Genomic DNA, 115,697 nt, shown 5'->3' on the forward strand with positions numbered 1-115,697 from the left:
TTGTTTTCCTCATTTCCCTTTCAGCTGTTTCATTGCTTGCGTATAAAAATGCTTTCGATTTATGCTTGTTGATTTTATAGCCTGCCATTTTGCTGAATTCATTGATGAGGTCTAGAAGTTTCCTGGAGGAGGTTTTTGGATCCTCTATATATAGAATCATGTCATCCACAAATAGTTACAGCTTAAGTTCCTCTTTTCCTATTCGTATCCCTTTAATTTCTTTGTTCTGCCTAATTGCTCTGGCTAGAGTTTCGAGGACAATGTTAATAGAAGTGGTGAAAGAATACATCCCTGTCTTGTTTTGGTTTTTAAAAGGAATGATTTCAGTTTTTCTCCATTATGAATGATGTTGGCCATGGGCTTAGCATAAATAGCCTTTACAATGTTCAAGTATGTTCCTACTATCCCTATTTTTTCTAGTGTTTTGAGCATGAAGGGGTGTTGTATTTGTCAAATGCTTTTTCTGCATCAATTGAAATAACCATATGATTCTTATCCTTAAGTCTATTGACATGATGGATTACGTTTATTGATTTATGGATGTTAAACCATCCTTGCATTCCAGGGATGAACCCCACTTGATCGTGGTGCACAATTTTCTTAATATGTTTTTGAATATGGTTTGCCAATATTTTGTTAAGGATCTTTGCATCTATGTTCATCAAGGATATTGGTCTAAAATTTTCTTTCCTTGATGTGTCTTTGCCTGGTTTGGGTAAGAAGGTGATATTAGCTTTATAGAATGAGTTTGGTAGGGTACCCTCCTTTTCTATTTCCTGGAATACTTTTATTGCAATGTGTTCTTCTTTGAAGGTCTTGTAGAACTCGGCTGAGAATCCGTCTGGTCCTGGGCTTTTCTTGGATGGTAGATTTTTAATGGCTTCTTCTATTTCATTGCTTGATATTGATCTGTTTAAATTGTGTATGTCCTCCTGGTTCAGTTTGGGAGGAGCATAGTCTCTAGAAATTTGTCAATGTCTTCAGTAGTTTCTATTTTGTTGGAATACAGGTTTTCAAAGTAGCTTCTCATTATGTTCTGTATCTCAGTGGTGTCTGTCGTGATATTTCCTTTTTCATCATGAATTTTAGTAATTTGAGTTTTCTCTCTCCTTCTCTTTGTTAGTGTGGCTTAGTGTTTGTCTAATTTGTTTACTTTCTCAAAAAAACAACTTTTTGTTTTGTCAATTTTTTGAATAGTTTCTTTTGTTTCAATTTCATTGATTTCAGCTCTGATTTTAATTATTTCCTGTCTTCTACTACTTTTGCTGTTATTCTGTTCTTCTTTTTCTAGGTGTAATGTTAGGCCATTTAGTTGTTGACTTTTCATTCCTTTCTGTAATGCACTCCATGCAATGAATTTTCCTCTTAGTACCACTTTCATAGTGTCCCAGAAATTTTGATATGTTGTATCATCGTTCTCATTGACCTCTAAGAATTTTTTTATCACCTCCCTGATGTTTTTTGTTATCCATGTTTCATTCAATAGCATATTATTTAGTCTCCAGGTGTTGGAGTAATTTCTGTTTTTTATTTTGTCATTGATTTCTGTTCTCAGTCCATTATGATCTGATAGAACACAAGGCAGTATCTCTATTTTTTTGCATTTCCTAAGGGCTGCTTTGTGGCATAACATATGGTCTATTTTTGAGAAGGTTCCATGTGCTGCTGAGAAGAAAGTGAATCTGCTCGTTGATGGTGGATTATTCTATATATGTCTATTAAGTCTAGGTTATTGATTGTGTTATTGAGTTCTATGGTTTCTTTGGTTGCTTCTTGTTTGGAAGATCTATCTAGTGGTGACTAACTTTGGCTCGAAGTCCACTTTATCTGATATAAGGATGGAAACCCCTGCTTTTTTTACTGAGTCCATGTGCATGGTACGTTTTTTCCCACAATTGCACCTTTAGTCTGTGGATGTCTTTTTCTATGAGACGAGTCTCTTGCAGGCAGCATATTGTTGGGTCTTTCTTTTTAATCCATTCTGCCAGTCTATGACTTTTGATTGATGAGTTTAGGCTATTAACGTTCAGGGTTATTATTGAGATATGATTTGTATTCCCAGTCATTTGGTTATTTTTGGTTTTTAAGTTGGCTTGGTTTCTCCTTTGAGTGGTTTTTCTCTAAGGTAGTTCCTCCCTTTGTTGACCTCCATTGTTGTTTTTCATTTCCTCCTCATGGAATATTTTGTTGAGAACATTCTGTAGTGCAGGCTTTCTATTTGTAAATTCTTTTAACTTTTGTTTATCATGGAAGGATTTTATTTCATCTTCAAATCTGAAGGTTAGTTTTGCTGTGTATAGGATTCTTGGTGGCAACCATGTTCTTTCAGAGCTTGAAATACGTTGTTCCAGGCCCTTCTAGCTTTTAGAGTCTGGGTTGAGAAGTCAGCTGATATCCGTATTGGTCTCCCCCATGTGTAATCTGATGCTTTTCTCTCGCAGCGTTCAAAATTCTATCTTTATTTTGAATGTTAGGCATTCTCATTATAATGTGCCTTGGTGTGGACCTGTTGTGATTTTGTGCATTTGGTGTTCTGTAAGCCTCTTGTATTTGATTTTCTATTTCATTCTTCAGGTGTTGGAAATTTTCTGATATTATTTCATTGAATAGGTTGTTCATTCCTTTGGTTTGTATCTCTGTGCCTTCCTCAATCCCAATAATTCTTAAATTTGGTCTTTTCATGATGTCCAATAGTTGTTGGAGATTCTGTTCATGATTTCTTACCATCTTCTTTGTTTGGGCAACTTTATTTTCAAGATTAAATATTTTGTCTTCATTGTCTGAGGTTCTGCCTTCCAAGTGGTCTAGTCTTTTGGTGATGCTTTCCATTGGGTTTTTTAATTTGTTTTATTGTTTCCTTCATTTCAAGGATTTCCATTTAGTTTTTTTTTTTTTTTTTTTTTTTTTTTTGAGAATCTCTATCTCTTTGTTGAAATGATCTTTTGCTTCCTGCAGTTGCTCTTTCAGCTTATTGGTATTATCATTCATTGCCTGAATTTGCTCTCTTATCTCATCCTTTGCTTCATGAATCATCTTAATCATGTATAATCTGAAGTCCTTTTCTGACATTTCTTCTAACATACTGCCATTGGATTCTATTAATATAGAATCTAGATTTGTTTGGATCATTTTCTTCCCTTGTTTTTTCATGTTGTTCATGTATCTTCCCCTCTAGCAGTACAGATCCGGGGTATTACAGATTTCCCCCTATAGTCTTATAGTGGCCCTATAGGTTTCCAAAACCCTTTCATTAAGGGGAGATCAATATTAGCAGTGCCCAATTCAGACACTATGCAATCCTAGACCAAATAGCCCCTAAGAGGACAGTAACAAAATTGTCATAATAAACAGAATGAGTTCAAATATTATCTTCAGTAAAACAATCAAATTTGTAATAAGGTCTGCAGTTTCAAGTGGAGGACAAAGAGATGCAGAGGGATGTAAAATGTGGCTGTTAATGGGATAAGAAAAGAATATACAGAAGTTCTAGATAATAGAAAGTGTGAGAGTGTAATCAAAAGAAATTGGATGTTAGCATGCAAAAAAGGGAGAAAGAGTCTCTGAGGGAACAGCTAAACAGTTGGAAAAGAGAGCAAGAAAAGTAAAGAAATAAAAACTTAAATTTTTTCAATAAGGAGAAAAAAGAAAATCTACAGTATAACAGTCATATACTAATGAAACCTCCCAGAGTTCAGTAGCCTGATGCAGGAGAGGTACCTGACAATGAGCTTCAAGCCTCCAGCAGTCATCTCAGGGTGGGATTTGTCCCACCTAAAAATGGGAGCTACAGCTTCCAGGATTATCCAAGATAGCCGCTCTGGCTTCGAAATGTGTTGACAAATGGGGAGCTGCAGCTCAGGGTGTGGCGGTGGTGAGCAGGAGGTCCTGGAGGCAGGATGTGGTTGGTCAGGCAGGGGTCCTGGAGGTCGGGTGTGTTTGGTGTGGTTGCAGGATCCTGGAGGCCAGGTGCAATCAGTGGGTCTGGGGTCCGGATGATAGAGCACAGTCAGTTGGTCTGGGGTTCCTGGCAGCAGGGAGCAGTTAGTCGATGTGAGGGCCCCAGAGGCAGGGAGTGTACGATCGAGCTGAGGGATCCTGGTGACAGGGTTCAGTCAGTCTGGCCAGGGGTCCTACGGGGCCTGGCTGTTGTCTCAAATGGCGGCAGCCATGTGTAATCAAACCTGCAGGTACTGTAACAGTGAACTTCCAGGCAACAACAGGCAGCTGGTGCTCCACTGGTGGTCGGCGATCAGTTTGCTGACTCTTGTCAGCTTCGGGAGGTGAACCTCGTGAGTTGGGAGATGGATAGGTGTAAGGCAGGTGATGGACAGGCGAGAGGCAGGCAAATGGTGGATGATAGATGCCTGACAGTGAGCAATCTACACTCAAAAAACGTGTCCATATACTGGCAGACTGCAGGTGACCACAGTAGACAAATGGGGTAAACAGCAGGGGATTGATAAGCAGCAAAAACTGCCTTACCAAGAAACAGATATCCTCTGCTTGAAACCAGAGTTACGGAGCAGCAAGGAATGCAGCCTCCTTCTAGTCTGCCATCTTTGAATTCCCTCCCCAAAGTAGGCATTTTTGTAAGATTAATTTGGCAGCAATGTGTAAGATGGACACAGGGAGTTATTAAAAAGATATTTTGGTCAGATGAGGACAGCAGGTAGAAATTTTAAAGGTCCTACTCAAGAGGACAACAACAACAGAAACAGAACATGTCCCAGAATTGATTTAAATTTCTGGTGCTAGGTTTCAATTCTGTGTCCTGCAGGAAATGCACTTGAGTCACTTTTAGGTAAAATAAGTCTAATTCTGTGCGTCTCAGAGTCTTGAATTCCATCAGTTCAGATGGGGTGGAGAAGAAAGGTGGAGGTGGTCTATGTCGACTTAAGCCTTCTCTGCATATGGTGGAGACTGTTCCCAAGATTATTCATCACATTTGTCATTTATGTACGTGTGGGATATTGGTCACCAGGAGTCATGACTGTCCACATGAAATCCTCATTTGAGAAGTTTCTTCATGCTGACCATCCTGGCACTCCCTTCGCTTAGACAATGCTGGTCCCCAAGGAAGCCTTCAGATACTCCCTACACCTCTCCAGTCCACTAGGTGAATTGTTTCTAGCTGTCACTTGAATATGAGCTACACATTCAGTTCTATCTGCAGCTTCTTCTAAATGATGGCAGTTGATGTGTGTGTGTGTGTGTGTGTGTGTGTGGGTGTGTGTGTGTGAGAGAGAGAGAGAGAGAGAGAGAGAGAGAGAGAGAGAGAGAGAGAGAGAGAGAGAGAATGTGGACGTGAATGTGTGTGTGTCTCCAGGTTTTGCTGTCAGATGTCTTCCAGCCTCACCCATCAGAAGACCTTTCTTTTCATGAGTCCCTAAATTTAAATAAAGGATCTGTTATGTCTTCCCACTGGGCTTATCCTGAGGGGGCAGAAGGCAGGGCACGCGATGCTCACACTCACATTTAAATCCATTTCTTTTTCTCTGACAAGCACTGTCTTCATTTCCCTTATTTCCAGCGTGGAGATTATTTTATTCTAGTGTAGTTGGGGAGTCATGCTCATAGATCTAAATCTTTCAGTATCATCCCAAGATCTTGGGAATTCTAAATTAATAATTAATTTCTTCTCTTGTTTCCTGGTTCTACAAAGTTCCCTGGGAGTGTCTCCTGTATTACTTTCTGGAAAGAAGGAGACTTAGGAGATTTAAGTGAACATAGGAGTGGATATAGGTGATCATATGAATTAGTACCTTGTGGTGTCTTCAGGGCATAGGCTCAGGTAGAGGAGAGATAAGAAGGAAACGTCTATTGGATTTGATTAGAGTTATGTCTTGGTCCATTTTGTGCTGCTCTACAGAAAATCTGAGATTGGGTGACTTATAATGAAAATAAATATATTTTTCAAAGTTCTGAAGGCTGGGAAGTCCAAGTTGGAGGGACAAGTGTCTGGTGAGGACTTCTTGATTGGCATCCCATTGGCAAAAGGCGGAAGGGCATGAGAGAACACCTGAGTGAGAAAAGGGAGGCTGAACTCACCCCTTTTATAACTGAACACACCCACCATAATGGCAATAATCCACTCGTGAGGGTAGATTACCCTCTTGATCTAATTACCTCTTTTTTTTAGTTGTCAATGGATCTTTTATTTTATTTATTTGTATGTGGTGCTGAGTATCCCGAACCCAGGACCTCACACATGCCAGCCAAGTGCTCTACCACTGAGCCACAACTCCAGTTCCCTAATTATCTCTTGAAGAGCCCACCACCACACTGTTGCATTGGAATTAAGTTTCCAAAACAAGAAGGTTAAGTTTCCAAATCACAGCACAGAATTAGTGCGTGATATAGATAAAGCATTCAAAGACCATTTTGTAAGATTTTGAGCCTGAGTAATGGGAAATGAATGACATTGCAGGGATTAAAAGAGTAAGAATGAGAAAGAGAGACAAACTAGTTGCATGTTCCATGGCTTGGAGTACCTAAACCTGGATGAGAGCAGCACATCAAATACATGACAAGTCGTAGAATGTGCATCACTTTACTAGTGACATACGAGCAGGTTCTGGAGGCTCAATCACTTGACCCAACTCACTAATGATGGTGTGGAAATAAGTACACACATTCATTAATTTATCCTGGGGATTTTTACCCAACAGGTTGACTCTAGTGGTCATTGTGCATGCCTACTGGGCCATTCAGAGGAGGGCTGATGCTTGGACAGCAGTTAGATCAGAAGATTGATAAGGGGACATAGAATAAGAACAGACAGATTCATTTGAAATTATGGCCTGTCCAACTATGCAATAGGATAATTTGTTCTTGGTCCCCTGGCTATTTCTAAGTTATCCTGTGGCAGTCTTTAGAATCAGAGTGTCTCTTTACCTAGAGTAGTGAGGACACACTGACAAATTCTCTACTATTCATTTTCTATGTTCTTTTTTTAAAATATTTCTTAGTTGTCAATGGACCTTTATCTATTTATATGTCATGTTGAGAATTGAACCCAGTGCCACTGAGCTACAACCCCAACCCTCATTTTCTGTATTCTTTATGTCATCTAACACCTCTGTCATTTCCTTATGACTGTTTGCAATGTCTTAAATTACTGCTAATCTTCCTGGAGTTACATTTCAAATTGATGACTTCCCTTTTAGGGAACCATACTAGACTCCTTGGTGAGACTTAGAAAGCACCCTCAAATTGCTAGCAATATGCTAGTGAATCATCTCGTGTGGCTTATTTCCCAGAATGATTTATGCAGATGGCTAATCTTTCCCATTTTATGATAATTTCTGTTAGTCTAAACTCTAAGCATAGTGTATCCGAGGGTCTTAATTTTAGGTTATACTTTTTTGTTGTTATTCTTTATCTTTCCTTCCTAAATTTTTATATTTCTGGCATTTTCCAGAATTTAGGAAGGGAGGTGATGGGATAGTGCTTACTTCAGTTTGGGATATAATGGGAATCTGATATAGACTCCATATTGTGTGAAATAGAATAAAAATTATTAATTACAAAAGTTTCTTTTTTCCTTCCCCAATGATGAAGTAAGACCCACAATCTGTACATATTGAGATAGAAGAATAGTTTTATTTCTCTGTCCCAAGAAAATAGTACCTGGATCATAACAGTTACTTTTTTAAAATTTTAGATACACCTTTAATAATGAATTTTCCTTCATAACCAAATTTCTGCCTTATATTCTTAAAAAAATTTCTACCTTACAGACTACTACTTATCTTAAGTGTAAGAGAATTCAAGAAAGTTAATGCATAGGGTTCTTGGATAGTTATATGGACACAGTAGTTGATTTGCTCTAGTCCAAATACATGATCTTGGTAGAAAGAAATGTATTAGCTACCTTTTAGGGTAACAGTTACTTCTTAATAAATATTTGTTGGATGGATGAATGGATACAATTAGACGGAAGAACATAACTTAATGCAAAATCAAATTTATTTCTCAATGCTTCACTCTAGAATTAAACTAACCTAAGCCTTTCTGGGAAGATCCTGACACCCCAAATCATCTGTGGAGGGTGAAAGTCTTCCTCCATGGCTGCCTCCTCGAGGCAGCTGGTGTGGAGGGAGTCAGTGAGTTTACCTCCAGGGCAGGTCACCTTTCCCCTCCAGGGAAGGAATAAGAGAGTGGAGACAGGCCAGGAACTTTATTCTGAGGGGACGTCCCCTCAGGGAACCAAAGACCTGTCAGAAGTCTACTTTATAACATTCCCAGCTTTGGCTCTTTGAAGTCATTGAAACTAATAGTTAATCTTATGATCAAACAGAAGCTGTCCAACCCTGGGGAACATGGATATGGGAATCATTTTCTGCATTTAGAAATCCTTATGGTCAAACACAGAGATTTTTCTATCTGAGCCATTTTTAACTCTAGGCTCAGCATTAAGTGTATTTATTTTGTTGTGCAACTATCACAGCCATGTATTTCCAGAGCTCTTTTCATAGTGCAAATCTGAAACTCTATCCCCATTAAACAGTAAGTCCCATTGTTCCTTCCTCATAATCATTTGTCAGTTGCTATTATTCTGTCTCTCCGTTGCTATTATTCTGTCTCTGTCAATTTAGCTATGACAAAAGAAGATATTCTTAAAATCAGCATTGTCACACACACAAAAATGTATGGAAGGTCAAAGCTTAGATGTATGCCCCCACAAACTTCTTAACCTAAATAGTTTACTTCAGAATCAAAATCACTCCAGTACTTGCCAACCACAGGTTCTTCCCATCCACTCTACATTTCCTGTGGAGGCAGATTGTCCAGGAAGGCTGGGCAGTGTGGGACCATCTCTGGACCGCAAGGTAATTCCAGAAGGGTCTGAGTGGAGCAGGCTCAACTTTCTCTTAAATTCTCCAGGAAAATAGAACAATGCTGTCCATGGGAATGATGGAATGGCATGGTGGTAGGAGAGGCCAGGACTTCTGGTGGAAATCCCTTGGAGGGACACAAGGTCAATGAATGTCAGGATGGGTGGGAAGAAGGTCTAGAAAGTTCTTCTCACCTTCACACTAATCACTGTCTAACCCCAAAACAGGGAAGCCAGAGCCATGTCAATTTTGGAAGATGATAGTTAGTTGGAAGTCATGTCACAGTCTCATCAAGTTGTGTTTGTCTACTTCAGATTGTGAAGAAAAGAAATTGCCTTGGAAGCTTATTACTAACAACTTGCAAATACATATTTATTTTTAAGTTGGTTCTTTTTTTTTTTTTAATTGGAGAAAGGGTAGTAACAATTCTACTACCACAGATAAAGAGACTATTATCCTCAAGATATCACTTTGTCAACCCAAAGTGAATCATTGGGCTGTGTCAGCTGCTATTTAGATAAGCTATGTTAAAACACTTCCAGAAATCTGAGACAGAGTTGGGAGGGAGAAGGAGCAAGCCAAGAGCTTTCTCTTTGGCTATTAGAATTCATAGGCATTTCTTTTCTCACAAGACTGGTTCTAGTCTCAGAGTAATGAACACCTGAATGTTTCCTGGCCCTTCTTTCCTCTGAAAGTTGCTCCACATTTCAGATGAAGCTGAAAGCCACAAAAGACACTAGTAAAAGGTACTCTGTGTGGCGTTCTATAAAGCAGACCCCCATGAGATAGCATTTGCACTGCAAGAAGCATTGTCTGTTTTAGAAAAAAAAATCTCTGCTCCATTACCAACACACTAGGAGTGGCAGGCAACCTGGGCCTTTGTGTTTTGGTGAACTTTAACTGACTGAATTTTTTTTTTCAGATTCTTAAACTTTTTTTTTCCCTTAGATTTGCATAAGTTGGAATTCATGGATTGTCTAAGGTTAGAAATCTGACAAAACAGCAGCAGTTGAGGACTGGTTTTCCTGGGAAAATGCCAAGTGACCCCCGACTTCCCTGATAATATGCTCCCCAGGTTTTCCTCTCTTCTCCCAGATCACCCTTACAAGAATCTTAAAAAGAATAGGTATGTTGCTGAGGCAATGTGATATAAGAAAATATTTTTGCATAAAAGGAAAAACTGCTACAATGAATTCTACTCTTTTAGGTTAACCATGGTTTCACAAAAAGATTTTTCTGACAGGGAGTTATTAAAGATATCAACACATAATGACAATTTTTTTTTTTTTAACAAAGAAATATGTGCTCCGTACCTTGAACACAAGCCTGGGAAATAGGAGTTCTCACCCAGGACTAACTTCAGGAAGAATCAAATAGAATATGTGGCTTCTCTGCTCTCAGATTCGAATTCTGTCATCCTCCTTCCTGAGGATGCTATGCAGGATTGGGGAGGAGAGCAGACTCAGAGGGAGGACCCCTCTGGGTATCTGTTCCTCCTCTCAGAAAAAAACTCTCTTACTTCCTAACTCCTTCCTTTTTCTCCTACCCACAGGGTTAGTTTACTGCCCTTTGAGTCTTTCTTAAGATAACTCCAGAAAGCTTCCAGGGAGTGGACCTGAGGGATCCTGAGGGCAGATGTGTTCTGCCTCCATAGGCCTGAATTTCAGAAATTTCCAAAGGCAAATCTTTTTGTTAAGCATTTTATTCACTATAAAAGTACTGACACAGTTTATAAAATTGCCATTCTGAAAGAGGTTATTTCACCATGAATGGACTATTTAAGCTGATCTGCAATTCAGTTAAATAAATAAGTGATGAAGACATGCCAGCTCACAATGCATTACTCTTGACAGGAATCAAATTAGTGATTCAAAAATATTGGCTTTTAGGAAGGTAGTCTTAGCATTGCATGGTCTACTAAGCTGAGACCAAGAATTATTTAAAAAAATGAAGTAGCCAGAAGCTCATGCCTATAATTCCAGAGGCTCAGGTGGCCAGGGCAGAAGGATTGCATGTTCAAAGCCAGTTTGGCAACTTAGCATGGCCCTAAGCAACTTAGCAAAACCCTGCTCAAAATAAAACACAAAAAGGGCTGGGGATGTGGCTCAGTGGTTAAGCACCCCTGGGTTCAATCCCTGGTACAGGAAAAAAAAAAAAAAAGTGATACAAGGAGAAGATTGTTTCACTTGCATATACCTTTTTGTCCAAGCTTGAAGGCATTCCTTTAGTGTATCACTAAATTTCCAATTAATCTATTATACACAAAGTGCCTGTGTGCTTGGATCTCAGCTACATTCTGTTAACCTTTGTGCAACAGGTGAACTTTAGCTTGAGTTGAGGTGAGTAAGCACAGGACTTTCAGTGAACAGAATCATTTGATATGTTACCATACACAGTTTCTGTGAATATCAGTTTCCTTATTTCTAAAGGGGAGATAGTAATACTTAAAAAAATTAATGTTGAAATACCTTTATTTTTATTCACTTATTTATATGCAGTGCTGAGAATCGAACCCAGTGCCTCACAAATGCCAGGCAAGTGCTCTACCACTGAGCCATGACCCCAGTGAGAAAGTACTATTTACATCACAGTTGGTAAGTAATTCAAGAAGTAAAAGGCATAATATGTGGAAAAGCCATCAGCTCAATACAAAATCTAACAAATATAAATGCTGCTATGTTGGGAATTTGTTTTCCTACTCTAGTGTCAGCTCTGCCACATCATCACAGTGTGATCTTGGCATAGCTACTTAAACATTGTAAACCTCCATTTCCTCATCTGGAAAAGGGGGATATGAAAATTATATGTTGTTGTGGAAAGTGTTTAGTGCTATGTTAGGATCATGGTAGATTTTTAAAAATAATATGACTTTTGTGAGATTTAATTCATAGTCTAGATCCCCAGCACCGCCCCCCAAAAAGAAAAAAAACATAGTCTATATAATTAATTCATTCAAAATATATAATTCAATGGTTTTTAGAATATTCACAGATGTGTATAACCATCAATATGGTCAGTTTTAGAACATTGTGATCACCTCAGAAAGGCAATTTCTATTCTTCAGCTCTCTGCCCTCTATTCCACTCTATCCAACTCCCAGTCCTAGGCAACCCTGATCTACTTCTCTATCTCTGCAGATTTCCACCTTCTGAACTACAGAGGTCCTCTCTGCCATGTCCTGTGTGGAGGAGAAAAGGGTTAATTGCCAGAGGAGGATGTTGGTGGTTTTCCTATCTATTACCCATAAAACTTATCCACTCAATAAACACACAAGAGTCAATACTATTTTTATGAAAGACAGGGCATGACAGGTCGGCCCATAATAGCTCTGGCCTCTTAAAACATCATGGAGTCACCCAACTCTCCTGTTTGTATAATATACAGGTAAAGGGGGCCAGGACTGAGAGGAGCTTCTTCTGTGACAGACAGGATAGGGTGGGAAGCCTATTTAGGGAAGCCATTCTCTTAGGGGAAAATTCCAGAAGGAGAGAGGAAACTACTCCCATGCAGCACCACATTCTTGCTGACAGTTCCTAGAAGCCAGGCCTCTGCATCCCCTGGCTTAAACTAGTCTGATTCTGCTAAGGATGGCTTCCCACACTGAACATTTCATGTGAATGGAATCATATAACACATGGTCTTTTGTGTCTGTGTGTCCTTTCCTTTAGCATAGGGCCACAGCATGACCGTACGTCAGTTGGTTCTTTGACCAAAAATATCCCAGTGTGTGTGGATTTGCCACACTGTGTGTATTCACTCTAGGCTTTAGTCCAAATGTTGATGGACACTGGGTTGTTTCCAATTTGGGATTATGATGAATAATGCCGATATAGACATTTGTATAAAAGTTTGTATTTGGACACTTTTCTTGGTATGCACCTAGGAATGAAATTGCTAGGTTGTACAGAGTAATGTTTAATAGTTTAAAGAACTTCTGAACTGCTTTCAAAGTGGCTGTGCCATTTTACACTCTCACCAGCAGTGCACTAGCGTTTCACTTTCTCCACACCCTTGTCACCGTTAGTTATCTGACATTTTGTTACTAGTCATCCTAGAGGGTATGAAGTAGGTATCTCATAATCTTGATTTGCCTTTTCCTGCTGAACAGTGATGTTGAACATCTTTCTATGTGCTTTTTGGCCATGATTCTTCTTTTGAAGATATGTCTATTCAGATTCTTTACCCATTTTAAAATTGGGTTGTCTTTTTATGAATGAATTGTCAAAGTTCTTCAAATATTATGGATGCAGATATGTACTTTGCAAATGTTTCACTTTCTTGATAATGTCCTTTGAAGCACAAATGTCTAATTTTTGATGACATCCAATTGATCTGTTTTTCCTTTGTTGCTCATGCTTTTGGTGTCATATCTGAGAATCCAAAGTCATAAAAATTTGCCCCTACTTTTTCTTCCAGGTGTTTTACCATCTTAGCTCTTATCTTTTTTTTTTTTTTTTTTGGTACTGGAGAATGAACTCAGGGCACTCAATCACTGAGCCACGTCCTTGGCCCTATTTTGTATTTTATTTAGAGACAGGGTCTACTGAGTTGCTTAGCACCTCACTGATACTGAGGCTGGCTTTGAACTCACTATCCTCCTGCCTCAGCCTCATGAGAGTCTTGCGAGCTGCAGGGATTACAGTCATGCACCACCATGCCCGACTTGAATCAATATTTGTACATGGTAGAAAGTGAGGGTCCAAATTCATTCTTTTTCATGTGAATATTCAGTTTTCCCAGCACTGTTTGTTGAAAAGACTATTCTTTCTCCATTGGATGGTCTTGGCACTCTTGTAGAAAATCAGTTGATAATAGATGTGTGTGTGTTTATTTCTTGGTTCTTATAGCTATTCCAATGATCTATGTGTTAGAACATACTTGCTTGATGAATGTTGCTTTCTAATAAGATATGAAATCAGGAAGCATGAGTCCTCCTAGTTTGTTCTTTTTCTAGATAGTTTTTGCTATTCTGAGTACTTTGCATTTCTATGTGGATTTTAGAATCAGCTTGTCAATTTCTATAAAGATATCAGTCAGAATTCTGATTGGGGTTATATTGAATCTGTATGTCAATTGGGGAGTATGCCATCTTAAAAATCTTAAGCCTTGTGATTCAAAAACAAGAATTTTTTTTGAGTTATTTAGATCATTGTTCATTTCTTTAAATAGGTTTTTATAGTTTTCTTTTATTAACTTTTATATTTGCGCTTATTCATTTCACTTTTAAAACACTACTATAATTGAATATTAAGACAAAAACAATAGCAAGTAGTGAGCATATTATGATAGTCTTTCACTCATTCACTACTGCACATAAAATGCCTGCAGTGAATGATATTTACTGGCCCCATTCGAGGTTTAACACTGAACACCAGCTCTGGAATGAAGTTCATCATCCTCATATGCTTCTCCATTATAATGGCGCCATCTTTCCTGATTTGGTTCAAAGTCCACCATTTCTACCTGATCCATTTCATCTGTTTCTCATACTTCCTTCCTCTCAGGTAGGAGTTTTTCCAGCAAAGAGTTTGTCAGGAGAGAGAAAACCGTTTTCAGGAAAGTTTACCTTAAAGTCAATGATTAGGTGATGCTTTTCATATGGCCTAGGATAAATTGCCTTACCTTCGTTTAGCACACACTTTATATCTCCATGCTTGACAAGCTGACCTGGATGAGAGGTGATGACTATGGTTGGATTATCAAGAGTGGATATTGGCTTCTAGAAGTCACATAATACTTCCATCAGCTATTTGTCCATCCACATGGAAAGGTCCTCTCCTCGAGTAAGAGCAGCATGGTCCTTCTGATCTAACACAGTGATACTATCTCCCGGTTCCAGTCCTGGCTCTTGGTCTCCTTCACCATGGAATGTTATCTTCTGTCCATCTTTCATGCTTTGTCAATATGAACTTCTAGAATCTTCTTCTCTCCAAACTATTTGCCTTCCATTGTAGCTTTTACATCTGTCTTTAGGACTATACGTACACCATGGCCCTGGCACTCCATGCACACAGACTGAATTTGCTTAACCATTCCAGATCCTATGTGATGAATTCTTATTTGCATCCCAGTACCCAGGCAGTTGGGACAGCACCCTAATGCACCTTTCTTACCACCGCTGCCATCACATTTGTCACAAATGACATTCCTTTGCAAAGGCAGTTTTCTTTTTGCACCATTATATAAATCTTCTAACATTACTGAGAGCTGATGCACAGTTTTACCTCTCCTTTCTCTCCTTCCTCTTTCTCCAAAAAAGCATATCAATGATGTCCACCCACAGGGGAGCCAAAACCACCACCTGCTCCACCCTCCTTAATTGCCTGTTCTCCTTTGTCATATAACTCCCTTTTCTTGGCATCATAGAGAACTTCATGAGCTTGAGAAATCTGTTTAAACTTTTCTTGTTCATTTGGATTCTTATCAGGGTGATACTTCAAGGCCAGTTTTCTATAAGCCTTTTTCAATTCTTCCTGGGTGGCATTGAGTTTGACCCCCATAACATAATGGGGGTGGTTTCTTTCACCATTTTCTACAGTCAGTGAACGGGCTGGGCCTGAGTGGGGGAGTGAGAAGAAGCCCGTAACCGTGTGCAGCTCGGGCAGCTGCCACTTCTCCACCTCTCACTGAGCGTTTTGGAAAGTTCCCCATTTTATAGTTTTCATAGTACATATTTTGCCTGTCTTTAAAAAATTTCTTTCTAAATATTTTATTCTTTATAATGCTATAGTAAGTGGAACTGATTTCTTAATTTCACTTTCATATTGTTCATTTCAAGTGTATAAAATACAATAGACATTTGTACAATAAGTGATATGTATCCTACAACCACAAAAAAAAAAACTCATTTGTGGTTTGTAATAGATTTTTAAAAATATTTTTAGTTGTAGATGGACACAATCCCATTATTTATCTATGTGGTGCTAAAAATGAACCCAGTGCCTCACACGGGCTAGGCAAGCCCCCTCTACCACTGAGCCAGAACCCAAATCATGTAATAGGTTTCTGCAGTGGATTACTGAGTATTTTCTATATACAAGATGATAGCATCTGTTAATATAAGATGCTTTTACATCTGCCTTTCTAATATGGATGTCTTTTATTTCTTTTTCTTGCCTAATTGACCTGGCTAGAACCTCAAGTACAATGTTGAATAGAAGTTGAGAACAGATATCCTGGGCTTGTTCCTGACCTTGGGGAAAAGCATTCAATCTTTCAATATTAAGTATGATGTTCATGGTGGGCTTTATAATGTTGAGAATGTTTCCTTTTCTTTCCCGTTAAGTATTTTTATCATGAAAGGGTACTGGATTTTGTCAGATGCCTTTTCTGTACCTAATGAAATGATCACATGATTTTTGTTTTTAATTCCATTGATATGATATATTGTATTAACTGATTTTCAAATGTTGAACCAACCTTGCATCCTTAGGATAAATCCCACTTGGTGATGGTGTATAATTATTTTCGTGGCCTGTTTCAATTTACCATTGTTTTGTTGAGGATATTTGTGTCCATATTCATAAGAAACATTAGTAGAAAGTATTTAAACCATTTGCTCAGTGGTTGAGTTCCCTTGAGTTAAACCAAACCAAACAGTGCATGGTGTTTGGGAGTGTGCACAGTGAAAGATGGAAAGGAGTAAAAAGAGAGAGGATGGATGAAACAGAAAAGCCAAAACAGCCGGCAGAAAGAAACAGGGAAGTCAGAGCAGGAGAACCAGAGGAAGCAGGAAAAGAACAGAAGGGGTCAAAGGAGAAAACCTGAAGGCATCAGAGCAGCCCCCGGCTGTAAGACTGCAGTCCTCCAGGCGGCAGGGGGCGCGCGTGTGCTCGCTCGCGGCCCCGCCCCTCCCTTTCCTCCCCTTTTTTCGGGACGCTGTTGCCGCTGCCACGGAGTCGCTGATTCCATTCCTACTCTCCCCGCGGCGATGAGCTGGGCGTGGTCTCCAGGGATCTGGCTGGAGGCGCTGCTGGAGAGCGGAGCCCGCGGCCGCTGGGGCGGCTCGAATGGGCGGACGCGGAGTTGGGGCCAAGGCCCCGCGCTCGAGAGAGGCGGAGGAGGCTCCGGAGGCGGGGCGGGCGGAGTGCAAGCCGCGTGCCCGCGTTCATCCCGGCGGCGCCGCGCTGCCGAAGCGGGCCCAGGTGAAGGCGGCCTGGGCGCGGGTTCCCTGGCGCTGTCCCGCGGCCAGAGGCGTCGGAGGAAAGAGCCCCCCAGGCCGGCGGACTTCAAGCTGCAGGTCATCCTCAGCGGCCACCGCGGGGTGGGAAAGACCGGCCTGATGGAGCGTTTCAGGGACGACACCTTCTGCGAGGCCACCGTGGGTAAGGGAGCTGCGGCGGGTCGCCTGTGGGCCTTTCTCCAGCAGTAGGACCCCGGGTAGCCTTGCCTCTGGCGGGTGGGCCTCTCCTTGAAATCTGGGTTATTCGTGGAAGGCTCTGATTCCATTCCCTAAACCAGACAGATTTTCATTATTATCTGGAATTTAAAGACTGAGGAACTGTGTCCTTGAGGTAAACTGCAGCCCGTCAAATGTAACTTCTGACGTTCACAGAAAAGTTTGGCTTTCTTGGCCAAATTGCTGCAATCTTAGTATTTTATTTCCACAGGAGGAAGGTAGCTCTGGTGGTGAGACTGTTGGAATTGATTGCACCTGGTGGGACGGTGGTGGAGGTGGAACAGAGTAGGGGATTCAGGGTCCTGTGGAACATAGATCAGAATCCTGTGCCCGACTTCGCTGTACTACATGGTGAAATAAAGAGGACTGGAACCAGGTACCTCCTCCCACATCAAGCAGTGCAGAAAGCTCTGCCTGTGTAACTCCAGGTGTTAACCCTGACTGCGTCACTGCCTGGGGTGAGGTATCAGAATCACTTTGGGACCTGATTGCAGGTATATATGCCCCTCTGAGAATCTGAATACTCCAAAACGTGTTCTGTTCTGCCTTCAGTTAACAATTACTACCATTGTCCCTGTTTTTGCTAAGTGTCCAGGCAGCAGCAGCAAAAAAAAAAAAAAAAAAAACATATATATATATATATCTATATATATATATCTATATATCTCCAGCAAAAATAAAGCGACAGTGTTGCTGTAGACAGTAGCTTTAGGTAACATCTCAGCACCCACAAATCAAGAAAGCATCATACACATTCTAAAGGTTGTCTCCTGGAAAGACAAGCCTTAATCCTGTTATGGGGCCATGGTCAATGTGAAATTTCAGGACAATCAGATCCATGTTCCTCTTGTATTCTTTACCTTAAAATAATTATATTTCCTTCCCATAACAAAGTTAAGGGGGTTATAAACAGTCCATCAATTGCATATCTTAAAATAGTATTTTGAAACATTTGGAGTTGTAGTAACAAATAATGTCATATTTGTCATTTACCATCTTTTGCTTGTTAGAAACTTTTCAAAATCCTCCATTCCCCAGATTTCATGAAGATGCTTATAAATGCATTTTCCCTCATTCCTGGCCCATTGAGTCATTCCCATATACCTAGCATGATAGACAATTGTTCAAAGTGTATTTGAAGTTTTAAAAAAATTTGTCTTTGTTGTTGTTTTTCACTAAAAGGTGAAATCTCTTATTTGGTTCTTCTTTTCCAATTTTTTAAAAAATTTCTTTATTGGTTCATTTTAATCATTCATACTAGAATGGGATTCATTGTTATATATTTATACATGCACACAGTATAATTTGCATATTCTCAGTTCTTAAAATACCAGATATGTTTTGATTTAATTGGTTTTCTAACTGGTTTACAAACCACCTCTGTGGCATATGTGACCTTTTGTTTCCAGGGGGTGTGTCTTTGCATTTTATGGGAAATTACAGACATAGAAATGGATTTTTTTTTTTTTTTTTTTTTTTTTTTTTTTTTTTTTTGGGCAAAGATTTTGACAGTAAATACTCTTGACCAATATACTTTTAATGCTCATCTGGAGTGTTCCAGTGACTCCTCCAGTGGAGCAGAGATGAGATGCTTGGGAAATTCAAGATTGTCCCCTCTGGAGAATCTGTCAGGAGGGTTCTTGCTCACACACTGGATGGAAGGAAACAGATTTATTTTCCCCCAGAAATGTGTTGCTTTTGGAAACAAGGTGGTGTAATGTTTGACTCTTTGTCCATATTCAAACCTGCCTTAAAAATACATCTCTTTCATTTAATACTATGCAAGATTAATAATATTTACACATACTCTCTTTGATGTTGCCAGACGTTAATATAAGTTGAGATGCTGGCTTGTTGTTTTCTTTTTTTTTTTATTAAAAACTTTTTTATTTTTACAGACTACATTTTGATTCATTGTAAACAAATGGGGTACAACTTTTCATTTCTATAGTTGTACACAATGTAGATTTACACCACTCATGTAATCATATATATACACATACGGTAATACTGTCTGTTCCATTCTACTATCTTTCTGTCCCCCTCCCCCTTTTTCTCTACACCATCCAAAGTTCCTTCATTCTTCTCTTCCCCCCAGCACTCCCCCTCGTTATATATTGTCATGCACTTATCAGAGAAAACATTCAGCCTTTGGGTTTTTGGGCTTGGCCTATTTCACTTAGCATGATTATTTTCCAATTTCATCCATTTACCTGCAAATGCCATAAATTTATTCTTCTTTATGACTGAGTAATATTCCATTGTGTATATACACCCCAGTTTGGCTTGTCGTTTTCTAAATGAGTTTATCTTTGATTTAGCTGAAATTGCTGCAGCATACACTTCCTCCTGGGATCTGAATGCAAAATAACTGAAGCATATTGAAGTTGGCAGTGACTGATGAAGTCTTGGGTAGAAATCATCAACTCAGTGGCTTTTTCTTTCATTGTTAAAATTTTGTTTTTTAGTTGCCAGTGAACCTTTAACTTTATTTCCATTTATTTATGTGTGGTGCTGGGAATCAAACCCATTTGCCTCACACATGCTAGGCAAGTGCTGTACCACTGAGCCACCATCCCAGCCCCCGGGTTTTTCTGTATTAGTAAAAAGAGGAGGAACCAGAGCCTCTTTTGAGATCCAGGTATTTCTCACTGGGGGGGAGGGATTTAAACACAAATATTCCACCTATGTCCTTTCCAAAGACATCAATTTCACAGTATACAAATTTGTTACATTACTGGTAATTCCCAGCCAGCTTCCTTGTTTAGTAAGTCATTTTAGTTGCCTAAGCTTATTCTACATAACAATTTAAATCAGTCACATAAAATGTATGAAGCTGGGTGAAAATTAACATGAATTAGAATTATGGTAATGTTTCTTTGATAATTTTTTCTGCAAGCTGATCTCCTTGCCCCACCTGGGAAGGGCTCCCTGACACTAACTAGCCTTGCTCTTCCCTGAGTCTTAATATACAAGAGTGTGGCCTTACGTTGTGGTTAGTATTTTTACATTTCCATGTGTGACTTCTATATCTACACCTTTCCTTTAGGAAATACTAGAGTAATTTTTTTGTTTCTCTGGATGTTTTAATTTTGCATCTATTTTTTTTAGCCTTTAAAAAGATTTCAGAGATCGGTAGTATCACAATTGCCCTTAATGGATTATGCTTGCACAGTTTGTTGGCTGCATTAGAAATATGTTTTAAAAAAAAATCAGTGTGCTCTTTTCTCTGTCTTACGTTGGGCTCTCTCAGCCAGTGCCCACACAGCGAGCAGCAAGATTTGTGTTTTCCACCTCATTAAACTGACAGCAGAAATTAGCTTGTGGTATTAAAAACTAAAAAGTTAAATTTATTTAAAGTTAAATACAGGTCCTTGTGTCCTTTATGCATTGGGGCATGCGGAAGATGTTTGATTATTAATGTTTGCTATAATGGAGAATTTAAATTGCAGTGTTTGTCAAATCTCTGATCTTTGTTACAGAGTGGAATATTAATTACGCTTTTAACTATGAGAGGTAAATAAAATGAGCATCCACTGCAAGCCCAGGATTAAATTGCAGATTACTGACAATGTGACATACTGCTCTAAATGTGCCAAACAGATTTAGAGGAAGGGTTAACCTATTAGCTTCCTGTTATTCCAGGGCCTTTCTTGCAGCAAGCAACTGTTTGGAGCAGCAGGGACCCTGTGCCTTATGGAAGACTAAGAGAGTTAAATTGAATAAGCAAGATGGATGAGGAGACAAGGCCACAGACTCGCTCAATTAGTTTGTAACTGTATGTTACCTTCTGTAGGTGGTTTTGAGTAAGCAGCAGATTAACTCTTGCACTCTTGTAGGGGAAATGGGGAGCTGTGGGAAGGGGGAGTGTGGTGCTCAGTGGAATGAAAAATGCTCTGGTTCTCTTTTTCTCTGTCTTCCACATTGATGGTTCTGTGTGTGAAGCTTTGGTGATGGTTGAGGAGCCTGTTCAGGTTTAAAGGAAAAGAATGAGAAGCAGCACATGCCAGGGATTGTTCCTAGTGGTTCTTGTGTGACACAGTGCCTGCCGCTATGCAAACATTAAGTCCATTCTCAGTTGCTGAGGCTTTTTCAGAACCTGGACTTGGAAAGAGTAGTGATTTTTGGCTCTTATGACTCAAGATTAAAAATTCTTCCTAAATGATCATAGCCAGGGTTTCCTCACGATGAGCACTGATGGCATGGAAGGGCCCTCATGGAAGTCTTGCTTCACACAACATGATGTGAAGGCTCACAGCAAATAGAAGTTATTCTTGCTTCCATGAAAGATTGTTCTTATTCTCTGTATTTATACAAATTCTAATCTGCTAATGCTCACCTTGTGAAGCACTGGGAAAGTGTGACTTAGTATGACCAGTTGACCATTACCAGGAAGAACAGCAACATTCTGTATGAAATTAAAGAAACAAAATTAAAGGGAGTAGAAGGAAATAAAAGATTAGAGAGGGAATGAAAAATAAGTCCAAGAAACTGCAGAAACTGTGAATGATCATTTCAGAGACTTTACTGTCTGTTGGTTCTGAATTTAATGTCTTTAACTTGTTTGCCAACATACAGACATGACGTGATGCCAGCCATTCACATTCATCATAATTCTTTTATATATCTCAGAACAGTTATGATGTTCCTGCTTTTCAACAACCCCTCCCCCACCGCCGCCACAGAGCTCACAAAGAGAATCACTTATGTTTTGCTGTTTTCAAAAGACTAAGAAATATAGGTTTGATCCTGTCCCATTGACAGCTTGGAATGTTCCCCATGTGGACTGGTCCGTAAGCAGTTGTCAAGAGAGTATCAAGAAAAAATAACCTACTCAGGAGATGGGCCTTCTAAATGAGTATTCAAAAAGTTATAGTTACTCCTGAATGATGCATCTTTGAGGAAAAGAGAGAAGTCTTGATCTAACTGTTAGATGTCTGTTTGGCCATCTGTGTCTATAGTTGCTCGTTCACTTTTTAATTAGGGTGTTTCTTTTGATTATCCTTGAATTACCTATCCCAATATCATAAATTTGTTCAATGTCTGATATTTCTCTGGACTAGTAAACATTTCTGTGCTGATAGATGTTTAAACATTATAGCTCTTTTATAATCATGGGTGAGAACCTTCGGAGTGAGGGCAGTTCATTCCTTCATCAGCACACCCAATGGAGCCCTCAGGAGGTAAGATGCCAGTGAGCGAAGTGAGAATAAGCAGGTGAAATGAGTCCAGCGATTGCCCTTTCAAAACAAGGCTTTCAGCATACCTTGAACTTGAAATATTGTTCTGCTTTTTCTCTACTGAGCTAATTGCAGATATTACCAAGTGTATTTTGCAAAGTGCAATTTGAGGAGTTTGCCATGGAAGAGTAGGCTAGGAATGGACATGAAGAAAAGTTTATCCTAACTGTAGCCCAGAGTTTTTTCACTCACTTTTGTCTATTCCCTGGCACTTTACACATCCTGTAGCATAGCATGCTTTCTTTTGCTGTGGTTGATGCTGTGGTCATTTTCGACCGTAGGCCTCTCTGTCCTAGGGTTGTGAGCTTCTCAGGGGTGAGGGCTAGCATCCCTTGCCCTGAATCCCAACCACTTGGTGCAGTGCTGGGTTTGTTTGGGTTGCTTTTGGAAAAAGGACACAGTCTGAATGCACAAATACTGGAAAAGAGTAAAGGGCATGTTTTCTGGATCCAGATACCTAAGAAACAAAAGCAGTGTTTTTTCAAACGACATTAAGCTGTTAGAGAAGGCTTCCTTCACATCCTTCTTCCTATTGAGCCCCTATCAAATATCTGTGCTTTGCCTGAATCCCATTAATCCTAATAATTACAAAGTAGATTATATGTTCTCCACATTGTTCATGTGAGGAAACCAAGTCTTAAAAAGTTTCCATGTCTTTCATACAGAAAGCCAGAACTAGCCAAGTATGGGATAGGGTCTCCAGTGGTTCTACTCTCTGCTCAGTGAAATAAGTTTTCATTTGAGAGAAGACAAGGAGTTGCTAAGAGAGGTCGGAGGATGTTGAGGGAGAAAGAAATATTAGTGATATTATTCTCCTGCTCAGTTTGAATTTTCTTGTTCAAGAATAATATACAAACACCTCAGCTTCACTGCCAAGGCCTGCTGCAGAATGACTTCAGATCTTCCCTCTAGGCAGCTCACGCCATATTTGTTTTACTAAAAAAGTAGTTGACTAATTATGAATGTAATATAAAGGCATATGGTAGTAATTTTTTGTTTTGTTTTGTTTTTACGGTGCTGGGGATTGTGCTTGTGAGGTAAGCACTTTACCAACTGAGCTATATCCCCAGCCCATATGATAGTAATTTTAAGAGGTAGTTCTTTTATCTTGAAAATGAAATATTAAGGAGGCCTCTGGTCAATAACGTAGAATTGGATAGTTACACAAAAGTTTTTCAACTCTCTTAATATAAATCAGTCTCAGATATTTCAGGTTATTATTCAATGAACTCTCATTGTTGTTCCAGACATCATAAGCAGGAAGAAATGCTGCCGAGCATTCTCCTTGTCGTGCTAGGCAGACAGAGCCTTCCAGCACAACATCCTTTTGCCCAGCCACCAGAACGTTCCAAAGTTCCATGATAGAAAAAAAAAATCTGCATCTGACTAAACATGACTTGGGCTTATTTTTGCTGTATTGTCCCCACAGGAGTCTTACATTTTCAAACTGCTGAAACAACATTTCACACAATCCAGGGATTATAATTTATACTGAATCCCACTATGTGTCTGCTGTTGTGCCATTTAACTGTGGAGAGGGCAGGCATTTTAGCAAAGCCATAAATCTCTTGATATATATAGTATATGCAAGGAGAACTTTCAGATTCTTTCTACCTAGCGTATGTTCTCTCTTAACTTTATGTGAGTGAAGAGCGCCATTGCAAGACACTGAATAGGTCATTATGTTTGAATTCCTTGGATTGGGGACGGGGTGGCTTGTCTTTTCATCAGAAATAAAAAAAAAAGTGCAGTACCTGCTGGGTACATACTTCCCCTGAAAGTTGCACCACTATTTTCCAGACAGCTCCCAGATGAGTGATGGCTTTTTAATGATGAAACCTTATTTTTCTAAAATGCTAATGAGTTAGAGAAAGATAATTTGAAAGTCTGCTATATATTGCAGGAAATGTCTTTTGTGTCTATTTCATTGGCTCCTAAGAATCATGTAATTACCACCTGGGTGAGCTCCGTTTCTCTCTTTTTTTTAGATCATGTGATCACAAGAGAAGGGGAAAGATAGTCAGTGAGGAAAAGGAGAACCCTTATTCAGGATGAAACAATTAAAAAAGTAAGTCTATATTAGTATATTTAAAAATCAGCCTTATAGCTGCCTTTTGAGCTGTGCATTTCAAATATCTTGCCAGTAGCTTCATGTGGCATGAATCTCAACTCATTTCTCTATGAATTTTCACTGAAACTCAGAAAATTCAAAAGTTATTTCTGACTATGAACTAGTCAAGAGTGGGGTGCTATAAAAAAATTAATAAAAATAATGGAGACCTGCATTTATCTTTGGATTCATGCCTGATGTGTTTGTGACTCAGGGCAAGTCATCTAACCTCTAACATATGATTTCATGTTTGTAATGTGGAATAGTATGGCCCATCCTTGGCCTGTTTGTTGAAGAAATCATTTAGACCGTGGAATTCCATGTTCTGATCTTGGCTGATATATTCTTGTAGTATCATTTAACATGTCCTTGTGTTGTCTGCATTTCCAGTGAACTGGGGTTAGAATTAGATGCTTAATCAGATTCCAGGTTTTTCTTTTTCTTTCTTTTTTTTTTTTTTTTTTTTTGGTGGAAACTTTGATGGGTGTTTTTGGAACTTTTTATTAACTTGCATCAGGAAGCACATAGGGCCGAGATCGATTAGTGGATTGTCGTTTTGCCAACCTCGTCCATCTCTTATGAAGTTCTACATCAGCATTTCCCTTAATAGGTCTTTAAGCTACTTATGATAATTACCTAAATCCATTATTTTTTAGGAGTTTCAAACTGGTGACATCTTAATTCTGTCATCTATTATGCATTTATTAAGTACCATTTTCTACTCAGCTGTTTGATCACCCTCAAATGCAGTTCATATAGGATAAATGTTTGAAATTCTTTCCCCATATTTACTGGTCTCATAATGAATCAGTGCCATAGGACTTCACAAGATTTCCAATACTGTCATTATGAAATCAGGGATTCTAATGTGTTTGATATGTTTTAATATTTAACATTAAATATTAAATATAATATTTAAAATTTAACATATTATCCATTGTTTGGATGTTTAGGGTATTGTTGTTCAGCCAATGGGAGCCCAAACTGTCATCTGTGTTTTGAATAACTGAATTTTTGAGAGACTCTGAGACGACAGAATGTCCTTAATTCATCTTGTGCATTGTCTGCCCATAGCTGAAATTGACCATTTCTCTAAGAAACCCTGGTTTCTTAAAGGGGAAAATGATGTTTAGAAACTACAATCTGACCGTAAGGGGTGAGCATTGAGCCCAGTTGGCCATTTCTTTTAGACCTACATCAACCACTTCCACCATCTTTGACCTCGGTATCTGCTTAAGAATCTGTTGTGTCCTCATCCACTTATCAGCGAGATCATTCGTCCTTTAGTTTTTTGAGATTGTCTTATCTCACTTAGCATGATATCCTCCAATTTCATCCATTTGCCTGCAAATGCCATAATTTTATCATTCTTCATGGCGGAGTAATATTCCATTGTATATATATGCCACAGTTTCTTTATCCATTCATCAACTGAAGGGCATCTAGGTTGGTTCCACAATCTGGCTATAGTGAATTGAGCAGCTATGAACATTGATGTGGCTGTATCTCTGTAGTAGGCTGATTTTAAGTCCTTTGGGTATAGGCCAAGGAGTGGGATAGCTGGGTCAAATGGTGGTTCCATTCCAAGCTTAATTTGCAACCGCACCAGCAATGTATGAGTGTACCTTTTTCCCCACATCCTCGCCAACACCTATTGTTGCTTGTGTTCTTGATAATCGCCATTCTAATTTGGGTGAGATGAAATCTTAGGGTATAAGGGGGGTAGGAGAGGTTAGCGTTAGGGTTAGGGTTAGGTTTAGGGTTAGGGATAAGGAGGGTGGTAAGAATGGAGGAAGGAAGGACTGTATAGAGGGAAAAGAGGGGTGGGAGGGGTGGGGGGAAAGGGAAAAAAATAACAATGAATCAAACAACATTGCCCTATGTAAATTTATGATTTTTAATTAAAATAAATAAATTAATTAAAAAAAAGAATGCACATAGTATAACAGCTTGTATATTTTACTAGAATCCATATTACTTTTTTACATTATCATTTGTATATTTAAATTATATAATATGATCTCAAAGTTAAATTCTAATTAGAATTCAGTCCCTCTGAAATTAGCTGAAGAACTATTTGCCAACGTTATGCCATATTTTCTAGCAAATACATTCCTCTTAATACCATCCGAATTAAGGTGAACAACATGTAGAATTTCATGAATAATTAAGTTAATCCATATTTGCATCTATGGAAAGCTGTTATTCCCCAAACCATTCATTTTTGTACCTCATTTTCTTTATGCAGTGTTAAATGCACAATAAATTTGTGTGTGTGTGAAAAAAAAAAAAAGAATGTTGTGTATGACATGCCAACTTCTAACTTGTCCCCTTTGTCTGTTCACTAGGAAGAAAAAGGCTATTGTATGTAGTGATACCTAAGAAAGTATTTTCATGCCCTCTGGGAATGGGAAGCCCTAAAACAGACATAATTGATACATTTGACTATTTCAGATTTAAAAACTTTTGCATATGAAAAGACACATCAACAAGGTTTGAAACAAATAAATATTAGCAAGAAATATTTCTAATATTCTTTTCTGAAGTACTAATGACCTAAACATAAGAATATGTTGAGCTGGGGATATAGCTCAGTTGGTAGAGTGCTTGCCTTGCAAGCACAAGGCCTTGGGTTTAATCCCCAGCACCACAGAAAAACACAGACAAAAAAAAAAAAAAAGAATATGTTGATATCAATAAGACAAACAATCCTATAGGGAAATGAATATAAAATGTAAACAGGAAACTATAGCATAGCATCATGTTCTGTAATAATACACATGTATTCCATAAGTAACATTTGAGAAGTTCAGCCTCTCACATAATCAGATGTATGCAAGTCAACAAATTATAGGATGCCATTTTTTCACCATCACACGTTGTCAAGTGTTTTGTGAGTGACAGCAAGCGTTAGTGATATGTAGGAAAACACAAACTCTAAATTCTGCTCACTTACAACAAGTTTGGTGATAGTTTTGAAACTTCGTTTTAATTTTGGAGAAAGCAGTCCCTTCTTTTCTCCCATCATTTTTATCCCATCCCAAACCCCCACATACACACATAATTATGCTATTAGTGAATCCCATGTGAAGGCCAAATTTTGTACTTTTCATATTTTTATTAATAAGTAGGAACCTTTCACTATGAGTGTACTGAAGTACTAAAGTAAGTTTAATGTGCTTTAAGACTCTGTTATAAAGATGAAATTACAATTTCAGAATCATAGAAGTAAAGATTTTTAAAGTGTGGTTTTATTTTTTTCCTGGGGGAAATGGATTTTTGATAATCAACTAGCAGTTCCTTAGGATAAGTTAGCAAGAAAATGTTTGTGTTGAGAAGAGCTGTTCATAAATTAATATGCATTTTATAAATGCCAGTTGACCATAGAAATGCCCATAAGTGATAAAATATTAAATTCTGAATATTGCTGTTATGCCATTGCTGCTTTAACAAGGTACCACAACATAATGACTTAAAATAACACAATTATAGTTCTGGAGGTCAGAATCCTGACACAGGTCTCACTAGGCTAAAATCAAGATGTCAGCAGGGCTCTATTCCTTTCTGGAAGCTGCAGAAGAGAATCCATTTTCTTGCCTTTTCCCACTTCTAGAAATCACCCATATTTCTTAGCATGAGGCCCCTTCCATGTCTTCAGAACCAGCAAGTGTGGACTGAGAGGTTCATACCCCATTGCTCTGACCTACTGCTGTTCTTTCTCCTCAAATGTTATGCTGTGGTATCAGCCAGATAATTTAGGATGAACTCCCTATCTTAAACTTAGATCATTACAACCTGCGTCCCAACTGCACCCTTAATTCTGTGTTGCCATGTAGTGTAACATACAGTCACAGGTTCCAAGATTAGGAGGTGAATATTTTCAAAGAGCCCTGTTGTCCAGTGAATGAGATCTGACTCCAACACAAAAGGACATCCCTTCCTAAAGGGTTAATGTTTGTGCATCTGCCAGGTACTAGGGTCCCTTAAGAAGCACATTGTGTTTGTTCCTGCATGAATTAACCAGGAGTTGTGTTTTGAATTGGAATATAGTCTTTAAAAACAGTTTCAACCTGTATGTTCATGAGATTCTTGTATACTTAATCCTATATCTAAGAGTTTGTGTGGATTTTATAATAATGTTAATGCTTAAATCAGGATCCAGAATATGCAGTTTTAGTGAGTCCCTATTTGCCTACTGATACCAGTGGCTTGCCCTATTTTTATGAGGCAGGGGCATTCCTAGGTTTTCTAGTAAGCTTAACAAACTTCATCAAGAGGGGTATGGGAGTACCATTCCAATGTGACATGCACTTGTATTTATAGTCTGAGAGAGGATCAGCAGTATACCAATTTGGTCTTGCTGCAAAGTGACATTTTTGAAACCATTTCAAGCTAATTGTGCACACATGGAGTTTATCAACATAAGCTGTGAGTGGGGACCTGCTACCACTCACGTCATCTTATTCTCATTTCTGCTCTACTGTGGGTTATACCAACTTTATATTTCTTGTGCCATCACCGATTCCAGTCCCTCTGAATTCATATTGCCCTGATGTGAGAAATAAAACTAAACAAAGTATTTCTAAGGATGACAGATACTGCATCTGTTATTTCTCTGACTGACCTTATTTTAGTGTTTAAAAATCTTCAGCTGGTTTGGGAAATTACATTTTGGTGCTCACACGAACCGTGAGTGACTCCCCGATGGAAGATGTTTTTGTCAGGCGGGATCTATGTGCAGGTGGATCTGGGCGGGCAGACTGTGTGTGTGTTTACAGGTCCCACTGCAGCATGTGGTTGGAAGAGCCCAGATTCAAACTCAAAACTGTTTGAGTGGGAGCTCAGCCTCCTGGTACAGAGCCAGCTATAGACTATGGTGGAGGTGAGGTGGCGTAGGGCATTGAGGAATTTTTCCTGGGTATAAAAGATAACTGAGAGAAATAGGTAAGATGCCCAGAAAGGTGATGGAGGGTGATAATGATAATGAAATCTATCTTGAGATTGGCCCGATGTTTTTTCTCCAAGGCCCTTGTATAAATGTTAAATTTGAGATGCAAATGTGTGTGTGTGTGTGTGTAATTCCTCTTCATCATTTTCCTTGTCCATTTTCTGCTGCTATAACAAAATACTATAATAAACCAGGCAATTTGTAAAAACAATGCATTTATTTTGCACATAAGTCCAATATCAAGGTGGTAGCATGTGACAAGGGCCTTCTGGTTGTATCATAACATTCTGAGGATATCACATAGAGCAAACCAGCTAACTTAAATCTCTCCTAGTGTTCTCATAAAACCTCTGATGACATCATGGGGACCCCACCCGCACGACCTTACCTACTCCTATTACCGTGCAATGGCCCATTCCAAATACCATTAATGTGAATTTAGGGACTTAGTTTCCAACACATGAACTTTTGGAAAACACATTCAAACCATAGTAGCAATCACTTAGAAAAGTTCAAATGTCCATACCTGTGAAATTAGTCTGTGGTTTCAGCTGCCAAGGTTTCATTCATTCAGCAACTTGAAAAATGGTAGACCATGAGCCTAGGCCAGGTGTCTCATCACTAGGTCCTAAGCCAGGAGCCCTCGGAGGCATCGACTGCACATCAGTCATTGTTTCTCCATCTGACTGCTGCTGGGCCTCCCCCTCACAAAGAATAAACACATTTTTATAAAATCAAGATTATAATCAATAATGCAGTCACACTAATAAGAACAGATATTTGGTGAGTACCAACCAGGTGCTGGATACTGTTCTAGGATGGGATGAACACTAAGCAAAAGAAGCAAAAAAGTCTGACTCATGCCACTGGCATTTAATGTGAGCCTACAAACTTAGTAAGATAGCTATTGACTGAGAACAAAACACTGTCTCCCACTGAAGAAGAGGAATGCTTAGTAATAAGATCTCTTTGAAATTTAAGGGTGAGAAAATTTTCTTTTTAATTGATCAAAAAGTGTACTACTGTTAGAAAATTTGAGGGAGTCCTGCTCCTTCCAGAATAGAATAAGCTTTCAATTTTGTTTAGTTCCAAAAGTAAAATTGTTTGATATCTTAAGGTTATTAGACTTATTTCTATTCTCAAATGTCATTTTAATTTAGGATTTCATGAATTTTATTGTAATAAATAACAATATCGGTCCCCTGTTTATTGTAAGTCATGGTAATGATGACCATTTCAGAGTCGCATATTTGTGCCATGATTTGGTAGTGATTATAGGTTGCAACACATGTAATTTCAACTTGTTTTAGAAGAACTCCAGCCTTTTCCAAAGATTTCATTTTCAAATTGTAAGTGCATGAAAGATGAATTTTTATTGAGTTTATACAATACAACTCTATTTTAAATTTCTCCAGCATGGAATATATGAAGTCATATACACGTGAATGCACCAAGAGAGATACTGTCAGCCACTGGATGAAGAGATGTTTCTTTGCCCTGGTGCATGTTTCTTTACAGATACCCTGCCAACCAAGGAGGCATTCCATGGCTTCTTTACCTCTGGATCACCCAACATAAAACAGCAGTGGCAGAAGAACACTTCTGCCTTGGCCAACAACTATGCACTCCCAGCCAGCAAACTAAACCAGGCTTTATTTACAGTGTGCAGACGTGAGCAACTGGTGAGGTTCAGCTAGTGATGCCAGTGATGGTTTCATGAAGATGATTTTATCTGCACGTTGGAAGTCAGTGCCAAATGTGTCCTGTGTTCAGGCCATAGGGCCTAGGACAACTTAACGTGACTGCATTAGTTTCCTTCTGTCTAAAAGAGAGATAATAGTAATTTCCTCACTGGGCTGTTAATAAGAATTAAAAGAGTTAATGAACTTAAAACACCTAGCTTATCTGAAATCCTGTGAATTTCTGCCAGTTATTTTCATATTGTGTTTCTATCACCTGTTGTAGTGGTACATATTCAAGCTGAAACAATTAGATGTCTGACTGCTGTGTTTTTTCCTTTAAGTTTTAACTTTTAAAAACATTATTTGGTAATTCACAGAGATCTATCTTTAAGGTGACAGCCTTCATTTAGGTTTCTTCAGCTGAATCTTGGTAGCTGGGTATAATGTGCACATTTTTTGACCAACAGCTATTTCATTCCTACTGTGAGAGAAGTTCTTTTTGGTTCCAGCTCCTACCCAATAGCTTAATTAAGTCTAAACACACACTTAATTACAAAGGAACGACCAGAAAGTCATTGTCTTTTTTTTTTCTTTTGTCTGTACGTAATTTCCGTACTTGTAAGTTTTGCCATCTTTTTAATGTTTAAGTGAAGGGATGTTTTTAAAATTTCTGTAGGCAACACCTGAATTTCAGGACCATGCTATAGAGTCATTGCTCAGGCACAGCTCCTTGTAGAGCCTACAGGGACAGAGATAGTCATCCTCTGGGGTGAACCCTGTTCTATAATCCTGAGTGACAGTAACCAGGTGTGTGAGCAGCACCCATACTGAGGATGATCCTTGAGATCTTTCTCCTGGAATTCACTGGTTCTGGTGGCAGATGTGCCTTTTCACCCTGCTCCTCCTACAATGGCCACCCCCTTCTGCTGGAGAGAGGAAAACGGAAGGAGGAGTTGTTTCCTTCCTCCACGCTGTACTTTGTTCTCCTAATTGGCAGCCATTTGTCCTCCGGCTCTGCCATGAGACACATCTGACAAGTTCATCCTTCAGTGGGTTTTAAATTAATGTAGACTGTCGTTTTTGACTTTAGTTTTGTAGCAGCTGGCATAGAAGCCAGTAAATGTGTAAGGCACATTTGAAAAACTGCAGTATTGGTGAAATGTAGGAAATGTGAAATTTTTATAGAAATGCAAGGTTAATTTAGAACGGTAAATGCCTCACAAAGGATTTTGGTAGGTGATCTAACCAAGATGTACTTGTACTCTACATTTGGCTTTTGTGTGTGTGTGTGGTGCTGGGGATTGAACCCAGGGCCTTGTGCTCGACAGGCAAGCACTTTACCAACTGAGCTATGTCTCCAGCCCTATATTTGACCTTTTTAACTGAAGTTTCTGTGACTCTTCCCACCTGCCATTGTAAAGGGGAGAAGAGAGTTGCACCATTGTACGCCGCCCCGCCTTGGCTCCTGAATGATGATTTAAGTTCTCCATCTTCTGAGCTTTTGAAGTAATTTCATATACTTTCCCAATCATTCTCGTTCCATCTCTCCCAATGATGCTTTAAGTCTTTGTTCTCAAATTCAAACACATCCTTATTCTGGATGACATACAGGCAACATTAAAAAAAAAAAAAACTGGAGAGGTATGAAGTATACGCCCCAATCTGTACTGAGTATTGGGTTTTTAATATTCATCAATAAATACTGATGACAAGAAACTACTTAAGTACTTTACTACTTTTTACATTCTTCAGTAAGTTTGTTAAGAATTTTATTAGCCATGGCACCTTTTTGTCAACTTTGAAAATTCTTGTTGTGAACTGTATATTTTATTTGGTGCTCAGGTAAGTATAGTCATGTCTCACTGCACAACAGAGAGATGATTTGAGAAATGAGAAAAGCATTGTTAAGTGAAGTGTTAACATCATAGAGTATTAATACAAACTGATTGTTACCACATCCCTAGGTGATACAATTTTATGGGACTGCCTCATCTATGCTGCCCATTGACTGAAATGTCACTGTGTGGCACAGGACTGTCCATGAATTTTAATGAGTCTTTGAAATAACTCCTATCTCTCCATGGGCTTGAGCCTAAAGAATGAAAGCCAGTGTTCTAGGATTTCAAAATTAAGGCAAACACTGTTCACACTGGCATATTTTGGGTTGAGTATTAAACATATGTTGGGCTGGGCCTGGTGATGCATGCCTGTAATCCCAGTGGCTCACAAGGTGGAGGAATGAGAGCAAGATTGTGTAGGATCTGAGGCTAATACACAAAACTGGGTCACCTTCCTATGTGCCATCAATGAATTTGAAAATTAATACCATAGCATTTTACATCAGCACACTTCCCCCTCCCCAAATAAAAATCTAAGAAAAATGATCAAGATCTATATGAGGAAAACTACTAAGAGAATGCAAGAAATGAAAGAACTAAATAAACGAGATGTGAAATGTTCTTGAGTACAAAGTGCTATGGTTTAGAGGTGCTTTGTCCTCTAAGGGTTTATGTGTGTCCTGAGTGAAGATGTTGAGAGTGTTGGGACCTTTAAGAGGTGGGGCCTAGTAGGAGGTTGTTACTGGCTCTTCTCTGTGCTCTGTTTTCCTGTCATGTGATCTCTTCCTTTTGCACACACTCCTGTGATTGTGATGCTATCTAACAGGGTTAACATTAATGGTAATTTTTTGCCATGAGGTGGAATGTCCTGAAGCATGAGCTAAATAAACCTCTTCTCTTTATAACTTACCCAGCCTCAGGTATTTCAATACAGTAATGGAAACTGGACTATCACAAGAAGACTCAATATGGTTAAGATGATAGTTCTTTCCAATTTCTTCTATAGATTCAATGCAATCTCAATCAGAATTCCAAGTCATTTTGTAGATAGTAACAAAAATGGATTCCAAAGTTTACATGGAGAGGTAAAAGACCCAGAACAGCCAACACAGTTTTTGAAGGAACAGAATGATGTTGGAGGACTGACACTACCTGACTTGAAGACTTACTATAAAGCTACATTGTTGATTTAGTTGGGGTGACTTGTTTATGTTGAATGGGAATCTGACGTCCTGCCTCCTAGAGCATTATGTCTTCCTGTGAAGGCACTGCTTCACAGTGAAGAGGCGAGTTTTCCTCATGCTTTGTAAAGATCTACAGTCTTAGAGATGGCCGTTTTCTCCAGTGTGTGGAACCTGCCAGAAGTAATCGGTTGGTAAGCAGTCTCTAGCTCAGTGTGCCAGATACATTGTTCCAAGTAAGCATTGGTTTGAACTAGTTAAGAAAACATGACTTTGTGCAGTAGTCACTCAGATGTTTTTAAGAGGTTTGTGTATTTATGTAAGACACCATTTCTGCTAGCCATTTTATAGGGTGCAGAGCTTGCCTGGCCTGTCCCTTTCCAGGAGGAACGTGAGTCATGGGGAGAATCATGATGAAATGATGGAAAAGAGGTGAACACCTTTGTAGTTCAACAGAGGAAGAAACTGATCATTCTCCTTTTGTTCTCCTATTGCACAGCTTTGAAAACCAAACGTGCAGACCGAAAATACTACCCTTAATTGAGTGTGATGATGATGATGATTTTTAATCCTTATCCTTTAAATCCAGGAAGCACAACGCAAGCTGAACAAACACTATATATTCCATAGAAAACTTTTTGTGGGCTGGGGTTGTGGCTCGTGGTAGAGTGCTTGCCTAGTGTGTGTAAGGCAATGGGTTTGATTCTAAGCATCACATATAATAAATGAATAAAAAGCAAAGTCTATCAACATCTAAAAACAATGTTTAAAAAACAAAACTTTTTTCCTGTTTCTCCCCAAATCTGATGGACTCCATTATTTGGTTTGTAGTCATTAGGCCATACCTTTTTTTTTTTTTTTTTTTTGTCTACAAAACAAGACAAATTACCTCAGGCAGGTGTGTGAGGAAGGAGCTGAGAGGCAGGGCCTGTTCCCAGCCCTTAGTCCCAAAGCCTGGTTGCTGCAGGCCTGGAGGGGTTGAAGGTGCAGGGCCCTGTGGGTGAGGAGCTGTGCTGTTTTTCACTGGCTTTGTCTCCCTTCCTCAAGCTCAACACCCTATTGATTGGCTAAAGAATCACACACCCACATTCAAATACTCACTTCCTTTTTTAAATTTTTTTATTGTAAACAAATGGGATACATGTTCCTCTGTTTATACATGGAATAAAGGCATACTATTTGTGTAATCATAAATTTACATACGGTAATGTTTGATACATTCTGTTATTTTTGCCCTTCCCCCCATCCCTCCCACCCCTCTTTTCCCTCTATACAGTCCGTCCTTCCTCCATTCTTGTCCCCCTCCCACAAATTGGAGAATACCATGCTAAGTGAGATAAGCCAATCTCAAAAAACCAAAGGACGAATGATCTCACTTCTAATCTTTCATTCTGAAAGTAAAACATGCAACTTTCTCCTCAGCCATCATACCCTTTCCCATCCTGGGTGGTGTCGGTGGGAAGCATAGGTGCTCTGGCTAGGCTGCAGTTCCAGCCCCTGCAGAAGTTGTCAGTGTGTCCTTAGGCAGGTGACTTACTCAGGTCATTCATGAAAGGGGGTGGTGGGAGTGAGGCTTACATTGCTTTCCTCTCTCATTGTATAGGAATAAATGGAGATACAGTGTCCTAGGTACCTGGCCCAGAAAAGATTATTTATCATCCTCTTCTAATTTATACTGTAAATGTAGAAACTCTGAAACCCCCCTTTCCAAAACTTTATCCTTTAAAGACATATACTGCTGTATGCAGGTGAATGTGAAATATCGAAAGTTACTGGGCACAGTGGTGGCAAACTGTAATCCCAGCAGCTTGGGAGGCAGAGGCAGGAGGATTGAGAGTTCAAATCCAGACTCATCAAAAGCGAGGCACTAAGCAACTCAGACTCCATCTCGAATAAAATACAAAATAGGTCTGGGGATGTGGCTCAGTGGTTGAGAGCCCTTGAGTTCTTTCTGTGGTTGAAACCCCCACCCCCAAAAAAGTTAAACTCATGAACTCGGCAAAATATACAGCCAGCACTTGTGTTGTCATGGACCCATTCTGAGTTGTACTAAATAAGTATTTTTTGCATATGAAGAACATGTTCATGATCCACTGAGAATCTGTCTCCCACCCCTCATACACAACTTTCTCCTCTTTTAATATTTTCTTTTTTTTTTTTTTTTTTCTGATCAAGAGCTGGAAATGATGGATGGTGGCCTTTCAGATACAATCTTTCTCTAGCCAAGGAGAGAAGAAGGCCACCTGGTGCAGAGACTGAATCTACCCTTACCAGTCAGAGAAAGTACCTAACTGTATATTCTTGATTAGCAAAGCAAAGTTCTTTTGAAATGTTAAATATGTGTCCATACCCCTGTGCCTTCTCTCCGCTCCTTTCTTATCTATATGGTGAATGGGATGAGTGCACCCTAGAGTAGGTTCCAGTCTTCACTCTGAAGACTTATCAAGGCCCCAACCTTGGGCAACCTACCAAGTCAGAGGACTTCCCATCTTTTTATCTATATAATGGGGACAGTCATAACCTGTACCGCCTGAAGTGGTTCAGAGAACACACTGCAATGAGATAATGCACATTAATCTCTTAGAATAGCACCAAAACCAAGTTAGCTCTTTGTCTGTTTATTTATGAAGGCAACAAACACCTTTCTCTGAAATTCTCTCATAGATGTATACTTTCTGCAAAATGTTACTGTTCTTGAGATGTGATGGTCTGCAGGTAGAAGAGGTGCTCAGAGCTCCCAACTTCACCCTGCCTGATGCAGTCCAGCGGTGCTGTGTGTGCATTGTGTGTTCAGGTCAAGTGAAGGCTGTCTCTCTCCTTATACTCCTGCATCTCAGAGACAGACAAAGATGGCCTATATTTGTCTAGCATGGAATGAAAGAGGGATAGATCTTTATTAAACTTTGATGGACATGTGATATCTTGATGTGTCTAGCATTTGAAAAGATGCATGGTGGTTTTACTATTTTAATAGTACCTGCTTGTGAGATGATCGAAATATTTTACAATTATACTAAACTAGTTTGTTTTATTGAATAGTAGTTTGTGTTTCATTTAGTCCTCACACACAGTTTAGGTAGGAAAAACCAGAGAATAAATAAATACGTGGATTTCATTCATTGGGGTACTTGCTGAGGGTGGTACAGGAGTTGAAGGATAGGTCTGGTAGCAATAAGTTGGCATTGCCTTTTCCTTTAGAAGGAGCACTTTCAGTCTGCATTCTTCTACTAGGTGGTATAGTTTGGGCATATCACTGGCCTCAGGTTCAGGCCACTTGTTTTCTAATGTTAGATTCACTTCTGTCTTGACTCATTTTTAAATTAAGTTTTTCATTGTCAACTTACTGAAAATACTTGAAATCATCTCCTTAAGGAATATCATGTCCCAAACGGATGACACTATATAAGATACAACCTTGGAAGAAAGGCCACTATACCAACAGGATGATTACTGAAAATTGGCAGTAACTTCACAGCCACTCTTGGAGTGAAGACCTACTTGAATCTGAGAATCCTGTTGTTTGAAAGTGTTAAGTCTGTCGTCTGGTGCAGACTCCAGGTCTTTGGTGAGGGAAACAGGAAATGGGCCTAGAAGAAAAGAGGGAGGCTGTTCATTCAGCTGTACTCACAGACGTGGGCTATAGTGTTGTTTTTGCTGGAAAGGATTATGTGGAAAAAAGAAGTGTTTGCTATTTTCATTTTTGTAACTTCTTATGGCCCAGAGAAAAGAAACTAAGGTTTTGGAAGTGTTTGTCTTGAGGGTGACTGAGAAGTCCTATCACCGCTAAGTATACCAGTTCCTCATGCTCTTGCAAGATTTATGAAAGACAACTAAGAGGAAGGCACAGCTTTCTCTTTATGAGTAATTATGATCATGGGCCATTTGCAGAACGTTTCACATTTCATCGTTTTCACCCATCTGACTTTTACTGTAAGAGCCTTCCATTGTGAGCAGTGGTATAAACTTGAATCTTGATTTTACTGTTCCACTAGTATTTACTTTAACCATAGGCAGATTACTTTGCACAGTCTCTGCACTGTTGTCTTTCTCTGTTGATGTGTAATGCCCACCTAATTGGGCTGCTGGGAGTATTGACTGGGTTGGATGCAAGACAGAGTGCTTGATAGGTATCCATTATCCTATTGCTTAAGGAAATTAAGGTCAAAGATAAGTCACACTGACTCAAATACAACAGTCTAAGTCCATTGGTAACAGGGATGATAACAACTTAACCTGGGTCCTTTCTGGAAGCCTCACCAAAATATAAGAAAGACTTTCATAAAATTGGTGTCCTTAAAGAAGGGTAAGCTTCTGCTACTGGAATAATCTACTTAGTGGACCACTGCTCCATCTAAGTGATGGAATAGTAATCCACTGGAATAAGGGTACATAGGTAGAGGATGAGCCTATAAATTAAGACAGCCCCTTTAAAGAATTACGAGAAGTGAAATAATGTCTTTACACAACAACATTTCTGTGTTCACTCTTCTGTTCCACCTATGCCCGCCCTGTCTCCTGATCATGCTTTTTTAAAAAAATTGATCAGTCCTGAAGTTTCTTAATTTTTGCAGAAATACTCAGCATTTTTCCATGCATATATAGCATTTGATGGAGAGGGCAGTGGTGGGACAGGAGTTGGGGTCATCCAATTGAATGGGTTGCTGTTGAATGCCAGGCAGTGTCCTAGATTTCAGGGGACCAAAGATGCCTGATCCTCAGGGTGCACATATACTTTGGGGGAGGCCAATGAAGGATCCATGCAGCAAGACCTAGAAGAGTTCAGGTCCACAAGCTGGGGACATAGATGAAGAGTGTGGGCTTATGGAGTGGGTGTGGTTGGAGAAGGGTTCCAGTGGGAAATCTAGGGTTTAAAAGGTTTGTGAGCAGACAAGGAGGTGCCCTAAAAAGGAACAGGAAAGAAAGGAAGTTAATGGCCAAGCGCATGGTGTATTAATTTAGGTCAGTACGTGTAAGCTTTTTGGGACGAGGGACTGTTCCCATTGATTGGTAGGGTGGCAAAAACTACTTGCTTCCCTAGTAGTCAAAAGTCTTGTGGGACAGTGGTTTTCCGCAAGATTATAGATGGGAATGAAGGTGATACCCTTTTTGTCCCTTGCTTTTGTCTTTTATTTGGGGGGTGCTGTTAGGGACTGAACCCAGGGACTCCCACTCAGCCACACCCTTGACCCCCTAAACGTCCCAGGAGTTGCTCCCCAGTGAGGGGCTATCTCTGTGCTGACCTTTCCTAAAGCTGATGTCAAATATTTGAGGCTGTTTCTATGACATGCAAATATTACAAATAAGCAGCATCTAAATATTTGTGATGTACGAAGAGTTTTAGAACTGTTTGGCTGTGATACAAAGATAACGTTTCTATGCCATATTTAGATCAAGTTTCTAGTCATTACACATTATTAGGAGTGGGTTGATGTGTTACTGAGTATTGCATTTAAGAGAGGACTATTTTAATGTGCTGTTTTCTTCTGTGGAATTTTAGACTTAGCCACTGGGTATTTTTCTTTTGTTGGTGATGATGTTATTGTCTTTAATCTACTCAAACTACATAGTATTTGCGCTCACTAACAGATTTCATAATTCTGTTTACTCTGAGATGACCTTTGTTTATTTCCTGATTTTGAACATTAATTCCCTATCATTTATTTTTATTATTTATACTTTTTGGTTTCAAAAATAATCCTCAGGTAGGATTACTAAAAATTAATAAGTGGTTCATGTTGGTTGAGAGTGTCCCACACGTTCAGATTCGGAAACCCTTAACAGAGAAAACGGCATAATCAAAACCCCATGGGCCCCTTCTAGAGGTCTCCAGGGATTCTTTTGGTTGATTGGAAGCAGAGCTCAAAGAGGGTCACCTGCCAATTGTTTTCAGTAAGGTAGCAGCCAGTGTGACAAGATTTTAAAAAGTTATAGTTCTCTTGACTGAAATTTTAACTCATTTGAAGTATGTGGAAATAAAGGAGCAATAGAATAGTAGGTGCAATCATATGAATTTGATCTGTAAATTCCATTGCAAAGTAACAGTACAGCAAAGAAATCTTAACTTTAGGTTAATATCACACAGGCAATGTTTGTCATTCAGCTGTTCCTTTGTAAAAGCAGAACATAACAGTTGTCTGTTCGCTGTTACTTGGGTCTGAGAGACATCACTTTAAGGTTTGCTGTTCCCTTGTGGTGAGGGTTAAGGAACTCTGTTCAAGGGTATTAGCCATACACAGACCCACTTCTAGATTCAAAGCAATGTGTCATTTGAGTTTGGAAAGCAAATTGGCTCCAGAAATGAGAGTGAAATTGAATTAACCAGCTTTGATCCATTGACATTTGAAATTGGGTCTGGTATGAGGAATTAAGAATTGAGATGTATTCAAGGCTTATAGCTTTCTTTTCTTGTGATGTTTCATATTTGTGCAACTTATCTTTATTATACAGATTAGGGTCTCCCCTCCACCCACAGGGCTATAAACATGTCTTTGTTTGGCACTGGTGTCTATAGTGGATACTAATAAAACCAGTCACATGGCTTTCTTTTCACTCAGAACTCATCTGACTACTTCTGCCTCATGTCTCAGATGAAGGGTCAAGGGACAGGCAGGGTCCCCATGCTTGCTGCTACTGCCACACCACTGACACATGGGCCCCCTCCTGTCAGTGACTGGTCATCCCCTGAGGAAGCAGTCAGGATGTGGAAACTGGGGATTCTGTTTCTAGTGTTCACATTCAGTCAGCATCCCCTTCGTTTTTCTTAGTTGTGAAAATTTTGTTTAAAAAAATTTTCTTGAAATATTTGTTTTCTATAACCGAAAGGCATATAAGGTAACACACATAAATAAAAATTTGGTTTTAAATAATGTGTCTAAAGCTTTATGAGCCAAATTCAAACGGGAAGATGATGCCTGATGAATAAAAATTAAACTTGATTTATTTGTATAAGTAAATTTTAATAACAATTTCTCCTGCTTTCTATGGGTAATATATAAATAAGTCCTATTTATATTCACCAAAGATTTTGTGAGTGCTGAAAATTTTAATATGTTAATTTCTAAATTCAGGTGAAGTCTGTTTGAAATCAAGTTTCTTTCCAGTTTTCCCTCTAGGAAATTTCCCCAAGATAGCATCTTTTGCTTATGTAATTATTAAGTGTGACTTTAAAATGACTTTTATACTGAATTGTGGTAGTCACAAATTATAGTCAACAGATGCTAGATAGATGGTTCAGGAGAAATGCAACAGGTGTCACCTTTGCCAGTTGTGTGTGAAATGTGCAGATGACCCAGAGTTGCGGATCCTCGGGCACTTCAGCCCTGTCCTTGAACTTTGTGATGCTGCTGCTTTTATTTTTGTGGTAATGATACCAAAAAAAAATAGGATTTTTTCAATGACCAATTGCATCTTTCTTGTTTTTCTTAATATTTATTTGTTTTCTTTTTTCCAGGTGTTGATTTTAAAATCAAAACAGTAGAGCTAAGAGGAAAGAAAATTGGATTACAGATCTGGTAAGTGGCAGAGTATGCCCCAGTAGTGTGCCGTGTGTGTTTAACAGTCCATATGCTTGTCTACTAAAATGAACTGTGTGAGCTGGCCCATCTCCCCTACTTTCTGCTCCTTGGCTCATTGTCAGATCAGATGAACAGCTCTTCCTCCATGGGAGAATTTAGCAGCATCTCCTTATTTGAGGCTGCATTTGCACACGAGGTGTTGTGTTGCTCTCGTGAGAGCTATTTGGGAGCCTTTACACCTCTGTTTTTAAATCACGTGACATGATCTCAAAACTGCCATCACTAACATGGTGGCTGAAATGCATGTCTCCATGTCTTTATTTTGTGTGGTAGTATTCAAAGAGAGCCCACTGTGTTCACAACCAGATTGGCAGAAGGTGAAGGCATACCACCTGGGGACAGTTCAGGGTGGTGCTGTGGGTAGGCACACCCCTTCTAGCTGTTCTGCGGGTGCCCCCTTTGCCTGCCAGAAGTGGTCCATAAACCCCTTCCTGAAAAGAAGCTCCTTTCTCTGTTCATCAGAAAGAGACCAAACCAGCTGCGTTTTAACCGTTTTTGGCGTTTTAACTGTGTTTGGCGCTCACTGCTTTCCCTTCTCCATTACCAACCCAAGGATAGCCTTTAGAGGTACAGAGGTACATAAGGTTGTGAGAGAACTCTCTGGAGAAAAGGATAGGCTCTGGTCTGGTGGAGCTGAGAACTGGCGCAGCTGAGCTGTGCTGAGGATGCCGTTGTTTTCCACGATGCCGGTGCAGTGCCCTCAGCTTAACTCCTCTTGGCAGGTCACCCTCAGCTCTGACTGTCTGTCCACCATCTCTGTGTGTGTGTTTAATGAATTGCTGCTTCACCTGTGGCATTGCCGCTCATCTAACGCTTGAATGTTAGTGACATGTCTCCATCCTTCATCTGTGTCCCTGTCTAGGCCAGCACTGGAGCTAAGCCAGTATTGCTCGCCTTCAGAGGTGTCTGAGGTGATACCTTCATTTGGCCATCTGCAACTCCATAACCCATGCTGAGGGGTTTAGGGGTTTTGTTTTGTGTTGTGTTTTTGTTTTAGATTTGATTATGTAACATTAAAGTCTTAAAAATGGTGAATAAAAAAAGTATGAATTTCTTATACCAGCCCCTGAAAAGGCAGCAAAGTTTATTTTTCACATTGCTGCCCATCAAAATAAATGCAAATGTGCAGGTACTTCCCTGGAATTTGGCCCACCAAGACTGTACTGGTAGCACTGGATGTATCTGGAGTTTGACTGCAGTGCCTTTGACTGATACAGGCAGGCCCTCCTTCAGAATTCCAGTCCACAGAGAAGAGAGTGATGGTGGGGTTCCAGGAAAGTAAAAGCATTCTTCAAAACAACTCTTTTGCTTCCCTCTTGACTCTTCATTCTTCTAACTTTATCACCTGTCAACATGAAATTGGTAAAGAATAATGGGGGGCACTGGGTTGTGACTCCATGGTAGAGTGCTTGCCTAGCATATGTGAGACACTGGGCTTGATTCTTAGTACCACATATGAATAAATAAATAAAATAAAGTCCATCAATAACTAAAAATTTAAATAAGTAACAAGATAGAGGAACAATGAGCTGATGTATTAGATTTATTGAAAGGTTGATTTGCGAGTTTTCTACATGGAATATTCCAGTGATTCAGTTAGGAAGTAGACTTGTCTTTTCCTGAAGTGGTTTTCAACAATGAAATATATATCCACATTATACCAACCACTTTGTTAATCATATAATTACTAAAAAAATAAGATTTTTTATATTCTGAAATTTTTATATAAAAGATGGAAAAAAAATGTGCTAGGTTGTAGTTTGGTGGTAGAGAACTTACCTAACCTGCACAAGGAAGGTTCTGGCACTGAAAAAAAGAACACAGGAAAAAAAAAGATGAAAAACCTTTTTCTTCATTTTTGCCATGCAGTAGATAAAAAGGAGATATGGCATCATATTTCTCATTCTTATTACTTATTTAAAATGTGGGTTGATTGTCCTTCATTCAAAATGCTTGGGACCAGAAGTATTTTGGATTTCATAATATTTTCCTAAACATAATGAGATACTTTGGAGGCAGGATCCAAATTCTGAACATGGAATTCATTTATGTTTCATATACACCTTAACCATAGTTTAACCTGAAGGTCATTTTAAGTACTATTTTTAGTGTGCCTACATTTTGACTACGACTTGTCACTTGAGGTCAGGTGTGGGATTTAGATTTGGGGGCATAAAAGTTTTGGCTCAGGGACACTTGACCTGTGTGCATGGCTTGTTTTAGAGAAAAGAGCCATCCTTGTGCTGTTGTAAAGTGTTTTGTCGCAGTTGTGTGATTGTGTTTCACTGTCATTGGTTGAGGAAGTAGGATCAGATTGTGGAGTCAGAAAAAGTTCTTCAAGGGAACATGGGACTGTGCTGGGCTGATAGTAGCCAAGCTCTGCTTTCCTACCCTGTCCACCCACAGAACATGACCTGTCAGTTTTCAGAAGGGCTTGTTAGAACAAATGCATTTTTTTCCTAGTCATTTCTGTTTATAGCCAAGATAAGCAAATATTTACTCTAGAGAGAGTTCTAAAAGTTAAAAGTTCCAAAAGCTGCTGTTGTCTTTGTCACAGCTCTGTATCACATTTTATCATTTCCACATTTTTCAGTTCCTTGATTATCTGTGTTGGTCAAAAAAGGGCCTTTTTTCTCTTTTCTCTAGAGAAGTATTTCTACGTGAGTGTACATAAGAACTTGAATGTGAGTGTTGCCAAAATGTATTGACTAACATATAGTTTCACCAATGTATAGATGTATATCCAAATGCTGTCTTGGAAATTATTCACAGTGAACATGGAGTCATTGTGTTTAAATGGACCAATGGACCAATGGACCGAAGCCATGAAATATGTCTCCTACCTTGAAGCATAGGATTAAAGTGCTTCATCCTACCACCCCAGTCTTCACTGCTGGGGAATTTGTTTCAACTGGTGTTCTTAGGTTGGCATCAGTTAATTCTCTGCTTGTAAGAAGTGGAACATTTCATATGGTAGAATTGGTTTTTGCCCTGCAAATTAGTATCTGTGTCATTTAAATGAACATATTAGATACAGCAAGTAAGAATCTTGGCATTGTTTAAGCATTACTATATATCAGTCTTAGAAAACAGAATTGCAGGAGTTTTCTCTTTGGAAAATGCTGGTGTAATGAATGATGATTTAGCTGGTATCACTAAACTACAAATTTCTGTAAATCATCTTTTTAACATTACAGTGAAAATTCAAGTTCATGGAGATAAAGAACACAAATATTAAGATTGTCTATCTTCACAGAATGAAAAGTATAATTGTGCTTTACTTTGGCATTACATTTTTTGAAATTTAATCATTTAATTTTTTGAAATTTAAATTTAATTTTGTGGAATTTTTATGGTGCAACAAATATTTGCTGAATGGAAACATTTCATTTACCCTATCCTTTGCCCATACATGATAACATATAATGTAGTGTATAAGGGAAATACACTATATATTTTCTATTGCTTTTGAGAGCAATAGAAAATGAAGAGTTTCTGAACTGAGATATTTTGGGAATATGGAATAGTTTCTCAAAGGAACATGCTTTTCCACCTCCAATATTCAAAGTCAGGTACAAAAAGATGGAATTTAGGGTATAATCTTAAATGGGAAATGATGGATTATTGGTGGTTGCTTTGTAAATGCCATATTTAAAAAGGTAATTTTCTACGTTTTACTTCGTAAAAACAAACTATCATGTATTTCGATTGTGACTGATTCTCTGACTTTACAGAGGAGGTTATTCTGGATAGTTTGTTAGTCTTGCTTCATAATCCAGCACCATATATCTGATTTAGTTGTTCATGCAGGTGCAAAGATAACTTTGTATCTCCTATAGTTCCGCCAGAGGAATTTTTCCTGGCTAAAGAGGGTGGGAGGATAGGCGTGTTTCTCTTTCCTCATAGAGAAATATCAACAGTATACATATTTGCCCTGGATTGTGGAGTTGCTTGCTTTGACTGTTGTTTGGGAACTGATTTTTGCTACTATTTCCTAGGGACACAGCAGGTCAGGGGAGGTTCAACAGCATTACCTCAGCTTATTACGGAAGTGCCAAGGGATCATATTAGTGTATGAAATCACTAAGAAGTAGGTATTTGATGATTTGTCACAATTTTCTGTCCAATGTGATATGTTTGTGGGTATCAATCATTATGAAAGGAAGAAGAGGGAAACAGAAGGAGGGAGCCTGATTTTGCAAAATAAACATCATTTGATTCATTTTACAGCCCCCGTTATTTAGTTCCTGTGATAGGTGAGTCAGTGAAGATCTAAATTAACCAGAATCAGCTGATAAATAATAAAGCTAGATTTTCATTCTGGTACACTGCACTCTGATTTTAAAGCTCAAACATGCTCATTCTACTGTATCCATTTGCTACCATGTTATTAAATATAGGACACTCATGTTTCTGCAGAAAGGCTACTTGGATGCTCATTTTGTACACTTGAGGAGATGACCTTATTTGTGGTGCCTATGGGCTGTCCTGGGCCCTCAGCTGGCCATCTGCCCTCAACATCATAGATGTCTTTTGGATCCTCTTTTTGAACAAGAGATTTTTCCTTTGATTCATGATTGACTTTATACAGAAAACCTGTGCCCGTACAATTGATGTAAGCTGTATTTTCCTCTAGGAGATGTGTACCCCAAATGCACATTTAGAAGGCAGAGCAATTTGGGGTAAGATGTGTTAGTATAGAACTGACCTCAATTTGAGAGTTTTCTTCCCCTTATGCTATAATTTGATGTCTTAATTCCTTTATTGTCACAAGTACACCTAATACAAATTTGGGTTTTATCTACAAATTGTATTGAAACCCAGTTGTATTTTGTCTGTAGTTGTACTGATGATGTTGAAGTTGTTTTGTTTCTAGTATTCCACGTGTACCTCTTTGAAATGTGTGAAGAACCAGACTTTAAAACACGAAGCAAAAAACCAGGCACAGTGGTGCATGTCTAATCCCAGCAGCTTGGGAGGCTGAGGCAGGAGGATTGTGAGTTGAAAGCCAGCCTCAGCAATGGTGGGGTGCTAAGCAGTGCCTGAGACCCTGTCTCTAAATAAAATACAAAATAGGGCTGGGGATATGGCTTAGTGGCTGGGTGCCCCTGAGTTTAAGCCCCAGTACCAGAAAAACAAAACAAACAAACAACAACAACAACAAAAAAACACAAACCAACAAGAAACAAACAAACAAAAGAAAAATATGAAACAGACCTAGGTGGGGTTCCTGCCCTCTGCTCACTAAACACTTGACCTTGGTCACTGGATATTGAATTCTCCTTATGCCCAGATATTACCTAACCAGGCCCATTTTGCCAGCTGCCCAGTGTGCCTATGAGTAAGACAAGTTTTGCAAAGAGCAAGTAAGTAGTCTTAATCGTCTTCCTGAGGATATGGCTTGGGAATATTTGGGAGATAAAGGAGCAGAATGATTTAAGGCATGGAGGTGAGGTCATCAATGCAATACATGTGCATAAGGAAACTTCATGGCTCTTCATGGAATACATGTTCAGAAAATGGATGAGTTAGCACTATCAATTAAGGTTTGAGAGTTTATCTGCCATTTTGTCCCCTGTTCTGTCTCTTACAGTCTCATTCCCCCTGAGAGATTTTATGCTTATCCTAAGTAAGGGGAAAGAGGTGGTGGAGGACTCTGATGGCCTGTAACTTCAGGATGACATATGGATGTTGAAAAATCCCTCCCTGCCTAATTGCAAAGGGGGCAAGATTGGCTGTTGGTCTGGGAGAGTTGAAAAGTATCAGCTTGTCTCAGATGTAGTGAAGTTTGGAAGACATAAATCTCAACAATTATGTTCATTATGCAAGACCCCAAAATCACAAGTGATAATGGTGATTAACAGCCCTGAAAGCAGAAGAAGCCAGGTGAGACTAGATAACATTTGGCATTTGCCTTCTGTGGATCCCTTTTGGTTGTATTTTTGTAGCCTTTTGGCTTCCTTGTATGTCTCCCTAACTCATTAACTCCCAAGTTTTCAATTCTGGGAATCTTTTTTAATTAACAAGAGGCATTAAAATAGGTTGGAAATCATAATCTAGATGTCATATATCCTTGATTATCATTAGGAACAAAAAACAGGTGCTGGGGCTGCAGCTCAGGGTCGGAGCACTTCCTCACACTTGTGAGGCACTGGGTTCAATCCTCAGCTCCACATAAAACAAATAAAGAAAATAAAGACATGCATCTACAACTACATAAAACATTTTTAAAAATACAGAATGTTCTCTAAGGCACTAGGACAATATAGTGTCATTTACATTTATAAGCCATCTTATACATAGGACAAATTGCTATTCTTTCATACATTGCACAATATAAAAAATTACCCCCATGACTTGTTACCATTTATTTTTTTGGTGGGAAGGAGCAAAAAATTTCAAACGGTTATAATACATGTTTGAGAACATGTCAGTTTTACATGTCATGGCTTATTGTGACACCTTCATCTTTCTTGCTGTTTGACAACAGTAGGATTTCTCATGTCAAATCTGATATCATTTTGCACAGTAGCAGGTACAGGAGTATTACACTTTCTCCTCCTAGTGGTTTCTCATTGCATTGTTCTAGGTAGCCTAAGTAAATGTCTCTTTTGAAATCCTACCAGTTTACGAGACAGTTGTTTTTGTTCAGAAGTTTGTGAACAATCTCTGCAGTTACAATACCCTTGCCAGTTATATGAGTGAACAAAGATTTTTTGGAAACCAACCAATCATGTTTATCCACAGCATCATTGAGATTATTACAAGTACCCACTACTTGTAAGCATATTGAACCATATTGGTTCTACTCTTTTTATTCATGGTGAGACATTGCCAGGTTGTTCCACTGTATCATAGTTTGTTGCACCAAGGAAGCATTTACAATCTTAGCATTTTACAAAGACAGTTTCATTGTTTGCATCAAATATAATCATATGCCTTTGTTTTCACATTATTCTTGTCACTTTAGATAATACCTGTGTGGCCTGTCTTGCCGCTTCCAGACAGTGTCTTCCCCAAAACCAGTCTTTAGAAGATATGTCAACAAGTCATAAGTGGTGAACAGTAGATTCTCTACCACTTCAAGCATTTGGAGAACCACCTTACTCCTGTGCTTAAAGATCATTGTTAGATCTTTCTTGAGCACTTCTGCCACAATAGAATGCAAGGGACAACATGTTAGTGGGTGCTAGGCAGCAGTGTGACATATTTCTAAGCAATAGGCATAGTCCCAGTATCCTGCTTATGGGACAGTTATTTTCAAACATCAATAATTTGAAAAATAGCACATTCCTAGATATAAAATGACAAACTACTTCAAGAAAATATTTTCATGAATGCATTTCTTATATTACATGCTTGTTATGTACATACTGGTCTTCCGTTGAACATTTTAGTAAAAGTAACTTTTGTAGTAGATTATGTTATTTTCACAATAAATTTTTAAATATTTCAAATGATCTCATCATTCACCAGTGACCTTTGTCAAAAGAATAACACTCTAAAAACATAATATTTATTTCAAAGTTAACCGTAAGTGGTCAGTTGATTGCTCAGTTTAATGTATAAGACACCTAAAAACTAATACATAGGACAACTGACATAATGGGTTAATATTAAACACTACTTATCTTAAGGGGTTTACCCCAGTACAACTGGTAGAGTTTAAATGTGCACAAACTCCTCCCTGCTTAGCTAATAAATCAAATGCCCTTCTATTTTCACAATATTAGTGTTACCTCAAGGTAGGTGAAGCTGTTTGTTATGGTTTCGATATTAGCACCTCATCATGGATGACCTAGGATACATAAGTGAAAGGGAGGATCTGCTGACCAATGGCTGCTGTTGATGTCAAGCATCCCCAGCACAAAGCAGTACTGCTGTGATAGCTGCCTGACCAATGGCTGCTGCAGCACCTACAAATCCTGTGTGTCCTGCTGCCTGCAGCCCAACAAACAACTTCTCCTGGAGCGCTTCCTCAACGGGGCAGCTGTGGCATTCCAGAACCTCTTCATGGCAGTGAAAATCACTTCCAGTTGTGCTTGGCTAAGTGTAGGACCTCTTCCCAGAGTGTGCAGCACAAGAACACCTAATAGGACCCTGTAGCCAAGTACTGTTAGGGAGAGAGCCCACCTGAGCTCTTCTCTTCCTGACAGCCCACTGCAGCGTGGGCACTGAGACACTGCCAGAGGATGCACCAATCGGAGCCAGACTTAAGTGTTCAATTTAGTCCAGTGCAAGGAAATAAGGTGGTATCACTGAGTGTCATCACTTCCTTGCTGTCCACTGGCTTTGCCCACCACCTGGTCTGCACCTGGTGGGGCTCTTCTGTAAAGCAGACTGGAACCTCTGGCTAGGCCCAAGCAGGAAAGAACTGCCGGCTGAGTTGGGAGTGGTGTTGGCTTTCCTGGAGACTTAGCATCGGCACCCACACAGGGACCTGGAAATTGTGTTCATCAGCCACCAGGTGTTCACTTCCATACTGATCTGGGCTCTTCCCTGTAAAATTATTTCTTCAATTCCTTTTTATGTAGGAAAATGCCTTATCATTCTAGTTGAATATATTCAAGGAAATTTTAAAAACATTTTAACTTACAAATGACTCAACTGTTTTACCTCTCTCATAGTTTTCAGATTTTAAATTTTATGATAAGTAGTTTTTAAATATTTATCTTACTTACATTGAATGTATTTTTTTTTTTTTACAAAAATACATTATTTATTGTATTTCAATGTTCTGGCCTTACGCAGAGACCTAGTCACAATAAACTTAGTCTTCAAGTTAAATATAAATTAAATGAACACAAAAAAATTATAAACAAATCAGAAAAACTGCTATAAAATCCTTCCAATTTATGAATCCCCATGAAAAACTGTATGGTGGGACTACGAAATTGCCTTAGATGGCCAGACTCTGAAAACTGTCACCTGTAGCCACAGGTACATGCTAAGAGCAGCAACAAGGGAAAGTGACAGAGAATAAAGCCATGACGGGTCTCACCATCCCCAGAGAGTTGAGCAAGTCAAGTGGCAATTAGATACTTCACAAAGCCTCATCTTTGTACAAAGACCAGGGGCTCCATTGAAGCCAGTTGCTCCACAGGCAGCCCCAGGGAAATGTGCCCATTAGATGAGCAACAATAACCTCAGAACACAAACCTCAGTGAATCCACAGACAAGGAAAATATTCGCTTCACCCCCAAAGCCCTTTGAGGGCTCTAACTCAAAAGCAGAATACCAAAAATGACTGCCGATTGGCCTATGTGTTGACTATTCAAAAACAGCAAAACGTACACTCACACACGAATCCCAGGAAATCTTGTTGCATTTCAAAATGGAAAGGTGCACTGCTAACCCCCCAGAGACGACACGTTATTGCAGCTGAAATACCAGAGCCAGGCCTGGCACCACATTTCTCCTGCCAGTTCTGAGATCTTGATCCTTGAAAGGCATGAGATACGAGTCCTCCTAACAGTGTCCCTCGTGGGCACACAGTACAGATGGTCCCGTTGTCCACAGTTCCCCACTGCCTTCTTCAGGGGGGATGACTCAACAGCTATGGGATGGTGCTAAGAATCATGCCACGAGTCCCAAACAGAGGGTAGAGCCCCCAGCAGTTTCCATTCCCTGACAGGACACGGCTCCATCACAGCAGTTTAGAAACTCAACAGTAGTCCCTCCTGTCAGGAGCTGGAGGACAGTCCATGCACTGGCACCACCATTTTCTAGAAGGAGAACATGGAGACCAACTCCCATGAGGGTTAGTTACGAGACTCTGAGGCTGTGGGGCTGCGGACCGTGGACATGAGGTGTGACTTGTATGTTTTGCTCAAGCCTGTCATCCAGAATTTCAGCAGCTTGACGTTGTCCTCCTCAGAGGCACCAAGGACACTTAGGATCTTCTGTGTGTCCTCCTTGGGGCGACTGTCCACCTTGGTGAATTTAAAGAGGACCTTAACTTTGTTCATCCACTCCTCCTTAAGGCAGACGAGGCACTGGTCCACTACATCCACAGACAGGTTCTGGTTGGTCAGAGCTGCTTCGATCTTATTCAGGATGGTGGGACCAACTCGGTCAGCAGCCACAGGACTTCCACTAGTCACCACAAACTCATACTTGCTGAGGGACTGGTCGTCCTCGCACCCGAGTGGGTGCAGTGTGGAGCGCATGGCTGTGTGCACCTCCACGACGACTGCGAACTCTGAAGCCAGCACAGGGGAAGGGATCTGCACATTTGGCTGAGCCCCAGGAAGTTGCACCGGTAAGCTTCCTCGTACTGGCTGCTATATGGGATGATACGGACACAGCCCACAGGCAGCATGGTCCGAAGAACTTCGAATGCCGACTGGACCAGGTCCACATCTCGGCTTTTCCAGATCACCTGGTTCCCCATGAGAACGTGCCTTGCCAACATGCGAAAATAGGGAGCACCTAGGACCTGTCTCATGTGCCGAAGAGACCTGAACACTGACAGCTTTCGGGACTGCCAGCTCCCACAGTCTGAGAGTAAGGATGAATCTGTCGGGCATTTGGTCAGGTCCTGCCCTTCCGCACCTTCTGGAAGCACAGGGGCTTTCTCTTCATCTTCAGCCCCAGAGTTGTCCCAGCTTTCTGACTCCTCTTCTAAGTCAACAAGCTTCTCCATCTGGACCAAGGTGTCCTCTGTTGGTGCACCCTCCAGGAGTTTCTCAGTCAGCCGGCTGCCACATGCTTTCAGAAGCCAGGCAAAGGAAGTGTGAAGACATGCCCACAGGTTGTCATCGCTGGTCAAGGAAGTCAGTGAGCGGGCAGCATTACCATTCCTTTGGTGCAGGAAGGGCATAAATGCTGTGTTCATCCTCTGGGCTCGCTGTGGGCATCCAAACTGCTCCGCCTCAAACACCTTGAGAGCCTTGCCCTGGAGCTCATCAATGATCCCACGGATCTTCCCCAATAGGAAGGGCCAGGAGTTGATGAGGTAAATTCGGTCCATCATGATGGCAATGATGCTATACCAGCGCTGGAAGCCCCTGGCCAAGCTGTCCAAGCTGTGACTGAACACAAAACCATGCTGTTCGTCCCCAAAGAAGATGGGACCTTCACGGCCAGGGCACACCTCGCAGCTCAGGCTCCGCACACAGGCTTGACGGACAATGCTGAAGAGCTGTGGGTGGTTTGGATGTTGGTGACTAACATACTTAATCGAGGTCTCTTTATTGTGGCTGATATAGCCTGGGTGCCCAGCAGCAAGTGACCGGCAGCCCTCACACATGTCCAACTTTTTGGGCCCTGGACTGCTGGATTCTGCGCTGGCCCCCTCAGCTGGGCTGTGGGCACGGACCCGGCTGCTCATCTGGATGCCGCCCTCCTCCTCCTCGGCTTGCTCCCCTTGGCCTGGACTGTCCCCATTCCCAGCACCCTGGGGTAGAGGGGCATGTAGAACTTCCATGCAAAAGAGAGTGCGGGGGCCATGGAGTTCGCAGAAGTGACAGAGGGCAACGATGGCATTCATGGTGCCTTAGAGACAGGCAGAAGTCTTATACCTAGCAGAAATACAGAGAATGCAAAGTCTGCACACATGAGTCAGTCATGGCAATGGAAGTCATATTTGAACACCTAATATTTTCCAGAGACCCTGCAGCCCCTGCCGAATGTATTTTTAATGGTTGTAGATTACCCATGAAAATCAAGATATTAGTCATTTTCAGTTGCTTCCTTGTCAGAGAAAACAGGAAGAGTCACCATACCTGAAATGCAGAAAACAGTTGCCATTGCATTCCTCAAACATCCAACAAAGATAAATATAGCCTTGGCTGGCCAGCTATATCTTTAGTACAAGCAGAGATTCAGAAGAGAGAAAAATCACCAAAATTTGTAGGTGATCCCTGTATTGCAAGTAGAGGACTATTTTTAAATTGTTAACCAAAAATGTCTTAAAGTAGGTATGTCAATCACCTGCCATGCCACACGACTCTGATATGGTGATAGTCTTGGTTCCTGGACCCCTGTGGGCATTTGGACCCTGTCACTTCACAGAGGAATTATTTTGCAGTGAGAACAAGACGGGCCAGGTCTTCCAAGGGAAGACAATCAGGCTATTCCCATTGCCAGTGTGGCCATAGGAGACTTAACTGGCATATTTTTGTAACGTTTTTTGTATCCTGACTGAAGGCTATAAAGGCCTGCATATAAGGGCCTTCTGTTCATTTTCTTTGTCTTTTGCAATAGAGATCTAGTAGTAAATGGTGTTGAAACTAGGAGCTCATCCCTCTTGACCATCAAGCACATGCAGAGACGAAGCAGTATGGCAGAAAAACATATTTTTCTTTAGATCATCTAGTTTGAATATTTTCCAGTTATAAAATAGATAACCTAGAAGGGACTCTTTTGGATTGCTGTCAGCGTTTCCTGTATTGAAGACCGCTGTAAATTTGGTGTCCCACAATGAGTGGTGCTGGGGAGGGGTGTCCATCCCTGGAACAAGTATCCATATAAAGAGAGTGGTAACATTCATTCTATGGGCTCTGATTATGGACAAGAGCAGCCTGCCTTACCAGAAGCTGGGCCTCAGAGGGATCTATTCAGGGTGTCAGGTTTGAAAGAAATCAGTCAAGTTCCGCCTGTGGACATTAAAAAAAAAGGTTTTACAGGGGCTTATAGTTTAGAGGCATCTTCAAAAAATTTTGTTCTCGTTCTAGGCTGCCATCACAGAGTACCAAAATCTGGGCAACTTTAAACAATAGAACTTTATCATCTCACAGTTCTAGAGGCCAGATGTCTGAAATCAAGTCATGGTCAAGTTCCATGTGCAGGTTCTACGGTGGATCCCTCTGCCTCCTCCCAACTCCTGGTGTCAGTTCCAGTCCTCAACTTCCTTGGCTTGTGGTCACATCACACCAGTCCCCTGGCCATCTCTCCATGTGTTTTATGTCATCTTCCCGCTATGTGGTTTGAGCCCCAATTTTTTTCTCTGCAGGTTGAACCCAAATAATCTCTTATTGCATAAATGGATGCCCTAATGTCTTGATCTGTATATTTTTTAAAGACCTTGTTTTCACATAAGGTCACTTGGAGGTCATGGATTTAGGACTTCAGCACATGTTTTTTGTAGGACAGTTCAACCCTTAACAGAGGTATTATGCCCACTCAACAGAGGAGGAAACTGAGACCCAGAGAAGGAAAATGACTTGCCAGCCATGTAGATCATAAGTGAAAACATCAGGTCCAGTCATGGTCTGTGCTATTGCATCCTGGGAGTTGCTGGCTGAAGCTGTTTAGTGAAGGTCCCGAGGCAGCAGTGTTGTGTTCTGTTCCTGGGCTCTGCTGCTCTAGTGACCTTTGAATAGTGTGTTTGCATATCTGGTCATAAAACTTCAGGCTTTCTGGCGGTGATGGGGGACTTTCTACACTATCCAGTTGCCTCTGCGTTTACTGGACCTGTCTCAGTGGGACCACACGGTGGCACCCACACGGCCCTCAGGCATTATCCAACACAGAGCAAAGCTCACTACCAAATGATTTGAGTCAAGGCTTATTTGTCAGAAGCCAAGCTGTGCTGGGCGTCTGTGCATGTGGTAGCCAGGTGATCTTCCTCCAGCCTGATCTGTGTCTGGGGAATCGACTAGCATTGGCTGTGGGGAGCTTGGGGCCTGCTGTGGCTCCTGAGACAATGGTGTCTGGCCTCTGCCTTTCACAGTCATGCTTCCATCTCTTGGTTTACCTACAAAATCATTTACTGTGACCTAGAACAGAGCATCAGAGCAGCTGATGTATAGAGGATCTGAGGTGGTGCTGTGCCAATCATGGGCCAGACATAACAATGAACTGGCTACAGTTTGAGGTAAGAAGAGGCTCTAGGAGGCCACTGAGGGTGGAGCCTTTCTGAGTGCAAGTGGCCCTAGAGGAGACAGGCAGCTTCTCCATCCCTGGAATGGCATACTGGGATGAGCTATGCTGAGGTTCTCTTGGGCACTGCTGGGATTTCATTTCTTAGTGGCATTTAGAGTGGCACAGGACACTGTGACAAGTTCCCTTGGGTTTCTCAGAGGTACCTGCTAACACCCAGAGAGTAACGATGGGGAGGAATGTCTGACAGGCTGTCTCACTGGAGGGAGTGTCTTGACCAGAGCCCATTGGTGGTTGTGGGTGGCTCCTGGCTGGAAACCAGCCCCTGTGTGTTCCTTGTGTACACATTTGCTGTTGGTACTGACTGAATCATACCCGACTTTGTGTTGTTGGAATTTTGTTTTTCTTTTCAATGCCGTAAGGCAAAGCAAGTCTCTGTTATATGTCTAACTCATGGATTGCCCAGTTGCCTCCTGTGTCTTCAGTATACACAACTGTATGTGTGGTGTTCCCCCACTCCCACTCCCTGCTCTGCAGTGCAGCATTTGATGCATCTCTTTGTGAGGGTTATTAACCATGGGATCTTCTTTCCCAAGTTGCTTGATGTGGATCCCAGTGGCTCTTGAAAGCCACCAATGTGCTATAGAATGCCTTCCTGTAGGAATTTCCAAAAGGCCTCTGTGCGATGAATAGTAACAGTCACCAGTGACTAACCTCAGGGAGCTTCCACCTCCACCAGCACTACACTGCAGAGAGGGATGAGGTGGGACCAGGCAGCGGCAGCTTCCAGAGTGGCTACCAGGCCCCTGCAGGCATCTTCAACTCTGCAGTGAGACTGAAGTTCTAGGCTAGGCCAGGCCTAATGGGTGGGTAGCCAAGCCCCTCTGAGCTCCTCTGTCCTGATAGCCATGGAGCAGCCTGGAGTTATCCCATTTTACAGAAATGGAAACAAATCCAGAAACTCCCAAGAGCTTCAGTGACTTGCTCAAGGCTCCATGAGAAAAACCCTGGAGGAAGACCTAGGTCTTGAGGGCAGGTCTCCTCTTGTCACCCTCCATAGGGGGAATGAAGAGAAGTGGGGAAGAGGCTGGAATGCTTAGGATCTGGGACAACTGTTCTCTACTCTGAGAGGCCCTTTCTTATAGCCTCCCCAACCCCAATGAGGTGCTGGCTTCTCATGGTACCCCCAAACCCTTTTGTCCTTTGCCCACACTCTGGGACTCAGTTTCCCCAGGGAGAAGAGATGACTGTCTCCCCATTTGGAGGTTTAGGGCCAGGGACAAGTACACAGATGCTCAGAAGGTAATCACTATCATGATTATGAGGGACACCTGGGCCAGAGGCAGGGCCCTTCTGCCATCCTTGCCTGTCCCTCCCACAGTCTCCATACTGAGTCACCAAGTCCTCCTGACTCCTCTTCAGGAAGCCATCCATGACTTGTATGAGAAGTGAGCCTAGTCTGAGCCATTAACCAGGAATATCTGGCCTCAGGAACTCAGAATTGGATATTGACTCTTCAAGAATGCCTGAGTCATGTGGTAATCCTGTGTTAGCTCACCCTTCAAGTTCAAATAAAAGCATCGGTTGGATGTGGGAGTGACCCACTAGAGTCAATGGCTTGCTTACCCCCCATCCTGTTTTATGTGAAGACGCTCCTAGGGTCCCCTTTGATTTGTACCGCTATAAATAAAGCAAGCTTGGGGTCCTTTGTTAGAGCCATACCTTTCTGGACAGCTCAGCTGTCACATCCCCCCAGCTGGGGTTGTGGTTCAGTGGTAGTGTGCTCACTGAGCATGTGTGAGGCCCTGGGTTTGATCTTCAGCACAACATAAAAAAATAAAGATATTGTGTCCACCCACAACTAAAAATATATTTTCAAAAATGTCATGCCCCTGCTTCAAAAATATGCCTGCTTTTGTCTTTATTTCTGATATACAAATTTCTTAGCTTTTATTTCATAGCCAGCCCATCCCTCTGATGGGATCCCTTTACCTCACCCACATGGGAGCTATCCTGCAACCCCAGTAAGGCACTGGCTCCTTGTGACACACCCAACCCCTTTTGTACTGCCCCAACTCTGGGACTCAGCTTCTCCCGGGAGGAGAGATGACTACTTTCTCAGTTGGAGGGTTAGGGCAAGCGACAAGTGCACAGATGCTCAGAAGGTAATCACTATCATGATTATGAGGGACACCTGGGCCAGAGGCAGGCACCTTCTGCCATCCTTGGCTGTCCCTCCATAGTCTCCATGCTGTCCCATCAAGTTATCTTGGCTCCTCCTTCCTCCATCTCCCATAATCACTATGTTGAATCACTGCTGCCACCAACCCACCTTGGGGATTCTCAGAGTCCTTCTGCTGACTCTATGGGGACTGTCAGCGAGTCCTGGGCCTTCCTCTGAGGAAGAGCTCAGCCAGGGTACCAGGGAGAAACTTCATCATCCTCTCTAAGCCCCTCCTTCCTGCAAAATGCAAGATGACCCAGTAACCCAGGAAGCCATCTGGCTCTGCCACAGCTAGGTCTTCAGAGGTCCCTGCAGGCAGATGACAGGGCTGCCTCTGCAGCCCTGCCTTTGCTGCCAGGCCTGAGTCTGGCACATGCATGGCCTCTCTCCACCTGGCCTGGCCTTCCCTGGGCATCCTCAGGTTTCCTGTACAAAAGTGGCCTTTGCAATAGCATCTAGCTTTTTTCTGTTACTAAGAGTGGAATGGGGCCAATGAATAAACCCTTGGCACTGGGGTTGTTCTGGAGGGGACCTGCTCATAACCTTTGGTGACAGAGAAGATGGAGATTGAGAAGTTCCTCTGAGCACCTACCTGAGCCAATTCATGAGAAATTGTTCTCTTCATCACTGCTGGTTTGCCTGCCTGCAGGAACTTGTTGTTCTGAGATTGGGACTTGCATCTTTTTCTGTCTCCAGTGTTCCTAGAAGAAAACAAAAGAAACAATGAGATAACTTTGGGCCCATCCCATGAAACCAGATAATATGTTTTAGGTCTCTTCAAATCCTTTGTGGAAAGGGCTAGGAAAAGAAGGAAGAAATGAACAGAGGAACTAAATAAGTAGCTTAACTCTTTCTGAAAAAGGTTACCTAACACCAAGTGTCAGTGGGCCAACACTGGAACATCTTGTCCTGCTACCCTCATGGGAAGACTGTGAGATGTCCTCGTCATGAGGCGGAATGCAGGTGGAACTGTTAGGCCAAGCGAAGTGCACGTGGGAGCCTCATTCCTTCGAGAGGTGTTAAGAAGACATTAATGCTCAATATTTTTCATCTCCATGAGGACTGATATTCTGCATAGAAAACCCAATCTTGACTTGGGTTAGGGATTACATGTCAAACCACAGTGCAGTTCCTGATCTGAAAACACAGTGTCCTGCTCAGAGAGGAGCATCTAGGTGGTATTGTGAAAGTCAGACCTATTTTTCTAGGCTGCCTTTGGACCTCCACAGGCCCCAGACCACTCAGTAAACTCTTTACCTCCTGTGCTTGTCCAGTGAGTGAGCGCCTACTTTGCGCAAGGCTCAGTGCTAAGCTCAGAGGAACAACGTGTGCATGGCTCCGGCACCCCTGCCGCTGCGCTCTAGCAATGCCTTGGCTTCCTTGCTGGCTCAGAGGATGCTAAACCTGCCCTGTTGGAGACATGCTGCGACCTTCTTGTGGCAGCCTTGCTACCACTTCAGAGGTGATTCTCAAACTTGCCTGCTCCAGGCTGTATACACCTAATCTCTCCTGTCACCTCCTTTTACAGGGCCATTTCTTGCAGCCTTTCACCACTCATTGCTTTTTGAAACCCTGTTCTTGAGATCCCAAATACCTCTTTGACCCCATCTAGAAAACCTTTGGCCCCCATCCTTATTCTCTAAGATCCAGTCACATGACTCATTGTCTTGCTGGCCACACCATGGGCTCCATGTGGGCAGATTTGTCTTGAACCACCTGTGAGTGTCCACTTTGTGTGTGTGCCAGGGACAGTGTTGGATAGCCAGTGCACAGCAACTGTCAGTTGAGTGAGCATGTGAGGGGTCACAGCCAGCCTCTGGAGGGAGTGCTTCTTTCAGTGTCCCACAGAAGAGGCTCCTTACTCAAATGGCTGTGACCTCAGGATGGTGTTGCATCCATGTCTGTTTCTCAGTGCATATTGAGCTTTGCAAACACCAGCACAGGGCCTGGCAGGAAGCAGGCTTAGTGTGTATCTCTGGAATCTTCCACACTATCTGCTCCTCTGTACTTCAGCACCTTGCAGGGCATCTGGCACATAGCAGGCAGGCAGCAGACACTGAAGGGAGTTGATTGGACCCTTTCCATGCCTGTTGTCACTCCACACGTGTGTGTACAGACAAACACATTCACACACATGACCATCATTTGAACTTTTCACAGTGACAGACTTTAGAAATGGCACTCATGTTTTCTCTCCTGTATGGCCCTCTAAAGGACAGAAGCCAAATCTTTCTTGATGATTGTAATTTGGAGAACCTTAGCTTAAGTGACTCTGCCTTATAAAGTATATTAAAATGGGTATATTTTCCTGGAAAAGATGAAAGACAGTTCTCATTATAGAATTCCACCTATAATTGTTCTGATTTTTAATTAACTATAAGTATTAATTTGCATGACAAGAAGTGTATATTTTTTAAAGTACTTTTATGCTCAGATTATCAGATGAAGAATGTTTGATCAGTGTCATATCGAAGGGGTGAGTGATAATTTTGAACTGGCAGTTAAGTTTTATAGGTTGTTTACTTAATCAACAAGTATCTACTGGGTGCTTGCTATGAGCAAAGCACAATTTTTCAGGCTCTGGGAAAGAAACAAATACCTGGATCTACTAAGCAAACAGGTTTTGAGCATTTACTGAGGGCACACTCTGTGCTGGTAGAAAAAACCTGGTGACAGGGGAAGGCCCCAACCTCTAGGAGCTCTCAGTGCCCTCAGTGGGTGGAGGACACATTTTTGGTTATGAGCTGTGTGCCTGAGAATGCTCAAAGTGACCTGGACAGAGTGGAGAGGGCACAAAGAGGGAAAGGCAGAGCCTTTCCAGATGAACATCACTCTGTATTAGTTACCTATTGCTTTGTGTCCATTTACCCCCAAACTTAGCTGTTTAGAACAAGATTTCAGTCAGCAGGCACCAAAGCAGTAACAGCATCATAGAAAGGCATGTCAGAGGAAAGCTGCTGAGCTCATGGCTGCCAGGAAGCTAAAAGAGAGAGGAAGGAGCAGGTGACAAGAAATACCTTCCTGGTCTCACCCCCAGTGACGTACTTCCTTCAGCAGGTCCCACCACCTCCCAGCAGTTCGTTCAGCTGAGAATCGATTAATTCATTAATGAGATCTGAGCCCCCATGATTCAATCACTTTCCAATAGCCCCACCTCTGAACATTGCTGCACTGGAGACAAGACTTCAACATGAGAGACTTTGGGGACATTATGGATCCAAACCATAACAAGTAACAGACATGTTCTCTCACACAGGTTCCTGAGGGTCAGGATTAGGGGTGGTGTAGCTGGCCTATTCTGCCACAAGCTGCAGTCACCTGAGCCCTCCCTTGAGTGTTGTGGGCAGGCCTCTACACAGGCTTGGCTGAGTGTCCTCAAGACACTGTAACTGGTTCCACCCAGAGCTAGTGACCCAATTGCAGGGTGATGGGGTGAGTCAGTGTGCTTTATAACTTGATCTGGAAAGTGACATAGTCACTCTACCATGTGCTGTATTGTATTGGTCACACTGACCATCTTGGTAAAGTGAGGGTGGAGATTACACAAAGGGGAGACACATTCCAGGAGATGGGAATCATTGAATCACTGTGGCCATCTGGCTTTCACACCCTCTTCTGACTGAGGAGAGAAGAAATGTAGAAGGGGCCACCATGTGGGATACAGTCACTGGCCAGGTGACAGTGAGAGCTGGTCACATCCCGGGGCAGCACTCATTTACATGGCTGCAGGATCCTTGCCTAGGCTTCCTGGATTACTAATCATTCAGATGCTTCCAAAGTTCACCACCTGAGATTCATAATGTTACAATACATACAGCATAATATATAATTAACTCAACATATCTAATAATATCATAATTGATATAGTTACATCTAACATTATTGTTATAGTAATAATTTGAAATTTGAGAGCTTTAAAAACCAGTATGACCCAGCCACTTCTCGGTATTTATTGAAGATAATTAAAATTACTATAGCAGTATGTGCATACCCACACTTATACAGTCACAATTCATAATGCCCAAGGTATGGAACCAGCCTTGGTGTCCATCAACAGATAAATGGGTATAGGAAATATGTATATATATTCACAGTGGAGTTTATTCAGCCATCAAGAATGAAATTATAGCATTTGGAAAATGGATGGAACTTGAGAGCATTACGTTGAGTGAAACAAGCCAGACTCAGAAAACAAAAGTTCATATGTTTTCTCTCATATTTGGCAGCTAGAGAGGGAAAAAGTGGGGAAGGGAAGTGAGCTGAAATCTCATGAAAATAGAGGGGAGACCAGTGGGGTAGAGGAAGGTCACCAGGAGGAGGGCAGTGGTGGAAAGAGGTACTAGGGGAAACAGTTGAGCCAACTATGTTGTTATGTTGTGTGCGCAGACACAGGTAACAAACCCCACTATTATATATAATGTTCCAATAAAAGAAGAAAAAAAAGGTAATCTGTGGCTGCTTATTTATTATGCACAATTCTTTCTCCTCTCTCCATTTGCCCAAGATGCTGAAAGGAAAAAGGCCGAGGGGAAGAAGGTAGCCCTGGCCCCCACTGTGGTCAAGAAGCAGGAAGCCAAGAAGGTGGTGAACCCTTTGTTCAAGAAGAGGCATAGAACTTTGGCACTGACCGGAGTTGTAGCCCATACCTTACCCACTTTGTAAAATGACCCCAGTACATCTGCCTGCAACATCAAAGGGCTATTCTCTATAAGAGGCTGAAAGTGCCTCTGCAATTAACCAGTTCAGCCAGGACGTGGATTGCCAAACAACCACCCAGCTGCTTAAGCTTACCCACAAGACCAGAGATGAAACAGAAGAAGCAGAGGCTGTTGACCTGGGCTGAGAAGAAGGCTGCTAGCAAAGTGGATGTCCCCATGAAGAGACCACTGGTCTCAAACTAGAGCAATAATTAATAAAATAAAATAGTTATAACAATATACTGAATTAAATGTTATGCGAATGTGATCTTTCAAAACATCTTGTTTTAATCTCACCTTTTCATTTAAAGGACACACTGGCTTCTTTTTAGCACATCTAAGAGTGTTATCACTACACTCTTGCACTTTGGGGCCCTTTAGGTCAAAAAAGGTTATGTGTACAAATGCACTGGTGTTATGACATTAGACCTGGTCATCCATATAGCATCTAAGTGACTAACAGGCAGGTAGTGTGGACATCCTGGACGAAGGATGATTCATGTCCTGAGTAGGGACTGAGCAGCTGGAGAAAGAGTTCACCACATTATTCAGAACGGCATGCAGTTTACAACTTAGGAATTATTTATTCCTGGAATTTTCCATTTAATAGTTTTGGACCTTGGTTGGCTGCAGATAATTGTAAAAAGTGCAATCTAGCCTAAGGCAGGACCATAGTACATAAGATGACAAAAAATAAAACTGAAAGCAGTACATGAAATGTTAATAGCAGTAGAAATAGAAGTAATTTATCATCTTTTTATATTGTTTCAATTTTATGTAATGAACATGTATTGATTTTTAATGGAAGATAAAATAAATACTTGCCAAAAAAACTCTTATAGTACCAATAGATTTGAATCTTTAAAATCAGGTCAGCAATACACAACCTCTTTAAATGTATCCCAGAATTCTAAGTGCCTTCAACATTTTTAGTCACTTTGGTTTCCAAACACCTATATCAAATATTGAACTTTTTAAAAAAGTTAATAAAAAAATTCAGTCATCCTCCTATCTATCTACAAAGTGATTATAGATCTCAAGTTAAACTATTCATTCTCTGCTAGAGGTCTCAAGCTTATTCCAAGTGTTTCAAGAAGCCACCATACCATTTCTTTTAAATGATATGACAAAAATTTTTATTAGATTTCCTCCAAGGTACAGAGCAGTCATAATTAACAAACTCAGCTGTCATTCAAACCAGAATACATCAAATCCAAAGGCCATAGAGCATGTTCCCAGACAGTGCAGTGTTTGTCTCCCTAAAAGCAAGATAATGCAGGCAAAAGGCAGAACTATAAATATTACATTCTAGAAAACTGACATTTACCTACACTGCTTTTTAAAAAAATTTTTTTTGTCATCAATGGACCTTTACTTTATTTATTTATATGTAGTGCTGAGGATTGAACCCAGTGCCTCATGCATGCTAGGCAAGCACTCTACCACTGAGCTACAACCCCTGCCCAGACCTACACTGTTGGACAGAAACATTAAAACAGAGTGATCTAACATATCCTAGTGAAATTTCTTTTCCCAGATGCAGCCAAGCTTCAGGTCTTAAGCATCGTTGCCAATTCTGAAAGGTCTCATATCTAATGTTACTGTTTTCTTATCACATAGAAAAGGCTAGATGGCCTTTTATCTTGGCCTACCCATTTAATTGGTTGTGTAGGACCAGGAATAGATTGAACAGGTTCTTCCTGAAGCCACAGAGATTTCCCAAAGTTCTCATCAGCTCTTAACACCTGACCTCCTCTTTACCTGTTATTTATATATTTTTCACTTCCACCTATGCAGAAGAGCTCTAAAAACACTTATATCATGGCCCTGGGAACACAGGGCTTTCATGGATTACCAACAAGGATTTTGAATGCTGATACTCTGGGAGAGGCTGAGAGCAGTTCACTTTCTAGTAACTAATACTGTCCAGAACCACAAGGTGGAGCTTTACCTACAGCAAAGGTGATTAAATTTCAAGAATGGTGGGGAACTCTGGATTGGTGGGAAAGACTATGTGTGGTGCTATTGATAGAAATGATAGCCTCCATCCTGATTCCATGTTATTTTAACAAATGGATTCTTAATTTATTACTAGGTGACTTTAATATGGTAACAAATAGGATACCAACAATATAGAAAAGTAATCTGCAAACATGTATTTTTACACATCTGTTTTGGGCAAAATCATTTTTTCTTTATGAACCTTGTTTAAATGGAGGGAAATATCCCCAGTAAAATATTTCTCAGTGCACTTTTCAAAATGGTTTGGTTTGCCCAATTAATAGGCAAGAAAAACATGGTTCCTAATATCCTGATTCAGTTGAAAAGCACTTAATTCAAGATCTCAAGGGTGAAGGTAATCTAGGGGCTCTCAGGCAGTACTCTGTTTACACTGTTGGAAAACTATTTTCCTGAAAGAACTTAGTACAGTGCTGTGGTAACATAAGTAGCAATGTTCCCCTGGGCATGGGCTGGATTGCTCTTGGCAAAGATACCTTTTGCCCTGTCACAACACTGAGGTCTAGCAAGTTCAGTTGGTCCTTGAGAAACCCAGCAGAGTTAGCAGAGCATGAAGCTGGCCTCCAGGGAGCTTCCAGATGGGGAATGGTCAGGTGGTCACCTTTCCATGTAAGTGGGATAGTGGGAGTCCTGCAAGGCCTAGGCCTACCTTTCCTTTCTTTCTTGCCACTCTGTCCTGGCACCAGAAGGCATCTGGGTGCAGAAAGCAATTCTGATTTCTAGATTTGTGGAATAGACTGGACACGAACTGGGGCATGTTTGCAAACTTTCCTTAGGTGACTGTAGTGTGCAAAAAAGGGTAAAGGAACCATTGGGTTGGTGGGCTAACAGGAGAGAAGGTTCTAGAGTAAAAGACACACCTATCGCCCCTCTTCCCTTGATTTGGCGTCTTGAGTGATTATTTGACAAACTGTCCTATTGCACTTCAGACCCGCAATTAGGCCACAAGTGGATGGGATTTGTATTCGTGGCTGGGGTCATTAGAGACAGGGCAAGTTCATTTCATTATGAAGCACTGAGTGTGGTGCACGGGAGGGGCAGAAACAAAGCCAGCAGCTGGACTCTCCCTGGGCCACATGTCTGTGTTTTTGCTATTTTATTTAATCTCATCACCCTCCTGCAAGGGGATACCCCATTCATTCCTGATAAAGATATTGTCATAATGATTATTTTTGTTGTTCACTGTCACACAGGAAATAAAATGGTGAGAATTCTACCTACTTAGGTTGTAAAATCCCAAATCCATGTGTCTTCACTTTGGTCTTTAGGTTTACTTCCAAAATTGCACTAAAATCTTTTTATTTGCTTTATAAATGGACCAATATCCTTTGTTTGAAAACAGCACTTTCCTCTCCTGGCCTGTTTGTGTCACTCGGCACAGGCACTAATAGGAAATGAAGAAAGCTGGGGGCTCTGTTTATTTCAAGTGTAATAAAATATTATGGAAATATTAATAATATTGACTTGAACGGCACGTATATCATCTGTTTTGCATTTTTCACAGCTGAGAATTTCAGCACAATTGCCCTTCCTCCTTATGGTTTTTCTGATTCTTCCAGCTATAAGCAAGTTTTCCTTCTGAAGCCTGTATCTGTACATCTTACACTGTTTTACCATTTTTACCCTCAAGTTGTCTTTATGGACATGCTTGTGTCCTACCACATTATAATACTTTTGAGATTCAGTCTGATATTTGTCATCACAGGGCTTAGTTCCTTGAAGAATTAAGTATCTCAATATTCAATTAATAAATCAAATTTTCTCTCTACCACTTTTTAAAACTTCTTTTAATTGTAGTCGTAGATAGCATGCCTTTATTTTATTTGCTTATTTTTATATGCAGTGCTAAGGATCGAATGAGTGCCTCATGAGTGCTAGCCAAGTGCTCTACCACTGAGTCACAGCTCCAGACCTCTACCACTCCTGATCCCTGACCTGAACAAAGCCCTTTATTAAAAGGAATGAAAATTAAATATATCACAAATGAAGAAAAAAGGATGTGTATGTGTGTGAATACATAAGTGCACACACATGCATGCCAAGCTTGGTTTTATGCATCATCACAGTCTGGTACAAGTAATAACAGTGCTGGATTGGTTAGTTCATCTGCCATCTGTTTAAGACTGCACCAACAGGTGTTTGCTATGGGATGGTCTCGGAGCACCAATGGAAATGAATCAGCACCACAGAATTAGGTTCCCTCGAAATCTTTCTTCTGCTTCAGATGTGCTCTCCCGAGACGAGGTAGAAATATTTTTGTCCTTGTGTTTAAGACAACATTCTGTGCTTCAGAAGCTTCCTCACAGCTAGGATCCTGAAATACGTGGGAATGTCTGTGGCTGGCCCGACCCTCTGGACAGTGGTTCTTAAATATCTGTAAGGACCACTATCTGTAAGGAACACTATCACACAGGGAACTCGTGGTGCCAGCCTTCTCTGCTCTACATTCAGATCCACTGTGCCTGGAGGTATGACCAAGAAACAGTCACTGTTGTAAGCACCTCAGGTGATTTTAAAGCAGAGGGTTCCAGAACACTATGAGGAACACACTGCTGTGTCTTGGAACAGCTCTGTCCTGCACAAAGTTGAATTTCCTAATGCACTGAGTACACAGCTTTTAATGGGCTATGAATAGCAGCAGACCACAAAACAAAGCTGGGAGGACCACACCTCCAATGTGTTGCAGGGAGTGGGTCAGTCTATAGGGCAAATAGGGCAAAACTTGAAGTGTTACACAGGAAAAGTCACGTTAACTTGTACCACTTGTCATCTTTCATCCGTCACATAAATCTTTGTGACAGAAGGTAAGTGTCTGAAAATATCAATCCTTCTTTTATAAATTCATGCTTTTCCTTTAAGGTGATGAAATGATGTGCACGATATAGGGACGACATTCAGTCCTTCTTTCCGTAAAAGGAGTAACTGAGGGCCAGGTCGGAGGCCTTGGAGAATACAAAATAGATTTCAAACTGTATTTGTAGCCATTGTGTGCAATGTGATGTAAGAAAAAATAAGTTTTATTAATTTAAGGATGCCCGTCTGACAGGCTGGAGTGCATGTCATAGAAATGAACAAATCAAATAATTGAATGAGAATTCTCCCAAAAGGAATCCATGCATTAGTTTATCTTATTTATTTGTTATAAAGATCAAAGCTGGTAATGATGGAATCATAAATTAGCAGTGCTAAGGAATTTAAAGTAGTGTTTGAATTGATCAATCATGAGTGTCCGGGGACTTGCTACTGACTGGCTTAGTGTCCCTGCTGAAGTGAACACCAGGTCCCTGGACACAGCCCAAGGCCTGTTCTCCCAAACTAGGATAAGCTTAGTATTTCTTTCAGAAGTATCTTAATATTCTTCTTCCACCAGTTCTCTTGTAGTTAACTACTGTCCTATAAAATGGGTACAAATAAAAAGGCACAGAGCAGTCACCAGGGTTTTCACTAGGAACTTGACAAGAGGAGCTATCTCCCTTGCTTTGGTTTTCAACCCCTTTCTTTTCTATGATGAGCTGCAGAGGGTTGGCCCAGGACCAGATGGGGCTAAATAAGCAAGGCTTTCAACTGCTGCTATTGAATGAAAGATTGTCCACTTCTATTCAAAAGTACTTGTGAAAACTGACAACTTTCAGTTTCACATAGTTAAGAGCTAATCCACGGGACAGTAGAGATTCAGTTATCTAAACAGAATCTTCTCAGGGACACGAATCCTTATACACTGGAATGAATACCCACAAGTTTTGCTTTATGAGCAAAAATAAAGTACAGAAAAGAACCATGCTGCAGCCTTCTCATTGCTTCTGGCATGTGACCCCTGCTGAGTGCTCTTGGGTACTGGTCAAATTGACAAAAACAAGAGGCTTTCTTCAAAAGGACAACAAAAGGTACATTTAAAAAGTCAAAGTTTAAAAATCTTAAGCTAAACAGGAAGATGCTAAAAGTATTTAATGTTGGAATAACTACTTACAAAGAAGAGAAGGTGGCTCTCTAAAAGTCTCTTTCCTAATAGAAAAAAAATTAAAAATTAAACTGCTATGTTAATTGTTTTTTGAGAACTAGCCCTAACTTTTAGTAAAACAGACTTATTGTCAGGGTTCACAAAGTGATTTGTAAGAATTTCATTGCAAAGAGAATTTAAAAATCTTGTAGATCAATCCAAATGCCATTTTTCCTGGTGATATTGTTGGACAGGGAATACAGCAAAAGCAAGTCTGGTGGAAATAGTGACTTTTAGAGTCTTAACACTGGACTCAGAGAAACCTCAGCCTTGCTTACCTACTTCCAGATTTAGACAATTTTTTTAGGTAATTAAAAGTGCCACAGGCTAAACTCAGCCTTCCATTTCAAATGAGCATGGGACTTAGGCGCAAACACATTTGCAGCACACCTGCCATGTTTTCTCTAAGCTCTGATTCTTTCACTAAGATCCCAGCTATTCCCCCACTCACCAAGTCTGAGCTGTTCACAAAGGAACACTTCCTCATTTCTCACAGCCCCACATGCATGGCAGACCAGTGGCATCTGGTTCAATATTTCATTACATCCTCCTGAAAACTAACAGTTCAATCTATTAAAAAACTACAGTCCCTGAGCAGCATAAATTACCTAGCCAGCTGTGATTATAGCATGCCGTGCAGTGCATTCACTGTGGAGACATTTATAGCTGGAGTTTCTACACATTCTGGATGCAAGAAGTGTAACTTATAAGCCTCTTTCAGACAGTAAACATTGAAAAAAATTTTTTTTAAAGTTCCTTAGCAAGAAAAACATTATTTTGGTCTAGAATGAATGACTCCTGTGTTTTGCTTTAATTATCCATGAATTGAATCTAGAATATTTTGGGGGGAATATTTTTGTGTTTAGCCACTCTCTTTGCCTGAGGACCTTCCACTCTGCTCTTGGCTCTCAGCAAATGTTGGAAAAGCATATGAAAGACAGCCCCATTGAAGACCAGCTCAACAGAAAATTTAGAGCTCATTCATTTTTGCTGCCGGGCAGTTGCATGTTATATGGCAGAAGGAATTATGGATGAACAGTTTCATTTGGGACCAGTTTTGACAATTGGTGGTCAGTTACCCACCATCAAATATTGGCACTTTACAAGTTCTCAAAGCCAGACACCTTTGATGGCCACCAGGAAGGGAAGAAAGAGTAAGGTTCCATGGCCTTCTACTCGGTTACAATCATAATGCCAGACACAATAAAGCAGCTGGATAGCTCAGGTGAGAACATATTAAAGAACATATTAAATCAGACAAACTTAAGACTGAATATTTAAGAATCTCCCTGTAATTTACTCCTTTAATGAGTAATTTTCTTCTCCAGGATATAAATCTAGACTTATATTTGTAATTATAATCAAAATGGTAGGCAAATATTTGCATATTATTATTAGGGTCCTAAAGAGATTAGCTATCCTATAGGTAACTCAAAGGGTGCTTTTCTTTTTTCTTGAATGAGTACAATGTTAAATGTTTGTTGCACAGAAAATAGTAAAATGAAGCTTTAATAACAAATGCCCAGCCCAATGGGAATGAATAAACAATTACATACAAAAATATGAATGAACCTAAAAACATAAAACCGATGAAGTCAAACACATATTCCACATATTCCATGGATATGAAGTACAAAGCAGGCAAACCAATCAATGGTACAAGTTAGAATACTGGGTACTGACGGAATACAAGAAGAGTCTTTGGGATGCTGGTAATGTTTCACTTCTTTATCTGAATTCTGGTTACAAAGGTTGTTTTATTTGTAACACCATGCTGTACACTTACAATTTGTGCATTTCTTAGTGTGTGCGATATACTTCAATAAAAGTTTCAAAAAAAAAAATGCTCAGCTCAATTACAAATTCACTGCTTGGTAGTTTGAGGGAGCAGACTAACTGACTGTAATTGTGCCACTGGCCTGGCACTCCATCATGCAGGCCCTTTCTGGGTCTAGCACTTTCCCCAGGCACCTGGTGTCTGTCATGAATAAAGACTTGTTGCTTAGAGGAACTCACCTAGCTGCACTACAAAAATATGACATTCTCGAATTAATTGTGTGTCCTATGAATTGCCACTGACATGGCATGAAATTAGCAGAGCTGACATCACTCAGTTAAGCAGCCATCAGAAAAGTCACATGAAAGCAATCTATGCAGAAACTGTAAATTAGGATTCGCAGTGGTGGGGCCCCCTCCCCGGAGGAAGCATTTTAACTTTTCTTTTTTTTGTTTTGTCTTTAAAATGAAAGGTTAAGAAGAGATGACCTCTAAGATTCTTCCCAGCTCTTGAAATTCTGTGCACTATTCAGTTTGAACAAACTTGTGCATCAAATCCATTCAAAGATAAGGAATGGAAAGTGAATACTTGCATACTGTCATATTTCTAAGTAACTCACTTTTGTTTCAGGAATAAGTGCTTAGATAAAAAAAATGAACCCAACATAAAAAAAAATTACGTGTTAGAGAACTAGTATTCATTCAGCCTATATGAATAGATACATATATATACATACATATATATATATGTATGTATGCTTGGCAGGGGGAAAAAAGTCACATTAGAATCAATCCATGTTATACATGAAAACTAATAAAAGTATACCATATACCATGCTAGGCTCCTCCAGTCTTGGGTGAAATTCTTTCCAATTCTAGGAATTACCTGGAATCGCATGATAGTTGTAAATATAGAATTTAGGTTTTTTTCTTCCTTAATGTTGAATAAACATTGAATGTTTTCTAAACCACTCTTACCTGAAAAATTTGCATGGAGGTCAGCTTTAGGAAGTGCTCACAGAAGGCATTTAGGAATGGAGAAGTAGTTTTAATTAGTCCTATTACTAATTAAAGAAATATGTTTGTCATATTAATTTGCTATATGATTTTTTTGTCTGATTTAATATGTTCTTGAACATGCAACATTTTGGGCAGCCTTTGCTAATGTGTCTAATATACTGAAATAAAACTTTCTAAATTCTAAATTCACTTTTTGGGGGGATGGGAGAGAAAATGGATATAATATGGCAGGAGAAAATAGGACTCTTGTCCCTTCCTGCTAGGAGTGGTATTTCTCACTGTGATTTGTGGATGACATTTACCTTTTTCTGTCATCATTTTCCTTCCATATACTAATAATACTTCTTTGTCTTAGAGGGTTGACAGGATATTTATAGAGAAATTTAATTCCCAAGGCAATATATTTTATTTAATTTCTTCCCCTGAATCTGGGCAGAACTTTCACACATGACATGATAGTGAATCTGGATTATGGGTAAGCAAATGTTCCTCTTCATAAATGATCTATCATGGTGGTCAATCTGTGCTACGAGTGAGGGCTTGGACACAAAAATGTTAAGGCCCAGGGAGGAGAACTTTGTCACAGGGATAGTCAACACTGCATAGATCTTGATTCATAAAATTTAGTAAGAGACAGTGAGATGGCCCTTAAATGAGCTTTGTTCTACAAAACTCAACACTCTTCTACCATATAAATAATTTGTGATTGTCTATTGTTTTATCTGGCTCTTCTCTCTCTTCCAATAACAAAAATAATTGTTGATTCTGCTTATAAAGGGACTTTAGAAAATAGTTACTTTAAGAAAAATTAGGAGGGGCGGGGCTGGGGCTGGACGCGAGCTGGCCTGTGGAGTATTTGGCGGGAGGCAGGCTCCACAGAGCTGCCTGTGGCCGCGCGGGAGTCCCAGCTTCAGCTCTGTCTCTCCCTGAAGCTTCTCAGTCCTTCTTCCTCCATGGTCTCAGCATAGGGCACGGTAACCCTTCGCTCCAAGGACGCGATGGCTCTCAGGAAATGCCCAAAGTCCAGAAGATCCCCAGCGTGGTGATGCGCCTCCAGAGCAAGAGAAGTCGCCAGGAGCTGGAGCCCGAGGCCAAGAAGCTCAGAGTGAAGAGCTCAGGTTCTAGCAGGAGGTATGACTCAGGCTGCCTTTGGGCGGTGTTGGCTAGCCTGCAGGTCCCACCACCATGCAGCAGCATCCTCAGGGCCCTCTAGCAGCTTAAGTTGGGCAAAGCTGCCTGGCCATCACTACTGCAGGTGCAGGGTGCAGGGTCTTCAGCAGTCCTTTTTTTTTTTTTTTTTTTTTTTTTTTAATTGAAACAAATGGGATACATGTTGTTTCTCTGTACATGGAGTAAAGGTGTACCATTTGTGTAATCATAAATTTACATACTGTAATGTTGTTTGATTCATTCTGTTATTTTTTTCCCTTCACCCCCCACCCCTCTTTTTCCTTCTATACAGTCCTTCCTTCTTCCATTCTTGCCCCCCTCCCTAACCCTAACTCTAACCCTAACACTAACCACTCCCACCCCCCATCATCCACTTATCAGCAAGATCATTCATCCTTTGGTTTTTTGAAAGATTGGCTTATCTGACTTAGCATGATATTCTCCAATTTCATCCATTTGCCTGCAAATGCCATAATTTTATCATTCTTTATGGGTGAGTAATATTCCATTGTATATATATATATACCACAGTTTCTTTATCCATTCAGCAATTGAAGGGCATCTACATTGGTTCCACAATCTGGCTATTGTGAATTGAGCAGCTATGAACATTGATGTGGCTGTATCTCTGTAGTATGCTGATTTTAAGTCCTTTGGGTATAGGCCAAGGAGTGGGATAGCTGGGTCAAATGGTGCTTCCATTCCAAGTTTTCTGTGGAATCTCCACACTGCTTTCCTGAGTGGCTGCACTAATTTGCAGCCCCACCAGCAATGTATGAGTGTACCTTTCTCCCCACATCCTCGCCAACACCTGTTGTTGCTTGTATTCTTGATAATCGCCATTCTAATCGGGGTGAGATGGAATCTTAGGGTAGTTTTGATTTGCATTTCTCTTATTACTAGAGATGTTGAACATTTTTCCATGTGTTTGTTGATTGCTTGTAGATCTTCTTCTGTGAAGTGTCTGTTCATATCCTTAGCCCATTTGTTGATTGGGTTATTTGTATTCTTGGTGTAGAGTTTTTTGAGTTCTTTATAGATTCTGGAGATTAGTGCTCTATCTGAATTATGATTGGCAAAGATTTTTCTCCCACTCTGTAGGCTCTTTCTTCGCATTGCTGATAGTTTCCTTTGCTGAGAGAAAGCTTTTTAGTTTGAATCTATCCCAGGTATTGATTCTTGCTTTTATTTCTTGTGCTATGGGAGTCCTGTTGAGGAAGTCCTCAGCCGACATGTTGAAGATTTGGACCTACTTTTTCTTCGATAATATGCAGGGTCTCTGGTCTGATTCCGAGGTCATGAATAAATTTTGGGTTTAGTATTGTGCAGGGTGAGAGATATGGACTTAGTTTCATTCTGTTGCATATGGATTTCCAATTCTCCCAGCACCATTTGTTGAAGAGGCTATCTTTCCTCCATTGCATATTTTTTGCCCCTTTGTCTAGTATGAGAAAATTGTATTTATTTGGGTTTGTGTCCATGTCCTCTATTCTGGACCATTGATCTACCTTTCTATTTTGGTACCAAAACCATGCCGCTCTTGTTACTATTGCTTTGTAGTAGAGTTGAAGATCTGGTATTGCGATACCCCCTGCTTTGCTCCTTCTGCTAAGGATTGCTTTAGCTATTCTGGGTTTCTTATTCTTCCAGATGAATTTCATAATTGCTTGCTCTATTTCTGTAAAGTACATCATTGGGATTTTAATTGGAATTGCATTGAATCTGTATAGCACTTTTGGTAGTATGGCCATTTTGACAATATTAGTTCTTCCTATTCAAGAACATGGGAGATCTTTCCATCTTCTAAGGTTTTCTTTAATTTCTTTCTTTAGTGTTCTGTAGTTCTCATTGTAGAGGTCTTTCACTTCTTTTGTGAGATTGATTCCCAAATATTTTATTTTTTTCGAGGCTATTGTGAATGGGGTAGTTTTCCTAATTATTCTTTCCAAAGATTCATCACTTATGTATAAAAATGCATTAGATTTATGTGCATTGATCTTATATCCCGCTACTTTACTGAATTCACCTATGAGTTCTACAAGTTTTCTGATGGAATTTCCTGGTTCCTCTAAGTATATAATCATATCATCAGCAAACAGGGATAGTTTGAATTCTTCTTTTCCTATTTGTATCCCTTTAATTTCTTTGGTCTGTCTAATTGCTCTGCCTAGAGTTTCAAGGACGATATTGAATAGAAGTAGTGAAAGAGGGCATCCCTGCCTTGTTCCAGTTTTTAGGGGGAATGCTTTCAGTTTTTCACCATTTAGAATGGTATTAGCTATGGGCTTAGCATAGATGGCCTTTACAATGTTAAGGAATGTTCCCACTATCCCTATTTTTTCTAGTGTTTTGAGCATGAAGGGGTGTTGTATTCTATCAACTGCTTTTTCTGCATCTATTGAAATAATCATGTGATTCTTGACTTTAAGTCTATTGATATGGTGAATTACATTTATTGATTTCCGGATGTTGAACCAACCTTGCATCCCTGGGATGAAACCCCACTTGATCATGGTGCACTATCTTTTTAATATGTTTTTGTATGCGATTTGCTAAAGTTTTGTTGAGAACATTTGCATCACTGTTCATTAAGGATATTGGTCTGAAATTTTCTTTCCTCGATGTGTCTCTGTCTAGTTTAGGTATCAGGGTAATATTGGCTTCACAGAATGAGTTCGGGAGGGTTCGCTCCTCTTCTATTTTATGGAATACTTTGAGAAGTATTGGAATGAGCTCTTCTTTAAAGGTTTTGAAGAACTCGGCTGAGAACCCATCTGGTTCCGGACTTTTCTTTGTTGGTAGGCTTTTGATGACTTCTTCTATTTCATTACTTGAAATTGGTCTATTTAAATTGTGCATGCCCTCCTCATTCACTTTAGGCAATTCATATGTCTGTAGAAACCTGTTGATGTCTTCGAAATTTTCTGTTTTGTTGGACTATAGATTTTCCAAATAGCTTCTAATTATGTTTTGTATTTCACTCGTGTCTGTTGTGATATTTCCTTGTTCATTCCGAATTTTAGTGATTTGGGTTTTCTCTCGTCTTCTCTTTGTTAGTGTAGCTAAAGGTTTATCAATTTTGTTTATTTTTTCAAAGAACCAACTATTTATTTTGTCAATTTTTTGTATTGTTTCTTTTGTTTCAATTTCGTTGATTTAGCTCTAAGTTTAACTATTTCCTGTCTTCTACTACTTTTGGTGCTGGTTTGTTCTTCTTTTTCTAGGGCTTTGAACTGTAGTGTTAGGTCATTTATTTGTTGAGTTTTACTTCTTTTATTGAATGCGCTCCATGAAATAAATTTTCCTCTAAGTACTGCTTTCATAGTGTCCCAGTGATTTTGATATGATGTTTCTTTGTTCTCATTTACCTCTGAGAATTTTTTAATTTCCTTCCTAATATCTTCTGTTATCCATTCATCATACAATAGCATATTGTTTAATCTCCAGGTCAGCAGTCCTTTTTGCACTCTCTGGCTTCTTACTGGATATTCCAAAAGGCTGCCCCCTTTGACAGAAGGGCTACATCCTTGGCATGGCACCCAACTCATCCCAGCACCCTGGCTGCCACTTCCAAAGAGGGAGATACCATGCTCTGGAACTTCGACCTAAAGGAAAAACCCACCTTCATTAAAGGGATTGGAGCTGGAGGATGCATCACTGTACTGAAGATTAACCTTCTTGATACCAACCAGTTTTTTGCCTGCTCAATGGAGGGAACAACTCGTCTGCAAGACTTTAAAGGCAACACTCTCTGAGTTTTTACCAGCTTAGATACCTGCAACATCTTCTTTTGCAGCCTGGATGTGTCTGCCAACAGCTGAGTGGTGGTCACAGGAGACAACATAGGGCACGTGATCCTGCTGAAAACAGATGGAAAGGGACTTTGGAATATCAGAATGCACAAAAAGAAAGTGACCCATGTGGCTGTAAATCCCTGCTGTGATTGGTTACTGGCCACAGCTTCTGTAGATCAGACAGTGAAAATCTGGCAAAGTCAGCTTCCTCTACTCGTTGTCACACAGGCATCCTGTCAACTCAGCTTGTTTCAGCCCTGGTGGAGCTGGGCTCCTGACCACTGACCAGAAGAGTGAGATCCGAGTTTACTCTGTCTCCCAGTGGGACCGTCCCCTGGGCCTGATCCTACACCCTCACCGTCATTTCCAGCGCCTAACGCCCATCAAGGCGACCTGGCATCCTCGGTACCACCTCATTGTTGTGGGCCGATACCCAGATCCTAATTTCAAAAGTTGTGCCCCATGTGAATTAAGGACGATTGCTGTGTTTGATGGAAGCTCTGGGAAGATGATGTGTCAGCTCTATGACCCAGAATCTTCTGGTATCATTTTCCTCAACAAGTTCAACCCCATTTGGGACATGCTGGCCTCTGCCATGGGTTATCACATTCTCATCTGGAGCCAGGAGGAGGCTAATCCGAGGAATGGAAATGACAGCCATTGAAGAAAGTGTGGGCACAGCCAATGGCTAGGAGGCCACAAATGGACATGAGTGCTATGAAGAGGCAGCTCTTTGTTAATGGGCCAAAAGTATCCAAGTCTTAGGATTGAAGATTGGCACTGTGGGACAGGGACTGGGACGTTGGAATGTTACAGCTTTTGACAGCTCCAGAAACTTAGGGTGATCCAGCTACCCTACCCTGGGTAGGTACCCTGGAGTCAAGCTTACCCTGAAGCTAAAGTACTTTTCTCCTTTCTGTGAGGTGGTGGCTGAGTGATCAGGGCATGTTTTTTTGATTTGTACTCACTATTGACAAGGCCAATACAACCATACCCAACTGAAAAAAAACAGAAGAAAAATTAATATGGAGCAAGATTTTTTTCACTAATGAAGAAATCATATGCAAATTACCAAATTTAGTAAATTTGTTACTGAAAGGGAAAAAGTTAAAAGCAAAGAGTCCTATAGGTACTAAATGTAGTCTATACATTTATTTTTGCTAGTTCAACTTGATATATTTATGATGATACTTCAAAGTATATTTTATAAGAACTAAAAAAATGTTATAAAGACCTTATGGGGCCGGGGTTGTGGCACAGTGGTGGAGCCCTTGCCTAGTATGTGTGAATTACTGGGTTGGATCCTCAGCACTACAAAAATCAATAAAAATTTATTACAAAATAAAAGTATTTGTCAAAAAATTTTAAAAAAAGACCTTATGATAGTTTTCCTATTACTTAGTCTTGGTTAAAACGTGGCAAAGTTTAATTTGAAGATTAAACAGTTTACCATAAAAATGTGATCTGTGATCAAACATAAAAATAGATCCTGTCAGAGTTATTTTAAAATATTTAAAAACTATTAACTATCAGGATATATCTGTCCAACTAATACTACTACTGTACTATACTGTTGGAATACATGGTAAAAAACATATTAATGACCGTAAGTCTAGACTTGAGAAGCAGAGAACATTTTCTGCTTGGCAAAAGGTAATACTAATGGAAAATACAGAGACCTAGCAGCAGTCAAATGGAGAGGTGGAACTCACTGCAAAGTCTTATAACATGCCATTTCTGTACATCACTGGAAGATAATTGTATGGCTGTTATTAGATACCATACTGTGCTGTACCACTTTCAGCTCACCTGGCTTTTCACATAACAGAACCACAAACTGACCCTCTGTGCCTCTCAAGGAAGGGCTCCCAAGCCTACCTCAGGAACCTGTATCTGGCTTGCTGAAATTCAGCTCTCACCCTGCATGGCAGCTTTCCACTACACAGGAGACTTCTTGCCTCTGGACCACAGATGCTGCCATCCACGCAGGTGGGCAACTCCTCCTTAGTCTGTGGAGGCGCAGAGGTGATGGAAGCAGTGCTGGAGTCGACTCCACACTGAGACTGGCAGCCTTCCCCTTTTCCTCTCAGAAGCCATCAAGTGAGCACGTAGGGAATAAGGCAACACAGCAGCAACTTCCAGTTCTGGTCTGTTTTGAGTCAGCAAGGTGAGTCAGACTGGTAAGGGCAATGCTGGGAAGCATCAAACCAGGTCCCCTTGGACAATGCAGTGAACAAGAACAGGCTTTGTTTGAGGAGTCTCTGGTCCAATCCCACATAGTGCTAGAAAGCAGGAGGAGGGATGCTGTCATGATATCCAGATACCTAGGATTGGTTACATTGGCTAACAGAGGCTACTGGACCAATTTGGAATTCATGGTGTGAACATCATGGGACTTGAAAACTATTTATGCATCTAAAAATGAAAAGACTAGGATTGCCAACATCAACTGTATCTTTCTTTCTATTAATTTGTGCCATATTTCAAGCCTACTTATGTGCTTGATAGGCTTTGAAAGGATCCAGAGGTACCCATGTATCCTCTCTGTGTTCTGACCTTCAGTGAGGAGGGCCTTTGAACTGGGTCACCATCAAGACAGTGCACCAGGATCTGGGGTATGATTTTATTCTTTCTCTAAATGCCTGTGGTGAGAAATGTGGAACACTGGGTCACGGGGCAGGTCATGGACATTTCTGGTGGTTTCTTTCCAGTTCATTAGTTAGATATTGCATCTATCATTTTCTATGGCTATTCCACTTCAACCAAAAGACCATAATGGGTCAGAATGGAGGCTCTGGAGACAGGGGACACAGATTTAATTCTTGGTTCTGTCACTTACTGACCATGTGACTTTAAACTATTCCCTCTCCTTCTTGGATTTCTTGGAGTTAAAACAGAGTAACTGGACATATGTCACAGAGTTGTTACAAGGCCTGAGTTTGAAAACACTCACTAAAGAATTTAACAGTTCTGCCCTTTTTGGGGGAGATACTTAATACATTTTGTCTGCTACCATTGTCATCATGGTATCATCATCATCATCAAAGAAGTAATAATTAATATAAATGACAAGACTATTTAAAAGAGTCTGTGTTCATTCATAGGTGAGTTATTAGTAACTAAGATTATCCAAGGTAAATCTTGCCTTAATCCTTTTGGTGATCATCTGGTTAGTAAACTTGTTTCTGAAATGGACGGGCTCTGTACAAAGATTTGTTCTCGTGTCAGACATACAATCACACAGTGTCCCACAATAGAAGAGAGAGAAGAAATCTTATCACAGGGTTTTGTCTTCTTCACAGAAGACTGTAATCCAGGGAAAGACGTCATGAAGTAGAGAGGAGAAGCAAGAATTGGAATTGTGGGATAGGGATATACTCAGTAGTTAGAGTGCTGGCCTAACATACCCAGCATGTGCAAGGCCCTGGGGTCAGTCCCCAGCAACACACACAGGTCTTATTACGTGCCTCAGTAATGAGATGAAGCAAATAAGTCAGACAGTCAAACCTCTTTGGGAACCTGGGGTGAGGGACCTCTCAATAGACAAAAAACAAAATGAGTACCTGCCGGTTCACTCTTTAATACAATAGATCAAATGTTTATCAAGTGCCCAGTCTGGGTTAGGAATGGAAGAGAAAAAGATAATAAGCCAAAGGTCCTGTCCTCAGAGAGTTTCTTCAACTGAGAGCCACGAAGTCTACTCTGCAGGGAAAGAACACCAGAAACAGGCAACTAGAGGATAATTTGAGATCCATAACAAGTGTTTCATTCAAATGAGAAAACCAGTAACCCTAAGTTTTAGGCAGCACATACTGAATTTGTTTTCTTTCTTTTAATCAAACCCATAAAACTGAAACTTCACAATGCTAGAGCCTGGCTGTGGGAGCTCTGGGGATTTGACTTGAAGCACAGTGAGACTGTAGAATGCTGGACACATTCGTATTCTGTTTGTGTATTATCTGTGCCATTGTCACTGTTACTAGTAAAGAAGACAAATAATTGACAACTGTGGAAGTCATTGACTTAACGCTACCTGTATTTCACTCTCTAGGGTTGAAAAATAATGCAGGAGAACATACTGCTTTCTTCACTTGAGACTGCAATAATCAGGGCATCGTCACCATGATCTGAGCACACGTTCTGGCTGGTTCCAGGTCGATGGCCATCCTGCCTACCTCTGGAGTATGATGCTAACAATGCAGGAGGTGCTTTTCAAAGGCAGTTTTGTTTTCTCAGTGTCCACCACTGTCAGCAGCAATGCTACAAGACGCCAGGTTGCATGATTCACATGATTTGAACGCAGCTTAGTGCACTCCATATTACATAGATATTCTCTTGCTGTCAGCTGAACAACATGACTCTCCTATCTATGCAGGCCTATCAGTCCAATGAGAAAATGCTTGATGACAAGCCCTGTGTTCAATGGCCAGGGAGTGTTTCAGTGCCCTGAGGCTGACTACTGAATATGACAGACAGGGAAGTGCCCAGAGTTCAAATCTGTCCAGGTATCTTCTGCCCACAAATATCTCGACATTTTATTCTGTGATAAAATAAATGTAGTGCTGGGGACTGTAGTGTATGCCTGTATTCCCAGTTGATCAGGAGGCTGAGGCAGGAGGATCACAAGTTCAAAGCCAGCCTCAGCAACTTAGTGAGGCCGTAATCAACTTAGACCTTGTCTAAAAATTTCAGAAAGGGATGGGGATGTGGCTCACTGGTTAATCGCCCCTCGGATCAATCCCTAGGACAAAATTACATACACACAATGTAAAATTTACTATTTCAACCATTTTAAGTATAAAATTCAGTGGCACTAAGCATATTCAAATACTTGCAGAATCATCAGCACATTCTACCTCGAGAAAGTTTCATCCTTCTAAACTTCACCCACTCTAATTCTGTACCCACTAAACACTAACTCCACATTTCCGCCAGCCATCTCACAAACACATTTCTACCTTCTATGAATCTGAACACTCCAGGTGCCTTATATAAGCTGAATCACACAGTATTTGACTTTTTGTGACTGGGTTATTTCACTTATTGTAATGTTCTCAAGGTTCGACTGTGCCATAGCAAGTGTCAGAATATCCATCCTGTAAAGGTTGGAAGCTATTCCATTGGGTGCACACCATATTTTGTTCATATATTCATCTGTCAAAGGACACATGGGTCACTTTACATTTTGGCTGCTGTGATTAATGAGGTTATGAACATGGGTGTACAAAGAGCTCTTCAAGACCCTTTTTCAGGTATTTGGACATCCACCTAGGAAGAAATTTTTGGAATTAAAAACAGTAGGACTGCATTGGTAGACCCTAGAGTAGTATCGTTTTTATCATGTGCACACCTGAAAATAGGATTTCATGCTGCCAGAGTAAAAAGTTTAACAGACTGTGTTTGTTAAATCACAAAATTAACTAAGTAAAAAACTTCTTGGCTAACGTTCTTATCCAGTGGAGTCCTCAAGTCATGAGAGAAGACAACCTAAAAATCTATTTTAATTTGTTTTTCTATATTCTGCTTACTTTCTCTATTGATTTATGAATCTTTCATTAGGGCTAATTCATTTACCTTAGCTTACCGTGATTTGCTATTTGTTCAGAAACCCAGTTTGAACTTTGTTCAAAGTTCTTCACATATTGTCCTTAAAATTTGCAGTGCAACATCTGAAAGAGAAATGATTGCTGAGTGCCCTTGGTATAACTAAAAAATGTCAAAGCTAATGCAGTGGTAATTAAAGATGTTCTTATGAATTTAAAAAATTTTAAATCACAGACACATGACATTTAAAAAATTGTGAGCAGTGTCTTTTATGACTTCTGTTAGGAAAAGGACCTGGAAATTAATGAAGAGTGCGATACTATACACAATCAGATCTATAATTTTGACCTTTCAAATTGTGAACTTCTTAATGGTGCTCATTAACTATCCACATTCTGTCAAGAGTGAATTTCTTCCTCCACATAATATATTATACTTTTATTTAGATATGTTTAACTTTATTTAAATTTGGGTGCTGTTGTTCTTTATGTCAACTGTCAACTATAAAAAAATGTGCACAGGATTAAGTACTGTTTGTTTATGTTGCATTCCTTTGGTAAAATCTTGTCTGTACTGGCAGAATTTCCTTGAGGGTACATTACCATGGTACTGGTCTTAATTGGTGATTAATCCCTCTCAGCATTTCTTGAATGCATTGATTGACCAGATTCAATGAAGTAGTCATCCAATTCCCCATTCTTTATAATTACTTCCTCCTTTGGACCTCTCAAATGCTTGAGGCATTGTCCCCTAGAGTAGTCCCAGTATCCCATTCCAGTTTACCATCAGTGGAAAATTCAACAATCACATTGCTAGAGCATGTGTGGTGATCCACACTGCAACTGCTGGCCTAGCAGGAAGATCCAGTTCCAAAATTTAAATTTAAAGAATTTGTTTCTTCAAACTCATCTTGGCAATAACTGCTTTGAGGGGCTTCCTGGAAAAACTGACTTGAGATGGAGATTTATGGGCACATTTACTGTGATTTGCCTTTGGGACCAAAACCTGTGAGGATCTAAAGAAATGCTAAGGCACAGTGAAGAGTCCAATTGCAATGAAGGCCACAACTGATCTCATGGGAAGCAAGAGAGTGGGGATGACCTTGCCCTGCCTTAGCCAAGGGACATCGGTTTTTACAATTTGGATGCAGGAAGTCCTTGGAAAGGAGCCTCGACTTAGGATGACACAGCTCTCTCCAGCTGGTGACAATTCTCAAGCAGCAGCGGAGGGTGTGAATGCCTCAGTCCTGATGGACGTCCACAATAGCACCCACTACAGACACCAATGTGCTTTTTCCTTATCCTCCCCCCACCACCCACATACAGTTTGAGAAGAAAAATACCGTTGACATTGAGATTACTATGGGTGGGGGAAGACAGGGAAGGTAGGGTATTTCATTTTTATCTTTAGTAGTATATAGTCAAGCATTTTAAAATCTTGTGAAATCTCCTCTGGGAACCAACTCAGTAAATGGTTCAGTTCATTTGCTTTTCTTTCAGTTTCTGGGGATTATTTTTCAAAAGTTCATTTTGTTTGCTAATTATGTAAAATATTAAAGTGATTCCAAAATAAGATACTCTCAGAGAAGTTTAGCTTCTATCCTATTTTCTGCCCTATTTCATGGTTATTTAAACATGCATGATTTTTTCTTCCGTTAAAAAATATAAACTTACTTCTTATTCATTTTTCTTATCTAACTCTTAGGACACTGTGGTGATTAATTTTCTGTGTAACATTGACTGGATCATAAATACCCAGATATTTGGTCCAACTTCATTCTGGGTGCTCCTATAAATGCGGTTTTGGAGGACACTAACATTTAAGTGTTGGTCTGAGTAGAGCAGACCGCCTTGACTTCTGTGAGTGGACTCATCCCATCAGTTGAAGGCCTAAACCTAAAAGCCTGGCCCCTTTTCCCTTACAAAGAAAGTTTCTTGTGCCTCACTGCTTTGAACTGGAACCCTGTCTTTCTCTTGATTTAGGATGTGAATAGGAACACTGGTTCTCCCGGGTCTGGAGCCTGCCTGTAGATGCACTGTCAGCAATCCTGGGTCTTTGACTTACCTACTCACCACGCAGACCTGGGGTTTGACATCAACCTCTTGAATATCATGTGATCTAATTCCTTAATTTATACACACACACACACACACACACACACACACACACACAGTTCCTGAGATAAGACCAAATAAGAATTATGAGCCAATTATGAGAAATTTAAATATGTGAGTTTCAGGACTTAAAAGAATTAGTTTAGCTTTACAAAGTTTTTGTGTTCAAGATCAAATTGGTACTTGCTGAAATCTTTTCCATCAGCTAGGCAGGAAGATGTAAGAAGTAAGGTTAAAGCTATTTATGTAAAGATGATTTTACATTTTGTTAATGTATGTTTTTTAAAAATTGTCATCTCCCACTGTAGATATCGTACACAGTAAATATGCTGTAAAATATACTACCTTTGACTTGTGAAATAACTGATTTCAGAATAATTTACTGAGCTTCTAAATGTTAAAAACATGATAATATATTAAAAATCAGCATTAACAATTGCTTAACAGTGACAAACATATTTTTATTTACTTTGTTGAATCAGAGGGTCATAAAAATTATTGCTAAAGTTGTATCAGGCAAACAGGTACTTTAGAAGTCCAGTTACCTTGGAATTGATTTAAACTAAGAGATAAAGGTCATAATGTTTTCCTGCAATACACACTTGGTTCTTTAAATAATAATTGTGACAAATAACAGAGAGAATTAAGGAATGCTGCAGGATGGTTTATACAAAACACCAACATTGTAGGTTGTATTAAAGATTAAAGAAATATCTTACTTTTCAATACTGAAATAGCCAATACACAGAGGCATGACTTAAGTGGGCATAGGAATGCAGTTTTAAAAAGAAAAAAAATCACACCGGAACTACTCAATTTCTTTAAAACCACTGAGCGAGAAAAGCAACATTGACCTTCCATACTGATTTTACACAATTTCTCTACAGTATCTTGACTTCAATCCAAGAGCAAAAGTTCACACTCCCCTCCACTATTTTTGGTAAATGACTGCATGGTAAACTTTTCCCCCTGGAGAAGTGGGAGTGACCTTTTTAGTATTTTATTTAAAAGAGGGCAGTTTTGGCACTTTTGTACTGATGTCTCCAATGTTAATATTTCTTGATAATCTCAGGAAGATTCATATTCTTTACAGCTAATATGGTGCGGGCTGGTGTTCCCTCTAAGCCAGCCCGTATAGAGAAGTAAATAAAAGAAAAAGAAAATGTACAATTCAGGTGTAGTTCATCATAAAACACTGACAATGGAAGACAATGAAAAAGAATTTTCACATAACAATTTTAGAAACCAGAATGTGGATTGAATTGTTATAAGATGGTTACTCTGAATACTAATCTATAAAGAGAAAACAGTTGACACATTATAAAATACAGGGAATATATGCTATAATAACAATGTCAAGATTGAAATAGAAATAATGGGTACAAATGGGTATCAGGCAATATTCACATGACAAAAGCTAAACCTTTACATATATTTTGATTTAGGGGACATATAAGCAGAGAGCATAAATTACATTAGTTTCCTTATTAAACATCTCTTGCAAACAGTTTTTTTAAATGGCATTTATTATCAATATGTGCTTTGAAATAAAACTTAAAAGAAATAAATTTTATTTTAGTTTCTTTATTCAGGGCTGAACACATAATATTTCAAAACAATAAAATTGGTTCTTAAAATTGTGGGGTTTCTTCTAAACTGCTACAAAATTTCTAGAACACACACATACACACAAATCAGGGTTTTAAGTGAAGTCTGAATTCAAAGAGAAAAGTTTTGCTTAAAGATGAATCTGCAAAGAAAAAGATCATTCCAACATTCCTATGCATTAGAAAAAATTCTAATGATTAAAAATGTTTTCTACAGATTCAACAGCATGTTTAATTTGTAGTACAGAATTTTAGAGAGGGAAAAGCATATGTAAATGAATGAAATAAAATTTCCAGTCAGAACCACTAGTGCAGAATATTTGGCTTTTCTCTTAATAGGAAAACAAAATTTGTGAAATAATTTTGGAAGAAACTATGCTTAAAAATAAAAGAAAATGCATGTATGTCATTTTTCTGAATGTGAAAATCAATAGTATTCATATTTCTGGTATAATTTATATACCAATAAGATTTCATCACTTTTATGTAGTAAAACATGATATAATCCCTTTCAACTTAATAAGGCAAAGCCAACAAGCATGAGTTCAGTGGCATCATCTTGCACAAAAGTAGAAAGTTAATAACTAACAAAAACAAAACTTCCGGTTTGTTCAGATTACATATATGTAAGATAATATCTGAGGAATCTAATAGTTTTTAAAGTCTCCTTTCATAATTTTAGATTTTGTCTTTTATGTAATCCTACCTCTTTTGCTAACTAAAATAATAATAATAAAACTGTTACCTGAGAAAACTCTTGACTGATACAAAATAGGTCATTGTAAACCATTTGCTGAATAGAGGATACAAACATTGTTAAGCAATGAAATAAAAGCCAAAAATCATCAACTCAGAATCAAAAATAGAAAAGTTAGTAAAATAATATTAATAGATATGGACCACATAGGCAATAAAGAGGGTGAGATGACTCACACTCCATACCCCAACTAAAGACCATACAGAGCTAAAGAATTCAATTTTTATGATTTAATGGAGGTTAGCTGTTCTTAACACACTACTGAAAATTTGATTGACATACATTTATAGGTACCTGAAGCAGGGAAGTTTATGTTATACCCCACTTCCCTCCCACTCCTCCAAAAGATGTTTATTTAGGGTAGTAAGTACCATATTCAAAAGTAAAAAGTTAAAGTTCTAGCTACCAAAATTTAGAATAGTTTAGGATCAAAGAAGAATTCAGCTCAAACAGATTTACCACCCTGAAAACATGTTTTTACCAGAATGCTTGTTGTCTGCCAAAGGAACAAAAGTTATTTTACAAAATTGCAGGCATTATGAAACTAGCATCATTTTTCCAGGTAAAGGAATTTTGTAATTTTTCTAACTAAAATGCCAATATTTGCACTTTGTAATTTCCATAAAAATACAAATGATAAGTAGACTGTATTTGAACATAATTATTTTTAAAGTTATGAAGTATTAAAGAATGTTATTGTGAAAAAGAATATGTACATGTGGATCCTATGGTTTGCATTTATAAATAGTAAAACATAAGTATTTTACTATTAAATTTAATGTCATAAAGCCTTATTTTCCATAATACCCTGTACCATGCACAGCTAAACTAAACATAAACAAAGAAAATGAGAATTTTTAAAAAGTATCTTGTTATCTTTTTGACAAAAGATGATGTTGGATTGTGGACTGTTAATGAGAATTATAAATTTGATATAGCAATTGATTTAAATAGCATATATTACCACATTTTTATTATAAAAAAAGAAGTTTCTACATACAATCTATAATTCTTCTAAATATAAGCAGACAGTCATAGACAATCAAAGTATGGGGTCCATTTAGAACATGCGGATAAATTAAGAGACTCAAATTATTCCTCAAGCATGTTCAATACTTTTGTGTAGTACATCATAAATTGAAGTTGTAGGAAATTTAAGTATATAGTGTAGTATGTACTTTAAGATGTATTTGACATTTTAAGAAATCAGACTGTGAATAATATTAAATGTGGAGAAGAAAAATAAAAAGGTTTTTGATTAGAAAGTAGATGATTAAATGAGCCATCAATTTTATATATATATATATATATATATATATAATTCTCTGTATACATAATTACATATATATATGTATTATAGTATGGTTTAAAATGTTACTCAGGCAGTGAGCATCAGAGTGACCATAAACCAAATTTTGTTTTCAGATTTCCATCAAAGTAAAGTCTGAAAGATTTTTATTAAATCATGAAATATAAATGAAGTAATCTGCCATTAGGAAATCCACTTGCTGACAGAGGTATAAAGTAATTTTCATCTTTGTTAATTTTTTTCAGTAAGATATATGCGAAGCAATAAGTTAACTTTTACTAAAACTTAACTTTCTTAACACTAAAATTTACTGAAATTAAGTTTACCTGACTTATTAGTAGTACACACAATTCGAAAATGTAAAGGAAGATATTCCTGACCGTACAACCTAGTTCTTTTTTTTTTTTTCAGAATCAAAAATTTATTAATTGAAATAAAACAAGATGAATTATTTCAAATAATATATTTAAATTGAATTATTTTAAGTAAAGATCACAGGTAACTATTTAAAAGTGGATGATCAGAATAGGATTTTGTAACTTGAGCACTATTGACATTTGGGAGTAGATCATCCTTTGTTTCTTGGACTCCCATTTAACAATTTAAAAGTTTTAGCAGCACCTATTTATCTACTCAAAGATGATAGCATAACTTATCCTATTCCCATTTATGACAACCAAAATTATCTATAATCATCAAAAAAATTTCCCGATGGAAGCAAAATAGGTCAAGATTGAGAACCAAAGATTTGAAGAAGAAAAAAGAAATACACTTCTTTTAAAGCATAAAGTTTCATGAAGTTAGAGAATTGAAAGGAATGAAGATAAATACAAATTGTAAAAGTAAATGAAATGATCTTACCAAAGTGCAAGTGATTGATAAGGTTCATATTGTTATAAACTTTCTAAACTTTAAGTAAAAAAACATGCTTCGCCAGGCTCAGTATACTAGAAACACTGAATTTGTGGAAGCAATTGTGTAGGTAGGGTGCAGTGCAGAGTAAATGTGGATCCCTATCAGGGAGGCAACATCTATTGTGCATTTAAACATAATGAGATTTTACCTTTTCTTTATAAGCATTTTTTGTGTTCACCTAATATGCAGTGACAATTGTAAGCATTAGTTTAAAGAAAATAGACATAGTCCTTGCCTCTATAAAATCAGAAATAGAAAACAACCAAATAATTAAGGCCAACTTATTCCAATACTATGAAAGAAGCAATCCACATATCCTGATGATTAAACTTAGATGGATAAGTTTAATTGTCACTTCCCTAGGTGAAAATTTCACTGAGAGCTACAGGAATGGAAACATTCCCATATTTTATGAGCAGGCACATGGAAAATGGGATCTTAGCCAGAGAGAATTTATAGCAGTAGGGGCACAATGCCCAGACCCTATGAGGTTTTCAAGGGCCAAAAAAGTTGGAGGCCAGAAAATATATATAACGCTTCCAATACAAGAGAACTGAAACCAAAGTCAGTAATGGATTAATGTCTATAAAGCATGGAATATTTTTGTCACCCGATCAGTTGCAGTTCAGACTTATGCTTAGCCAATCATATAATAAAGATGTATAAATCATTTTTCACAAATATTCTCATTTAAACATTTAATGTGGGAGCAATTCACCACACTTGAGATAATATGTGCAGTGGGCAGTATCCAATAGTTATGCTCTGAAAGTATTCTATAAGGACACTCCTAAAAGGAAAAGTACAAAAGTTATGATATTTTCTCTAGTACCCAAAGAAGTATGACTGGTTGGTACTGAAAAAAACATAAATATTATATATTTTACTACGTCTTGTAATTGTGGTAAAATACAACCTAGTTCTTAAATATATAAGGTTACATAGTTGACACAACACAAAGAGAAAAATAATTAAATTTCACTGGAGAAGTAATTGTTTCCATCTATGTTATACTTGAGCACCACTATGGCAGGTAAACTGCAGCGACTCCACCAACAAAAACAAATATATGAATCCAAAGCAGTTAAGAGTGTGAACTGGATGAAAGAATGAAGTACAGTATATAAAAGAATGGGTATGTTTTCTCTCCCATGAGAAAAAATTAACAGAATTAAGAGAAAGACAACAAAATAAAGACTTCAAGTATACCAAAATGAGGCCAAACAGAGAAGACACATAGACATACTCTTGGAATTTTCAAGCACTTGAATCACAGACAGTAATAGATGGATATAGTTTGTTTTTGATTTTCTTTTCAAATTGCCAGATCCAAAAATTATAAAACATGAGCAAGCAAAACTGAAAAAACAGCATTTGCTAAAATATATTTCAAAGAACTGGAAAGCTCCCCTTTGCACATACAATGAGCAATTAACTTTCTTGAATGGAAATGGAAATTAATAATCTACCTATTTCATCTAAGATATAAAATACCATCTACCATCTTCAAATAGTTTATTTAAACATGAAATATAGTATAATAAGGTGGTAGCTGGAATGATTTGTACACACTAGAAACTTTCCTCACCCTTCCTGCTGGAAATTGCTGTGGGCACATTCATATCTTTGACCTAACAAAAAGTGAAAGTACACCAACATTAACAAACATGGTATTAAATGGTTTCAGACTAAAATCATTAACAAAATAATGTCAGATTTTGAATGCATGCTTTTGAGCAAAACACAGAATTTCAGTGTTTTAATTTCTGAATGTGAGGAGAATAATTTTTAATTCGGATGTATAATAGGCTTCTATATATAGTAATATATAATATTATATATATATATAATAGGCTTTAGAGGCAGTGCTTCAACACTGCGGTTATAAACACATTAGAAATGCTGATGGCAGTCTTCTGGTGGGTAAGAACTAAAGCATTTTATAAACATTTTATCAAAATTAGAATGTTCAAAAATTTTTGTCTTAAAATATTCATAGTCATTTTATAAATTATCTTCGATTATACTTTCAATTTCTAACAGGATTTGCCTGTATGAGGGAAATAAATATAGCAGGCTAATGACTTTCCTCGATTTATTGCTACTAGTTTTAATCATAAATGGAGCTTAGGGATCCTCACAATTCTGTACAAGTACAAAATAAATGTGCACATCAAGGGAGAGGGGAAGAATCAACTCATCACTGACCTATCCACATCTTTATCTTAAGGTCACTTTTCCTATTCTCTACTCTTTAAAACAAACACCTGATCTTTTAAAAAGCCAAATAATAATTGTAATGATGGAAGTTAACATACACAAGTGGTTGGTGGTTTCTTCGATAGAAAATAGATTCATATGAACTGAAAACTGCAACATAGAAGTTGGCAGTGCTCTCAATTCATGGAATGAATAGATCACCAGGTATTTTCATAACAGAAATAAAATAAGTTGGACACTGGGTCCAAAACTGGTACTTCAGCTTCATGATACAGCCCATAATCTCATAATAAGATATTACAGATCCACCTGCAAGAAATGCAGGAGCTTAAAAAGCATGCCAAATTCTCATATTTTTCTGATTAGTCAACTGGGTAACCTACTTTGTTAGATTTATAGATTTTTTTTTTCCCATAAGACTCAATAAAGTGTTTTCAACTGAAAATTCTTAACTGGAGGCATATAAATATTTTGATCCTTTCCTGAAATAGCTTGGTGTCAAAAAATTGCTCATCACCAACTATGTGAAATTTTTAAATAAGTAGTTAACTCTATTAATTTGTGGTATAAAAACATGTACAAAAATACTGAAGACAAATTAATTTTGAAAAGCAAGGAGTCTATTAAAATCACTTCCAATATTTTCCAATATACTTTGCAAAAATTTTCAAGCTTCACAAAATTTAATTGATTCTGATAAGACATGTTTGGATGTCAGAAGTTTTGCTATAGCAGAAATCCAGTGTTCATTGATAATATATTTAATTCTATTTTTAGAGTACTTAATTCAAGTTTCCAGAGATTTCTGATCTTACTTTTTATTGACCACTATTAAAATGTACGTGTCAGTGAAACTGTAAATGCAATTCCGTTAAGAGTTTGGAACTGAAAACCATTTTGCGGGGAAGAAGTACTATTTAACAGTCATTATTCTAAGAATTTATTGCTTCCCATTTTGTATGCAAAACTCTAAAAGTTCAGCTTTTGGTTTTTAAATTCACAGCTTCCAAAGCTCAGCAGGCAATTTTATGTTAGAATCCTAATTTGGAGATGGAAAATTAAATTAAGATTGGTTCTGTCACATCACACTCAAAATAAACTAAGTTTTTATATTTGAGTCATTTCTACAAATGCAATTTGTCAGTTAAATGATCATAATTTTTAAAAGGAACAAAAAATTAAAATTTTCTTTTACAATGCAGGCAGACAAAACAGAGCAAACATAACATCAGTGATATCCTAGTAAAACACACTAAGTCCAACAAAAGATGAAGAAACTACAAGGACAAGCTAGAATGGATAATAGACTACAGGGATCATATGGGTCTAATAACAAGAAAATGTTTGGTTCAGGCCTAAATAATTAATTGCCTTTGACATCATTTTGCTTTCCCTTTGCTAAAGTACATTTTTCTCAAAGTCAGCAATACCTTCTTTACCTGTCCTGTCTGGGAGACTGAAAGATAAAGGTCTATAAAAGAATGGAAAGAGCTAGAAAAATCCGAATGTTCAGAAAAAAAGAGGACTGATTTTTAAAAAACAGTGACTAAATTCAGACTCATTTGTCCATCTTAAGAATAACATGATATATAACATAGCTTTTATAGCTATCAAACCTCCCCAACCTCACCCCTCTATCTTCTCCCTCAGAGAGTCATTTCATTTTTAGGCAGATTCCTGGGTGCCTCATAAACCTCCCCTGAATCTCGCCAATCTCTGAGCTTAAAGCCTCCTCTTCCAAGATCCCAGTGGTACACAGCAAAACCACTTTTCTGTCCTAACAGAATAGCTGGAAATACAATCAGAGCATCTGTTTCTCCTCTTTGAGGATCTGGTAGACCTTTGTTTCTTTCTGTCAAGGTGTTGGGAATTAAACTGGTCACTTTCTTCCATCGCTGGAAATGAGTGACATTTGAACCAATGTAATAAAATCTTTTATTTCTCATAAGCACCTAGATAAATCCACATTGTATTATAAAAGTTCTATCTTAATTATATTCAGGGTGGTTTTCACAAGATGAATGCTACTTCTGAAGTACTGCTTAGATTTTTAAAAATATAATAATCAATTCTTTTCATCAATCATGATATTCAGAATTTTAATTCTTAAGTTTTTGCTTTAGAGTGAATTATAATAAATTTGGTAAGAGATTAATAAGTTTATACTTTTGCTCTCAAATAATTTAGGATTAATCTATGGAGTTATATTTCTTGATAGATCCTAACTACTTGAAGTAACATAGAAATAAAAAAGACATGACAACTTTTCACATTTCAATGTGCCTGGAATAAAGTTTACAGCCATCTAAACATACTTAAAATATACAAAAATTGCTGGAAAGTTACATGAAGTCAATATATTTTTCAACACTATTTCTTAAAATATAATCAGGACTAAATGATCTCACTCTGACACAAAAAATGTATTTCATCGTTAAAATATTAGCGATTACCCTATGTAGAGAAACGCTTGATAAATGCATAACTTTGTGGTTTATTCCCATATTTGAAACATACCTTCTAAAGCACAAAAAGAAAAACTACTGTGGTTGAAGATATCAACTGTTTATATGTGTTAGAATAGGATCAGTGGATAAATAACAGAAGCATCACCAGTATTCTATTTAAAAAGAACTGTTTCCGTGAAATAATTTTTTTGAGTTACAGCAATTTTATAACCATAATATTACCATCACAAAATGTCAACTGCATTTTACTCCTCTTTATAGATAAGAAAAAGAATCTTAGTTATATAGTTTTAATGATATTCTCTAACTCCATCCATTTACCAGCAAATGTCATAATTTCATTCTTCTTTAAAGCTGTGTAATATTGTGTCACATTTCCTTAATCCATTCATGTGTTGAAGGGCATCCACGTTGCTTCCATATTTTAGCTATTTATAAGCAGGTAGAGGGGAGTGAAGGGAAGGGAAGGAGTATGCGGGTAGGAAGGATAGTTGAGTATTGTTACCTCATGTACATATAAGACTGCTTGACTGCTGTGATCCTACAATATGTAGAATCAGAAAAATGAGAAATCACCCTCCTGTATGAGCTATCAAAATGTATAAATGCATTCTACTGTCATGAACAACAAATGAGAACAAATAAAAATTTTAAAAATACTTTTAATGGAGAATCAAAAAGTAAATATCTATGATACATTTATTACAGGCCCTCATGGCTTTTATAAAAACTATGTATACATAGTTAAGGAGCAAAAGGAAAAATGGGGAGATACTGCAGATGGGAGGAGGTAAGTATCTAGAAATATGACGATTCCAAACAAGTGGTCAATATATATTTACAGATGATAACACAAAATTCACAAATTATTCATTCACTTTAGGCCCATTATGAATGAATGATGTCACTGTTCCTTGGCATTTAAAATCTATAGCCATACAAGCTTTCTGAAGGAATGTTTAGTAATTCATGTACATTTCAAATTATCATTTTAAGACTTTACAAACTGTAGTATAGGTTTTACACTGAATCGTTTACTATACTAAGTAGCATCTTCAATATACTAAATAATATTTGGAGTCCTTTTCTTTGTTTTAAAACAAAGTTTTCTTTATTACCCTACTTAGTGTTTTCTTCTTTCAAAATTCAATATTTTAAAAACTGGTTACAGAACATACAAAATATATAGTTACTTACATCAGCTCTTTATTATCACTACAAGCCTCTCCTGTTTGGGAACTCAATGGGGATAGCCAGTTTAGCTGAGGAGAAAGACAGGACTATTTTTACTTTAAAAAGAACTCTGTATATTTACACAGAAAGCCTCACCTGTTGCTAACACTCAGATTTTTTTTTAATCCATCATCTTGTATTTCCTTAATTCAAATGAGCACAGAATTGTGTCAAACTGATCCCTTATAAAATGCCAACAAGACATCCAGAACTCACCTTTTGTAAATTGATGCTAATGTATTGACCCTTGCTGCTTTTGTAGTAATGTTTACTTTAAACCAACCAAACATCTGAGCGGTGAGTAGAAATATCAAATATAAGAGTATTCCCAAAAGATTCTCAAGATATTTCTGATGAAATTTCTAGTACAGCATGGAATGAGATATCAGGACACTTTACCTTTCTAAACTTTGGCTAAGATAATAAAATAGCACCAAAATAATGTGAATTTGAGTGGCCTAGCCACAGATGTTCTGCTGACATTCAGCCTTGTTTTCGAGGAAAGAGCCACTAAATTTCTAAAATGTAGGGTTTTATACAATACTGAAGTGTGAATGACTGTTTAAAGTAAATGTCTCCAATCCATGGATTTTCTGGGGTCATTTTTTAATTGGCAGGCTGGCTGACATTTTTGGTGAAGGTAGGAAGTACACAGAGCGCCACCCACCATTTCAGATTCATGCAGGTCTGGCAGTAAACAGTCTCTGGCTTCTGCAGACTCCATCGCCCGCCTCCCACTCCTGAGGCTGGAACATCCTGGGGGTTTCAGCTTGTTCCAGAAAGAATGGGTTTCTGCCTCCATTCTGTCCCAGGACTTCCGAAGCAGAACCAGGGCGATGAGTGCACAGAATAAGGAATCAGATCTGGATTGGAATCTCGACTCTGCCGACCTGCAAATGTGGAATTTCAAGTAAATGACACTGAGCCTCAGTTTCCTAACCTGTAAAGTGGTAAATGATAACCACCCATTAGGTTTACCACAAAGTTTAAAACAAAACCCAAACAATAGCAAACATAGTTCCCAGCATATTGCCATATGCTGTGCAGAGGGGCTTTATATGTTTTAACCCATTTAATCTCAGCAACCCTGTGAGGCAGGTACTGTTCTAACTGTATACTGCCTGTGGGTCTATGTGGGTGAGTGCAGTCAGCAAGAATCCTTCCCTGCATGGAACTTGCATTGTTGTGGGAGGTCAAGAGGTGGTAAGTGATAGTGAGTAAAGAAAAATAGGAAAGGGAGGTGGAGAACAGGGCTCAGGGGTTGCATTTTTCAAAAGAATAATCAGGGAAGGCCTTTCTGAGAAGGTGGTATTTGAGTACAAATCTGAAAACAATGAGGGGGGAATCCTTGAGGGTGTGTAGGGAAGAATCCAGTGCTAGACAGAGGGTAGCGTAAGTGCAAAAGCCCTGGCAGAATTCTGTGGGGCCTGCTGCTCTCCCTGGTCCCTGGAGCTCTTTCACAATGGTCAGGTCTGCCCAGTTCAGATTAGCCCTCGGGGTTCTTAGCTGGGTCTTACAGAAGTCAACAAAAGGATTTGTTGAGAACGAGAAATCCCACACCCTGGAATACAAACCATGTACCGTTTATGGTACATAATTATGTACAATGAACTATAAAGGACATACAGTGGGTTTTGATATCAGGTTCCAGTTCCTCCTCACTAAAGAAATTTTAAAAACGCTTCATCAGTGTGGTTATGAAAGTAGCCTCCTATCTGAATCAGTTTCCATGTGTCCACACTGCTTTTCCCCCACCCATGTCACTGGAGATATCTGTTTGTCACACAGGGTCAGAAGCCTAAAGAGAGATGCCAAATTGTGCCCCTAATATCAAGACTCCACCTATCACTATGGACGAGGGAAAATGTGTGATCATCAAAAACATGATCGAATATGGTGAGCTTTTATTTGACGGGTAGTGTAGACTAGCAATGACCTTAGGACACAGGAGACTGTGGATCTTATACTTCAGTCATGTGAAAATTTCTTATTTTTCAACAAGAAGGAAACTTTAACAGAGGAAAGTTGTGAGTGCTTTCATGATAGATTTCAGCCTGGTCTCCTTCCATCTCCACCATTTTAGTTTTGTCCTGATTATAGGAGCTGTAGTCTGTACCCCTCACTCGAGTATACCATCTCTCTGAAGAATTGTCTTTATTTTTTCCTTCCCCCCACCCCTCCCACCCCTCTTTTCCCTCTATACAGTCCTTCCTTCCTCCATTCTTGCCACCTTCCTTAACCCTAACCCTAAACCTAACCCTAACCCCAACACTGTCCCCTCCCACCCCGCATTACATGTCATCATCCGCTTATCAGCGAGATCATTTGTCGTTTGGTTTTTTGAGATTGGCTTATCTCACTTAGCATGATAATCTCCAATTTTATCCATTTCCTGCAAATGCCATAATTTTATCATTCTTTATGGCAGAGTAATATTCCATTGTATATATATACCACAGTTTCTTTATCCATTCATCAATTGAAGGACATCTAGGTTGGTTCCACAATCTGGCTATGGTGAATTGAGCAGTTATGAACATTGATGTGGCTGTATCTCTGTAGTATGCTGATTTTAAGTCCTTTGGGTATAGGCCAAGGAATGGGATAGCTGGGTCAAATGGTGCTTCCATTCCAAGTTTTCTGAGGAATCTCCACACTGCTTTCCAGAGTGGCTGCACTAATTTGCAACCCCACCAGCAATGTATGAGTGCACCTTTTTCCCCACATCCTCGCCAACACCTATTGTTGCTTATGTTCTTGATAATCGCCATTCTAATTGGGGTGAGATGGAATCTTAGGGTAGTTTTGATTTGCATTTCTCTTATTACTAGAGATGTTGAACATTTTTTCATATGTTTGTTGATTGCTTGTACATCTTCTGTGAAGTGTCTCTTCATTTCCTTAGTCCATTTGTTGATTGGATTATTTGTATTCTTGGTGTAGAGTTTTTTGAGTGCTTTATAGAATCTGGAGATTAGTGCTCTATCTGAAGTATGAGTGGCAAAGATATTCTCCCACTCTGTAGGCTCTCTCTTCACATTACTGATAGTTTCCTTTGCTGAGAGAAAGCTTTTAAGTTTGAATCTATCCCAGGTATTGATTCTTGCTTTTATTTCTTGTGTGTGGGAGTCCTGTTAAGGAAGTCTGATCCTAAGCCAACAAGTTGAAGATTTGGACCTACTTTTTCTTTTATAAGATGCTGGGTCTCTGGTCTGATTCAGAGGTCCTTGATCCATTTTGAGTTGAGTTTTGTGCAGGGTGAGAGATAGGGGTTTAATTTTATTCTGTTGCATATGGTTTTCCAGTTTTCCCAGCACCATTTGTTGAAGAGGCTATCTTTTGTCCATTGCATATTTTTGGCCCCTTTGTCCAGTATTAGAAAATTGTATTTATTTGGGTTTGTGTCCATGTCCTCTATTCTGGACCATTGATCTACCTTTCTATTTTGGTACCAATACCATGCTGTTTTTGTTACTATTGCTTTGTAGTAGAGTTGAAGTTCTGGTATTGTGATACCCCCTGCTTCACTTTTTCTACTGAGGATTGCTTTAGCTATTCTGGGTTTCTTATTCTTTCAGGTGAATTTCATAATTGCTTGCTCTATTTCTGCAAGGTACATCATTGAGATTTTAATTGGAATTGCATTGAATTTGTATAGCACTTTAGGTAGTATGACCATTTTGACAATATTACTTCTTCCTATCCAAGAACATGGGAGATCTTTCCATCTTCTAAGGTTTTCTTTAATTTCTTTCTTTAGTGTTCTGTAGTTCTCATTGTAGAGGTCTTTCACCTCTTTTGTGAGATTGAGTCCCAAGTATTTTATTTTTTTCGAGGCTATTGTGAGTGGGGTAGTTTTCCTCACTTCTCTTTCTGAAGATTCATCACTTATGTATAAAAATGCATTAGATTTATGAGCATTGACCTTGTAACCTGCTACTTTACTGAATTCACCTATGAATTCTAAAAGTTTTCTGGTGGAATTTCCAGGTTCCTCTAAATATATAATCATGTCATCAGCGAACAGGGATAGTGTGAGTTCTTCTTTTCCTATTCGTATCCCTTTAATTTCTTTGGTTTGTCTAATTGCTCTGCCTAGAGTTTCAAGGACAATGTGGAATAGAAGTGGTGAAAGAGGGCATCCCTGCCTTATTCCAGTTTTTAGGGGGAATGCTTTCAGTTTTTCACCATTTAGAATGATATTAGCCATGGGCTTAGCGTAGATGGTCTTTACAATGTTAAGGAATGTTCCCACTATCCCTATTTTTTCTAGTGTTTTGAGCATGAAACGATGTTGTATTTTATCGAATGTGCTTTCTGCATCTATCGAAATAATCATGTGATTCTTAACTTTAAGTCTGTTGATATGGTGAATGACATTTATTGATTTCCGGATGTTGAACCAAACTTGCATCCCTGGGATAAAACCCACTTGATCGTGGTGCACTATCTTTTTAATACATTTTTGTTTGCGATTTGCTAAGATTTTGTTGAGAATTTTTGCATCAGTGTTCATTAAGGATATTGGTCTGAAATTTTCTTTCCTCGATGTATCTCTCTCTGGTTAGGTATCAGGGTGATATTGACTTCATAGAATGAGTTTGGGAGGTTTCCCTCCTCTTCTATCTCATGGAATACTTTGAGAAGTATTGGAATGAGCTCTCCTTTAAGGTTTTGTAGAACTCGGCTGAGAACCCATCTGGTCCTGGAATTTTCTTTGTTGGTAGGCTTTTGATGACCTCTTCTATTTCACTGCTTGAAGTTGATTTTTATTTAAGTTGTGTATATCCTCCTCGTTCGGTTTAGGTAATTCATATGTCCCTAGAAATTTGTTGATGTCTTCTGTTGGAATATAGATTTTCCAAATAGCTTCTAATTATGTTTTGTATTTCACTCATGTCTGTTGTGATATTTCCTTGTTAATTCCGAATTTTAGTAATTTGAGTTTTCTCCCTCTTTCTCTTTGTTAGTGTGGCTAAGGGTTTATCAATTTTGTTTATTTTTTCAAAGAACCAACTATTTATTTTGTTAATTTTTCTGAGTGTTTCTTTTGTTTCAATTTCATCTCTGATATTAACTATTTCCTGTATTCTACTACTTTTGGTGTTGGTCTGTTCTTCTTTTTCTAGGGCTTTGAGCTGTAGTGTTAAGTCATTTATTTGTTGATTTCTACTTCTTTTGTTGAAGCGCCCCATGAAATAAATCTTCCTCTAAGTACTGCTTTCATAGTGTCCCAGAGATTTTGATATGATGTGTCTTTGTTCTCGTTTACTTCTAAGAATTTTTTATTTCCCTCCTGATGTCTTCTGTTATCCATTCATCATATAATAGTGTATTATTTAATCTCCAGGTATTGGAGAAGTTTCTGTTTTTTATTCTGTCATTTATTTCTAGTTTCACTCCATTATGATCTGGTAGAATACAAGGTACTAACTCTATCTTCTTATATTTGCTAACAGTAGCTTTGTGGCATAATATATGGTCTATTTTAGAGAAGGATCCATGTGCTGCTGAGGAGAAAGTGTATTCGCTCTTTGTTGGATGGTATATTCTATATATATCGGTTAAGTCTAAATTGTTGATTGTGTTATTGAGATCTATGGTTCCTTTGTTCAAGTTTTGTTTGGAGGATCTATCCAGTGGTGAGAGAGGTGTGTTATCGTCACCTAGTATTATTGTGTTGTGGTCTATTTGATTTCTGGTATTGAGAAGGATTTGTTTGACGTACATGGATGAGCCAATGTTTGGGGCATAGATATTAATGATTGTTATGTCTTGCTGATTTATGCTTCCCTTAAGCAGTATGTAATGTCCTTCTTTATCCCTTCTGACTAGTTTTGGCTTGAAGTCCACATTATCTGAAATGAGGATGGATACTCCAGCTTTTATGCTGTGTCCATGTGCATGGTATATTTTTTCCCATCCTTTCACCTTTAGTCTATGGGTATCTCTTTCTATGAGGTGAGTCTCTTGCAGGCAGCATATTGTTGGATTTTTCTTTTTAATCCAATCTGCCAGTCTATGCCTTTTGATTGATGAGTTCAGGCCATTAACACTCAGGGTTATTATTGTGATATGATTTGTATTCCCAGACATTTGACTCATTTTTGGTTTTTGACATGATTTGGTTTCTCCTTTATTTGGATATTCCTTTAGGCTAGTTCCTCCCATTGCTGATTTGCATCGTTGTTTTTCATCTCTTCCTCATGGAATATTTTGCTGAGAATGTTCTGTAATGCTGGCTTTCTTTTTGTAAATTCCTTTAGCTTTTGTTTATCATTGAAGGATCTTATTTCGTCATCAAATCTGAAAGTAAGTTTTGCTGGGTATAAGATTCTTGGTTGGCATCCGTTTTCTTTCAGGGCTTGATAAATGTCATTCCAGACCTTTCTAGCTCTTAGGGTCTGGATTGAAAAATCTGCTGATATTCTTATTGGTTTCCCCCTGAATGTAATTTGATTCTTTTCTCTCACGGCCTTTACAATTCTGTCTTTATTTTGTATGTTAGGTATTTTCATAATAATGTGCCTTGGTGTGGGTCTGTTGTAATTTTGTATATTTGGAGTACTATAAGCCTCTTGTATCTGGTTTTCCATTTCATTCTTGAGATTTGGGAAATTTTGTGATATTATTTCATTGAATAGATTGTTCATTCCTTTGGTTTGTTTCTCTAAGCCTTCCTCAATCCCAATAATTCTTAAATTTGGCCTTTTCATGATATCCCATAATTCTTGTAGATTCTGTTCATGATTTCTTACCATCTTTTCTGTTTAGTCAACTTTGTTTTCAGGATTAAATATTCTGTCTTCAATGCCTGAGGTTCTGTCTTCCAGGTGTTCTATCCTATTGGTTATGCTTTCTATGGAGTTTTTAACTTGGTTTATTGTTTCCTTCATTTAAAGGATTTCTGTTTTTTTTTTTTTCAGTATCTCTAACTCTTTATTGAAATGATCTCTTGCTTCTGGTATTTGCTCTTTTAACTGTTGATTGGCGCAATCATTTAATGCCTGCGTTTGCTCTTTCATCTCCTCGTTTGCTTCCCTGATTCTTTTAATTATGTACATTCTGAACTCCCTTTCTGACATTTCTTCTGCTGTGCTATCATTGGGTTTTATTGATATAATATCTAGGTTTGTTTGGGACATTTTCTTCCCTTGTTTTCTTGTATTGGTCAGATATTGGACTCTGAGATATTGCAGATTTCCTCTATTGGCTGATAGTGTCCCTGTAGATTTCCAGTATATCACCTCCCAGACTTCAGTAGTCTGATGTCTTGGAGAAACTTCATAATGCAGTGTTTCTGATGAAAGCTGCCCCTAGCCTGCTACTGATTCCAGGGCTTGGAGCTGGCTCTATGCGGAAAGACTCTCATAGGGTGGCCTGCTCTGAGTAGCTGGCCGTGAAAGGAGCCTGCCACCGGTGGGAGCAGGGCTGCCTGGGGAAGTCACTGGATGCCGTGCCCTGGTCCCTGAAGATCCTGCGGGCCTGGGCCCGCTGCTGGGTCCAGGACTTGGAGCTGGTTCTGTGCAGAAAGGCTCCAAGAAGCTGGCTGTGGAAGGAGCCTCCCACCGGAGGGAGCAGGGCTGCCTGGAGAAGTCTCTGGCTGCCCTGCCCTGGTCCCACAGGCTGCCTGTGGGCTGGAGATTGCCTCTGGATCTGGGACTTGGAGGTGGCTCAGTGCACAAAGGTTCTCACTGGGCAGCCTGCTCTGAGAAGCTGGCCGTGGAAGGTGCCCACCGCCGGAGGGAGCAGGGCTGCCTGTGGAAGACTCTAGTTGCCCTTCCCTGTTCTGAGAAGCCGCCCCTGTCCAGGACTGCCACCCGGGCCGAACTTCACCTGGTGGGGGAGACTCACCCCGTGCTCTATGTTAGTCCAAGTCTCTCAATGCCTCCCCTTCTTCAATCCTGGGTTCTGGAGCGACAGGAGATGCAGTCACCCTCTAGTCTGCCATCTTGGATCGCCCCATGGAAGGAGCCTGCCACTGGAGGGAGCAGGGCTGCCTGGGGAAGACTCTTGCTGCCCTGCCCTGTTCTGAGATGCTGCCCCTGTCCGGGCCTGCCACCCGGGCCGAGCTCACCCCGTGGGGGAGACTCACCCCGTGGCTATATGTTAGTACAAGTCTCTCAATGCCTCCCCTTCTTCAATCCTGGGATCTGGAGCAACAGGAGATGCAGTCAACCTCTAGTCCACCATCTTGGATCCTCCATGGTCAAGCCCTTCTGAACCGAATTAATTGTCTTTTGATACAGAGATGTAATCGCTGATGGAGCAAGGTTTATGTTATTGTCCAGAAGCATTTTTCTCCTGGAATATCAGACTAAAAATGGAACCACTATTCATAAGGCATCATGACACTTCCTGTGTTATATTTTTAAATGTCACCTTGTCCAAAAGTTCTAGGCCCATCCTTGAGTCACCAAGTGCTCCATTTTGGATGAAATATGTTACCAGTGTTAGTAAATAATACTCTGTCAGGTATACCCCCAAAAGAGCATAGGAAATTTTTGCCTCTACTTCTACATCTATTTCAAAGATTTAGGTGGTATGCTTCAGGCTTTGGCTAAGCAATGTGAAGACTGTGGTGCCTGACACATTTGAAATGAAATAGTACAATAAAAATGAATGGAATCATATTTTGTCTCTTCAATCTATTATGTGTTTTGTGTTTCTTGCAGGCAGACTGAGGGAGGAGAGTTGAGATTGAAGAAGACCTCAGAAATATAAATGCCTGTGCGAAGAGGAATACCTTCATTTTCCAAACCTCCACTTCCCCTGAGTGGGGGTGACGTAGGACGTGAGGGTGGGACTGCCATGTTTGGATCACAGTTTTGGTGCTGCAGGAAGGTACGTGGTTGTGGGTGTAATGGGAGCTCAAGTCCAGTCCCTTTTTGCCCACCCAGGACACAGATGTGCAACCTTCATGTTGGAAGTCAATCTGTCATTTCAGAAATATGAATCTTTACAGTGGAGACTAATTAATACTAATTGATACTCACTTCTTTACCTGATGCACTTTGTTGACTTGGCCCTAGATGTCCATGTACTTTCATGTAGTGTTAGTTTCCCATTCGCTCTTTGGAACTTGTTCCTTATTACTAACAAAAATAGTCCCCGTGGTCTCCTGGTTCCAGTGAGTGAAGCACACATCCTCTACCCCAGGGTTTCCAGCTTCTTAGGATACAAAATACCCAACAGTAGGGACATTCTCCGTGTCTTCCATAAACCTGTTACATTTCCCACTGTCACATCTCTCCCTATCTCCCAGTCTGTCTAGGTAATCACAAGTCTTTGCTCTTTTCTTTTAGGGTTTGGGGGATAGTTTCAATGCCCTACTCTGTGCTCCTGCCCACCCTACCCTGGGCCCCTGCAGCAGAAGCCTTTGAGAAAAGGAGCTTCCCCTTAGGCCTGGGACCACCTGGAGCCCTGACTTCTCCAGCTCTGCTTGGATAAACATTTCTCTTACATGATTTGTGCCCAGCTGTGGTGTGTGTCTGGGAAATAAGCAAGAGTGGAAACAGATGGTTCTTCCACCAAGCTTAAAACCATGAAAATGAACATCTGTGCCATAGTCCTATGGAGAAAATTTAATGAATATACAATCCCAACCATTTGGATCTCTGTACCCTAATAAATTAGTACTTCTAATTTTTTTTTAAGAAAAAAATTAAGAAAATTATTTTTCATACCCTTATTTCCGTTTTGCTTACGTGTCTGCAGAACAGCTCAAGACCACTTGGTGGTTGTTCCAAATAGATATGAAAAATGAAAAATCCCCAAGATAATGTGGCCTGGGAAAGGGAGTGAGAAAGAAGGTCCTGCACTGACAGCCTTCGTCTGCCAAGAAATATCTCCCAATGCCGACCAGGAGGTGTTTATCACCACTAAGTGACAGTCTCTAGGAGGCATTAATCTCCTTCAGAGTAGGTCCTCTCCAGATGCTGCCCACAAACAGCATCCCTGTGAGCATCCACAGAGAAAAAGACCAGGAGTATGCAAATAAAACATTAACCATGCCTGTCCCTAGATGGTGACACAATCACACATGGTTTTTATTTTTTGTACATTTCCATATTGCTCAAATTTTATTTTACAATGAGCATGTAACATATCTCCCCCTCCTACTGATAAAGCTACCCAAATTATTTCTATTAGATTAATAATTTTTGTATAACATGATATTCTGATTTGCAATAGGCTAATGCTAGAAAAATGCTATGCAATGAAAGTTGAATGTTATGTTTTCAAAATCTCAACTATTTGTATGAAAAGTACACTATAATATAGCCTCATTTCTGATAGATTAATCAAAGGTCTGATCTCATTCTGAAGATGGAGACTATGTATCCCTATGATGAACATAATGCAACCAAAGTTGTTTTTGAACAATGAATAACAGAAGAATTTAGTAGAGTCTGGAAAAAAATCTCAGTTTTAAAGTTTCATTTCTCACAGTCACAAATGATTAGTTAATTCTCATAGTTTGAGGCCTTTACTGGTCTGGAAGATACTATGTTGTGTTTTTTTAGAAACATGTAATTTGAAAATAAAAATGATCCTGTTCATTTTCATTTAGGTAGCAGTTTTGGAAATGAAATAGTTTAAGATGAAAGTGTATGAGTAAGCACTATGCCTTTATTTTAATCTGATTATAGCTTCCAAATTTGCTTTTAATACACAAAGAAGCTGAATATTAGCCTGATACCCAGTGGGGCAGAAAACTTGCTTATCTTGACAAGAAAAAAGAGGTTGGAAATCTACTCAACTTTGTATTTAACAAATGACAGCAAATTTTTTCTTGTATGAATTACTTAATTTGGACATATTGAGCCCTATGGTTTGGCTCATTGCTTTGATCTATACTCTGGACTTTTAGTTGTATGTGTGCAAATTTGCCATGAGCTTGGGTTTGGGACCACCTGAAGAGTTATGGAGCCACAGGTAGCCTTCTCCAATTCCTTCCTTCAAAAAAATTATGTTTTCCATCATTGAACTATTTCTTCCTGCTAATGAACACACTGTGCCATGGAAACAACTGTCAAACCATAGATAACGACATCTTCAGTTTCCAAAGGTTTTTTTAATTAAAAATATTTTTGATTGATATCTTAATTATAGATATTAATGGGGTAAGTAGGATAATTCAATACATGTACACACATGCAATGACCAAATCCAGCCTCCTTTACCCTCCCCACTACTTCCCAATGTCTTGTAAACAATGTATTTCTTTTAAAAAAACCTTATCCTTTGGATTTAGAGTGACTCTCTGGATGTCACAGGGTCACGGTCCTCACAGACAATAATTACCTGATTGAATTCAGACTGACTTTTAGCCAATATTTGCTATCTTTTTTTTCCTAGCAGATATGCTTCACAACTAGAGGGAAAACTTGAGACATTTAAGCCTTAATTTAAGCATCAGGTTTTATGATGCTTTGCCCATCATCCTTGGGAAGTGCTAAAAGGACAGAAGGATCAGGGTCTTTCTTTTCTCCCCAGTGCTTTATGTTGGGACTCCTCTAGGATCGGACAGTCTGAAACCATCTTCTCTTTTCTTCCCATATCTTCTTCCCAGATGATTGTTTAAGTTCCCCTAAACAATTATGCTTCTGTCTCCCAAATGCATGTCTTCACTGAGATCTTTCCACTGAGAAATAAATCAACAGGCCCAACTTCTTAGAGACACCATCCTAGACCAGCGTGTTGGTGTTTTAGTCATCTTTTTTGTTAGGGCAGCAAAACTGACAAGAACAATTTTAAAGGAGGAAAACAACCTGACAAGAATAATTTTAAAGGAGGAAAAGTTTATTTGGGGGTCACTGTTTCAGAGGTATCAATCCAGAGAAATCCAGCTCCATTCCTCAGGGATCAAGGTAAGGCAGAACATCATGGCAGAAGAGTGTGCTGGAGGGCTGTAGTTAAGGATTTCCAGGGGCAGATGCGACCTCCCTGGTCTCCCATAACCCATTTGACTATTATGTAGACAAAAGCTCTTCTTCCTGTGCACTTGAGCAGATCCCATCATAAGCCCCTTTAACTGCTTTCCCTGTGCCCTATGGAGGAAAGGGCTCTTGCTCTCTTGATATTTTTCTAGGATTTTATTCATAATACCTATGAATTGCTAACTATATGTAATGTACTATAATAAGAACTTGGATTTTAGAACCAGACAGAACCTGGTTTTCCATCTTCTCTCCAGTGTGGTAGGAGGTTTGATGCAAAACTTGGTCACGAAGCATTAGAAGCAGCAGTGACAAAACATGTTTTGGCATTGCACTGGGACAAGGCTAGAATTCAGGATCTATCCTCTGTCCACCTACTGGCTCCAGGTGCACAGGAAGGCAGTCCCACTGCTGGCCCTGGGGAGACATGGCCTTGCCAGCACCACAGCACTGCTCCAGGGACAGAGATGGCTGTGCAGAGCCTTCCTGTGCACTGCCATTTAGAAACACAATGCTCACTCTTCTTGACATTGACCAAAACTAAAGGTAGGAACTTCCAGAGCCACAGGGAAACTCTCTGTGGGATGTGTACTGAGGATGCAAGTAGCAGCAGTCAGTATATGCCTCCAGCATGGCCAGGATCAAAGGGTGAGTCCACTCCAGGGGGCCTTGTGAGTGATAGAGCTGGGAAATGACGACAGCTGCAGACATTGCTTTGCAGTGGAGGGGCCTGGCCTTGTCACTCTTTGCCTGGGTTTGGCTTTGGGCAAGCTCCCAACTTATCTTTGTTTAAATTCCCACTCTATAAAATGCAGATAATAATGTACCCATGTCTGGAGTTGCTGTGAGGGGTGAAAGATTGAATTTGTGGAGTGGTGTGGGGGTCAGCACAGGCCTGGCCAGGTGCTCCATCCCTGAGACATAGGAGCCAGAGGGACCAGCACACCACAGCTACAATACCCCTGCAGTGCCTCTGGCAGGGTGGCTTTGGCTCCCACTTGGTGGCAGAAACTGCTGGGAAATTTTAGTAGCTAAACAGAGTGCTATTATACAAGTATTGGGCAGCTTGCTATTTAAAAAATTAGGTGAAAAATTTTCAGATGAACATTGTCAGAATATATTGTTGTCATACAGCAAATCAAGTGCATCTACCAAGTCCAGTCATTGGTTGAAACTCTAGGGTTCCCTGTTAAATTCTTAGCTGTGATCATGCCCGTGGATTGGAGCACCTCCTGTCCCTGAAGAGGGAATGCTGGGGTGGGCTCTGCTCAGCTGTGACACTGTCCATCTTGAAGTTCTATGACATCTGTAGTGTCTTTGTTCTCCCTTAACACAGGTGTTCTTTGACAAAGGAGTGACCAGTCAGGACCAGGCCGGTTAAGATTCTGAGTGACTTAAGTAGAGACTGCCAGCCATGCTTCCCTTTAGGTCCGCAGCAGGTTCTGGTTCCCCACAGAAGGCTACTCTACCCAAAAAAATCCTTGTGTTTTCCAGGTGGAAAAATTTCTCTGCTTAATTTTATACTTTCCCACCCAAAGGTACTAAATAGAGAACGTTGTCTCTAAATTGTCTTCTGCTTGCTAGTCATGAGGCTGCATAGAAAGGATGTGACCCTCTCGTCCAGGAGCCTTTGACTGTGTCACTTGGAGGGAAAAGACAGTCTCTGGGGATATGTATGTGGAAAGGTGCTGAAGGAGTACCTGGGCTCATGGGAGATGCGGGCCTTCCTGGGAGAAGGGGCAGGATGAGGAGTATTACTACTCCCTAGACTCTCAGGTATTTGCCAGATGAATGAACAAACACTGACCACAGGGACAGAGAACTGAGCAGAGGCACTAGGTGGGTGTTCAGAGGGGTCCTCCCTACAATGCTCAATCCTGTAGTAAGGGGTTTAGAAAAGGGAAGAGAGACGGGACTAAGAGGACTCTGATTCCTGCTATGAAGGTGCCTTGGTGAAGCTTGGAGGAGGAAGGACAGTGGCCCCCATGGATTAGTGAGTAGGGGAGGCAAGCCACAGCTCTGCCTCTTGGTGCATGGTCCTTTAGGGGAAGATAGGCTTCTGGCCAGTTAGCAGAGGAGGCCTGTGGGTGGGAGGAGGTGGGCCTTGGCCTTGTGCACAGAGCAAGAAGAATGGAGGGCATTCCAGACTGGAGCGAAGTCTGGAGGTTGGAGTGCGTGTGGTCTCGCAGAGGGCAGAGGACCTTGACCTCTTTGGAGCCAGGAGGAACTATTAGGGAGAGAAACTGGAAGTCCTGACAGATGAGGATGGTTAGAGTCAGGCTGAGGCTGTTCCCCAAGTGGGTCATTTCCTCAGCAAGCCAGACCTGTGCACTCACTCTTTGCTGATGCTGGGAACAGTCAAGTCATGCTCTTAGTGGGGGAAGGGAAAGCAGAATTCAGGGTGCATCACTGCAGGTCAGGTGGGCTGCCCAGGCATCACACAAGCTGATGCTAGGCCAGTGACACTGATGAGCAAGTACACTTGACGAGCAAGTCCCCAAGGTCACAGGACAGTGCAGGGCAAGGCCAGAACCCAAGTTGAGTCCCAAGCCCAAGGAGTCTCTGCAGTGTCAACTCTTCACTTACCCACTTCCTCAGGGGCATGTGTGAGCCTCACACACACAGGGACAGGAAAGGTGGAGGAAGCAGACCCTCTCAGTTCAAGCATGCCTCTTCACTGTCTGGAGCTCATGGTTCTCAGTGCCAGATACAGCGTAGCTCAGCTTTTGGGTTTGTGTTGTGAAGAAACCTGTCCCCTGAAGATGAATTTTTTTCTCCTGGATTTCCGTGATGTGGAAGTAAATTTTTATGCTTTTGGAGACACATTTTCCTTTCTGCTCAGTAAAGGATCTAATGAAACTGGAAACCTGGCTCCATGGGACTATGTTGGTTTGGACCAACAGGTGGGGGTGGACTGAGGTGCTGTGCATGGTTCAGCAGGAATGGGAAATGGCAATGGAAGTCAGGAATTCTAATGCAGGGGTCCAACACAGGGTGGAGGTGGACCAAGGTCAGGGGGAAATCCCGGAAGGTACAGGGGCTAGGGTTTCTGGAGGAACTGCAACTCCCCTTTCTCCCAGCAGGTGATTCCCCACCAGGTCATTTTGGCTTGGTACCTGAAGGGTGGATGTGATTTACAATGTCCCTTGACATTTCCCTGCCTCCTTTTCCTGTTAGTCAGGGTTGAGCCTCTGGGCTGCTACAGAGAGTTGCTGGTCTTCAGTGAGCTTTTATGAACCTTGGGAAGAGAATGTCACCATCCCACTTTCAACAAGGAGCCTGCTGTTCATGCAGCATGGCAGCACGGTGAGGGCAGGGTTGGGCCCGCATCAGCCCTGGGCCAAGCTCCTGTCAGGTGCTAGGCAGTTTGCTGAAGGATGTGCAATTTGTGTGCTTCTGACCTGATGCTCCTGGAGGGATCTTGGGAGCAGTGGCATGCTGGCCTGGACTTTGAGCATCCATGTGGGGCATTGCTGGGCCTTTCTCAGCCTACAGCACAAATCTTCACTGAGGGCCTTGGGCACAACAAACCTGGCCTATTGCCTCAGGGAGAGTTCATTTCAAAATAACTTTGTTCAAACACATCCTTCCTCCGAATGTCATTTATTTCATGAGCTCTCTTTTGAACTAGAATTCAAAAATTGAAGTTTCAGGGTATTTTAGACAGTTTTTTATTTGTTTGTTTGTTTGTTTGTTTTTCTGCTGTGACTTAAGAACCCAACCAGAAAAACTTCAGAGGAGAAAAAGATCATTTGGGAGCTCAGTTTCAGAGGTCTTTGGCCATAGAAGGCTGGCTACATTGCTTGGGGCTCAAGGGGAGGCTCAACATCATGGCAGAAGGGTATGGCAGAAGGAAGCAACTCATGTGATGATCAGGAAACAGAGAGAGAGAGATGTCCACTTGCCAGATATAAATAGACACCCCAAAGCCACACCCCAATTCCCAACTCCTCCTGCCACACCACACCACTTCAGTTACCACTGAGTTAATCCCTACCAGGGGATGAATTCACTGCTTGGGTTAAGACTGTACAACCCCATCATTATCCTCTGAACCTTCTTGCATTGTCTCACACGTGAACTTTTGGAGGACACCTCACATCCAAACCATAAAATTGAGTTTCCATTTCCTCTATTTTTTGTTTTGACATTTTGAACATTTTGATTGAAGAGGGATAAGTGAATTATCTTTAAAGCTATTGAATCTGAGATTTGTGCTATTACACTACCAAAGAGCAAGGGATGCCTTTGCAGGGTAGAGAGTCTCATTTTGTTCCCCCTTCCTACTTGGCTAACATCAGATTCAGGACAGGATGGGATAGTCAGTGTGGCAGGAACTGAAGGACTGGAACTGGAAGCTGAGTGAGACCCTGAGAAGTGGCAGGTATTGTGCTGGGTTAGGCTAGCCCAGAGCTTGCAGATGAACTCCAGGTGGCTAGAAACTGAGGCTGTAGGTAAGACAATGGCAGTAGCAGCAGGTGAGGAATGCCAGCCTCTGACCCTCCAGGGGCCCATTATGCTTTGCTGTCTTTACACACACGTGTCAGACGTCACACCCCAAGATCTGTGGTCACCCTGTTTGGAAGGAGATTTAGAATAGGGGTGGGGATGGGTGGTAAGAAAGTTGCCTGAAATGGGGGCCCTGTGCTTATAGAAGGGGACACTTGCCAAGTGTTCAGAGGATACCATTGTGAGAGGCAGTGGTGCTGCAGGGCACATTCTGGGAAGGAGAGACTCAGGCCTGTGTCCTCCTGGCCTGTCTGGGACACGGGTAGACTAACTCAGGCCTGAACTTCACCAGAAGTTTGTAGGCTCCAGCTAGGGGACAAAGAGGTCCCACTGGTCTGTGCTTAGGCTATGCTCCAGTGAAGTGACAGAAGGGGAGGGAGTTGCTCATCTGCCCGCCATGGAGTCACTATGTGAGGATACACCGAGAGTTGCTTCTTTTGAACAATTTGTGGGAAGAGTAGGTGTGACTCACTGGATAAAAAACTTGAAAAATAAAGACAAGTTATTTTGTTGTCTGTGCTGTTGGACTCTCAGCAACTCCTCAGTCCCCTCCTCTTCCGTGGAATAGGAATCCCAGCTCCCAGCACATTTGGGATCTGGGTGGATGTTCAGAAGTCCCTGTGTGTGCTGGGATGGAGAATGGTGAAGAACAAAGGCACAATTCTCAGTCTCAAAACCTATTATATTGGAACATTATATTGTGTGGCAGCAGAGTTCACTCAAGGTGACCAGGGTGCGATGGACTGCAGGGGAAGACTCCACAGAGGGGAGGCATTGTATGCAGCTCTGTCTTCTCAGCTCCAAGGTTCATCTAAGTCTCTCTCCTTCCCTCTTTGCATGGAAAAGATGAGGAAATAGGCAGCAAGATGTAAGATCTTGTCAAGTGATGACCAAGAGGTTGCTGATGGGAAAGAGCCCTGGCCTGCAGTGCAAGTCCTCCATATTCAGTATATGTAGTTTTTAAATGCTCAGTTTTGGCCACCACCTTACAGCTGAAGGGACAGGAATGTGCAGACAAGAGACTTGTATGAGGTCCCACATATTTGGTTCAGAGTCATTTCTGTGCAGCTTCTCTTGGAGAGCCAGTGGTGGGCATTCTTATTAAAGAGGTCTGTGATGCCCCATGGATTTAATGAGATATCCAAATCTCAATTAACCCATTTCATTGCATTTGAAGGACTGTAATTAAGAAATCTCCAAAGGGTCATCTTTCATTCTTGTCTTCTGAGTTGAAGGAGGCGGCGTTGGAACTTCTTGGCATCCTTCATCAATTTTGGATAAAACATTAGATTGAGTGCATGGGCTTGTCAGAAAGGACACTGTCAGGAACCATTCCTTCTGCTGGCTGGTGTGGCATGACTGGCTAACTCTGAACTTTCCTCAGGAGTTTGTAAAAGGGCAGGTGTGAGTTTTGCCTTCAGGGTCAAGGGTCAAGGGCCTGGCCATTCTGAGGGCAAAATGAAGGGCATCATGGCAAGTGGTTCCAGTAGTGTACAGGACTGGGGTTCCTGGGATGGGCCTGGTCAGCATACAGCGGAAGGAGAAAAGGAGTCTGAGCACTGCGATTTAGTTCTACATCCTCTCTGATCTTGGCCTGATGGGGCCACCACAGGGGGCTTCTGCCTTATTCTGGCAGCAGGGTCATTGGTGACTATATATTTTCAAACCTGTTTCCTTTTTTGCAAAATAGAGGCACTCATGTTAGTCACTGGCTGGGATTGTCATACTATGATATGGGGTGACACTAGAAGTGTAGGCAGCCTGCCTGGCAAACCTCAGCAATGCCCTATTATGATGTGGCTGATGATGACACACTGTGTGGCCCCTGTTGCCCAGAGGCTTTTAGTCTCGCTGAGGACTACGGTGTGGAGGGTTTGATTTAGCTTCAAAGGAAGCTGTGACTATGGGCGCTTGTTTTGGACGGGCCCAAGTGGCCCCCAGAATGGAGAGTGAGGAGGATCTCATGTGGGGTATGGAAATGTTCCGCCTGCCTACCAGTCCCCCTGAAGGGGAACACCCTTGGTGGTCTGGTATGAATGGGTGCAGCATTCCCCGAAGGAGAGACAACCAGTTGGCCTCCAAATTCTGGAAGAGAGAACGTGGCAGAGGCAAGTCCCTCATTCCCATTCTGTTTTTCCCATTCATAACTACTCCCCTCCTCCCTTCTAATATTTAGGATTTTATTGGCATCTGTCCTTCTAAGTGGCATCCCTGTTGAATCTACATGATGTCGCATCCCATGCCATCCTGATTCTGTTCAGCTTGCAATGTGTCCACCCAGGCCTGCACATCCTTGTACCACTGTAGTGCTGGGCCATAAAGTGAAATGTGCTTCCCCCAGGGCACATCCCTTGCCTTTCCTGGAACACAAGATAATATCTCTGTGGGGATAGAAGTCAGCAGCAAAATAGCTACGTGGTCATAGGGCCCATGTGGGCTTACTGACCTAACTGCCACCTGGTTGGTGGTAGGAAGACTGTCTCCTGTTTTCCACCAATGCTCACAGTGAGGCCTACCTGTTCACCTGTGCCCCACACTAGGCATTTCCAACTCTCCGGGTTTTTCCAGCCTCTAGGGACAAAGAGCTACTAAGTCCTAAAATTGTAAGTTAATATTCTTTGCTGAGCCTCCAGCAAAGGCTATTTGTCTCCTGGAGACACATAGGACTTACTGGAAGACTCCAGATATTGGTCCTTTGTCAGTTTTAGACAATATCAACTGGGGGACAGTATTCATGGTCTCTCAACTGCTCAAGGTGTCACATTCCCAGTAGATATCCGTAATGTTTGATGTAATAATGTGCGTGCATGCACATTGATAGAAAAGAACACATGACATCACCTTCAATGGGTTGACTCTATGCTGGCTTTGGCTTTCAAAAGAAGGTTACTGAGGACAGAGTCAGAGCTCAGGCTCAGCCACTGTGATCTAGTGAACTGCTGAAGTGCCAGCCTTGCTGAGGAGTCCCTGCTGGGCCACACTTGAGCTGGAGTGGGTCTGTGGAGGGAATACCTGCTGACAGGGTCCCAGAGCTGTCCCACACTTTAGTAAGCAGATTGGAAAATCACACCCACCCTCTGGAAAACGTTGCCAGGTCAATTACCTTCAGAAGTCTGTGGATGTTCAGCTGGATTCTGGGTCCCGCAGGAGGGGGTCATCTCAGCCTGCCCAGAACTCTGGCCTCAGGGATAACTCTTTGGAGCCGTGGGACCCCATTGTCCCTTGCCCTTCTAGTGCAAAGCCTGTGTGTGTTTGTCCCTTTTCAAGGTGTCACCACTGCTACCAATGCCTTCTTGTCAGACCTCCCCACAGTGCTGCTCCTCACCTGTCTGATTCAGCTCAGGGTAAGAGAGACTCAGGTGTGCCACAGTCCATGCCACCAGGAGGACTGTGCCCCTTTCTGCAAAAGCAGGTGCAAGTCCATCTGTTCTCTAGGAGCTTCCAGCTGACGCTAAATAGAAAATCCCAGATGATCAGCTGGGGAGAGACTGTTAGAAAAGCCATTATGGACAAGAGGTTGGCTGAGAGTTTTGAAGACGGAGGACAAGGAGAATATGATGGATCCCTCTTATGACCCACTTCCTGTGTTGCTCCAGTGTCCACTGCCTTGGTCACTTTCACCTCAGTCAAAGGATGATTTTCAGCACAGATTAGCCATTAATACTTTCTCAATTATCCTTTTATTATTTATCATTCAGATGAACTAGTTTCTCCTTTCATAGTGCAAACAAGTAATCAAAACTTATGCCTCTCCTGATAAAGCTAAGAGTCTGAGCTCTGCCTTTGAGACTCTTCTACCAGGATCCATTTGTGTTGCCTTCAACTCCAGCCCAGCCACTGTGGCTTGCAGGATCCTGGCAGACCCTAACTATTCTACGCCACTCATGCTTCATCTGTGGAACTGCTATTGTCACTACTGGGCAGTGGGTGGCAATATTTGGAAATATGAGACACTTAGCATGAGGCCTGCTACATGGCAGGTGCACAATAAGGGGGAAATAGTTTTTATTGCAGTGATTTGGAAGTAATAATTCAGCATGTGATGACCTCCAAGCAGAAACTTCACTTAGATGTCACCTAGTCTGAGAAGCTGTCCCTGGCCCCTTGGTCTGTGTGAGAGGCCCTCTAGGGCATCCTAGTTCTGTACTTTGCTGCTCCACTTCCCTGCTTGACTCATGGATATTTTTCTGCTTATTACTTGGCCTTGGATACCCAGAGAAGCTCTGTTTCACTGACCTGTATGTTCTTGTTGGTCATAAAAAGAGGGAGACACATCAGCTAGCAAAAAATGATAGTTTTCAACTGTGATCCAAGGGTAAGCAGGAAGGACCTGGTTGGCTTAGGGCCTTTGTTGTGGTGATAGTTAGAGGAGAATTTCTGATGCACCAGAAATTTTACCTCATTCGGTCCAAACAGGTTGACTCCGAAGAGCATGAACATATTAGCAAGGCTTTAATGCAGTGGGTCGGGGGGACTTTACATTGAGGAGAAAGGGAACAGCCCTGTTGGAGAGAAACAGAACGAGCCAGGCTTCCAGTGAGTGGCTGGTTGGAAGGACTGGCATTTTCATGGTAATGCTTTAAAGGATTTTCCTTCATGTGGAAGACTCTTGTGATATCTCCTGGGCCATCCTAAGCCCAGTTGATCAACACCTATTTATGGTTGATCTGATGAAGAATGGTATGAAATGGCATGTTCCATGCATTGTTAAGGTAGAAGAGTAGGAAAAGATTTATAGTAACATTATAAA

At 40.1% G+C, this 115,697-nt stretch overlaps 2 protein-coding genes and 2 pseudogenes across 11 annotated transcripts; 2 read left to right on the top strand and 2 right to left on the bottom strand.

Moving 5' to 3' along the window:
• Positions 1–14,195: 14,195 nt before the first annotated feature.
• On the bottom strand, positions 14,196–15,366 carry LOC306642561 (dnaJ homolog subfamily A member 1-like; annotated as a pseudogene). The gene has a single exon. The product of its transcript is annotated as a dnaJ homolog subfamily A member 1-like (transcript).
• A 1,354-nt stretch (positions 15,367–16,720) lies between these two features.
• On the top strand, positions 16,721–104,131 carry LOC306642717 (uncharacterized protein). Of its 8 annotated transcripts, none has more exons than XR_013758605.1 (4): positions 16,721–17,161; positions 41,685–41,745; positions 42,362–45,072; positions 47,402–47,730. XR_013758605.1 is itself a non-coding variant. In XM_079108460.1 (4 exons), exons 1-3 carry the CDS (start codon positions 16,768–16,770, stop codon positions 45,028–45,030), a joined length of 480 nt encoding a protein of 159 aa, XP_078964586.1. In that variant the 5' UTR covers positions 16,721–16,767; the 3' UTR covers positions 45,031–45,072; positions 53,460–53,740. The 8 variants fall into 8 exon arrangements, 6 of the variants coding, with proteins under 6 accessions (XP_078964586.1, XP_078964585.1, XP_078964589.1 ...); XR_013758606.1 differs by lacking the exon at positions 47,402–47,730 and adding an exon at positions 24,464–24,541 and having other exon boundaries at positions 42,362–46,953; XM_079108460.1 differs by lacking the exon at positions 47,402–47,730 and adding an exon at positions 53,460–53,740 and having other exon boundaries at positions 45,006–45,072.
• On the bottom strand, positions 50,500–53,429 carry LOC306642691 (folliculin-like). Its single transcript, XM_079108450.1, is given in 2 exon segments — positions 50,500–52,048; positions 52,051–53,429. Coding segments are annotated over 2 exon segments (1,728 nt in total). The 5' UTR covers positions 53,300–53,429; the 3' UTR covers positions 50,500–51,569.
• LOC306642698 (DNA damage-binding protein 2-like) lies at positions 75,991–77,181 on the top strand (annotated as a pseudogene). Its single transcript has one exon. The product of its transcript is annotated as a DNA damage-binding protein 2-like (transcript).
• Positions 104,132–115,697: the final 11,566 nt, after the last annotated feature.

This window comes from Sciurus vulgaris (assembly GCF_902686455.1).
Source record: "Sciurus vulgaris genome assembly, chromosome: 13".
Classification (NCBI taxonomy): Eukaryota; Metazoa; Chordata; class Mammalia; order Rodentia; family Sciuridae; genus Sciurus; species Sciurus vulgaris.

What these genes read in the sequence shown, in the direction of transcription:
- LOC306642717 (XM_079108458.1), top strand. Translation starts at nt 16,768, where the DNA reads ATGAGCTGGGCGTGGTCTCCAGGGATCTGGCTGGAGGCGCTGCTGGAG. An exon ending in CTTCTGCGAGGCCACCGTGG is followed by an intron (nt 17,162 to 41,684) that starts GTAAGGGAGCTG and finishes TCTTTTTTCCAG; the next exon opens with GTGTTGATTTTAAAATCAAA. An exon ending in AAAATTGGATTACAGATCTG is followed by an intron (nt 41,746 to 42,361) that starts GTAAGTGGCAGA and finishes TACCAACCCAAG; the next exon opens with GATAGCCTTTAGAGGTACAG.